General features: G+C 38.6%; 1 protein-coding gene across 10 annotated transcripts; it reads left to right on the top strand.

Annotated features, from left to right (window-relative positions):
* Window positions 1-27,799: 27,799 nt before the first annotated feature.
* Window positions 27,800-125,864, top strand: TMEM51 (transmembrane protein 51). Of its 10 annotated transcripts, XM_074306212.1 has the most exons (7): window positions 68,209-68,357; window positions 69,697-69,755; window positions 108,919-108,993; window positions 109,256-109,307; window positions 113,227-113,358; window positions 123,880-124,361; window positions 124,722-125,864. In XM_074306212.1, the coding sequence occupies exons 6-7, from the start codon at window positions 124,018-124,020 to the stop codon at window positions 125,119-125,121; spliced, it is 744 nt and encodes a 247-aa protein (XP_074162313.1). In that variant the 5' UTR covers window positions 68,209-68,357; window positions 69,697-69,755; window positions 108,919-108,993; window positions 109,256-109,307; window positions 113,227-113,358; window positions 123,880-124,017; the 3' UTR covers window positions 125,122-125,864. The 10 variants fall into 10 exon arrangements, with proteins under 10 accessions (XP_074162306.1, XP_074162304.1, XP_074162312.1 ...); XM_074306211.1 differs by lacking the exons at window positions 68,209-68,357; window positions 69,697-69,755 and adding an exon at window positions 40,467-40,800; XM_074306210.1 differs by lacking the exons at window positions 68,209-68,357; window positions 69,697-69,755; window positions 113,227-113,358 and adding exons at window positions 40,467-40,800; window positions 107,068-107,154.
* Window positions 125,865-144,179: the final 18,315 nt, after the last annotated feature.

The following is a 144,179-nucleotide window of genomic DNA, read 5'->3' as shown; positions in this document are numbered from 1 at the left end:
TTCATTGTCAAATGTTTTATAATGGCTCCTTCCATTGACATTGCTGTAGTCAGTACAGATTGTTCTCTTCATTCTGCTTCCTTCCCTCTACATCAGTTTATACAAATCTTCTCATACTACTCTTTTTTCATTAGGTTCAAAATTTCTGACAGCATAGTACTATTCTGTTCCATCCATATGCCTCAACTCATTTAGCCATTACCCAGCCTACTTTGTTTCCCTTTATTTTTGGCTGAAGCAATTGAGATTAAGGGACTTGCCCAGGGTCACACAGCTAGGAAGTGTTAAGTGTCAGAAGTCACATTTGAACTCAGGTCCTCCTGACTTCAGGATGGACTGTGCCACCTAGCTGCCCCCTGTTTCCCAGTTATACAGGGGATTTCTTTTATGTATGACTTGGCCTAGATGATGCTCAAGGTCCCTTCTAATTCTAAAATTCTGTGATTCTTCCAATCTCTCTAGGCCTCAGTTTAATAATAATAATTTTTGTTGTTATTCAATCATTTTCATCATGTCCAGTACTTCATGACCCTATTTGGGGTGCTCTTTGCAAAGATTCTGAAATGGTTTACCATTTCCTTCTCCAGCTCTTTTCATAGATGAGGCAACTGAGGCGGGCAGGGTGAAGTGACTTGCCCAGAGTCACATAGCTGGTAAGTGTCTGAGGCCAAATTTGAACTCAAATCTTCCTGATTCCATGCCTAGTACTCTATCCACTGTACCACTTAGCTTCCCTGAAAGAGATAAGGCTACCTGGTAGTTAAAATCATAGCCCTACTCTCTCAGACCTGTGTCCTGAGACTGTCTTATCTTTTTAATATTAACTTTCTTCTCAAATCCATTTCTCATTAGGGCACTCAGTAAAAAATAAAATTCAAATATTATTTTCACTCTGGACCTCCTTTCTAACCACTGCATTTGGGCCACATCCTTGGGCTGGCCCTTGAAGGCCCCCCCCAAAATCTTCAGATCAATCCCACACAAGCTATTTTTGTTCTTTAAAATGCTGTTCTTTGTTCTCCATTTGCCTTACAGAATTCTAGGCATTCCCAGGTCTTATTACTCTCTCAGGATAATCATCCAGTTTCAAAAATTTAGGAGGCATGCCAGGTCCTTCCCTGCATTTCCTGCTTCTCTGGAAGCTCTTAACTCTTGAAAAAACAAACCGTGTCTTCATCAAGCTGGTAAGTTGGAGAATAAGTTGAAGAATCAGTCTTCCAGGAGGCTTAGAAAGGGACTTCTAGTATTAGCCATAAACAAACTGTGAGGTTCCTAAGTAATTATGCACTATGGCTCTTCCCTGCCCCCAGGAATCTCTTTAAAAGAGGAACTCAAAAGGGAGCTTGACTATGGCTGTAATTCATTGGAGTTATATTAGACTGAATCTGACCTTGTTCCTACTATCATTGCTTCCTCCACACTGGTATATCCATGAGTGAACAATAGGGTATGGGGAGGAAGAAAAGGAAGGATAAATACCTGTGCAAGCTGGCTGTGGTGAGGCACTCCCCTAATCCTGCTATCAGGGAAGCTGAAGCTGATGGATTGCTTGAGCTTGGGAGTTTTGAGCTTCAGTAGACTTAAAGTCAATTGAGTGTCTACATGGAGTTCTCCATCAATAGGAAACTTTAGCCAAAAGAGGTTCAGTGAGCAGTGTTTACTCTTCTGATTCCTTCCCTCCCCCCACCTTCACTCACCTCCAAGAGATAGAATGACCTAGTTTGAAAAAAATAAAAACAAAAAAACAAAGAAATAAAAAATTCTGTGTACTCATGTTTAAAAGTTCCTAGCTTTCACACACTAACTGTACTCTCCAAAGATAAATCTACCATCATTACCTTTTTTTCTACTCCGTAGTGCTCAATTCGCACATACATATATTCACATATATGTAAATACACCTTTGTGTGTGTGTGTGTGTGTATATGTGTGTGTGTGTGTGTGTGTGTGTGTGTGTGTGTGTGTAATACTAAATATATTACATTTACTGATATCCTGGAAAATCCTATCTCTATCCCCAACCCCTGTGGCATTGCAACAAGTCAATCCCACAATAGAAAGAACTTGGGGTGGGAGAGATTACAGAATCTCCCACAGCAAACAGGAATACTTGTTTCTTTCTTCTTCTTTCAGGTCAGGTCAGCAAGCTACTCTCCTAAAATATTCATCCTAGGGAAAAGGATTGGATCCTAACACACGTTAATATCAGGAATCACCCATTATTACCTCATTCCATTTACTCTCTGGCTTGAAGTTTGACCCCTTCCTCCTTCCTCCTTCCTCACCCTTATTGAGCCATTTATTCTATTTCCAGGCAGAGACATCTCCTCCAGTAATAAATGCCCCAAAAGAAATAAGAAGGGGGGTCATGACCTCTCATTTCCCTTCACATTCTAACTATCTTTGCTATTCATAAACTCTCTGGACCTTAGAATATAGAATAAGCTAACAAAGCCCAAAGGAAAAAAAAAATTTAACTCATTCCCATGAGAATCCAAGTACTATAGCAGGAAAAAATCCTCCTTTGAGAGTCAGCAGATATAGATTCTAGTGCTAACTCTGATACTAAATAACTGTGTGATCAATAACAAATCTCTTCCCCTTTCTGGAATTTGGTTTCCATATCCGTAAAATGTTGGGATTTCCACTAAAAATATTTTGTGAAGTCCCACTCACATCTTGGTATGATCTCAAGTTAATTTTATAAGTTTTAAGATCTGGAGCCTCTGGATATATTCTAAAGAAAGCAAACAAATTTGTTTTAAGGTAATATGTTTCCTTTTGCTTTCTATATCTGACAGCAATTCTTATGTCTTATTGTAATGGTTCTCAAACTTTTGGCTTCAAGACCCTTTTATAATCTTGAAAATTCTTGCTGATTCCCCAAGGAGCTTTTGTCTCTATAAGGTATGTCTCTAGAGACTTACCATATTGGTATCTTAGTTTTTGCATGAAAAAGCATATTAGTATTTTAGGAAAATAGCTTTAATCTTGAAAAACCCTTGAAAGGGTTTTAAGAACCCCCAGAGGATCCTCAGGGGATCCACATTTTAAGAACTACTATTTTGCAAGTGGACTGCTGCAATGGGGTCATTCTGTCCACCCTGTAGTTCTTTCATGAACCACCAGGTGGGGGAGTGAGACATCACTCATGCCAAGTAAGATCTCAGCAGCCAGGCGCCCTGTCCTGAGATAATTCTTCCAACCAAAAGACTTTCAAATATTTTGCCAACTGTCACATAACCATCTTTATTTCCTTTAGCTGATCATAGTATGATCTCTTCAGCATCCTGGTCACCCTTTCTGTCAAGTCATTACAGCTTACTAATCAATGGTTAAAAATCAACCACATTTATAAAATGTGGTCCCAGAACTGCTCTCAATATTTCAGATTGTGTCTGACCAGGGCAGAATCCAGAGAGAGTAATACTTCCCTGGGAGATGTGAGGCCTCTCTTAATAATTACAGTAGCTTTTTTAGACTGCCATGCCATACTATTGACTCATATTAAATTTGTAATCCTTGTTCTCTGTCCTTCTCCACCTCAGATCCTTCCCAGATCATGAGCCCAGAACTGGCTTTAATCTTCTCTCTTCCCTTTGGTGAACTCATTCAACCTCAACTCCACCCTGGATTCCCTTTTCCTTCTTTCCGATCATTTCCTATCATTTCCTTCATTCCTATCATTGGAGAAATTCACCAAACAATAGTGACTGAATATGCTACAAATATAAATTATTCTATTTCAACTGGATCCTCACGGTGGCAAAGTAAGCTTTCTACTCCTCCCTAATAAATATGGTAGTTTCCACAAAAATAAAGGAAAATTTGGTAGGGGCTTAGGAAGAAAGATAATGAATTCTGCCTTTCCTTCTTTCCACAGGTTTCATAGTTGCTCATCTCTCCTCAAGCCTTTTGCATGGCACCATTGTCCCTCACCTTTTCCTGGAGAACTTTGTATAAAAAAAGGGGGGGATATTCACTGAGAGCTACCTCTTTCCCTCTTCTTCTGTATCTCACATTGTTCAGATATCTTTTCCTTTACTCCAGTCTCCAATGATAGGTGGTCCTTCTCTTTGCCAAGATAAACTCTTCTACGTTCATAAGTAACCCCATCTCATCTCAATTTCTCCATCCCCCATCTCTCTTATCCTTATCTCTGTTCATTTGGAGCTACTTACAAATTAAAAAAAAAAAAAAAAAGCTGCCCTATCTGTTTAAAAAAAAACAACAACAACAACAAAACAAAATGAAAATCCCAATCCTCACTTGATCTAGATTTCCTGGGTAATTATAATTTTATATCTCTCCTCCCATTCTTGGCTTAACTCCTGAAGAAAGCCAGTTATGGTAAATGTGTCCCACCTCCTCTCTTTTCATTGCCTGGTAAACTCTACAACCTTGCTTCTGATCTCATTATTTCACTGAAACATCTCTCTCCAAAATTCCAATAGTCTTTTAATTGCCAACTCTAACGACCTTTTTTCAATCCTGATCCTTACCCATTCCACAGACATTGCCATCTACCTTCTTCTCCTTAGTACTCTCTCTCTCTCTCTAAACTTTTATGATATTTCTCTCTTGTCAACTCTTCCTTTTCCACTGTCTTAGCTGGTTCTTCATGTTCATTGTAGTAGATGTGTCCCTTCCCAGTGCCCCAAGACTTTATCTGGAACCTGTTCTCTGCTCTTTTTATGCTATCTTGCTTGGAGATCTCATCAATTCACATAGTTTTAATTATCATCTCTTTGAAGATAATTCCAAGGTCTATATATTCTGCCCTACTTTCCTGGCCTCCATTGCAAAATCATCAACTAACTTTTCGGACATCTAGAATCAGATGTCCAAAATTTCAAAATTTAGCAACCCCAAGGCAGAATTCATTATCTTTCTTCCTAAGCCCCTACCAATTTTTCCTTTTTTTAAAAAAATAGAAACTACTATATTCCTACTCGCTCAGGCTCAAAACCTCAATGTCATTCTTGACTCCTCACTTCTCGGATCAGACCCCCATACAATCTGTCACCCAACCTTGTCCTAACTTCACAATCTCTCTTTACTTCTTCTTACTTTAAAAAATTTTTTATTTATTTAACTTCTTATTTCTAGTTATAATCCCAACCCTAATTCAGTCTCTTGATGGACTATCCCAATAGCCTCCTGGTTCACTTATCTCATCTATATCTTGTTTATAAATAATTGTTTTCTTGTTGTCTTCTCCCTTAGACTATAAGCATCTTGAGGATAGGAACTGTTTCTAACTGTCTTTGTATCCCCTGTGCTTGGTACAGTACTCAGAACATAGTAAAATGCCTAATAAATGTTTAATAACCGACTAATTGGTCTCCCTTAAATCTCTGAGCACTCCAAAAAAGATGATTATCTGAGAGCAGATATGACCTTATCAACCAGTCTAGCTTAGTGACTTTCAAAAGCTTCTTAATTATCTCCAAGTATAAACTCTTTTGCTTTGACATTTAAAGTTCTTCATAACTTAGCATATTCCTACTTTCTAGGGATAGTTCTACTTTGGGATCTAGGGATTTCTATTTTGATCATACCCCCTTCTCAGACTGCTGGCCTCTTTGAAGTTCCTAGAACATGATAGCCTCACCCCAATCCTTCTGAACTGGTTGTACCCCAAGTCTGCAATACTTTACCCTCTCAACTCTGCTTCTTATTTTCTGTGACTTTTTCAGGACTTAACCCATATCTCACTCCAAGAGGCCTTTACTGACTATCTCCCCCAACCCCAGCTTCAAATGGCTTCCCCCCTCAGAATACCTTCCACCTACCAGGTGTATATCTTGTATCTCCTAGTTTACCTGTGTCTCCCCCATGAGAATGTAAACAAGATCCTGGAGGGCTGACTGACTTTTTGCCTTTCTTTGTATCCTCAATCTTTATCTCTTTGTCTATTGCATAAATGACTGTTGACTTGCCTATAGACTCCAAGATTTTTCTCACATGAACTTCTATCTTCACCATGCTTCCTCCCACCCAACTTCATGTCATGTATTTGTGAAGTTGATATCTTTAAACCCGACATAAGACTAAATTTAAACTACTTCAAATTCCTAGGAGCAACTCGATGGCAAGTGGAGCTGTGCCCAGAGCTTCCTGAGTTCAAATCTAGCCTCAGACACTTGCTAGCTTCAAGTCCCCTGTTTACCTCAGTTTCTTCAGCTGTAAAATGAGTTGGAGAAGCAAATGGAAAACACTCCAGTTGCCAAGAAAATCCCAAATGGGATCATTAAGAATAAGACAGGAGTGAAATGACTGAATGCCATCAACATTTGAGTTTCTTCTTATTATATTTGGCCTGACATTCATTCTAAGCTTGGCAGTCTCTTTGTGACCTGTCATCAAATATTTGTTAATTCTCCCTCATTATCTGCCACAACTGAAAAAACTTTCCATTTATGCTTTTATTTAAATTGCTGATTTAAATAAAATTTAAAAAGAAAAAAAAACACCACAAGGGAATTCTGGTCAAAGAAATTAGAAGGTCCTAGCTTCAAATCCCAGCTGTGTACATGTCTTACTGTTTTTGAGCAAGTTATTGTTTCTTAGTGGGCATCAGTTTCCCCAAAAATAACAAAAAAGGAGTTACATTAGTGATTTCTACAGACTCACCTCCCGGCTAATTTCTACAATTCTGTAATTTCAACATCCTCAGCTGATGGCTTGATTTACCTACAGCTAAATTCAATCTCTCCAAAAGGAGTACTTAAAGGAAACCTCACTAATATTTACCTTCTTCCTTGAGGACCTGGGGGCCCAATTAACCACCTTTCCATAACACCTGGCTGTGAGAAATCAAAAAGGCACTAAGTGAATGCAAAGTATTTTTACGGTCCATTGTTCTAATGGGCAGAAAGAAAATGATAAAAATCCTATTAAGACTAGCTGTGGGACTTTGAAGGAATCTATCTCGGAAAGAACACAGCTTTTTTCCCCTCCAAGAATTAACTGATTTAGAGCTAGGGGAGAAGAGATTTGAAATATAAAATATCAAATATGGAAGGGACTAAAGAATATGGAATGTCAGAGCTCAAAGGGCTATTATTAGAATAAAAGGTGTTCTAGATGGAGGTACTCTAGAATATAGAATGTTAGAACTGAAAGGATACTAAAAATGCACAATGTCAGAGCTGAGAGGGTTTTAGAACACAGAATGTCAAACCTAAAAGGGGCCTTGAAACACAATGTCAGAGCTGGGAGAGGCCTTAGGAAATAGATTTTTAAGTAGATAAGGAGAGAGAGAGAGAGAGAGAGAGAGAGAGAGAGAGAGAGAGAGAGAGAGAGAGAGAGAGAGAGAGAGAGAGAGAGAGAGAGAGAGAGAGAGAGAGAGAGAGAGAGAGAGAGAGAGAGAGAGAGAGAGGGGGGGGGGGGGGGGGGGGAGACAGAGAGAGAGGGGGGGGGAGACAGAGAGAGAGACAGAGAGACTGAGAAAGACAGACAGAGACAGAGAGAGAGAGAAAGAGACAGAGACAGAGAGACAGAGACAGAGAGAGACAGAGAGAGAGACAGAGAGAGAGACAGAGAGACAGAGAGAGAGAGAAAGAGAGAGAGAGACAGAGAGAGAGACAGAGACAGAAGAGAGACAGAGAGACAGAGACAGAGAAAGAGACAGAGACAGAGAGACAGAGACAGAGAGAGAGAAGAAACTGAAGCCTAGAAAGGCCAGGGGACTGTGGGAAGTGAATGGACAGATGTGGAAGAAAGACAGACCTCTATTATGTCTTACTTCTTCCAGCATCCAGATGGTTTAACCAAAAGACTGAGTTCCCAGAGCAGCTGTTTCCATGGTATGGCCATACCAAGGCCTCGGTAGCAAATATTTTGGAGGCCTTTCTCCACCCCCACAGAGTGGATCCAGTTGGGCTAAAGAATGTTCAGGAATGTTCAGTTGCTGAACCAAAAGCCAGTGCCATGGTCCTGGACCATCTCTCCAGTGGCACAAAAGGGGTCCAAACTACTTGAGGCAGAGTGGAATCACCATTTTCAAACAGACCTTCACACACTGTTCTTTTGCCTCTGCTTTCTTGACTCATCATCATTTCATATAAATATTCCCATATTTCTTAGCAATCTTCCAAGTGACCCTTTCTTATAGAAATGTATAATCAGTCACCAGCAAACATTAATGAAATACTCATTAAGTGATAGAAGGTGTGCTAAGCAATGGGGATACAAATAGAAAGGCAAAATGGTTCCTACCCCTCAAAGATCTCACATTCTAACTAGAGACATAACCTATATGCAAACACTATGGATTATTTGATATTAGAGATAACTGCAAGTATGTCATATTTTCATATTTTACAGTGAGTCCATGAGAGCAAGATCTAGAATTTATAGGATCATAGATCTAAGTTACAGAGACATGGATCTAGAATTATGGAGTCATAGATATAGAGTTATGGTGTCATAGATGTAGAGTTATGGTGTCATAGAGCTAGAGTTATAAGGTCATAGAGCTAAAATTATGAGGTTATAAATTTGAGTTACAGGGTTACAGATCTAGAATTATAGTATCATAGAAATAGCAATATAAGGATGTAGATCTTTAATATAAAGGCATGGATCTAGAATTATGGAGTCAGAACTAAAGTTACAGGATCATGGAACTATAGTTATATAGTTGTAGGTTTTGAGGTATAGGGTTATGGATCTCAAGTTATAGTATCATGGAGCTAGAATTATAAGATCGTAGATATTGAATATAGGGACATGGATCTAGATATAGGATTATAGATCCTGAGATACATCATGAGTCTAAAGTTATAGGGCCATAGACCTAGCAGTTGAGGGACTTCAGAAATCATTTAGTTCAATCCCCTCCATTTTATAAATATTGATAAAGGGAAAAGAAAGAAAAGAAGGAAGGAAGAAAGGAAGGAAGGAAGGAAGGAAGGAAGGAAGGAAGGAAGGAAGGAAGGAAGGAAGGAAGGAAGGAAGGAAGGAAGGAAGGAAAGAAGGAAGGAAGGAAGGAAGGAAGGAAGGAAAGAAAGAAAGAAAGAGAGAGAAAGAAAGAGAAAAAGAGAGAAAGAGAAAAAGAGAGAAAGAGAGAGAAAGAGAAAAAAGAGAGAAAGAGAAAAAGAGAGAGAGAAAGAGAAAAAGAGAGAGAGAAAGAGAAAAAGAAAGAGAGAGGAAAGAAGCAAGGAAGAAAGGAAGAAAGAGAGAGAGAGAGAGAGACTCACCCCATGTAAGGTGGTAAGTGATGACAAGAGAGGGACTTGAGCTCACGTTCTTCTGATTAAAACCAGGTGTCCTTCCCATTTTACTATGCCACCTACCCATAGAAGACAATGTCTTCTCTAAATTTTGCATCTCTCACTTCTTAGCACAGGGCTCTACATACAGCAGGAACTTAATAAATGAACATTGAACAATATGTATTACCTTAAGTCACTTTCTCAAAATTTGAGTGAAGAGGGGCCCCTGAAACTCTGAAAATCCTTGAAGGAGAAAATCTTCTTCAACTCTGCCTCAGTGAGAGACTCCATCCCAAAGGACAAACAGTTTCATCTTTGTTATCTGGGTGGGGTGGTCTCAGTCCTGAAACTCATTGAATTCAATTCAAATTCCAGCTCAAGCTGAAACCCATCCAGGAGCCAATTTGGGACTCCATCCATAGGCCCCCTTTAGCTAAATCTCTCATTATAAAAAGAGCCAAACTAAAACCCTCTCTTTGCAGAGGTTCTAAGCATGCCGTGCTATTCCATGTTTGCTATGCCAAGAGCCTCTGTCCACTGGAATACTCTTTTCAGTGCCATCCTCTCTTTATCCTTACCTATTTCCCTAACCAAACTTTATGCCTCTCTGTCAGGATTTCTAACCTTACTTCCAAGCCCCTTAATAAACCTCTTTTATCAATCTAGGTTTTTTGGGTCTGTAAATTCCTTTACAGAGAACCTCTGTACCATTAGAAGGGAGTCCCCAAAACTCCATACCCTTGCACTGAATCCCAAAGGGTTGCAGGGGAACCAAGCCTCTACATTAGGTTCCCTGAACCCCAAAACCTGCCACTAGACCTTATCATTTAACTCCCTGACCACCAGAAACCCTAATTTCAGAGTAATCAGAATCAGTGAAATCACAGGGCCAACCCCTTTCCTTGTATATGAACAAGGAGACCTGGATTCAAGTCCTGCCTCTGCTTTTTTCTAGTTGTGTGGACTTAGGCAAATCATTTAACCTTAGTAAGTGTCAATTTTCTCATCTGTAAGATAGGGTGATTGGACTCAATAGTCTCTAACGTTCTTTCTACCTTTTCACTTTTGATCCTATAAAATCACAGGCATAATACTTAGCCCTCATTTTTCTTCTATATGAAATGAAGAGACTGGATTACATGAGGTTTGACAATGTCTGTTTCTCTTGTTCTATTCATCCATCCGCCTATCCATCTATCTATCCTTCCAACCATCCATCTATCCATCTATTTATCTATCCTATTGGGACCTCTAACTATTTTTTTATGGTATGAAATGACTCACACAAAACTGTGAACTCCCTGAGACCAAGGACTGTCTTTGAAACCCCTTTCTAGCTTTAGGTCTATGAGTCAATGAACGTTTTTTGTAATGTACCATCAAGATAATGTGCGCATCTTCAAGCAACCCAACCCCATTCAGGCAAGTGCCACTCCCTATACATGACTGTCCCTCCAGCCCTTCTTGTCCTCCTTCTTGTCCTTGTACCTCTAAGTTTCGGATAATAATCATTCAAATTTCCAGAGTATCTTGTCACTTACAATCTTTGCAGATATAGTCAAGAATTGTGGGAATTGCACTGGAAGGGGAAAGGAAGGACCTGGGTTTGAATCCAAGCTCTTCAACGCAATGATTTTGTCAGTTTTGGTATGTTCCACCCATTTTCTAGCCCTTTTCTAAACTTGTTAGAAATAAAACTGATAGAGTGGTCAAGATGGTCTCTAAGGTGCCTTCTTCCTCTACATTCTGTAATCCTATATATAAGCATAAAGAACAGTTTGGTGGTACAGTGGATAAAGACCCTGAACAAATCACTTATCACTGTTTGCCTCGATTTCTTCATCTGTAAAATGAGTTGGAGAAGGAAATGGCAAACCACTCCAGCATCTTTGGCAAGAAAACCCCAAATTGGGAACACGGAAAGAAAGAACTGAATATAACTGAAATTACTGAACAACAACCTAAAGTATATAATTTGATTTTCATGTTGTAATCATTTCAAGTCAATTAAGTACCTATTAAGGACAAGGGATGCAAAGAAAGGTAAAATACAGTTCCTGGTCTCAGGGAGTTCATAATCTTGTGAGAGTCATTTCACAACATGAAAACAGTAGTTAGAGGTAGATAAATGGATGAATGAATGGATGGAAATAAGACAGACAGATATTGATATATACATATATAGAGAGAGAGAGACAGAGAGAGGGAGACAGAGAGTGAGACAGAGAGAAAGAGAGAGAGACAGAGAGAGGGACAGATGGGAGAGAGAAACAAAGACAGACAGATAGACAGGCAGACAGGTAGATATAGATGGAAAGATAGATAGGAGATTGATATATATATATATATGTATATATATATATATACATGCACACAAAAATGTGTGTATGAACACATGCATATACATATGCATAAATTTTGTATATACATATATGTGTATATGTGTGTATGTGTGTACATATATACATACACACAAGATATATAGATAGGTAATAATCAATAAGTTGTAGGCACTAGGATTAAGAAGAATAGAGAAAAGCTTCTTCTTGAAGACAGGATTTTAACTGGAACTTGAAGGAAGTCACTAGACTTCATACTTGCTAATTTCTACTATTTGGAAAAATGCAATTTGGGAGATTTTCAAATCCTCTTTTGGAAAACATCCAACAAAAGAGGTAACATCACAAAGAGATGAAGGCTAGATGAGAGGGAGCATTCCAAAGGGACAACCAATAAAATTTCCTAGAATCAGGAGGAGTGTCTAGTTTGAGAAAGAGGAAGGATGCCAGGGTCCCTTCACCTCAAAGGGGTGTGAAGTATAAAAAAGACTGGGCAAGTATGAAAAGGGGAGGAGGTTACAAAATACTTTGAATGCCAAACAGAGGGTTTTATATTTAATTGTGGAGGTAGGAGAGAACTACTGGATTTTATTGACTAAGGAGAGGAAATGCACTTTAGTGACCAAATAAAGGATAGATTGGAGTGGGGAGAGACTTGATGCAGGTGATTCCATCAGCTATCACAATAATCCAAGTGTGAGGTGATGAGGATCTGCATCAGGGTAGTGGCAATGTCAGAGAAAAGAAGGAGTGAGCATAAGAAAATGTTGTAAAGGTAAAATCTATAGGTCTTGGCAACAGATTGGATCTGAAAGGTGAGAGGAAGAGTCAAGTGGGACATCTAGGTTTTCAGCCTTAGGGACTAGGAGAATGATGGAGCTATCAACATTAATAGGGAAATTAGGAAGAGGAGAGAGTTAAGGGAGAAAGATAATGAGTTTGGTTTTAGATATGTTACGTGTGAGATGATGATGTGAGGGAAGAAATGAAAATATGATTATCCCCATTTTATAGACAGAGCATTTATCAAGTGGGCACAATGCTAAGTGTTAGGATTACATGTAAAAGCAAATAAAACAGTTCCATTCCTAGGGAGCTTACATTCTAAGGAGGGAAGACATTTAAAAGTGAGCTGGAAAAAGGAAAGTAGAATTCAAAGAAGTGGAGAAGTCTGGAGAGTAAATCAATCCAGGAATAGATCCACCATGGGCAGATCTTCACCTAAAATGCTAGTCAAGGAGATTGTCATTTCAGCCATATCTGACTCTTTGCGATCCCAGTTGGGATTTTCTTGGCAGAGATACTAGAGTGGTTTTCCATTTCCTCCTCCAGCTCATTTTATAAATGAGGAAACTGAGGCAAACAGGGTAAAGTGATTTACCCAGGATCACACAGCTAATAAGTGTTTAAGGTTTGATTTGAATTCAGAAAGATGAGTCTTCCTGATTCCATGTTGGATGCACCATGAGACCATTTAGCATCTCCAAGAGAGAGGAATAAGGAGTCACAAAACAGGAGAGCAGGACTTCAGGAGGAAAGGATTTTGTAAGGTGAAAAGACTACTTTTGAAGAGGGAGAGAAGTCCAAACAATGTTTTGAGTAAATCAAGAGAGATTTTCCTACCAATATTCACCTAATGATGCTTTCTGTTGGTGAATCCTAAGATAACAGTTTTCTAGGATTTACTTTCCTATTGATGATTCTCTGGACAGCATCATTATTTCACAGGATCTCCAAGAATATTCTCTCCCTGAACTTCCCAGCTTCCTCATCAGCTCTTTTATCTCCGATCTTTACAGTTCTCCTTTATGCTTTATCAGGAGGCAAGCTCCTTGAGACTAGGGACAAACCTTGTGTTGGTTTTTCTTTTTTAAATATTTGCATCCCCAATCAACTATGACGAACTTGACTCTTCTCAACAATGCAGTGATTCAAGGCAATTCCAATAGACTTGGGATGGAAAATGCCATCTGCATCTAGAGAGAGAACTTGCATCCCTAGTATTTAACATAGTGTCTACATAAAATAGTTCCTAAATAAATACTGTTATTTATCAATTATCTTTCTAATTATCTCTCATTTATTTTCTGTTTGTATAAAAACACATTTTTATAGTGTTCTTAGCTTTGCAAAGAGAATAAACACTATGACATCTGAACATCACAATGCAATTATCCCTTCCACATCATGACTTTTCCATCATGGTTTCAATATATCACAGTTGGTTTTAAAATTAAATGGAAGTTTTGTAGAAGCTGCAAATGATATGTGAAAACTAACAGATTGCACAGAAAAAAAGTTAAAAACTTGGAAATGAATAAAATATATGTATAATATTGATATTTTTATCTTTTGATATCATAATAATTCAGGCTTCTTTGCCATAAAGGGAGGATCAAAACCTTTGATGTGGATTTTCCAGATTGTGGGGGTACTCCTAATCCCCATGATGTAGAAGGGATAACTATAGGGTTATTTTTGTCCCATTGGACAGATGAAGAAACTGAGTAGGTAAATAATTTCACACAATTAGTAAGTGTCTAAAGTAAAATTCAAACCAGTGTCTTCTTATCTTTGGGTCCCCAAGTCTAGTTATCTACCTACCATATCATGCTAATAAGGAAGAGCTTTGGCCAAAGATGCCCAATGCTCCAGATGGGCCACATAGGACCTACTAGAAAAACTTCCCATTGCCACACTGAGGCAAAGGGGAAAGCCAGTTCAAATAAAGGAAATTCTGGCCACATCTCTCATCACTTTAACAATAACTTTCTGCTCCTCCCAAAAAAGGACTCGTTTGATCATGTGACAGGGAATGAGCAGATGGAGATTTCCCCTTTCCTGGATACTACTAATGGGAGTTTAACTGATTTCATCTAATTGGGGGAGGGGCAGAATTGAAAGTTTTTAAAGAGAAGATCACTCAGATTTTGCTGAAAATTTTCTCCAGAATGAAAAGGCTTTCAGGCTTAAACATAGAATATCAGAATTGGAAGTAGCCTTAGACAATAGAATGTGAGAGCTAGGAGGGCTCTTAAATAGATTTAATCAAAAAAGAAAAATAGGAAAACTACATTATATGTCAGCCATATTAATTAATATTGTCTTAGACTATTTAAAATAACTAGATCATATAAGGTTGCAATATTGTTGTGATGCAGGAAATGATGAGTTGGATTTAGACAAGTATGGATGGAAAGATTTAGACTTGGGATATTATCTACCTTCAGAGAAACAGACAACAAAACAAGCAAAGTAGGGTCTTAAATAGATGTGTATGAATATACATGTGCATATATATATATATGCATATATATATATATGATTATAAATATCTATGAATGTGTATAAATGTGCATCTAATAAATATGTGTGTATACACTTAATTGTAGCTTTCTTGGGGGGAGAGAAAAGGACCTACAAAGAAGAAAATGAAAAGAGGACAGCAGAAATAAAAGAAAACCTATAAGAAAGCAAAGAAAAGATGGATAGCTCTGAACACAATGTATAGTATTTATTATATAGGCTTACTCAAAATGGAAATTTATTGTCTCATATTTTGAATCCTTTCTTAAATATTGCTGAGCACATGGCAAGGTTTTTTTTTTATCTTTTTCTATTTTGTTTACTTTTCTATTTTGCAATAATTTTTTAAAGAATTATTTCCTCCATTAAGTTTTTTTTTTAATCTCCTTTTCCACTTGGCTAATTCTAGTTTTTAAGGAGTTTTTTTTCATGAATGTTTCTACCTCTTTTTCCATTTGCTCAACTTTTCAAGTTCTTCTCTTCAGTAGATTTTTGTGCTTCTCCTATCATCTGTCCTATTCTGTTTTTTAAATTATTTTCTTCAGTCTTTTGTTGTGCCTTCTTTACCAAGCTGTTAACTTTTTTTCATGATTTTCTTTCATCACTCTCATTTATTCTCCTAGTTTTTCTCCTACCTCTCTTGACTTTGAAACTCACCTTCCAGAAATTGGTTTTGGCCCTGAAACCAGTTCATGTTTGTTTTGTTTGTTTTTTGAAGCCTTGTATGTAACTTTTTGACTTAATTTTTTAAATCTAATTTTGTTTTGACTTTCCTTGTAATCATAGTAACTTTTTATGGTCAGATGTTTTGTTATTGTTGTTTGCTTATTTCCCAAGCCTGTTTCTTTACTCTTAACTTTATGTTAAAGTTAAGTGCCCAGGGTGGAAGAGTATTGTCCCAAATTTCAGATTTTTCATGCTACTGTTTTCAGAGTTATTCCTAGGAGTTCTGTAAGTTTTTCAGTCCTTCCAAAATGGTATGATACAAGGGTTTGATCACTGCTCTCCTATTCTGTGCTTTGGTCTGTAAGGAACTACAAAAACTCTTCTTTACCCCGCAGCTATGACCAGGATCCCTGCTCATCCACAGTCACACACTCTAGTGTACTAGTGTTTCTACACACCCTGGACCTTAAACCTGGAAATGCATATGGGCAATGAAACAGAGTCCTCCACCCAGAAAAGTGTCTTCTTTAATCTCCTTTTGCTGACCAGATGTTTGACTCCCTTACTGTCTATAGGTTGAAATCCCTGGAAACCACCACTGCCAATTTAGTCACTACCAATCCCTGACACTCCACTCTCATCCCATTAAGAGAGGCCTTTCCTGCCAACCATCTCAGTTGTCTTGGAAAGGAAAATTCTATCACTCCATCCTTTTGGTGGTTCTGCCCTTCCAAAATTCATTTTGGAATGAAAAACAATTTTTAAAATTGTTTATTGGGGAATTTGAGAGAGCTGAGGTGAGTCCCTGCCTTTACTCCACCATCTTTAGAAGGTTTCTAACCTTTATTTTATTGTGGCTTCTTTGTTTTTAAATGCAAAAAACCCACATGGAATTATCTACATATATTCCTTCCTAAGGAAGGAAAACAATTGTCAAAATAAACTTAGCAAAAGTATAAGAAAAAAAAATTCACAGGCCCCAAGAAAATAATTTCTTCTAGGAATATCAAATGTACAATAATATTGTTATTGGATATTGAAATATTAGAAGATAGAATGTCAGAGCTGGGAAGGACCTTAGAACCCAGGATGTCATCACTGGGAGGGCCCTTAGAACTCAGGAGGTCGGAGCTGGGAGGGTGCTTAGAACATGGGATGTCAGAGCTGGGAGGGCCATTAGAACCCAGGATGTCAGAGCTGGGAGGGCCCTTAGAACTCAGGATGTCAGAACTGGGAGAGAACTTATAACATAGAATGTCAGAAGTGAGGGGGAGCTTAAAACATAGAATGTTGAAACTAGGAGGGATCTTAGAACATGGAACCTTAAAATTGTATGATATATTAAGGACCATGGAGTAGCTGAACCCCCCTCATTTTACATATGAGGACTCTTAGACCTAGTGACATTTCTATGGCAAAATCATATAATCATTTAATTGTAGGAACAGCAAACTACCTCCTACTGTGGTGCTTTTATGTACTTTGGAGGATCTCAGCACTAGCCCGAATCCTTGATCTTAGGAGAGGAGGGAAGAGGCAGGACTCATGTGGATGGTAAAACATGGAGTCCATTTATTCCAAATTCTCTCAGCCTTATAAAACCTAATACCTTTACATAACTATTGCACACTGCACATGCGCTAACTATATACTGTGCATTCCGGACCACATAAACAACTTGCTATTGTGTGTAGATGTCTCTTTGTCACTTGGTATCACTCTGCTTTAATTACAACACAGGTTGTCACACCCCTGACTTGTCAAGAAGGCCGAGAGCGCTTAGGGGAGATGGGGAGCAGAACCAGACACTGTCAGCAGGGTTACTTTTATTGGATTAAAGGGTCTTATACCTCACCCAGAGTTAGCCACTATCTGTGGTCCTCTGCCTTTTTACCACTGTCTCCTATATACAGCCATTGCTTTCAGCTGCTCTGCCTGTGTTTCTTGTCTTTTCCAATGCTGTTTTGGGATGTCAGCAAATAGAGTAGAGGCAAGCTTTATTTCCAACTTTGCTTACCTCTGGCAGCAATGATCTTGCTTGCCCATGGTGAAGAGACCATGGTGGACAGGCCAGCTGCTCCCCAGAAATTTTAGGAATAACCCTTATCAGGAAATGAAGATCAGTAAACAAAGCTAAGTCACCAGTGGGGATTTTCAGAAAATGGTTTGTCATTTCCTGAAATGGAGTTGCACAAGGCCCCAGGGTCCAGACAATGAGAGGTTCCCAGTTTCTGAATGAGAACTGCCTTCTCATAAACTTGTAAGCATAATTTATAGCACTTGGTAAGGGGTTTGAAAAATGTTTCATATGTTTCCTACCTGGTCTTTACAATGACTCTGAGAGGTAAGTGCTATTTTTATGCCCATTTTACAGATGAGGAAACTGGTAGATGGAGGCTAAGTAACTTGTCCAGAGTCATACAGCTAATGTCTAAGGCAGGATTGGGATTTGTTTTTATTTTCCTTACTCCAAGACTAGGATGTAACCACTGCACCATACCTGCCCCTTTTTGAACTGATCTAGAATTGGCCTAGTCTTGTCTTGTTTATGAATAAGACTCCATCCCCTTCTTAAGGTTAGAAAACTTAGAATTCCTGCACTGGCAGGTAAGTTGTAAGTAAGGAGGACAACTCACAGTACCTACTTAGTTGTTTGTTTAAGGGCAGGTGAAGCCAGAGATAAACAAGGAAGCTCAGGGATTTTCTCATGATCTCCTCATCTGTCTTACTTCCATATAGCACAACCCCAACCTGAGAGTTATTGTAATCCAAGGCTTTAATGACAAAGCGTCATAAAGATTTATATATAACTGAATAGAAAGTATTCCTCTGCCTGCCATAATATCATGTATATATGAATATCGAAAAATCTTCCCATTTCTTTATGCCAACTTTTAATCAGTCTTGGGTATGTAAGAAGGGACATCATGGTTGAGGGACATACATCTCAAAATAGGATTTTGTCCTAGTATCACATCTCTTCTGCGTCTCTATACTTTACTTGGTGATCCCATTATTTTCCATAAATTTAATCATCATCTCTATGTTGATAATTCTTAAATCTACCTATCTTGCCAGACCCTCTCTGCTGACCTCTAATCCATATTTAAGATGTGGCCAAGATTTGTCTATTTCACCTCTGCAGCATCTCTTGTCTAATTTACCTCCCCAGGATCTCTTGTCCATTTTACCTCTGCAACATTTCTTGTTCATTTCACTTCCTCAGAGCTTCTCTTGTCTATTTCATCTTCACAGCTTCTCTAATTGATTTCACCTCCACAGCCTCTCTTCTATTTCACCTCCAGAGCCTCTCTCATCTATTTCACTTTCACAGCATTTCTGTCTGTTTCACCTCTATATCCTCTCTTGTCCATGTCATTTCCTCAGAGCTTCCCTTGTCTATTTCACCTCTGGAGCTTCTCTAGTTGATTTCACTCCATAGCCTCTCTCTTCTATTTCACCTCTGTAACATCTCTTGTCTATTTCACTTTCACAGTATCTCTTGTCTGTTTCACCTCTGTAACTTCTTTCAAATGTGTCTCCTCTCCTCTGACACTGTCACCACATTGGTGAAAACCCTCATTACCTCATGTCTGGATTATTGTGGTAGATGATGGGGTTAAGGAGAAGATGTCTGCCTGTCTCAAATCTCTCCCTACTTCAATTCATCCTCTAGCAACTATAATGATTTTTCAAAAATACAGATCCACTCATGTTATTCCTATAACTTCAGTGGCTTTCTATTGTCTCCAAATGCAAATCCTGTATTTGGCATTTAGAGCCATTCATCACTCAGTCCCCTCCTACCTTCCCAGTCTTCTTACACCTTACAACCCAAAATGTCCTCGTCCATCCAGTGACACTGGCCTCCTGGTTGTTCCACAAACAAAATCTTCCATCTGTCAGCGTCAGATATTTTCTCTGTCTGTCCCCTACGATTGAAGTGCTCTCTCTCCTCTGACTTCCCTGACTTCCTTTAAATTCCATCTAAAATATCTAGATTTCTACAAGAAGGCTTTCCCAATCCCTCTTAATTCCAGGGCCTTCTCTCTGTTTATTATTTCCTATTTATTGTATAGTAGCTTTTTCACACATAATTGTTCACATGTTATCTTCCCTATTAGATTATCAGCTTCTTGAGTGTAGGAACTGTCTTTCCTTCCCTTCTTTTTCTTCAACATTTAGGACTATACCTTACATACAGTAGGTGCTTAATAAATGTTTATTGATTGGTTGTTTAATATTCCTCCTCACCATGGCCTAATAAAAATAAAGCTGTGTGATCTGGATAGCTTCAAATCCTGACTAGGCTGCTTACTTGTATGACACTGGCCAAATTATTCTGCTCCCTGAGTTTGTTTCTTTATATATAAAATGAGGGGATTGAACTTCCAGCTTGAAATCTTTGGCTAGGATCCTTATTCATAATACTAATCTATCAATCAACATTTATTGAAGACTGAAAACCACCGACAATCACTAAACATTTATTAATTACTGTATGCCCAGTATCATGAGAACATAAAGAAATGTTGAAAATTGTCCCTGATCTCAAGGAGCAAACATTGTAATGAACTATTAAGTAAATTGTCAATTATTTCCCTGGGATATTTCACAACTAGGAAGAACAAAAATCACACTTATTGAACTCCTACTGTGAGTGAGATCCTGTGAAGGTTAGAATCCCAATTCAACAAATATTTTAAAGTACCTACTACAAAGGAGAAATAGTAAGATGCCAAGACAAAATTTAAAACAGTTTTTGCTCTTGTCAGCTCATATCTATTGAGATGAGAGCAATAAAAAGGGGTAAGGAGATACAAAGCATATTTGTTGTTGTTATTCAGTGGTTAACAATTGCGCCTAATTCTTCATGACCCCATTTGAAGATTTCTTGGAAGAGATAGTGGAATAGTTCGTCATTTCCTTCTTCAGCTCATTTTACAGATGAGGAAACAGGTGAACAGTCAAGTGACATGCCCAGGGACACACAACTAGTAAGTGTCTAAGGCCAAATTTGAATTTAGGTTTTCCTCACTCCAGATTCGGCACTCTATCCACTGTACCAATTAGCTGTCCACAAAGAATATACACAGTAATAAAAATAATTTCAAGAGAATGACAACATTAACAATTGGGAAGAAAAGGCAAGACCTTGAAAAAGATACGTAGTATTTAAAGAGAGAACTCAAGAGATTTATATATATATATATATATATACACACACACACACACACACACACACACACACACACATATATATATATATATATATATATATATATATATTTTAATAGTTTTTATTTACAAGATATATGCATGGGTAATTTTACAACATTGACAATTGCCAAACCTTTTGTTCTAATTTTTCCCCTCCTTTCCCCCCCATGGCAGGTTGACCAATACATGTTAAATATGTTAAAGTATAAATTAAATACAATATATGTACACATGTCCAAACAGTTGAGAACTCAGAGATTTTAAGAAGAGAGAAAACAAAACTCTCATTTTACAGATGAAGACTATCAGCAATCAGCAAACATTTATTAAACATCTACTGTGTCCCAGGAACTCTGCCCAACAATGGAAATGCAAAAACAGGAGTTCTCAAGGATCTTATATCCTGCTACTGGAGATAATGAGAGTAAATACCAGAGGACAAATTGGAGAAGTGACTTTGCCAAGATCAGGTTTATCAGTCACTTTACATACAATATATCATTTGTGCTTCTTGCCTAGAGTCACACGAGAAGTAAACACCTAAGTAAAGATTCTACAACTCAGGCTCTTGGCTTCGAATCTAGGCCTTTTTTTAGAGATAATGGGATTTAAGGGAAAGGTGCTCTGGTCCTGGTGTAGATCAACCAGGAATGGTCTGGAGTCAGACTGGCAAGGGCATGAAAATTTTAATGTGAACATTGGCTTGAAATTAGCCAACATTGGTGGAGTTGTAAAATGATGCAGCCATTCTGAAGAGCAACTTGGAACTATGCTCAAAGGGCTATAAAACTATGCATGCCCTTTGATCCAGCAGTATCACTTCTGGGTCTGTAATCCAAAGAGATCATAAAAGAGAGAAAACATCCTCTGTGCAAAATGTGCAAAAATGTTTGTATTAGCCCTTTTTGTGGTGGAACTGGAAATTAAGTGGATCCCATCAGTTGGAGAATGGTCGAATAAGTAATGATATGTGAATATTATGGAATATCATTGTTCTATAAGAAATAATGAGCAAGCTGATTTTAGAAAAGCCTGGAAAGACTTACATGAACTTATGTTAAGTGAAATAAGCAAAACCAGGAGAACTGTACACAGTTGGGATGGGAAATGCCATCCACATCCAGAGAGAGAACTATGGAGAATGAATGTATATTGAAGCATACTATTTTCACCAATTTTTTTTGTTGTTTGTTTCCTTGCTTGCTTGTTTGCTTTTTCTTTCTTATATTTTTTCCCTCTTTTGGTCTGATTTTGTTTGTACAACATAAATATGGAAATATGTTTAAATGTACTTTAGATGTATAACTTATATCAGATTGCTTCTGTCATGAGAAGAAGTGAGGTAAAGGAGGGAAGAAGAAAAAATATGAAGTACAAACTCTTACAAAAATGAATGTTGAAAACTATCTTTACACGTATTTGAAAAAATAAAATACTATTGAGAAAAAAAGAATAAAAAAAATTTTTAAATTTACAAAAAGAAATTAGCTAATATTACAAATCAGAACTTGATTTGCTGCTTTGTTGACTATCAAATAGAGAAAGTGTTAATAATGTGAATTAAAATTAAAGGTGTACCTTAGGAATTTTTTTTTTCTGGAGAATCAGATGTTAAACACTTATCAACATTTTCTTTCAGAGGACCTCAATTTGAATCTGGTTTCTAATATTCACTATCCATGTAATCCTAACCAAGTCACTTCATTTCCAAAGCCTAAATTTCCCTCAGTTTCCTTATTCCTAAAAAGTAGGAGAGCTTTGAGGGTCTTTCTAGCTGTTATCCACTGGTCTCCTCTGGAATCCTCTCATCTCTGAACCTTTTCTTTTTTTATGTTCAAAACATACACATAGGTAATTTTCAAAATCTTGTGCTCCAATTTTTCCCTCCCTTCCCCCAATTGCCTTCCCTAGACGGCAAATAATTCAATATCTGTTCTATACATGTTTTCACAATTATCATGCTGCACAAGAAAAATCAGATCAAAAGGGGGGAAATGAGAAAGAAAACAAAATGCAAGCAAACAACAATTTAAAAAGTGAAAATACTATGTTTTGATCCACATTCAGTCCCCACAATCTTCTATCTGGATGCAGAGGAATATGGCCTGAATCACCTTGCTTCTAAAAAGAGCCACATCCATCAGAATTGATCATCATATAATCTTGTTGTTGCCCTGTACAATGATATCCTGGTTCTTACTCACTTTATTCAGCATCAGTTCATGTAAGTCTCTCCAGGCCTCTCTGAAATCATCCTGTTGACTGTTTCTTATAGAACAATAATATTCCACAACATTCATATACCATAATTTATTCATCCATTCCCCAGCTGATGTGATGTGGGTTGTGCTCCCTTTAAGAAACTAATCCTTTCAGATTGATTTAGTCCTTTCAGATTGATTTATTCCTTTCTTATTCCCAGCCCCTCCTGGCTGATGTATTATCAATTCAAGAAGCTAGGACCTTTGATTCCCAAATTCTGTCAAAATCACCCTTTTGAATTCCAATAGGAGATCTGGGCTCTCACAACCCCCAACCAGATCTGAGCCAACTTGGGACACTACCCACAGGCCCTTTTAGCTATAAAAGAGCCAAACTGGAACTCTTTCTTTACAGAGGTTCCTAACATGGGAGCCTGGCTGCCAAGGATCTCTGTCCACTGAAATCCTATTTCCGGTGCCCCTTTGTCTCCACCTTCACCTTTTACTAACTAGACTTTAACTTTACTTCCAAACCCCATAATAAACCTCCTTCATCGATCTAGGTTTTCGGGTCTGTAAATTCCTTTACAGGGGACTCTGCGCCACCACTAGACCTCATTTAACTCTGTATCCAAAGGGGTTGCAGGAGACCTCTATTTGACTCCTTGTGCCCTGAACCTGCCACTAGACCTCAATTAAACCTAATTTCATTTAATTACCCTGATTCTAAACCTAATCAGATGGACATCCACTCAGTTTCCAGTTTCTTGTCACTACAGAGAGGGCTGCCACAAACATTTTTGCACATACAGGTCCTTTTCCCTTCTTTAAAATCTCTTTGGGATATAAGCCCAGTAGAAAGACTGCTGGATCAAAGCATGATTTGAAAGCCCTTTGGGCATAATTGCAAATTGCTTTCCAGAATGATTGACTCAATTCACAACTCCACCAACATTGAATTAATATCCCAGTTTTCCCACATCAACATTTATCACTATTTTTTCCTGTCATGTTAGCCAATCTGAGAGGTATATAGTTGTATCTCAGAGTTGTCTTAATTTGCATTTCTCTGATCAATAATGTTTTAGAGCATTTTTTTCATATGACTATAAATGGTTGAAATTTCTTCATCTGAAAATTGTCTGTTCATGGGACACTAATACATTGTTGGTAGAATTGTGAATAGATCCAGCCATTCTAGAGAGCACTTTAGAACTATGTTCAAAAAGTTGTCAAACTGTGTATATCCTTTAGTCCAACAATTTTGCTACTGGGTTTAATATCCCAAAAGATGTTAAAGGAGGAAAAAGGACCCCCATGTGCAAAAATGTTTGTGGCAGCCCTTTTTTAGTGGCTAGAAACTGGAAATTGAATGGATGCCCATCAATTGGACAATGGCTGAATAAATTGTGGTATATGAATGCTATGAAATATTATTGTTCTGTAAGAAATGATCAGCAGGTTGATTTCAGAGAGGCCTGCAGAGACTTATATGTGAAATGAGCAGAACCAGGAGATCATTATACACAGCAACAGCATGTCATATGATGATCAATTCTGATGTACATGACTCTTTCCAACAATGAGATAATCGAGGCCAGTTCCAATGATCTTGTGATAAAGAGAACCATCCACACCCAGAGAGAGGACTGTGGGAACTATGTGGACCACAACATAGAATTTTCACTCTTTTTATTGTTGTTTGCTTGCATTTTGTTTTCTTTCTCAGTTTTTCTTTTTCTTCTTTCTTGGTCTGATTTTTCTTATGCACCAAGAAAATTGTATAAATATGTATACATATATTGGATTTAACATATATTATATTACCTACTATCTATGGGAGGGAGTGGGGGGAAGAAGGAGAAAATTTGGAACACAAAGTTTTGCAAGAGTTGAAAAATGATCCATGCATGTTTTGAAAATAAAAAGCTTTAATAAAAAAAATAAAAAGAATGTGTGACCAGAGAGAAAAGCGGCATAAGGTAGCATAATTTTGGAGATGAGGATTTAGTTAGTGATTTAGATAAAGAAAAGGAGAATTCTAGGACAAGAGTGCAATTAGGAACGACTTAGATATGCATTAGCCTTGACTATGTTGGGACTCCTTGAGCTCTAGTTTGGAAATTATTATATACCAATACATAAATTCAATGATGATTGTGTGATAAATAAATTTGGTTTTCTATACCAAAAAGAAAAGAAAATTGTCTGTTTATATCCTTTGATAATTTATTTGATCCTTCTCTAACATGAACATCTGGGCAGGAGGAGGAAGGGAGTGCCAGACACAATGAGCTCTTGGATTCCTCCTATGACAACCTGAATCATTTCAGTTCTGGTTTGGGACCAGCTCAAATCAGGATAGAAACAAAGTACAACAGGTCTGAAAGGAAGAAATAGTTTCCAAATCAGAGCTCAAGGAGCAGCCTTTCTTCTCCAGAAGTTGTCTTGCTCAATCTTTACATATAACACGTTCTGAGGGTTTCTTTCATAATCCTCTACATTTTATTTTATGCATTTAAAAACATTATTCTGAAAAGGTATTCATAGACTTCACCAGCCCAACTACAAAAAGGGATCTATAACACAAAAAAAGTCAAGAAACTCTGAACTAGATAATCTCAAAGATCTCAGAGAAGCAGCATGGCAGGGTAGATAGAAGGCTGGACTTGGAGGTAAAAAAACCTTGGATTCACTATCCTGCCTTTGACACTTACTAAGAAACTTTAGGCTCACTCTTTGAGCCTGTTTCCTCAAATTTTAAGATGAAGAGGTAGCTAGAATAGCTTCAAAGGTAAGTTTCAATTCTAAATTGATCTTATGATCTTTCCACTCTAAATTTTATGATGCTAATTCTATTTGGTAAAGGCATAAGATACTGATATAAAGCAAAAAAATTTAGAAAGACAGATGCAAACATTATTTTAAAAATGTTTTTCCTAATTACATATAAAAACAAATTTTAACATTTTTTTAATGTGAGTTCCAAATCCCTCTCCCTCTCTCTCTCCCTCTCCTCCCTCTTCTCTCTTCCCTTCCCTCTCCCTCCCCTTTCCCTCTCCTTTTCTTCCCCTCCTCTTTCCTCCCTCTCTCTTTCTCTTTGAGTTTGTCTCTCTCTATTTCTGTATCTGTCTGTCTCCATTTCTCTCCAGTCCAGGGCAAGCAGTTTGACATAGGTGATATAGGTGCAATCATGCAAACAATTTTGTTGTTTAGTCATTTTTTAGTTCTATGTGACTCCATTTGGGTTTTCTTGGCAAAGATACATTTCCTTCTCCAGTTCATTTTAAACTTGAGGAGACTAAAGCAAACAAGATTAAGTGATTTACCCTGAATCAAACAGCTAGTGTTTTAAAGCAGATTTGAACTCAGGAAAGTGAATCTTCCTGCCTCCTTTCACTACCTGTTTGGAAACAATAGAAGGCCTTGAAGGCCAGGAACATTTGGTAACAGAACAATTTGCTCAAAGAATATTTCCCTCTAGTGCCTCGAGGACAAAAATCATTTTCCTTTTTGTTATATCTCCAGAACATAGTTCAATGCCTTGGAGCCATTTCAAAAAAGCTTATTGGATTGGATCAGGCTGGATTGAATTGAGTTTCCAGCAAAGGGACCATTGACCCAAGCTAGACCTAGAGATATAGCTTAAGAGACGGGGGATGGTGAGCGTTGAAGACTGATTAGAAAACTATTATGATACACAGTAGTTCAGGAATGTAGAAAATGAACACGTGCCCAAGATGGGGCAATGGCAAGAAATGAGGGGAGGGATGCATTCAAGAGATATTGCAGATGCAGACTCAATAGGAAATAATGGCTGCTTGGATAGGAGAGCTGAGTAAGAGGAACTAATCAAAGCTAGGTGACCCATAGCATCAGAGATCTTGACCTAACCCTTCTTGGTGCTTTGAGTGCACCAGCTTGCTCTGCCTGGTCTCTGATGCGGCTCAAACTGGCACGTACAGAATTCTTCTCCCAGTGACTAATTCCAGCCACTCCAGGGTTAGGTTATTGGTACCAGAAAGTGACTTACTTGATGCTGACAACAACAGGAATCATGCAACTAAATATTGCTCACCTCTGCTCTTGGAAAGTTTAGCAATGAAGCTATTCAAGGTGGGGGGAGATAATTGAGGCCAGTTCCAATGATCTTGTGATAAAGAGAACCATCCACACCCAGGGGACAGAGATCTGAGAATCACTGACTGAAAAACCTCCTACCAGGAGACTTCCCTGATCCCCCTGCTATTATTTTTCTCTACTTCTTAAAACTGCTTTATCTTATCACAGAGTTCCTGTATATTTATTTATCTGTGTATGGGTCATATGGACTCTCCCTTGCCCCCTTAAATAAAAAACTCCTGGGAAACAGAGACTATTTCTTTTACCTTTGTATGTTCAGCATCTAGCATGGTACCTAGCAAATTCATTTCTTAGGAAAATGTAAATTAAATTGAGTTGAATAGGAACTAGGCTTGAGAAGTCTGTAAAGAAATCATCTTAGTTGGGAATGAAGAAGAGCAAAAATATATATAGCATGTTATCCCACTGTGAATAGTGGTAGTTTTCTGCCATATTGATAATAGTAAGCCTAGAAAACTGACCCTGATAAGTTAAAGTCTAACACAGTTTTGCATAATAGTTCATAGAGTATTAGTCCATAGACTAATTTCCCCTTGACTTTACAGATGAGGAAACTAAGGTCCAAGAAAAGAGAATAATGGATTTAGAGCTGGAAAGATCTTCAAGGTCATCCAGTCCAAGCTCCCTTTTGTTTTCCAGACTCCAGAGAAGGGAAGTGATTCATTCACTCACTGACCTCATCTTTGGGGAAGGCAAGTGGATGAGACATTTGGGTGAGCAGGTGAATTAACTAATGGCTTATTTCTAAAGTTAGGTTAAGTAAAAGCTAAGGACCCACAGCAGATGAGACTGAAACACCGCTTGGGAAAGGGTAAGTGTTTCTAAATTATACTTATCTTTTTTGAAGTTCATATTGAATTCTTGTGAAAAGTAAGGCTACTCATTACTTCACCCTTTGGTGATAAAGGCTAGACTTGTGCTTTTTCAGTCAGGACTTGTTTATAGAACATGAGAGCTGGGAGGGATCTTAAAATCCAGGGTTCAATTTTGGAAGGAGCTTAGAAAGTAGAATGTCAGCGCTAAAAGAGGCTCTAGAGCCTAGATTGGAAGAGGTGAAAGGGACCTTAGAACAGAACATGTGGGAGCTAGAGGGTTCTTGAATTATACAATGTTAAAAAATATATATATAGAATGTTGGAGATAGAAAAGATCTTGAAACAGATTGTCAGAGCAAGGAGAGACTTTAAAACAAAGAATATGATTGCTGAAGATTGTGATGATCAACTATGATAGATTTAGTTCTCCGCAAATGCACTGATTCACAGCAATTCCAACAGACTTGGGATGGAAAATGCTATCCACAACCAAAGAGAGAACTGTGAAGACTGACTACAGATCAAAGCATACTATTTTTTTATTAATTTTATAATTATACATTTTTGACAGTATATATACATGAGTAATTTTTTATAACATTATCCCTTGTAATTCATTTTTCCAGATTTTCCTCTCCCTCCCTCTACTCCCTCCCCTAGATGACAGGCAATCCCATACATTTTACATGTGTTACAGTATAACCTAGATACAATATATGTGTGTAAATCCAATTTTCTTGTTGCACGTTAAGTATTGGATTCTGAAGGTATAAGTAACCTGGGTAGATAGACAGTAGTAAATCATACTATTTTTACCTTTTGTTTGCTATTTGTTTTTTTCTTTCCTATGATTTTCCCCTTTGGTTCTGATTTTTCTTTCACAATAGGACTAATATGGAAATGTTTTAAATGATTGTATATGCATAATCTATACTGGATTGCTTGCTGTTTGGGGATGAGGGAAAGGGGGAGGGAAAATCTGGAACTCCAAATCTCACCAAAATGGATGTTGAAAATTATTTTTAAGTGTAATTAGAAAAATAAGATACTATTAAGTAAGAAAAATAAAAGAGAAGACTATGATTGCTGAAAGGGTCCTTACAACGGAGAATGTTGGTGAACTTTAAATGCCAAATCTGGTGAGGACCTTGGAGCGTAGAAAATCAGCTAGAAAGACCTTAAATAACACTTAGTTCCCGAGGTTCTTAACCTGGGATCTGTGGATTTGTTTTTAAAAATCCTGTGCTCGTCATACTTCAGTATTAGTTTCCTAGGTTGTTCTATGTATTCTGAGCAGGGAACCATAGAATTCACAAGTGGCTGTCTTTCTCTCTCTCTAACTGTCTAACTCCTGAAACAAGGTGAGAGAAGGAGAGTGACTTGGGTAGGGTCTCACAGACCCAGCCGGAACAAGAGTTTCCTACTGAACCTTGAAGGTTGAGGGCGTGACTGGGAGACGGGAGGAGGGGGGAGGGAAGGAAATTGACGGGAAGGGGAGAAGGGAGCCGAAGACAAACTTGCTACTTTGTAGCTGCGCCTGGGGGCCCCAGCTCAGACTGGGAACTCCTCCAGTCTCCTCGGTCCTGGCGGGGTGAGTCAATTTCAGAGAAACCATTTGAAGATGATCTGAGGAGATAGACATGACCAGTTGGATCGGTGCTGAGCTGTGTAACTGGTGGGGTGAGACTCCCAGCCGAGTCTGGGCATGGAAAAATACTAGGCTCTTCGCCGGAGGACCCTGGCTCGGGTTTCTTTTGGGACGAGATAACCTCAAATTCGTCCCAAATCAATCCTGAGCCTGAAAGCGGGCTGGGTCCTCTCCTCCCAGATGCTATGTCCCCATCACTCCTGGGACAACTTCTTCCGTAAATTAGAAAGGCAGCTTGGGATTGGGGAAAGAGGGACGGACTTGAGATCCAGATTTTACCTCCGACAAGCCAGCCGTCCCCTCCGCTCATGGTTCCCTCCGGGGGTGTCCTCCATTTGGGGTGTTCCTTGGCGGTTTGGCCCCTTTCTCCCTTTCCAGTTTTCTTATTCTCCAGATTACTTCCGTCCACACACTCTACACCCCAGCTTATACCGGCCTTCCCACCAGTGTGTTACACATACACACACTCTCTCTGTCTCTGTCTCTCTGTCTCTATCTCTTTGTCTCTTTTCTCTCCCTCTTTCTCTGTCTCTCTCTCTTTTCTCTCTCTTCTTTCTCTCTGTCTCCGTCTCTTTTCTCTCTCTCTGTCTCTCTGTCTCTCTTCTATCTCTCTCTTTTCTCTCTATCTCTCTCTCTGAGTCTCTTTTCTCTCTGTCTCTTTCTCTCTCCCCTTCTCTCTCTCTTCTTTCTCTCTGTCTCTGTCTCTTTTCTCTCTGTCTCTGTCTCTCCTCTCTCTTCTCTCTCTCTCTTTTCTCTCTATCTCTCTGTCTCTCTCTGTCTCTGTCTGTCTCTCTCTCTCTTTTCCTTCTCTCTCTCTCTCTCTCTCTCTCTCTCTCTCTCTCTCTCTCTCTCTCACACACACACACACACACACACACACACACACACACACACACACACACACACACACTTGTTGTATTGTGTTCAATCACTCCCAAGTCTCTGGGATCCCATTTGAAGTTTTCTTGGCAGAGACATTGAAGTGATTTGTCATTTCCTTCTCCAGCCCATTTGACAGATAAGGAAACTGAGTCAGACAGGGTGAAGTGACTTGTGCAGTGTCACACAACTAGTTAATATCCAAGGCTGAATTTGAACCCAGGTCTTCTTGCCTTCAGATCTAGCACTATCCATTGTGCCACCTGGATGTATTATAATTATTGGGTATAAAAGTTGAAATTAAATGTATGTGATTGCATACATTTACCTCTGAAAGAGGATTTCCACCTGGACATAGGATTTAGAAGTGGGAGGGCCTTCAGAATACAAAATGTTAAAGATGGGAGGGACTGGAGAACAAGAGAGGGGAGTGCCTTAATAAAGAGAATGTCACCTGAAAGGTATCTTAGAACCAAGGATGTCAGAGTTGAAAGGAGTCTTGGAGCAGGGGTTATCAGAGCTTGCAGGGCCTTTAAAACAGGCAATACCAGAACTGCTCAGAGCTTTAGGACATCAATGTCAGAGCTGAGAAGGACTTCAAAACAAAGAAAGTTCAGAGTTGGGAGAGTCCTTATAATACAGAATGCTAAATCTGGAAGGACTCTCAGCAATTAACTAGTTTATCTCCTCTTTTTGCAGCTGAGTAAATGAAAGCCAAGACAGAGGAAGTGGTAGATCCAAGACCACACAGCAGTTAAATATTATTGCTTATGGTGGGCAGCTAGGTGACACACTGGGTCTAGACTCAGGAAGACCAGAATTCAAATCCAACCTCAGACACCTACTAACTAAGCAGCCCTGGGCAAGTCACACAATCCTTTTTGCCTCAGTTTTCTCATCTTTAATAAGTTAGAAATGGCAAATTCTCCAGAATCTTTGCCAAGAAAATCCCAAATAGGGTCATAAAGATATGGACATGAATGAAGTAGGCAGTAGGCCCCAGGACTCAAGTTAAATTTGATTTCTTTTCATGCATAAGGACAAGGGCAGAAAATCACTGTTCCCCCCCCCCCCCAGTTGAGAGCACACAATAGCTGGGCAGACAGATTACATTCTTAACTGAATGCCCACCATGAAATCCCAATATAGTTAAAGCCTAATCCTTGTGTAGCCCAGACAGTCAAGTTTAATTTGGTCCCTGTGTCATTTTATCAGCTCAAAAGTACCACTGGAAACTTACCAAAATGTGTCAACATATGATAAACTTGCATAAATTATACAACAGACTCATAGCTCATAAATTTCCTAATAGACAATCGATATGTCTGCCTAACTAACATCCTTTCTCAGGAGGTTACCATAAAGCCTGGCACAAAATAGGCCCCTCATTAATGCTTATTGACTAACTGATCCATGAAGAAATCTAGGTATTCATTCTTTTATTTATGGATTTATTCTTTCAATAAACACTATTTAGCAATTATTCTCTACTGAACACTATAGTAAGCAGGTGAGTGAGCATCTTATTAAGTACTTACCATGTGCCTTGCTAAGTGTTTTGCTGAGAAAAAGGGTGGGGGGAAGGAAGTGGGGGGAGTCCCCTGCCCTCAAGGAGCTAACACTAAGGGGAAGAGGCAGTATGAATATAAATAGATTTATACAAGATATAAAGAGAATACATGGTGATAGAAGATATAAAGTTTAGATAAGACGGCCTTCATGGGCATCTCTCAGCCACTGTCCTTACTATCTAGTCCAAGAAAAAGAAAAATAAGACACTAATCCATATAACTAAAATAGCAATTTTTCCTGATAATAGTTTTAGAGACGTACAAATTTTTACAGCACTTTGAAATTTCCAAAGCATTTTTCATAATTTGTCCCATTGAATCTTTGCAAGAACCCTATAACATAAATGTTATATAACCATCCTCATTTTGTAGATGAGGAAACTGAGGGCAAAGAAGCCCAAGAGCACACAGCTACTGTCTGACAAATGACTCAAACCTACATCTTCCTAGGTCATCATCTAAACTTCTCTACACTAAATTATTCTGTCTCCCTGGTGTCTGTCTCTCACTGTGTTAAAAAACATTCTTCTCTAATTACATGTGCCACCTAATGCTGCTGCTAATGGCTTCTTATGAACCAGAATTTTGTCAAATCGTTCCGGAAGAATAGTGCTGCGTATGAGAAGCAAATTGGGATAGCAGGTGTTATCCTGGACCTAAGAGTCAGGAAGAATTGGTTCCAATATTCTAGCTGGGTGATTATAGACAAAGGTTTCCATCTCTTAGAGACACAATTTCTACTTCTGTAAAGTGGAGATTAGTAATCTAGCATAATCTATGTCCCAAGCTTGTTTTAAGGAAAGTGTAGGCCATATATATTATTGTCCAAAAGAAACAACCAGCAGGATGATTTCAGAGAAGCCTGAAGAGACTTACATGAACTGATAATAAGTGAAGTGAGCAGAATCAGATCATTCTACACAGCAACAACAAGACTATATGATGATCAGTTATGACAGACTTGGCTCTTTTCAACAGTGAGGTAATTTAGGTCAGTTCTAGTTTGTGATGAAGAGGGCCATCTGCACCCAAAGAGAGGCCTGTGAGAATTGAGGGTAGATCTCAACATAGTATTTTCAATTTTTTTTAATCAGTGTTTCCTTACATTTTGTTTTCTTTCTCATTTTTTTCCTTTTTGAACTGACTGTTTTCTTGTGCACCATGATATTTGTGGAAATATGTATAGAAGAATTGCACATGTTTAACATATATTGGATTGCTTGCTATTTAGGAGAGGGGATGGAGGAAGAGAGGGAGAAAAAAATTTGGAATACAAGGTTTTGCAAGAGTGAATGTTGAAAATTATCTATGGATATGTTTTGAGGGGGAAAAAAAGGTTTAATAATAAAATAAAGAAATGTAGACCATATAAGCTCTGAAGCTTTCTTATTCCAATCATCATTAGAGGGAAGCCCAGGTTCCAGGATAACCCTAAGGGGGCAGGAGGTAGTTCAGTAATTCCAGTAGCTTGAACCCTAATCAGTGTGCTTTTCTCTCAGACTATCTGCTAAAAACCAGTGAGGGAGGCAGCCTTGAGTAGCTTTTAGAAAGGGGTATTTGCTTTTGTAATAAGAACAATTTTTTTTTTTTGTTTGTGTTTGTTTTTTTGTTTTGTTTTGTTTTGTTTGTTTTTTGTTGTTGTTGTTGTTTTTGTTGTTTTTTCTGAGGCTGGGGTTAAGTGACTTGCCCAGGGTCACACAGCTAGGAAGTGTTAAGTGTCTGAGACCAAATTTGAACTCAGGTACTCCTGAATTCAAGGCTGGTGCTCTATCCACTGCGCCACCTAGCTGCCCCAAGAACAATTGTTTAAAAAAAAAAATACATATTCTCCCAAAAATCCATGGACCCTTAGAACTATATACATAGTCCAGAGGAAATTAAACTCAAGCTTAGTTACCAAGGGGGTAGCTCACAGTTGGTTGCTAGAAGTTCTCTTTTTCCATTTATGAGATGTTCAAGATCATTTGAAGCAGGTAAAATCCAAAGTGGGATGTGTAGGAAAAGAGATACCTGGCTGAGGTTGGAGCTGAGCTCCTCCTTCCCACTTGCCAGGTGGTTCCTTCTCAGGGGCTTCAGCTAGAACTCTACACTCACTTCAGTTTCTGGAATTTCCTTCTTCCAACAATAATGATAATAATAACTAGCACTTATATCATGATTTAAAATCTGCAAACTAATTTACAAATATTCTCTAGCTTCATCCTCACAATTTGAACTCATCTTCCTGTTCCTGACTTTAGGTCCAGAACTATCCATTGCATCACTTAATTGCCAACTTTCTACCCTTCTCCACTCAACTGATAATAATATATAACTAAGGTATAATAATAAAAATAACAATGGCTAATATTTAAATAGTGATTACTCTGTGCCAAGTACAATGAGGCTAAATACTTTCCAATTATTATCACATTTGATCTTCACAACAATCCTATGAATTAGGTGCTATTATTATCCTCATTGTACAAATAAGGAAAATGAGGCAAATAAGGGTTAAGTGATTTATACAGGGTTATACAGCTAGTAAATTTCTATTGTCGTATTTGAGCTCAGGTCTTCCTCACTCCAGTTTCAGTACTCTATTCACTATGTCTTCTATAGAAGATTACTGGAACATGATCAAGATTCCTCAGAAGGCCATTTTGCATTTAGTTTAGCTTCTTTTATGTGCCTGGAGAAGGATAAATCATTTTCTATCTTTCTCAGCTTTGAAACAGATTCAGTTTTATCTACAACTGAATTCCTGATCCTCAGCAGAGTAAAAGGAGCCCTCTTTGTAAGTACAAGAAAAAAGATGAATAACATCCCCTTCAATAATTAACATCTCCACACAGACACACACTCCAGTCATTTTAGTTTTTATTTTATATCTCGTTTTGACATGTCTGTGCTCATGTTGTTTTCCATCAGTACTATGCAAGCCTTGCTGGCAGGGGGATATCTCATTTTTTTGTCTTTCAATCTCAATGACTATGGGGGCATTTCATAAATAAATGCTTGTGGAATGAAGGACTAAATACAATCTACTGCAAAATTACTTTGGCTCCTTCCCAACTATATAGAATTATTCATACCCTGTCCCCTTATCCTACAGGTGAGGAAGTTGGGGCCCAAGGTGGGGGTGCCCAAGGTCACAAAGGTCCCAGATAGTAACAGCAGAACCAGAACTCTTTCTACTTTTCCATCTGTTAGGTGGTGTGTACTTCAGCCAGCTTGATGCCCTCCTTAATTTTGCTTTCCAACAATCCTAGCACATTCTCAGTTAGAGAGCTCCCTTCTTTCCTGACTAGAACAATTGTTCTAGAAGTTGGAGAACCTCAAAGCTGGTTGAGTTTCAGAATGTTGGCCACTTAACAGAAGAAAGATTCAGAAATGATCCTTTTTTTTTTTTGGTTGAGCTTTGCTCATGGACAATAGTAGTCAAATTTTTCAAGTCTAAGGAGCACTCTAATAATTTTACTGTTAAAAAAAAAAAAGCTGCTACCATGAATTCAGCAATGCTTTTAAACATTATTTATTTTTGCAGTTTAACAGCACTGATAATGCATCTGAAAAATAGCCACATGTGTGCAAGGCCTCTTATTTAATGAGAAAGAATGTTAATTTATTATACTGAGTCATCTTGCAGAGCTTGTTGGCCCCAAATAAAGATGAAAATGACAATGCTTAGTGTACATATGGGATTGAGTTTCCTGTATCTTATAATAACAGAAAATAATAATTTGCATTAATAAGAGCACTTTAAGGTTATAAAAACCCTTTACATATATAATCCTGCTTCTAAGCGTCTCCTTTCTCCAATCCCTCTCTCTATGAATTGGTACTCCTAAAAGCTTTTGCTTTTGGCGGAGTTTCCTTGGCAAAGAGTGGAGTGGTTTGCCATTTCCTTCTCCAGCTCATTTTACAGATGAGGAAACTGTGGTAAGCAGTCGTTCAGGGTCACACATCTAAAGCCTATAGTTAGTGGTGCCTTTTCCTTGCTCAACAAGTTCCAGTGGCTCCCTATTAGTTCTAGAATAAAATACAAATTCCTCTGTTTGGTATTTTAAGCCATTCACAACCCAGATTGCCAGGCTCACTTCACATGATTCTTTTTTTCAACCATCCAACTCAAAAGACCTGTTGGCTGCTTCTCTCTCTACTTCTGCCTCTTTGATTATATGCGATCTCAGAGAGTTAGAGTAGTAAAAGGGAGAGCACAATGGATTTAGTGAATTTGATTCTGCCTGTGCTTCTTATACCTGAAAACAGGCCATTTAACTTTTCTGGGATTCAGTTTTCTTATTTATAAAATGAGAAGATGAGGCAGCTAGATGGTATAGTGTTTAGAATACTGGTCCTGAAGTCAGGAGGCCCTGAATTTAAATGTGGTTTCAGACACTTAATTAACAGGGATTAGCTGTGTGACCTTGGGCAAGTCACATAACCCCAATTGCCTTGCCAAATATATATATATATATATATATATATATACATATATATAATATATATATTATATATATACATATATATAATATATATATTATATATATGTATATAATATATATATATACATATATATATAATAAAATGAGATTATGATAAATTATCTCCAAGGTCTCTTACGGTGATTAATAATTTCATGTATTTATCTTTTCAATCCCTAGGGTGGTGCAGTGCATAAAATGCACTAAAACCTAAATTCAAATTCTGCCTCAGACATTTACTAGCTGTGTGACCCTGGGCAAGTCATTTAGTCCTGTTTGCCTCAGTTTTCACATATGTAAAATGAGTTGGAGAAGGAAATAGAAAAGCACTCTACTTTCTTTCCAAAGAAAACCCCAAATGGAGTGAAAAAGAGGCAGACATAACTAAGATGATTGTAGTTAGATAGCTCAGTGGATAGATAGGTCTTGGGGTTTCTATCAGGAAGACTTGAATTCAAGGTCCTTTCTCACCACTAGCCGTGTGATCCTAGACAACTTACATAACTTCTGGTTGCCTCAGTTTCTTTCAATTGCAAAATGGGGATAATAATATTACCTGCCTTTCAGGATTATTATGAGGATGGAAAGTGATTAGCACAGTGGCTAGTACATATTGGGCATCATAAAAAGGCTTATTTCTTCCTTCTAAAATTAAAGGTTTTTTTAATTATGAATTTAAACATCAATTTTCTTGCACAACCAGATAACTGTATAAATATGTATACACCTATTGGATCTAACATGTAATTCAACATATTTAACATGTATGGGACTACCTGCCAGCTAGAGAAGAGGTTAGGGGGAAAGGGGAAAATTTGGAACAAAAGGTTTTGCAAGGGTCAATTTTGGGAAAATTACCCACGCATATGTTTTGTAAATAAAAAGTTTTAATAAACAAAACAAAAAACAAAAAACAAATGAGATCATGATGAGGACATGACTGAACAACAACTCAAGCTGAGCAAATAGATTTAATATATGTATGTATGTATTTATGCATGTATGCATATATATGGCTTAAAATTTATTCTACTATAGAATATCTTGGTTATAATAAAATGATGTGATTGGAACATTAAAAAAAAGAATTTAAACATCAGCAAGCAGGCATACATAATATACAAAAAGTACAGGAAAGAGTATTGTGTGCAAATGTATGAACTTCTGTTATGTAGGAATTTTTAAAAAAATATATTCTAAAAGTCGCACAATAGTCAGTAGGCATTCCTACAGTGGGTCAGGAACTGTTAGATGTTGTGGAAACAAAGAAAGTTAAAAAAAAAATCTTCCTGCCCTCAAGGGGCTCACAGCCTAATAAAAGAAACAACATAAAAATAACATATTTAAATATATGGGTCTACTGACCATCTAGGGGAGGGAGGGGGAAGGAGGGGAAAAGTTAGAACAGAAGGTTTTGCAAGGGTCAATGATGAAAAACTATCCATGCATATGTTTTGTAAATAAAAAGCTATAATAAAAAAAGAAAAGAAAAGAACAATGTAAAAACAAAATACATGCAAGATAAATCAGACATAATCAACAGAATTGTTACAAAAGTAACAAACTGTTCTACTCATCTGTAGCTCTCTTCTTTGTATTTTTTAAAAAATTCCATTGATATTCTCTCCTCTCTCAAACTACCAAAGTATAATAATTTATTGATTAAAGAGTCAACCTTGAACTGATGAAGCCCCGGTTTAAACCCTGCCATTGACATATGGTTTTGTGATCCTAGGTGAATCATTTATAGTTATTGTGTTCTTGGAAATTCTCTCAGAACATAAATTGCAGAGAAGGAATAGATCTATATTGTCTGAGCCAGCTTCCTCTCCAGGGAGTTCCCTATCCAGTAAAATCTTAGGTTCAGTCCCCACTCTTATCATTACCCACCAACTCCCTCTCCTCCTCCAAAAATAAAAGCTCTCCTTCTTTGTAACCAATACAGTCAGCTTTTAGTTTTCTGCAAAGCTTGGCTCAGGTGCCTTCCTTCTCATTTACTTTCCATTTGCTGATTTGTTAATTGCAGCATTCTCAGATTATAAAATCCTAAAGGGATAGGAATTCCTTCTCCTATCTTTGGATCTCTAGTAACTAGCAGAGGACCTTGTACTTAATAAGTATTTAATCAGTGTTTTGTTGAAATGCATAGGTAGGAATATCTGCTCTTGTTGCTTGGTCATGTCTGATCCCCATTTGAGGATTTCCTTCTTTAGCTCATTTGACAGATAAGGAAACTGAGGTAAATAGGATGAAGTGCCTTGTCCTGGGTCACACAGCTAATGTTTGAAGTCAGATTAGAACTCGGGAAGAGATTTCCTTGACTCTCAGATCCAGTGCTCTAACCACTGTACCACCTTATCTAATACATCCCATTTTGAGGTTCAACAATTAGGCTTCTTTCATCAAAATGCATTGAGGTCCCAAATGGCTGCTCCTGGCTACCCAGGACCAATAAGACCACAGAATCACTGAGTTTACTCCATGTATATGATGCCTCACAATTCTCACATGTACATTCCTCTGTTCTCTAGGAGTGTTTCTCGTTACAATAAATTTTTCTCTTGTATTAATAATAGCTAGCATATTTTGGCATTTTGAAGTTTGAAAAACACTTTACAAATATCTCATTTTATATTCATGACAACTCTGAAGAGATAGGAGCTGTTATCCTCATTTTAACAGATGAGGAAATTAAGGCTGATTCGCTGAGGTCCACACAGTTAGTGAATGCCTATGATTGGATCTGAATTAAGCTGGACAGGACCTCAGAATCATCTCCTTTTACAAAGGAATAAAACTGAGGCTCCAAGAGCTAGATAAGATCCAAAGAAAAGCAATCAGGATGATGGATGAATACATAGGACATCAGGCCATTAAAGGTACTTGAAGGGGGGGGGGGCAGCTAGATGGCAGCTAGGTGGCGCAGTGGATAGAGCAGAGCACCAGCCTTGAATTCAGGAGGACCAGAGTTCAAATATGGTCTCAGACACTTAACACTTTCTAGCTGTGTGACCCTGGGCAAGTCACTTAACCCCATCCTCAGGGGGAAAAAAAAAAGGTACTTGAAGAGAGAGAAAGGAAAGAAGGCAATAGCATTTCTATAGCACCTACTATGTGCAGACTTCGTTCAACTCTGCCTCACATAAATCTAATTCACCTATAAGTCAAGACATCATCCAAGACATCACCCCAAGATATCATTGGTTCTCTTAGAAAACTATGTGTCACATATCGTGCAGAACACTTTACAAATATTATCTCATCTGATGCTCAAAACAACCCTTTGGAGCGATTCTATTATCCCTATTTTAGGAAACTGAGGCAAACAGAGGTTAAGGAATTTGTTCAAAATCAAACCACTAGTAAGTTTCAGGCAGTTTCAGGTTTTGTTTTTACTATTATCCGGCCTCCAACAGCCTGAGGGACAGCGAGCTGGCCCCTATTTAAGAAGTTTGAGGACCACTGGAGGGTCACGCAGGGAGGGGGGGGGTCACGCACTGGAGCCCAAACTCCAACGCTGTTTCTCTGACTCCAAATCCAACTTCCCCGCTACTGAAGCTCCTGCTAGGAGCTCCGTGAAACAGAAACTGGTTTTTGTTGTTTTCCCTTTGTGTGGCCAGCAACGCTAGGCACTTAGAGTGCGCTCTTGCTAAAAGCTCACTGAGCTCGCCAGCCATTACCCCAAGAGACAGAAATCCCCGCAGCTGCCGAGGGATTGTTAATAGGATGGGTGTTTCAGTTGACAACCTCGGCTCTTGGGCCACTCTGCTAGGGGTCACGCGAAGGGAAGGCTTTCCCTGAGTCCTGGGCCACACTTCCTGGTCTTCAGCACGGCGAGGACCCGAAGGAAGGATGCCCCCGACATTTCGGGGTTCTTAACGGCTCCCCGCCCTCTAGCAGGAGGCTCTAGGACCCGGGCAGGGTAGAGTAGGGTAGGGCCAGGCAGGGCAGGCGGGGCGGTCTGGGAGGCCCCGGGCTGCTGGAGGGGCGTGGGTCTGGGAGGACAAGAGCTGACTCGTTTTCTGTGTAGCTTCCTCCTTCTCCACCTCCTCCCATCAGTCTCTCTCTCTTTCTTTCTCTGGCGCACACTTACACTTACACACGCGCTCACTCCCCGCCCTCCCACTTCCCAATCCCCCCCTCCCCCGCGCACCCCTGCCCGCGGCGGGAGGCGGGCCGGCGGGAAGCTGGGGGTGGTCCGCCTGGAGGGCAGCGCCGAAGTCCTCCGAAGGTGAAAGAGGAGGTGGCGGTGGTGGGGAGGAGGAGCCCCAGATGCGAACCGACTGACTGACCGACTGACAGCCAGCCACGGAGCGGCAACGCAGGTGAGCGCCCCGCCAGGTACAGCCCTCGCCCTCCCGACCCGAGCGGCCCAGTCAGAGTCGGGGGACCCTCCGACTCGCTGGTCCCCTCCCCGACCCCAGTGGGTTGTGACTCTGCCTGCCTGCCGGGGGGTCCTAGCCTCGGGAGGGGACTCCAGGGGTCTCGGGTTTAGCCGAGGCCGAGGTCTGGACCCGCCCGTTCTCCGGGTCCGCTTCCCTTGTTCGGGCTGGTCGGGGCTGGGCTTTTCCCCTTCATCCCCGGGCTGCGCCAGCCACGCCCCCCTCTGTGGCTGGCCTGAGCCGGGGGCTTCGCCGCCTACCATCCCCCCTACCTCGGTTCCCGCTGCGGGGTTGAGTGGGCCACTCCCCCCACCCTGCTCTGCGAAAGTGGGGGCGGTTTGGGGGCGTCTCCTCCCTCACCCGGGGTCAGAGAGGCTCCTCCAGGCCTCCCCAGGCCCCCATTTCCCCATGCATCCTTCCGAAAGCATCCTATCTCCCTGTCGGCCTGCCCCGGGGTAGCGCACCAGCTCTCCGCCGACCTCCCGGCCTGGGACTTTACCCTCCGACCGCCAGCGCTGCACCCTGCACCCCCCACCCCTCCCCCACTTTCTCCCCGCCTTCGGAGGAGGCTCTGCTGAAGGACCCGCCCCCTAGCCCCGGGTCCAGCAGCTGGCTCTCGGTCCTCCGCCTACTCCCAGCCCTTCCCCACCTCGGGGCCGGGATCTGTGACCTGACCCCTACTCTCACACACCTAGCTCCGCCTGCTCCGGTGGTGAGTGCTTTTGGCTTCGGCTTCTCAGCGCACAAGTTTCCCTTCGTTTTAAGAGGGCTTTCCGGGACTAATCCGAGAAGGCGAGGAGCCCCAAGGACCCTTGTAGTTAGTGGGGAGAGGCACTAAATACTTGGCCACCGAGGACTCGGGGTGGCAATAAGGAACTGGGGGGGGGGTTCAGAGAGGGGCTTCTCTCTCCAGGGCGGGCTTGAAAATCAGATCAATGAACAAGCATTCCCTGGGTTCCATTAGTGTGCCAGCCATTGTCCTCGGCTCTGAGGATGCAGGTACGTATTGGGACAGTCCCACCCTCTGTTTTCTGGACGTCCGAGGCTCTGGGATTGAATGCACAGCCTCCGTGACCTTGCGCTAGTCACTTGCCACAGAGAGACTCTTAGATGAGGCTATGAGATCCCTTTCAGGTAGAAATCTGCCCATTGTGTGAAATCACCTTCCTCCGAGTCTTGGTAAAACAGAGGGATTGTCTGAGTGGAAACTCCCCAGGGTCTGAAGCAACTCATCCTTGCCACCCAAGGGGCCCCAGTCACTGCAAAGGTTCGCTGCATGAGGGCAGATAGATTATGCATTAATAAAACCCCGTTTAAGGGCCGGCTCGATGCTGGCACAGTTCCTGCCCTGTACTTTACACCAAGGTGCTTGGAATTGCTGCCCAGGACTGGTATCAGGCCGCCCCGGGGCGTTTGGCTCCAGCTGGATTGACAAAAACTCTAACAGTTTAGGAGAAATCATGTTTTCACAGCTGGTGTTCAAAAACCTTCCCAGGAGTTCCAAGGGAAAAGCTTCCCCCTGTTGTGCTACAGGGCTGGGCAGAGAGATGCTTTGAGGACACACTGAACTCAAATCTGCCTTTGTTACTACTTAGGTGATCTCCACCAAGTCATTCTCTGGGCATAAATTGTCTCTTGTTTAAAAAGAAGTTAGACTTGACCTCTGAAGTCCTTCCATTGGTGATTCTGTGAGTGTGTAGAATTCAGAAATATGCTAGTTTAAGGGGATAATATTAGAATATGTTTAGAGATAAAAAACACCATAAAGGTCCCTTTTATTGTTGTTCAATTGTGTCTTACTCTTCCTGAATCCATTAGGGTTTTCTTGGCAAAGTTATTGGAGTGATTTGCTGTTTTTATTCTCCAGCTTATTTTCAGGTGAGGAAATTGAGGCATTCGGGATAAAGTGATTTGTCCTGAGTCATATAACTAGTAAGAGTCTCAGGGCAGATTTAATCCCAGGAAGTCTTCTGATTCCAGGTTTAGTACTATATGGGTCACCTAACTGTTCCATATACACCGGGCCTCCTAACTGTTCCATATACTCCGGGCCTCCTAACTGTTCCATATACACCGGGCCTCCTCACTGTTCCATATACACCGGGCCTCCTCACTGTTCCATATACTCCGGGCCTCCTCACTGTTCCATATACTCCGGGCCTCCTCACTGTTCCATATACTCCGGGCCTCCTTACTGTTCCATATACACCGGGCCTCCTAACTGTTCCAATATACTCCGGGCCTCCTCACTGTTCCATATACTCCGGGCCTCCTCACTGTTCCATATACACCGGGCCTCCTAACTGTTCCATATACTCCGGGCCTCCTCACTGTTCCATATACTCCGGGCCTCCTCACTGTTCCATATACACCGGGCCTCCTAACTGTTCCAATATACACCGGGCCTCCTCACTATTCCATATACTCCGGGCCTCCTAACTGTTCCATATACTCCGGGCCTCCTCACTGTTCCATATACACCGGGCCTCCTAACTGTTCCATATACTCCGGGCCTCCTAACTGTTCCATATACTCCGGGCCTCCTCACTGTTCCATATACACCAGGCCTCCTAACTGTTCCATATACTCCGGGCCTCCTCACTGTTCCATATACACCGGGCCTCCTTACTGTTCCATATACACTGGGCCACCTACTTGTTCCAAAGACAGCATGGTGAGTCCTATTCTGAAATCATGTAGGGACTTCATACTCCTGTAGCATCCACCATAGTATGGAATGGCGTCTAGTATATGATAGCCATCATCCCCATCATTTTACAACTGAAGCAACTGTGAACCAGAGAGCTGGTTCTCCCAAGAGCCCTGAAAATTATAAGAGACCAAGTCAGAATTTGGACTGAGGGCTTTGGCTCCTAGGTTAATGCACTTTCTACATTATTACAAGTGGAAGGAAGAAATCTTCCTCCCCTCCCCCCAAAGGTCTATAAAACTCTAGATACCATGAAAAAAATTAAACATGGGAGCCACCTTAAGGGGAAGATACTTCCCAGTGACCATGGCCAAAGTTAAAAAAAAATATGGCAAAGATTCAATCTCTGACCTCTTTGGAAGTCCAGAGGGCTTCTGTGGGATGGTTTAAGCAGTTCCCAAGTAGTTGATTTCCCTGCCCATAGCCACTGGCATCCCCAATGCCTGAGCTGTCACAAGTCTGAGGAGTCCATTTTTGAGTTTTCCTCCTATACAAATGTGTTTAGCTCACAAGCTATTTCTTTGAAAACCGGATCCAAGATTTTTTTCAGGTCACATGAATATGAGCCAAATGAACTCTGCCTGTTTAGTTTAATGGGTGTAGTCCAGAGGAGGAGATAGTGAAACAGGAAGGAGGGATTTCCCACTTGAACCATTTGGGGGCATTTTCTTCTAATAGTTTGCCAACAGTTTTTTTAGTTTTCCTTTTAGTAATCCTTAAGTCATTTCAACAGTTAATTCCAGGACAGCAACAATTCTTTCACTTCTGAGATGGTTTAAAAAAAAAAAAAAATTGCATAATGTAAGATTAGGAAGGAAGATTAGGCTCCAGTGAAAGAATTTTGAATTTGTAGTCAAAAGACCTGGATTAGTGTCCTGGCTCTGCCATCTTGTGCAAGCTAGTTAACTTCTCCAGACCTCAGTTTCCTCCTTTGTAAGGTGAGGGGTCGGATGAGATCAGACAATGTCAAATGCAAAACCTGAACGCAGCCTGCAGTCCAGGTATACCCAAACCACACAAAACCACATAAAAATGTAATCGGGAAATATTTGACAAAAGAAAAATACTACAAAACATAGACAAATATGTTTTAAAACTGAGTCGATATTCAGCCCTGCGGAGATCCTTGTATACAAGATTAGTGAACTTCATGTCTGCTGGAGTTTGACAATACTGTCCTCAGAGGACCTCTAAGGTTCCTTGCAGTTTCAAGTCTGTGATGCTAAGATCCCAGTAAAAATAGGCTGGATTCCATTTTTAAGGGGCACTGATAAGGGTCCCACCCATTCCTAAATACCTAAGACATCTGTTTGCAATTCAGTGAAATTTCTTGAATAGGAGACATTTTTTCATTCTATAATCTTAAAAACAAGGCTTAAATATATACTTTATATATTTATATATATATATATTTACATAAAGATATACTTTAACATATTTAACATGTATAGGACTACCTGTCATCTAGGGGAAGGGGTGGAAGGAAGGAGGGGAAAAGTTAGAACAGAAATTTTTGCAAGGGTCAATGTTGAAAAATTACCCATGGATATGTTTTGTCAATAAAAAGCTACAATAAAAAAAAAAATCACAAGTTACCCAAATAAGAAACTTTTTAAGATTGGAGGAAATGATTGAAGCATTGCATAGAATACTGACTCTGGAGTCATTTGGATTCTGATTTTTCCACTTTCGCCCTGGTGACTATGAGCAATCTACTTCCCTCTCTAGCCTTCTGCTTTCTCATCTGGAAAATGAGGAGGTTAGATGACCTTTAATGTCCTTAGCTCTAGGCTCCTGTGAAGCAACTGATCCATGAAGCTTGGAAATTCTAGGATTCTGTTTTCTGGGTATAATTTGTACTAAAATGTAAATGACTGCCATTGAATCCTTTTTTGAGAGGAGAGAAGGAGAGTCAGCAAGGTACCTTGCCCATGATAGGGATAAACATAAGCCCCAAGAAGAAGGTAAAATATGAGGAAAGGGAGACTGGGAGTTTGCCCCCTTGACCTTGTCTATTGACAATATAACAACATATTATTTTAATATTTGCTAAATGCTTTCCTTATAACCACTCAGTGAGTAGTATTAATAGTAGTGCAATTATTATTTTCTAGTTTTTTTATATAAGGAATCTGAGGTACAGAGGTAAAGGGACTTCCTAGTATCTCACAGCCAATAAATGTTGGAACAGTGATTTTTGGGGTAGCATGGTACAGTGGAAAGAATTCTAAAGCTGTAGTCAAAGGATCTGAGTTCAAATTTTGCCTTTGCTCTTTACTATGTGACATTGGGTAGATCACTTAATCTTCCTGGTCCTTAATTTCCTCATCTGTCAAATGATGGTATTCAACTGGGTGGTCTGTTCCTGTTCTAGATATACGTCCTGTTTTTTTCACATTGAAATGACCAATTGCAGATAAATTATGGACCTGAAAGAATCAATTATCAGGCATCTAGTAAGAATAAGGACCAAGAATATAATTTGACCGTGAAATAAATATTTATCTGTCATCTTGAGCAGTATCTGTATTTTCTCTGCCTGATGCATGGGGGTAGGGGAAAGGTAGGAGGAGTATATTGTCCTAATTGAAGCAGTTTGGTTCTTTGAGGTATTCTTGGATGATAATCCTTGTAGAAAGGTAGTAACTAAGTGGCACAGTAGATAGAGGGCCTGGGTCAGAAAGATCCAAGTTCATATCTGACCTCTGAGCTTACTAGCTATGTGACCCTGGGTAAGTCACTTTACCCTTTTTACCTCAGTTTCCTTATCTGTAAAATGAGCTGGAGAAGGAAATGTCAAACCAATCTTTGCCAAGAAAACCCCAAATGGTATCATGGAGGGCTGGGCAAGACTGAGATAACTGAATAAGACTCTGTGTAGCAAGAAAGTCTTGTCATGTGCCTAGCACTGTGCTAAGACAAAAATTAAATCATCTCAGCTCTCAAGAAATTTACTTTTTATTGAGGAAAATAATAACCACAAATAAGTAGATACAAAATAAATACAAGGTAGGGATACCACTAAGAGCCAGGGGTATCCAGAAAAATGGCATTTGAGCAATCTTGAAGGAAGAGTGGAATTCTCAGAGAGGTGAGGAGGGAGCAATTTCCAGGCATGGGAGATAGGCAGGCCAAAGCCAAGGAGCCAGGATGGAAGATGGAGTGTGGTATTCATGGCAAGCAGGCCAGCCTGACCAGAGCCAAGAATGTAGGAAGGGGAGTAATGTATAATATGGCAAGGGTGGAGAGTTTGGGAGCAAAAGGGGAAATTAACACTGTCTGAACATGGTTTAGCTGGTACATTCAACTGACCATAAAATTAGGCCTGGAAGACCCTTTAGAGACTCTCTCACTAATCCTTATTTATTCAAGTCTCTGTTGCCTATCCTATCAAGATTGCTCTTACTATTGATACAGGGTTTCTGGGTGGGGAGGAGCAGGCTGCCCAAGGCCCTGGATATTTTTCCCTTCTATGAGCAACAGGGGATTTGCTTTAAAAGGACAACACTGCCATTTGGAGAATGACTGGGCAGTGCCCAGATTAGCACTCACTGCCTGTCAGAGTCAATTCCCTGGAGACTGGGCCAGTGGAAAGAATGCTCGCTTTGCCATCAGAGAAAGGAGATTTGAATCCTGCCTCTGTCCACCTACTATATGGGGGCCCTTGCTGGGCCTCAGTTTCTCAGTTCAGAAGATGCAAGAAAACAGGGCTTCTTAAACTTTTTTATAACCTTTTTATCTAAGAAATTTTAATGTGATCTTGGATATATAAGTATATATATATATATATATATATATATGAATTGGATTTAAGTAAGGGAATGCTGTGCAGGGTCACTTACCTCACTTTCCCCTCTAGAGCCATTTAAGTTCAGTGCTAGATATAAATCAGGAGAACTGGAGATGACTCTGGATGATAGGTATATAAAATAGATACAGAAATCAAAGATTTACGATAATAACTCATAAAGAAATTTATTTCAAAACAATTCTTTAGTATACTTAGAAGTTTACCATTTATTAAAGAGAAAATAAAATTTGCATTCTAATGAGTTGGATCTGCTTACTTATTTTTACATAAAGAATTAAATCAAGGCAGCTAGGTGATGCAGTGGATAGAGCACCAGCCCTGAATTCAGGAGGACCCGAGTTCAAATCTGGTCTCAGACACTTAACACTTCCTAGCTGTGTGACCCTGGGCAAGTCACTTAACCCCAGCCTCAGAAAAAAAAAAAAAAAAAAAAAAGAATTAAATCTTAGCAGATTATTTGCTACCGTCTATGGTTGCCAAGTTTTTTTGAAACATCCCTCCATTCAGTGACATGACCCCATCTCGGGTTGTGACGCACAGTTTAAGAAGCTTTGTACTAGAGGATTCCTAAGGACCCATCTAGTTCTAATTCTGTGATTCTCATTTTAGGCAAATCATTTCCCTTTTCCTCCAAGGTAACATAAGGGGGTTGCTAAGGGTCACTGAGAGAAGCCTCAGGGGTAGAATTTGAAACTGGATCCTCTGATTCTGAGTCAGTGCTCTTTCTTTCTATTTTGGAGTTAGGAGACCCTTGGTATGGATTTCATTTGATATTGAGTCATTGAGGCTAGTGAGTCAACCTCTGTAAAAGCTGGCTTTTTTGTTTGTAAAATGGGATGATGTGAATTGATTAACTTAACCCAGGAGCTATTTTGACTATATAAAATTCTCTGGTGGCCTCAAGGGGGCTTGTGGGTAGCCCTGGGCTCTCAGAGACTATGCTTGTATCTAAGAACTGTCAGGTCCTCCTGAGTTCCAAAGGCTTTGGGGATGGGCCTGGTAACATATCACTGTGTGTCTGTCACCCAAATGACCAACCTAGCAAAATTTGGAAAACCACTGCCTTTGGTTGAGTGCAGTGTGGCAAAGTTTCCAGCAGAAGGTGGACATTCACTCAGAGACATTCACGTATGTTAAAAAGAGGCTCAGGATTTGCAATGGGAGACAAAATTACAAGCTCTTGGAGTTGGATATTGATGGCTATAATGGACAGTTGTCAGGGTACTGACAGCTCTAACCACTGCAGGAAGGATCTTTTGGAGGTTCCCTGGTTCTGCTCTCCAGCTCCCTGAGTCCATATCCTTCCCCAATCCTTACCTGACTATTGCCAATAACAAGCTATACCATCTCCAAGCTCTCTGGCCACTCTATGGGATATCCAGACTTCATCCCTGTTCAAACCAAACATTTTCTCCATCAACCACCTTTCATTCCATGGAGTATCTTAGGCTTCATCCCTATTTCAAATCAAACATTCACCCCACCATCCTTCTTTCTTCCTCAAGTTCTGGGACATAACCCAATTCCTCCAATAATTTCCACCATTTTCTCACTTCTAACTTCCAATGCTTACAGCACAGTGCCTGGCACATAATAGGTGCTTCATAAATGTTTATTGAGTTCTAACTTCCATTTGGGGCAGGATGGATGCTTGGGAAGGGGGCTAGTTATCTTGTAAGGTGAGCTTGTGATTTGGGCCAAAGGATCTTCATTGGGTTTTCCACTGATTCCTTATTAGCCTGATTATTTGATTATTCAGTTCAAACAAATGCTTATTTCTCCTCTTGGGAATTAACTTCAACAGTCTTCAACCTCATCCTCCTGTAAGGGGCAAGTGAGTAGCATTAGGATTGAATATTGCAAAGCTAGAGGTGAAAGGGCCTTCCATGAAATGGGAAGATCTGCCTCTGAAGGCTCTAGAACTATGCTTAGACTTGCTCCAGATTACAGAGCTAAGTGGCAGAGGAAGGATTCCGTCCTCATTTCCTAAGTAGGAGTCCAAGGCTCTTTTCCTGATTCTGGTAGGATGGCAGGGATCCCATGAACCCAACAAACATGAATAGGCCCTACTGAAGGAGAAAGAGAATTAGTTATCCCAATTCACTCATACCACTGCTCATCCATCTGCAGCATCCAGGTGAATTAGAAAGAAAGCTTGCTATCTAAGTGATTAAGGGCATGTGATTTCCTGTCCCTCATCATAATGTGAGGGAGATAGCCTAAAAAGATCCTGCTTTCATTTTTTTGAATCCTCCATGGGGAAGAAAGCAAGAAGGGAAATATCCTGTACATGGAGAGTTTATTACTAGAAGGGACCCAAAAGACCAACTTGTCCAACTTACTTTCTTTACTTAAAATTTAAAAAGGAAACCAAGTCCTGGGGAGGAGCTTGGGCTTTGCCCTTAGCCCCTAGTCTTATCAGTAAGCTAGCTCAGCTCTTTGAGACTCTTTGGGTGTTTAGTCTTCAATAGAAAAGATTTCCCTAGCCTTGGGCCTTGGAGAATATTTCCAGGCCAAGGTCACTTGGCAGTTTCCTAAATAATTTGACAAGAAATGCTGCCCCAGGGTTGAGCCATGAACTTGTTGACCTTTGGGGTGATTTAGGCTATCAGGAGATGGACAAGAGTGAGACAGAAACTGTCTCACTTACTTCCCATCTCCCTCTTTATTCCTTTTTATTTTTCTTCACATGAGAGTCAGCATATCATGAACAGAGAGCATAGCTTGAAGCTAGGTAGGCCTGGGTTCAAATCCTGATTCTGGCATTCTAGGCTCTGTGATACTTGAGAATCACCTAACCTGGTACCATAATAATCATTAATAAGTGTTTGTTGACTGACACACTGATAACCCCTCTTTGCTCTAGAAAATTCTCTAAAGCTGTTAAGTTGCAAACCTGCCTTTTTGAGGGAATTATCTCAACTGGAGTTTTGCTAAACTAATGAAATCCTTCCCTTCTTTATATACCTGGATTCCAGCCACAATAAATTGCTTGATTTTCTCAAAATTGACATTTTGTTTTCTGGAAAAGACCTTAGATATCTGGCCCAACCCCTGCATTTTATAGAAAAAAGAAACTGAGTCCCCTTCAGAGGATATAATTCACAGTGAACCACAGAGTTAAATGGGAGAGCTAAGACTAGAATCTAAGGCCCTTGAGAGCAGTGATTTTTTTCATTTTGTGGTAGAGGCAACCATATGGTCTAGAGTACCTGTAATCAAGAAGGCCTGAGTTTAAATCTGATTTCATTATCTTGCCCTTTTTGTGACCCTAGGCAAGTCACAACCTCTATTTACCTCAGTTTCCTTATGTATAAAATAGTACCTATTTCCCAGGTTTGTTCTGAGAATCAAATGAAATAATATTTATAAACTACTTAAAGCAGTTCCAGGCACATAGTAGGTATTTAATAAATGCTTATTTTTCCCTCCCAGTAAGTGTTTAATAAATGTTTGTTTAATAAATGTTTGTTTTCATTCTTCATTTTTAAACCAGATGACTGTGATTCTCTTTTGCACTATGATTTGCAATTTATAGTCTTAGAGGGCTGTCTGAGGCTCTGAGAACTTGGGTGATTTTTTCCATGGTCACACTACCTCATCTTTCTGATATAAAAACCCAGCTCTCTAACCACTATACATACTGCCTCAATGAATGATTGTTGAATCTAGATGCCAGGTGGGCACATTAAGTTGCCAGTTCCCTTCCTTTCTCAATGGCAGACTTTTAGAATTTTTAGTTTCCTTCAGTATTCAACTTAAGGGCCAGAGCCAATAAGAAACTGCTTCTGGTTTTCTCCTAATTGGGATTCTCTCCCTTCTCTAATCTGTATTTATTTATTGATTTATATTTTATATCTTCCCTTCCCACATAAGATTGCAGATTCTTGAGGGCAGGATTGATTTTTATTCATTTTTAGTCTCCCCCATTAAAGAGTTAACAGAAGACACGGAAAGCCCCAGAGAATTCTGTGTCTCCAAAGGTTTCTGCAGCTTTGCTAATTCATGCTGCCCCAGCTAAGTACATCCAACATTTACCATCTCAGCAAGGAGTGACTTTCAACTCTGGACCCAAGCACAGAATTATGTGAATAGCAGAAATAGAAAAAGACTCAGTGGAGCCTCTGAGATTTAAAATTATTTGAAAAATCACTTCCCTGCTGTGAGCACTGCCTTGCCCATAGTAGGAACTTAATAAATGCTTGTGGGTGCATCTTCAATATTAGGGGGAGTGGCCATCTCTCAAAGGAAGGGAAAAGGGTCTGGGATGTTTGCTTTTGGTACCATGAAAGCTAGCAGGCTCTTGCCTTTGAGGACTGGTGGATTTTTGCCATCTTGTAGCCAGCCTACTAGAAGACGCCCAAGCCCTAATTGTCACAGTGTGGATGTGGTTTGTTGACATGTGGTAAGGTACAGTCACTTAAGCCTCCCCGTTTTGGGCTAGCATTGGGAGACCACTAATAGTATGATAGCGTGGCTAATTACAATTTGGAGCCTAGCGCTGATGGTTGGGATTGCTGGGAATAATTATTGTTTTGAAAACAGTGATGGAGTCTGACAATACCAACATTTCAGGGTAAACAATCTCTCACCAACTGTCTCCCTTTTGGCTTGGCTTTGCTAACTTGATTTTCTTGGGCTGGGCACAGTAAGGAAGGGAATTGGATTTGTGGATTGGAATACTCCAGCTTGGTTGGAACACTCCAATATGTCAGTCCTCTGACTCCTTCAGGAGAGGCTCACTAGAGAACTAGAGAATTTCTAGAGTGGAAATTCCTTCTACCGAGCAGACCAGCAACTTGTCTTCAAGAGGATCGCTTGGGAGCATTGAAAGGATAAGTGATCTGCCTTTGGGCCCCGTTAGTATGTACCAGAGACAAGATTCTGAGACTGTCTGTCCACGGGATCACGATGTTTCTGTGAATTTCCAATAGGCATTAAAATGGAAAAGTCACTTTAGATGTCAGGACTTTTTCAAAATCTTTGGGTCATAAGCTTAATCCTTCCACAGTTCTATGCCTTTCTACATATTGAGCTCATACTTCTCCCTGGCCTTCTGTCTTGACAGTATGCTTCCATGGACCCAAGTTGGCCTGGGATAGCAGGGACTATTTCTAATGTCATCTTTATTCTCTCTGTCTCTCTGTCTCTCTGTCTCTCTCTCTCTCTCTCTCTCTCTCTCTCTCAGGGACTATTTCTAATGTCATCTTTATTCTCTCTCTCTCTCTCTCTCTCTCTCTCTGTCTCTCTCTCAGGGACTATTTCTAATGTCATCTTTATTCTCTCTCTCTCTCTCTCTCTCTCTCTCTCTCTCTCTCTCTCTCTCTCTCTCTCTCCAGAATAGCTCTTATCACATGCTCTTGTACATAATAAGTGTCTTTGTTGCTGCTGTTCAGTCATTTCAGTTGCATCTGACTCTTTGTGATCTCATTTGGAATTTTCTTGGCAAAGATAGGAAAGTAAGTCATCATTTCCTTCTCTAATTCATTTTACATACGAGGAACCTGAGTCAAACAAGATTAACTTACTTGCCCAAGACTACACAGCTGATTTTTGGTTGGTTTTGTCCTTTGTTCTTTAAAAAGGACCCAAATGACATCATTGTGTTAGAACTGAGTTAGTTCCCTTGTCTAATTGTGGCTGATCAGACCAATAAGAGCTCAGAATGCTCTGCCACAGGTCAGACACAAATAGTCCCTATGAACATTTCGGTGCTTCTCTAACTTGGCACATCTCACATTTCTTGTAAGCTAACTCAATTCAGTGTTGCTCACAGAGCTCAGTACCTTCCCTGATGAGGGCACACCATGCTGGGCAGTCCTGTGCCATTGTCTCCCATGCCATGTGACCAATTACATAGTTCTTAAGCAAGACCTTGAGAGCATCTTTATTGCTTTTTTCTGGCCACCACATGAGTGCTTGCTCTGTGTGAGTTCTCCATAAAAGAGTCTTTTAAGCAAGTGTACATTTGGCATTAGAACAATGTGGCCAGCCCAGTGGAGTTGCATTCTCTGCAGTAGAATCTGAATGTTTGGCAGCTTAGTTCAAGAAAGAACCTTAGTGTCCAGTATCTTCTTTTGCCAGGTGATCTTCAGAATCTTCCGAAGATAATTCAAATGGAAGTGATAGAGCTTCCTGGGAAGGTGCTGATAGACTGTTCAGATTTCACAGGCATATATGCAAGTATCTGAAAGTGGATTTGAACTCAGAAAGATAAATCTTCCTGACTCCAGGCCCAACACTATCCACTAAATTACCTAGCTGCCCTTGTAAGGGCCCATTATATGTTTGCTCAATGTAATACATTGCAGTACAACCCTAAAACAAGTAGCTTCATGTAAATTCATCACTTTTGTAAATAACACTTAAAGTTTCTCATTAATTTTATTTATTATTTATTATAATCAACAAGCATTTGCAAAATGTCCCAAAGGTCTTAATTATTAAAGCTTAAAACTTCACTAAGATGCTGAGGGTATCATAATAAGCATTTAATACTTGATAGGCACTGTGTTAAGGGCTGAAAATTGTTTTTTCTCCCTCCCCCAAAAAAGGACTTTAAGATTTAAGAATCCACAATAACCTTATGAGGAAAGTAATAAAAGTATCATCATCATCTTCTTCATTTCCTTTTAAAGGAACTGAAACTCGGAGATTAAACAATTTCTCCAAGGTTACATAGCTAGTAAGCATCATAGGTAGGATTCCAAACCTAGACCTCCTGACTTACACCCAACATCCTTTTCCCTTGTGGTCTTCAGAAATGCAGTCCAGGCTGCTGCATTTTTTTTTTTTTGAGGCAATCAGGGTTAAGTGACTTGCCCAGGATCACACAGCTAGTAAGTATCTGAGGCCGCAGATCCACCTGACTCCAAGGCCAATGCTCTATCCACTGTTTCACCTACCTTCCCTCCAAGCCCCATCTTTAAACTTTAGAGCCTAAAGTTGGAGGCTTAAGAAAAAAAAATTAGTATATAAACAAAGTAGGAGTTTTTAACCTGAGGTCCATGAAATTATTGTTGGTTTTTTGAGCTTTTTGTTTTTACATATGCTGATAAATTTATTTCCTTATTATGTACAAATAATTTGCTTACCAGATTTGCAGATGAGACCAAGCTATGTAGGATAAATAACATGCCAGGAGATAGAGGCAAGCTCTAAAAAGATCTCAGAAGAGCAAAATGCAGAGCCAGATCTTTTTTTTTTTTTTTTTTTTTTAATTATTATTTTTATTTATTTATTTTAATTTTTTATTTTATTTTATAATTATAACATTTTTTGACAGTACATATGCATGGGTAATTTTTTACAACATTATCCCTTGCACTTACTTCTATTCAGATTTTTTCCCTTCCTCCCCCAACCCCCTCCCCCAGATGGCAAGCAGTCTTATATATGTTAAATATATTACAGTATAATTTAGATACAATATATGTGTGTAGAACCGAATTTTTTGTTGCACAGGAAGAATTGGATTCAGAAGGTAAAAATAACAGTTTACCTTCATTTCCCAGTGTTCCTTTTCTGGATGTAGCTGGTTCTGTCCATCATTAATCAATTGGAATTGGATTGGCTCTTCTCTATGTTGAAGAAATCCACTTCCATCAGCATACATCCTCGTACAGTATCATTGTTGAAGTGTTTAATGATCTTCTGGTTCTGCTCGTTTCACTCAGCATCAGTTGATGTAAGTCTCTCCAAGCCTCTCTGTATTTCTCCTGTTGGTCATTTCTTATAGAACAATAATATTCCATAACATTTATATACCATAGTTTACCCAACCATTCTTCAATTGATGGACATCCATTCATCTTCCAGCTTCTAGCCACTATGAAAAGGGCTGCCACAAACATTTTGGCACATACAGGACCCTTTCCCTTCTCTAGTAGTTCCTTGGGGTATAAGCCCAGTAGTAGTATGGCTGGGTCAAAGGGTATGCACATTTTGATAACTTTTTGGGCATAATTCCAGATTGCTCTCCAGAATGGTTGGATTCTTTCACAACTCCACCAACAATGCATCAGTGTCCCAGTTTTCCCACAGCCCCTCCAACATTCATCGTTATTTGTTCCTGTCATCTTAGCCAATCTGACAGGTGCGTAATGATACCTCAGAGTTGTCTTAATTTGCATTTCTCTGATCAATAGTGATTTGGAACACTCTTTCATATGAGTGGAAATAGTTTTAATTTCATCATCTGAAAATTGTCTGTTCATATCCTTTGACCATTTATCAATTGGAGAATGGCTTGATTTCTTATAAATTAAAGTCAATTCTCTGTATATTTTGGAGATGAGGCCTTTATCAGAACCTTTAACTGTAAAAAATTTTTCCCAATTTGTTACTTCCCTTCTAATCTTGTTTGCATTAGTTTTGTTTGTGCAGAAACTTTTTAATTTGATGTAATCAAAATGTTCTATTTTGTGATCAATAATGGTCTCTAGTTCTCCCTTGGACACAAACTCCTTCCTCCTCCACAAGTCTGAGAGGTAAACCATCCCCTGTTCCTCCAATTTATTTATGATTTCGTTCTTTATGCCTAAATCTTGGACCCATTTTGATCTAATCTTAGTATGTGGTGTTAAATGTGGGTCCATGCCTAGTTTCTGCCATACTAATTTCCAGTTTTCCCAGCAGTTTTTGTCAAATAATGAATTCTTATTCCAAAATTTGGGATCTTTGGGTTTGTCAAAGATTAGATTGCTATTTTTATTCACTATCTTGTCCTGTGAACCTAACCTTTGCCACTGATCAACTAGTCTATTTCTTAGCCAATACCAAATGGTTTTGGTGACTGTTGCTTTATAATATAGCTTTAAATCAGGTACACTTAGACCACCTTCCTCTGACTTTTTTTTCATTAGTTCCCTTGCAATTTTCGACCTTTTATTCTTCCATATGAATTTTGTTGTTATTTTTTCTAGGTCATTAAAATAGTTTCTTGGGAGTCTGATTGGTATAGCACTAAACAAATAGATCAGTTTGGGGAGTATTGTCATCTTTATTATATTCGCTCGGCCTATCCAAGAACACTGAATGTCTTTCCAATTATTTAAATCTGACTTTATTTTTGTGGCAAGTGTTTTGTAATTTTGCTCATATAATTCCTGACTCTCCTTTGGTAGATATATTCCCAAATATTTGATACTATCGACTGTTATTTTGAATGGAATTTCTCTTTGTATCTCTTGCTGTTGGATTGTGTTGGTAATGTATAAAAATCCTGAGGATTTATGTGGATTTATTTTGTATCCTGCGACTTTGCTAAAATTCTGAATTATTTCTAATAGCTTTTTAGCAGAGTCTTTGGGGTTCTCTAAGTATACCATCATGTCATCTGCGAAAAGTGACAATTTGATTTCTTCATTTCCTACTCTAATTCCTTGGATCTCTTTCTCGGCTCTTATTGCCAAGGCTAGAGTTTCTAGTACTATATTGAATAGTAATGGTGATAGTGGGCAACCTTGTTTCACTCCTGATCTTACAGGGAAAGGTTCTAGTTTATCACCATTACATATGATGTTTACTGAAGGTTTTAAATATATGCTCCTTATTATTTTAAGGAATAGTCCATTTATTCCTATACTCTCAAGCGTTTTTAGTAGGAATGGATGTTGGATTTTATCAAATGCCTTTTCTGCATCTATTGAGATGATCATATGGTTTTTATTAATTTGATTATTAATATGGTCAATTATACTAATAGTTTTCCTAATATTAAACCAGCCCTGCATTCCTGGTATAAATCCCACTTGGTCATAGTGTATTATCCTGGGGATGCCAGATCTTTAAATAAAATGAAGTTTTAAGGGCTAAATGTAAAATCATATAAGTTTAAATCAACTCTATAAAAGAAATCAACTTTATAAATACATAATGAAGTCTGTGTGATTAGAGTTTTATTTGGGGAAAAGCTATAATAATGATGTAATCATATTCATAGGGTGGCTAGATAGTTCAGTAGCTTTGGGTCTGGAGTCAAGAAGACTCATCCTTGTGAGTTCAAATCTGACTTCAGATATGTACTAGCTGTGAAACCCTTGGTAAGTCACAAAACACTGTTTGCTTCAGTTTCCTCATGTGTAAAATGTCCGGTAGAAGGAAATAGCAAAAGCATTGGACATGATTTTAAAATGACTCAACAACAAAAGTCACATTTATATAGGACTTTAAGCTTTGCAAAGTATTTTAGAAATATCTCATTTGTTCCTCCTCATAACAACTCTAAAAGGTAGCCCATTTTTCACATGAGGAAACTGAGCCTGAGAAACATTAAGTTACTTGCTCAGACTCAAGTGTCTTTACGCATAATTTGAACTCGGATCTTGGTGATTTCAAGTCTAGCATTCTTACCTACCATCCCTGGATAGTTGGGGTGGGCTGGAAGCTCAGCGTGAGTCAACATGGTGGTAAAGCAGCCCAAAATAAGCCAGGAAAAAAAAGCTGATATAATTATAGGCTGAAATCAGAGGCCTGGGTAAGAGAAGTCAGAGTCCCCTATAATTATAGGCTCTAATATACTGCCTCAATAAAAGGGAAAATAATATGAAATCTGGTGTCAAGTAAATTGGTACCAGATATAAAAACAGACTGGGTTATATTTTGTCTTAGAGGTAATAGGGAACCACACCAGGTTCTTGAGTAGCAAAGTGGTACGTCCTTTTTGACCATGTCTTTCTATCCATCTTGCCTGGTCTTTATAGATGGTTAATAAGGAATTAAATTATTATTCTTTTTAAATTTTTATTTTATTATAGTAAAAGATTTTTATTTTTCAAAATACACACAAAGATAGTTTTCAACATTCACCTTTGTGTTCCACATTTTTCTCTCTCTCCTTCCCCTTTCCCCTAGACAGCAAGTAATGCAATGTAGGTTCACCCTGTACATTTAATTGTTGTTCTTGCAATAAAGGGATTGTCATTTTCATAATATTGTAACAAATTGTTATTCTTATAATAAAGAGATTGTAGTTCTTATAATATCATTATAAATTGTTATTCTTACAATAAAGGGATTGTGATTCTTGCAATAGGTACAAGTTGTTATTTTTATAATGAATTGTGCTTACAACAAAGGGAGGTTGGGAGTGACTAAGGTAGAAAGTGGACATTATCTAGAATGCTGAGTTGGCCAGTTAAATCAGATTTCAGAGATTCTCATATTTAACTGTTAGGAACCTTCAGCATCATTTGCAAAACTAGCCTCAAGGTTCTTACTCAATAAAAATAGATTTGTGATGTATAGTCATTGCATTGCATGAACACAGAAGGGGAGAAAGCTGGTTTAACCATCTATATCTATCTATCTGTCTGTCTGTCTGTCTATCTATCTATCTATCTAGTTTTTGTTTTTTGCTTTTTGCTGAGACAATTAGGGTTAAATGACTTACCTAGGGTCACACAGCTAGGAAGTGTTAAGTATCTGAGACCAGAATTGAACTCAGATCCTCCTGACTTCAGGGCTGGTGATCTATCCACTATGCCACCTAGCTGCTCCCGTTTAGATTTTTTTTTTAAAAAACCAACATGGTAGTCAAGGACAACTCCATGAACTCCATATGAGTCAAATAATGTGAACTGGCTGCCATTAAACCCCTGTGTGATCTAAGGCTGATTTAAAATGAGGTGGTGTCCTGTATAAAGACATCTTCATAAAACCATCGATGACAACCAGAGTAGTCTTTTTGATGATCCAGCTGTGCCCTGCCAGAGCACATCTGGCATAACCTTAGTCCAAGGAGTATTAACAAAGAGGGCATCCAAAATATCAAATCAAACAGCCAAGTCATATAAAGGAAGATTGAGGACTAAGGGGAAGTAGTGTGATGTCCTGGGAAGAGCACTAGGTTCGAATTCTGGCTTTCTCATTGTTGTTTACTCTTAGACAAATAATTTTCCCATTCTGGGCTTCAGTTTCCTCATTTGAAAAGTGAGAAGATTGAATTAGATGGGGCAGGAGGTTCTTTCTAGCACAAATTTGTGAAGCCATGAAATTAGAGTTGTTTAGATTGAAAAGACAAGAGAAGAGACATGTGTGGGAATGTCAAGAACCCAAATGCTGAGCAGCAGAACCCAACATTTTTGTCTTTAAAATTTTAATTATGAATATTATAATAATCAACAGATAAGTATAAAGAACAAGATTCGTATACTTGTTATGGACAGTTTTTAAAGAGGATTAATTTTGACAAAGTAGTAACAGTTAGTTAATAAGTAGTTGAATTGTTATTCTTGCAATAAAAGGAATTATGATTCTTATAATATTGTTGCAAATAATTATTCTTACAATAAAGGGTTGTGATTCTTAACAATATTGCCACAAATTGTTATTTTTACAAAGTATTATTGTGCTAACCACAAAGTAACAAAATTGCCCCATATTTTTAAATACTTTATAGGTGATTTTATTTGTTTCTTCTTCCCCTGCTCCGCCCCCCTCATTCCTACCTTCATTATGGCATTCTCTATGGGTAGAAAGAACAGAGAACTACAAGGAGGTAGATTTTAGCTTGGTATAAGGAAGGATTCTAGAGCAATTAAAACTTCTATTTGCGGATTGTTCCAGAGGTGTTGAGCTCCCAGTCCCTGAAAGAATTCATGTAGAGGGTGAACAAGCAGATTTGGGGGATGTGGTAGAGAACACTTGATTTGTTGAGAAGAAAATTGGACTTTTAAACAACATTTAAAACTCAAGCAAAGGGGGAAAACTGAGGTGCATTAACTATGCAGGTAATGAGACAGTTGGATTTGATGACAAAGACTTGGGTTCCAATTCTGGCTCTGCTTTCTCAACCTCTGTGACCTTGGACAAATCCCTTAATCTTTTTAAGTCTCAAGTTCCTTCTTCCCTCCCTCCCTCCCTCCCTCCCTCCCTCCCTCCCTCCCTCCCTCCCTCCCTCCCTCCCTTCCTCCCTCCCTCCCTTCCTCCCTTCCTCCCTTCCTCCCTTCCTCCCTTCCTCCCTTCCTCCCTTCCTCCCTTCCTCCCTTCCTCCCTTCCTCCCTTCCTCCCTTCCTCCCTTCCTTCCTTCCTTCCTTCTTTCCTTCCTTCCTGTGAGGCCATTGGACTTAAATGACTTGCCAAGAATCACACAGCTAGTAAGTATTAAGTGTCTGGGGTCAGATTTGAACTCGGGTCCTCCTGATTTGGGGGCTGGCGCTCTATCCACTGTGCCACCTAGCGGGCTCCCCGCTCCATCTTTTCAATATCAGTTTCCTCAATAGGGATAAAAATAGTACCTAATTTGTAGGGTTATCATCAAAATCAAGTGAGATAATATGTATAAAATGCCTTGCAAACCTTAATTTAAATATTAGCTACTATTATTATTACTATGATAATGATCATATCATCTCAGAGCCTTGATTTCTTCCTTTGTCCACTTGATCTAATGATGCCTTCAGAAGTTGCCTTCTGGGGTTGTTGTAAGACTCCAATAAAGTATAGACTATAGCATGCCTTGATGATGATGGTTGTCGCCCTCACTGTACCATTGCTGTTAGCTAGATAACCATCTTGTGTTAATGTTTTGGTTCTGAAATGAGAATCTATTACATACACCTGTTAAATCAATGTCCCAAGCATTAACAAACTTGTCTCAATGGCATTTATCATGTTTTTCTTGGAATTATCAAAGTTTGGAAGTGCTCAGGGCCATTATAAGAGCCTTGTGTTTGATTATCAGTAACTTCTTTGGGGCAGCTAGATGGTGCAGTGGGTAGAGCCCTGGAACTGAAGTCAAGAAGACCAGAGTTCAAATCTGGCTCAGATACTTATTAGTTGTGCGACCCTGGGCAAGTCAATTCACCTCATTTGCCTTAGTTTCCTCAACTGTAGAATAAACTGGAGAAGGAAGTGGCAAAGCACTCTAGTATCTTTGCCAAGAAGACCCCAAATGGGGGTCACAAAAATGACATGACTGAACAACAACTTCTTTGCATAGGGAGACATTGTAATGTTGTGGAAAGATCACTGGTTGGGAAACCTGAGTCCCAAGCAAGCCCCTTCATCAGCACCTTGACTTACTTTGCAAAACTTTGAGTCAATCCCATAACTCCTGAATCCCCAGTGTTTACCTAGCACAGTGCCTGACACAGTGCTTAATAAATGCTTGTTGACTGGCCTTAAATTTCTACCTCTATAACAAAGCTTCTTCAACTATGAATTGCCAACTCCATGTAGAGTCACATAAATGAATGTGGTGCTGATGAAAAATTTGGCAGCAGTAAAAGGTATTAAATATTCCTCCAAGATTTCATTCTTTATTTAAAAAATAAACAAACACATCTATCTTGTTCATATGCAAATTTGCTTCCATCTTTAATAAATGGTAAAATTACATCTAAGCCAAAGAATTGTTTTAAAATAAATTTGTGGTTTATGATCAATAAATGTTTGATTTGTGTACCTATTATATATGGCTATATGCTCAGGGTTGCATAAAAATTTATGGCTAAAAAGGAGTCATTAATGGAAAAATTTTAAGTCCTGATCTGTTAAGATGAAGAAATTAAAATAAATGATTCCTCAAAACCCTTAAAGCTCCGATGTTCTCTCTTCTAAAATTCTCCCAAACCTTCTCCTTCTTCTTCTTCTTCTTCTTCTTCTTCTTCTTCTTCTTCTTCTTCTTCTTCTTCTTCTTCTTCTTCTTCTTCTTCTTCTTCTTCTTCTTCTTCTTCTTCTTCTTCTTCTTCTTCTTCTTCTTCTTCTTCTTCTTCTTCTTCTTCTTCTTCTTCTTCTTCTTCTTCTTCTTCTTCTTCTTCTTCTTCTTCTTCTTCTTCTTCTTCTTCTTCTTCTTCTTTCTTCTTCTTCTTCTTCTTCTTCTTCTTCTCTTCTTCTTCTTCTTCTTCTCTCTTCTTCTTCTTCTTCTTCTTCTTCTTCTTCTTCTTCTTCTTCTTCTTCTTCTTCTTCTTCTTCTTCTTCTTCTTCTTCTTCTTCTTCTTCTTCTTCTTCTTCTTCTTCTTCTTCTTCTTCTTCTTCTTCTTCTTCTTCCTTCTTCTTCTTCTCTTCTTCTTCTTCTTCTTCTTCTTCTTCTTCTTCTTCTTCTTCTTCTTCTTCTTCTTCTTCTTCTTCTTCTTCTTCTTCTCTTCTTCTTCTTCTTCTTCTTCTTCTTCTTCTTCTTCTTCAACATTATTTGTTTAATGTCCTCTTGGACTTTCCAGTGATAAGTTTTATTTTCTAAGATGGTGGGATGAGGCTCTTAACCATTTTTGTGTCATGGACTTCTTTGACAGGTTCTTGAAGCCTTCTCAGAATCATGTTTTAAATTCATAGATAAAATACATAAAATTACAAAGGAATCAATTGTATTGAAATGCGATTATCATTACATACACATGTATTTTAAAGTTCATTGACCCCAAGCTAGAACCCATACTCCCCAAGGCCTTTATCTAGCTCAGCCAATATTGTTCAAAGGCCCCTCTAGCTCTGAAATTCTGGGTCCTCTTTTTTTTAGAAAATGTTTTCATGACCACTTCCATGTGTTAATGTTATTAGCACTCAGTTCCAGAGCCTTTTAGTTTTGCTTATTGGAAATTAAGGGCAGCCTTGGTTAGCTTTGGTTTCTGCCAGGGGGGTTTTGCCTCAACCAGCTGATTTAAAGATCACTCAGCTCCTTCATCCTGTAAATTAACTGCTGACTCATTACTCTGACCTGTCAAAGATACTGCTACCCATCTTTGAAGTCTGTAATCCATCCAACTGTTGTCTTTTTCCTGGTATGAGCTCATCCCCAGGACATGTCTGGGGTTACTCCCTGCTGTGAACTTGTTCCCTCAGATGAAGATTCAGGTTGAAAATGAGTAGGCCTTAAAAGGGGTTGGAATAAATTCTGGATGACAGATTGTAAACAGTCCCTCAAGGAAATTACTGTGCTTAAAGATCTCAGCCTTGCTCTTGGGAGGTTAATGTGCAAAGATACTCAGTGCTGTTGGATTCCTCCAAAGTGCCCCTTCCCGCCTTTGTTAGGCAGACCCTCCAGGGATGAGGAGGTCCTCAGACTGTCTTGACCCTGGGATGGATTTTTTATGATGTTTTATCTAGGGAGAATAATTCTATTTTGCGTTTCTGTAGTACTTTTAAACGCTTACAAGATATTTTACCTAGAATCAGATCTAGAAGGAACCTCAGAAACCATTTAGTCCAGAATTCCTTTATGTAGAGACCATTTGGGGGTTCATAGATAGATGTCAGGGGGTCATGAACTTGGATAAGAAATGTAGTATTTTCAGTGGTTTCTAATTGAAATTTAGCATTTCCTTCAATTATTTGAAATCATTATTCTGAGAAAGATTTTAGCAACTTGCCAGAGGATCCATAACACAAAGAAGGAGGTTAAGAACCTCTGATGTAATCCAACTTACCAGCTCTCTCTCTCTCTCTCTCTCTCTCTCTCTCTCTCTCTCTCTCTCTCTCTCTCTCTCTCTCTCTCTCTCTTCTCTCTCTCTGTCTCTGTCTCTCTCTCTCTCTCTCTCTGTCTCTCTGTCTCTCTGTCTCTCTCGGTGTCTCTCTCCTCTCTCTGTCTCTCTCTTTCTCTCTCTCTCTCTCTCTCTCTCTCTCTCTCTCTGTCTCTGTCTCTGTCTCTGTCTCTGTCTCTCTCTCTCTCTCTGTCTCTCTCTCTCTCTCTCTGTCTCTGTCTCTCTCTCTCTTCTCTCTCTCTCCTCTCTGTCTCTCTCTGTCTCTCTGTCTCTCTCTCTCTGTCTCTCTCTCTCTCTCTCTCTCTCTCTCTCTCTCTCTCTCTCTCTCTCTCTCTCTCTCTCTCTCTCTCTCTCTCTCTCCTTACCTCCCTCCCCTCCTCCTCTCCCTCTATTTCTCTTTTCTTCTTTCTCCCTCTCCTCTCCTTTTTCTTCCTTCCCTCCCTCTCTCCCTCTCTGTCTCTCTCTGTGTGTGTCTGTCTTTCTCTTTGTTCTGAACTTGACAAATCCTGGGAAGTATGAATATTTCCACATATAAAGAAGAATAGAAAGGGAAGATTGTACTTGAAACCATGAAGCCTCGGTGGTTTTAAGTATTTAACACATTCACTCATTCATTTCAGAACTGTCCTGCTTGTCCCTCTGAGCCTCCCTATTTTCTGTTCTGACCCCCTTTTGAATGCTTCATTAACTGTCTTATTTCTTTTATTTGTCATCAATTATTATCCTCCTTTCTTCCCTCTAATTCTATCCTCCCCTCCCCTAAAAAATCCATGCCCAAACTTATCTTTTAGCCAGTTAGCATGGTGAAGGAAAATAAATTCCCATTCCAAAATGTGTGTCTCTTTCTTTATCTCTTTATCTCTTAATCTGTCTCCTCACTTTTAAGAGATAGGAGGTGGAGTTGGGGTACATGTTTAATTATCATCCAATAATTCACTGAGTATCCAAGTCAAATGGAAAAGGGGCCATCAAACCATGCAAAAGGACCCCTGCTGACTGCAAATCAATTTAGAAAACTGTATATTGTTATCTATGTTCTGGTGCATTTTTATTTTTCTTCATTTAAAATGTTTTCCAATTATCTATCTAGTTCAATTATACTTTAGGAGTGTTGAGTGCAGCATCTATTTGATACCTTTGTTCTAGCTTCATACCAACCTCCCCATTTTATAGATGAGGAAAATGAGGCACAAAAGGATGAGCTAATATCCACATCCAGAAAAAGAACTATGGAATCTGAATGTAGATCAAAGCATATTATTTTCACTTTTTGTGTGCGTATGTTTTTGTAGTTTTTCCCCTTTTGTTCTGTTTCTTCTTTTACAATAAGACTGATGTGAAAATATGATTAATGTAATTGTACACGTGTAACCTACAACAGATTGCTTGTGTCTTAGGGAGGGAGAGAGGGAGAAAAAATTTGGAACTCAAAAATCTTATTTTTAAAATGCATATTAAAAACTGACCTACATATAATTAGAAAAAAATACTTTTTACCAAGGAAAAAATGGAGTAGTTAGATGGCACAGTGGAAAGAGCATCTTCTAAAGTCAGGAAGACCTGAGTTCAAATCCAGCCTCAGTTACTTAATACTTAGTAGCTTTGTGTCCCTGACAATCACTTAACCCCAGTTGCCTAGCATAAATAAATAAAATAAATAAATGACTTACCCAGGGTCATGCTGCTAATAACAAAGTTCAAATTCCAAACTAGAACTTCATTTAGTCCAGGTTTGTGCACAGATACCTATGAGCCCAGGGCTTCTGAATCTGCAATCATGCTCTCATATTCATAATCTCATTTTTCTTATGTTAGAACAGTTCATGATTTTATAATGCTTTAATTGTTAGAAAGCACTTACAGCAAAACTGTGGCATGAGTATTCTCTCTATTTCATAGTTAGGAAACTAAGATCTGGAGAAATAAAATGTCTTGACAATAGATCACACAACGAGTAATGATCAAATCAGGCATTCTAACCTATATCTCCGGGCTCTCATGCTTGGTTCTCTCTCTTCCTCCAAATTTCAGTGCCTTTTCCCTAGTTGTCCCCCATTCCCAGAATACCCACCATTCTTCAGCATCCTCCTCTCCCCTTTTGCTGGCTTCCTTTAAAGTCTCAGTTAAAATCTCATCTTCTATTTTTATTTTACTTTTTATTCCAAATTCTCTCCTTCCCTTCATCTCCTCCCCTCCTTCCCACTGAGAACCCAAGACTATGATACCCATTAGACATAGGAAGTCATGAAAACATTTTTATTTTAAAATCCCATCATTTGCAAAAGAAACTTCACCATCATCCTCCCTGCTAGTGCCTTTAATTCTGAGATTATTTCTGTCACCCTGAATAAGTCTTACCGATTGTGAGGTCTTAGAAGGCAAAAAATTGTTTTTGCCTTTCTTAGCACCATGTCTGGCACATAGTAGGTGCTTAATAAATATTGATTGTGACCCTCAGTGCTTAGCATAATGCCTAGCATATAGTGCTTAACAAGTATTGATTGATTGTGGTTCTAGTGTTTAACATAGTGCCTGGCACATAGTAGGTGCTTAATAAATATTGATTGTGACCCCCCCTTCCTCCCAGTGCTTAGCACAGTACCTGGCATATAGTAGGTGTTTACTCTTTATTGATTGGTTATGACCCAAGTGGTTAGCATAGTGCCCAGCACATAGTAGGTGCTTAATAAATATTGATTGTGACTCCCCTTCCCCCCAATACTTATTACAGTACCTGGCATATGGTAGGTGCTTACCATTTATTTATTGACTGTGACCCTAGTGTTTAGTATATTGCCTGGCACATAGGAGGTGCTTAATAAATATTGATTGATTGAGACTCCCAGGTGTTTAATAAATATTGATTTATTGATTGTGACTCCCAGTGCTTAGCATAGCGCCTGGCAGAAAAAGCTTAGTAAATGGTCATTGTCTGGTTGACTGAATAAGAGTTCGAATTAACTGTAGGCTGTGCTTTAGCATTCATAGAGTTTTCTGTAAGGCAGGAAGTACAAGGATTACTTTTTCCATTTTCCAGATGAAGAAGCTCACACAACCTGCAGGCTCCCTGTTCATTTAACCATCATGAGGCCTGTCAATGTAGGTTCAAGCCTTCAATCTCTTGGCAAGATCTGCCTCACTTAAATCCCAGTTGAGGGGCCCCTTCACTGGGAAGTGAGGTGAATAAATGAAATAGAAATACCTGATTGCTTTTACATAACCAGCCTGTTGTTTGTGACCATTTCCTAGGAAATAGCCTGTTCTGAAACTGTTTTTAGTAGGAATCCTGGAAAGTACTTTCTCTGGGATTTGCTGGAATGAATTAATCCAGTTCATTCATTTATTAAGCTCCTTCTATGGAGCTTAGCTCCTGCTAAGGGCTAGGTATACCAGGACTAGGTCTTTGCCCTCAAATGGAAACTTAAACAAGTCAATGAATGCACTTATGTCTTGAGGCAGGGAAAAGCACAAGCAACTGGGGGAATTAAGAAAGGCTTCCTGTAGGGGTTGGCCCCTTAACTGGTCTCCTGAGAAAGCTAAAGTTTCTATAAAGTGGAATAAATGGGGGGCATTCCATGTACAAAGACTTGGAGGTGAAAGATGGCATTCTGAATTCAGGGACCAGTAAGACTGCTTGATGGAGTGGGGATGATGTTGTCAAGTAAAATAAGTCTGGAAAGAGAAGAGTGATCTCAGTTCTGTGAAAAGTTTTAAATGCTAAGCTGAGAAATGTGTATTTTTATCTTAAGAGCAATAGGGAGCTATTGAAGATAATGAGCTCTGGAGTGAAGCAGTCAGATCTGTACTTTAGGGGAGATTAATCTTGGCAGCTGTGTGGAGGATGGATTGCATTAATTAGATTCATTCTTTTATCTGCCTTCTCTGCAAGCATCGGGGGACCTGCCACACAGTTTTCTCTTTTAAAGCATGTTTCCTTCTTTATAAAGGTATAATTAATCCATTTCTATGAAACTTTACAATGTTAAACTTGTCATTTGTTAATGAGTTGAATCCTCATAACAACCCCATAAGAAAGGTTGTGAAGCTATTACTATTATCTTTTATAGATAGGAAGCTGAGGCACAGCACAGAGAAATCCTTTTACTATTGTTTGTTTTGCTTCTTGTTATTGTTGTTGTTTTTGGTAAGAATCCAGTGTGGGAGGATCTCTGGATCTAGAAACAGGTTCCAGGCTTGGAATTCTGGGAACAATTCACCTTACCTAAGTGGTTTACTCTGGAGTTTCTCCATCTGTAAATTGAAGAGATTGGATAAGTTGGTCTTTGAAGTCATTTCCATCAAGAAATCTGTGCTCCAAAATGATATCACTAGGATCACTTAGCTAATCAGTAGTGGACTAAAGCTTGAACCCAGCTCTTTGAACCCTTAAGCAAGTGTTCTTTTCACCAGACCATGGAATTGCCTCATTTCTGCAACCAATTCCACACTTGTGCGGTTGTTGTTTTTTAACATCCTAAACCAGATTCTGCCATTTATGGTGGATCTTGGACAAATCATGGAATTCTGCTGGCCTCAGTTTATTCATCTGGAAAATGCAGAGGTAAGATGAGATGATTTCTCAGTTTCCTTCCAGCTCTAATTCTCTGCCTTTGACTTGTGGTATGATACTTTGTCTGGGGAAGACCAGTAATTCAGGCTTCCCTTTTGCCATTGCCCAATAAGGAAACCTTTGAGTCCAACATAGTAGGGTATTTAGACCCTGTCTTCCTCATTAAAAATTTCCTGTTTCTTGTGTGCATATATATATTTGTAGGTATATATCCTACATATTTCATTTGTATATATTTATTTAGATGTTGACTCCCTTGTTGGAAGCTTTTGAAGTTCAAGCTCCTAAAATCTTTTTAAATCCCTGGTGCTTGGTATAGTGCCTAGCACAAAGTAGGAGCTTATTAAAGGTTTATTGATTTCCCCCCCCCCCCCAGGCAATTGGGATTAAGTGACTTGTCCAGGGTCAACCAGCCAGGAAGTGTTAAGTGTCTGAGGCCAAATTTGAACTCAGTCTTTCTGACTTCAGGGCTGGTGCTCTATCCATTGCTTATTGATTAAATGAGAAAAGTAGAGCTGAAGGGATGGGGGTATTTATTCCATTCTGAGAATTCTAGCCACATAGACTTGAGCTTTGAAAAAGAAAAGCCTTTAATGGGGAAAGAAGACAGGGGATTGTTTACCACTTTCCCAGATTCTTAAAACTCCTTTTCCTTTCTGATGAATTGTATCTTGTGTCCCCTATCCCTGATTGCTGCTGTACTTTCTGAATGTCATGGATAAGTCAAGGATCCATCCCCAATCCATCCCTCTGGTTTTTAGGGATTTGGAGTCAGAGGGAACAGTGTTTAAAGATGACTAAGGTCATCTGTAGCAAGTCAGTCCACTGGACCTCATTTTCCTTATCTATGAAAAAGAAAAGGTTGGACTTGATGACTTCCGGTCCTCTTTGACTTTTAAAATTCTCTGATCCTTTGCATTGGCTTTTATCCCATCAACTAGCCTTCATTTGCTTTTAGATTGCAGTGGCCTAATGCTAAACTGTTCTCTGGTATATCAGCTTTGATTCTGGATCTTATTGAAATGTAAAGCCCCCTTTTGTTCCCCTAATGCTTTCTATCCCCCCCCCTTAGGGTGGACCTGACTGAGGGAATATCTTCTAGAAAATTTACCATTTATTTTCCTATCTATCCCTGGAGGAAGATAAAGCAAATTGTAATTTATTCCCATTTTACAGATAAGGAAACTAAAGCTTAAAGATTAAGTGACATGCTCAAGTCCATACTGCTACCCAGTATTAGGGCTGGAACCTCAGTTTCTTATGAACCCAGTTTTCCTGAGAATAAGTTTAGTGTTCTTTCCACTGTTATAACTTCTTCTCTCTACCATAGGAACCTGAATTATGCTAGAACAGGAATATCAGAATTTGAATCCTCTCCAATCTTTCTAGGTAGGTTGTTTTACATAAGTCCTTTACCCTAATTGTGTCTCAATTTCCTCATCTATAAAATGAGGATGTTGAAATTGATGGTTTCTAAGATTCCTTCCAAGCCCAAATTTCTGATCTCTTCCTTCCCCTCCTTTCCTTTCCCTGTGGACAAATCAAAGCAGCTGCTGGTGCTTAAGATTATGAGAAGAGTGCAGTGGTTGGAGCACAAGCCCTGAAGTCGGGAAGACCCGAGTTCAAATGTAGTCTCAGACACTTAATACTTTCTAGCTGTGTGACCCTGGGCAAGTCACTTAAACCCAGTTGCCTCAGCAAAAAAAAAAAAAAAAAAAAAAAAAAAAAAAAAAAAAAAGATTATGAGAAGAGAAGAGAAGGTTGGTATTAGGAAGGGGGTTGTGTAAATGCTGACCCAAACATTTATGTTTAGATATTTCAGGGATAGTCATGCTTATTCTGCTTGGATCCAGAGAACAGAAGTAGAAACAAGGTATAAGGTGAAAGTTCCAGGGACACAGATTTTGGCTTTCTAATAATTTGAGAGTCTAGCAAGGGAATGAATGGGCTGCCTTGATGAGTAATGAGCTCCTTGACCCTAGAAGTGTTCAAGTAGAGGCAGGATGAGTCTGTGAACATGGCTTTTGAAAAATATTTCAACAAATAAGTTTCAACATAATGGTTTCTTTTGTAATGCTCTTTATTTTATTATAGACACTTAAAAATATTGTTATGAGAAAGGGGACCATTAACTTTGCTCCCTTTTTGCTTTTTCTTATCTTTTTTTTTAAAATACTCTTCAATAGTATTTTATTTTCTCAAATAAATGCAGAGATAAGTTTTAACATTCACATTGCAAAATCTTATGTTCCAAATTTTTCTTCCTCTCCCTAAGACAACAAGCAATCTGCTATAGGCTAAGCATATGCAATTTTTAAAACGTATTTCCATATTTGTCATCTTTGCCCCTTTTTTGCCAAAAGGATACAGGATATACAAAAAAGTCAAGATCCTATGGACTAGAAGCTGGTGAAATAGGTGGCAGCAACGGATGTGTGGGAATATTCAAAGAAGGATGCTTTTGCCTTCATTTTTGTTAATTGTGCATATTAATTTAATGCAGAAAATTCCATTCCATGGGGCATTTGTAAAGTGGACAGATAACATTTTCTAGGTATTGATGAATCATTTTACAGGTGTACAGAAAGCACTGTGCTGAGCATAAGGGAAAAATAAAATGTTTCAATAAGAAGGCTTTGTAAGTGAAGGTTAAGACTTAGATTCTTTCAAAGAATGTTATCTTTGTTTAGTCATTTTGGGGGTTTTCTTGGCAAAAATACTAGGCTGATTTGCCATTTCCTTCTCCAACTCTTTTTACAGATAAGGAAACTGAGGCAAATAGGGTAAAGTGTCTTACCCAGAATCACACAGCTGCTAAGTATATGAGGCTGGATTTAAACTCGGGAAGATAGCTTTCTGATTCCAGGTCTAGCATTCTGTCCATCCCCAAAGTCACAACTGAGAGGAGCAATCCTTTTGCCAAAAGAACCCAACATTCCCTCTCCATCTAACGCCAACTGAATTGGATAAGACACCACCCTTGCCCTCCCGAAGCTCACAGTCTGATCATGAGATATGGGAAAAGCACAAAGCTGCTAATGGCATATTAACATAATAGAGAGAAATCAGGCACTATTTTCAGACAGACCTTCCTATCAAACAGAGGGAAGAGGGGAGGCCTGATCAGGGTCAGGTTTTAGATGATTTTAAGATCTCTTCTCACCCAATATCCAGGTTTGGAGTGAGGGATTTTTGGTACAGAAATAGTCTCCTCTGCTCTCTGGCTCATTCCCCAGACATTCAGCTGAAAACTAACCACGATTTGTTTATTGGGCCCTTCCCCCCCATGGCCTTATTTCCCGTAAATAAACTTTTGCTATTCCTTACTTCGGATCCCAAAGTCCTCCTACCCCATCACTCCCACCCCAGGCTTTTCCCACTGCTCCATCCTGCCTCTCCTAAGTGCTCTTACTTCAAAACACAGTGGGCTGGTTTTCTTGCCCAGGAGTCTTCCTTAGAAACAAACCTTGCCATATTCCAAATAGTTCTCTAACTTATTCCCAGCCAGCCTCTTTCACTTGGAGGCTGGGCAGAATTGTTCCCAGCTGTGAAATCTAATTCCTTTTCCCAGAGAACCACCACAGGGGGCTGGAATAGCAGCAAGCTGGAATCCTGCTGTCCAGTTATTCCAAACATCATCCCATCCATCCCTTGTGGCTTTGAAGATTGATGATGGGAAACCTTTAACCGAGGAAGAAACTCCTCTCTTCACTGCTGAGATTTGACAGCTTGGAAGCATGGGAGTGGATGTCATTCTAGAGGAATCATTTCTTTTGGAAAAGTGTTCTGTTAGTGGAATTCAAGGAACTCCTGGGTTCCCTCTTCCATAAAATGAAAAGGTAGGACCTGGATCAGGAGGATCTGGTCTCAGACACTTACTAGCTGTTTGACATTAGGCAAGTCACATAACTCCAATTGCATTCTCCTCCATCCCCTTCACCCGCCCCCCAAAAGTTGGACTTCTAGGATCCTATCTGGCTGTATTCTAGCATCAAAGAGTTTGCTGTGCATAGGAAGTCCAAGCCCCAGAGATTGGAAGATATACAGCTTGTAAGATTTGGAGGTAGAGACTGAATCCAGGTTCCCTCACTCCAAACCTAGAGCCCTTGTGATTAATGCTATATTGTCTCTCTGATCGTATGCATGTGAAACATGTGTTTTGTGTGCCAGACACAGTGCCAAATTCTGGGGAGACAAAGTGAAAAGACCTCTCTTCTTTCAGAGTTTATACTCTTAATGAGCAAAGACTACATTTTTAGGGGAGGGGAAAAGATGTCCCAGAAGGCCAAAAGTTGGTAAGTGCAGTCATATGGCCTACTTAATGGCCAAAATTGTAGCTTCCATTTGATTACCCTTTCCCAAAAACAAACAAATTTGGCTGGAGTCATTTATAGAGAGAGATGTGGGGAGCTGAGTCTCTGAAGGTCGGAGGAGGAGATTATGCAAGATCTTGCATACTAGGCTAAGGAATTTGGATGTTATCCTCTAGGCTATTTTGTTAAGTTGTTTTTTCAGTCTTCTGTGACAGTTCTTAACACCATTTGAGTTTTCTTGGCAGAGATACTAGAATGGTTTGCCATTTCCTTCTCTAGTTCATTTGACAGATGAGGAAACTGAGGCTAGTAGGGTCAAGTGATTTGCCCGGATCACATAGTATTAAGTGTCTGAGGTCAGATTTGAACTCTGGGAGATGTCTTTCCAACTCCCATTCTGGCTCTTTATCCATTGCAGCGCCACCTAGCTGCCCTCCTCTGGGTTATAAGGAGCTATTCAAAAAAGCTTTTGAACAGCAGAGTGAGATGAAGATGGTGTGGTAATCAGCTGGAGAGGCTTTTGGAGTAGTTTGATTGGGTTGATCAAGGTCTGAAAAAAAGAAACAGCAGGAATGGAGTGGACATTATGAGGGCTGAATCAATAAGACATTGTGGCTAAGGTCAGTGATGATGCTTTTAGTCAGTGTTTGCTCTGCCACAGGGAAGAGGGAGTTCCCATTCCCTGTAAGGAGAAGCAAAGGCTGGAGGCCCATTGGCACATATGGTGGAAGGGAGAATCTTGTGTGGTGATTGGTTGAGCTGGATGGTCTCTGATATTCTGTGATGCTGGGTCTGGCTAACTGGAACAATGCCGGTACCATGAACAGCAAAGGGCCATCAGTCAATGAATTTTAAGCACTTACTGTGTGTCGGGCACTGTGCTAAAGTGCTGGGAAAACAAAAAGAGGTAAAAGATAGTTGTTCTTGTGTTATTTTTTTCAGTCATGGAAATTACAAAGAGCCTAGGGTTTGATATTCAGAAAAATTTCTTTAGAATTATTCATTTGTTTCAATTACATCCAACTCTCTGTGACCCTATTTGGGGCTTTCTTGGCAGAGATGCTTCCATAATTTTCCATTTCTTTCTTTAGCTTATTTGACAGATGAGGGAACTGAGGCAAACAGGATAAAGTGATTTACTCAGGGACACATAGCTCCTACAAGTCTGAGTGTGGAAACTCAGGAAAATGAGTCTTTCTGACATTTCCAGGTCTGGCACTCTATGTGCCACATACGATGTCACCAAAGCTGCCCACCTGGCCCCAAAGAGCTCACAATCCATTTAGAGGAGACAACATATAAACAAAAATATACAAACAAGCTACCTATTGGATAAAGAGGGAATTAGTTATTAACTAATAGTTAATAATTAACCGAGGGAAATTGAAACCAGGGTTTGAGTCTCAGTGATGCTACTTGCTTCCTCTGTTACTCTGGGCAAGCCAGTTGACCTCCCTAATCCCAAGTTTCCACATCTAGATAATAATAAGAAACATTTGTAGATTGCTGTTAATATCTGCAAAATGCCTTATATATATGATCTCATTTGATAATGACAAATTAGTAATATAGACTCATGAGATCAAATCCTTTCATTCATTGTCTCAAGACAAGGGATATATAGCTAGAGATTGCTTGAGTGACACATTAATATACATACACAAGTGTTACTATTGAGTCCAAAGGGATTCTGTCAATACCTTTGCTTAGTCTTATCTACAGACCTGAAGCCTGGTGCTTTTGTGAAAGATTCCAGCTCTTTGTTTGCTTTGGTATAAAACTCCATAAACACTTAATAATGCCTGTGGGCCACCCAGAACCAGTTGGTAGCTTGGATTGAGTGAATCTCCTGGGATTTATCTCCTGGTGTGAGGACTTGCTGAGTCCTTTTCAGGACTGCTTATCTGCCTTCGATGTCCACCTGTCGCTCAACTCTAACTTGTGGCTCCGAGAAGCTGTAGTATATTCAGTGTCCACCCCAGTGAAACCATCTTGGCAGACAAGCTAAACCAGCTGGAGGGTAATCAATGGGCCTCAAGACCATAGGTGAGTTAGGGGGTGAAGGCTTCACTGGTGGAATAGGCAGTTGAGAACATTTTGTTCCAATGGCCATGACGGTGGCTAAAGAAGGCACTGTGGACTAATTTTTTTAAAATTATTAAAGCTTTTTATTTTTAAAACATATGAATGGATAATTTTTCAACACTGACCCTTGCAAAACCTTGTGTTCCACATTTTCCCCTCCTTCTCATGGGCAAATAATCTATGTTAAACATGTTAAAGTATATGCTAAATCCAATATATGTGTACATATTTATACAATTATCTTGTTGCACAAGAAAAATCACTCTGGATACTTAGAGCTTAATCAGACATAAAAGACACCAAGGTCATCCACTGTCTCCTGAGCCATTACCAATCATCCTGATTTTTTTCCTGCTCCTGAACTTGATGACTCTGAAAGAGAGAATGAGATCAGGACTTGGCGCAACTGACTCACTTAAGTCCAATTTATGTGACAGTCAAGACATCATCCCATGATGTCACTGGTCTTCTTTGAAAATGAAGGGGGAATAGTGGCTAGAAACTGGAAATTGAAGGGATGTCCACCAATTGGAGAATGGCTGAGTAAATTGTGGTATATGAATGTTATGGAATATTATTGTTCTGTAAGAAATGACCAGCAGGATGAATACTGAGAGACCTGGAGAGACTTATATGAACTGATGCTGAGTGAAATGAGCAGAACTAGGAGATTATTATACCCTTCAACAATAAGACTACATGATGGTCAATTCTAGTGGATATGGCTGTCTTCAACAATGAGATGATCCAAACCACTTCCAATTGATCTGTAATGAACAGAACCAGCTACACCCAGAGAAAGAACATTGGGAACTGAGAATGGACCACAACATAACATTTCCACTCTTTCTGTTAATGTTTGCTTGCATTTTTGTTTTTTTTTTTCTTTCTTTTTAAATCTGATCCTTACTGTGCAACAAGATAACTGTATACATATATTTGTATTTAACATATACTTTAACATATTTAACATGTATGGATCTACCTGCCATCTGGGGGAGGGGGGAAAGGAGGGGAAAAGTTGGAACAGAAGATTTAGCAAGGGTCAATATTGAAAAATTACCCAGGCATATGTTTTGTATATGAAAAGCTATAATAAAAAATAAAATTTAAAAAGCCATTAAAATAACACTAATAAAATAGGATCTGTTCTCATTCAGCTAAATTAGGTGATCATAAAATTGCCTCTGCTTATGTCAAAAATGTAAAATATAATTATGGTGTCATATACTGCATATCTTGTGCTTTTGGAATTACCAAGGATAAAAAATATGATCAGTGAAAAGAAAAGAAAATGTTCTATTGCTTATAGCAAAATTATAGGGTCCCATGCTACCTAATAAATTTCCAAAGACATCAAAAAAAATAAAAAATAAAAAAGAAGAGAAAAGAAAATGAAGGAGTAGAGACAACTAAGTGATAGAGTAGATATAGCACCAATTCTGGAGTCTCAAGGATCTGAATTCAAATGTAACTTCAGACTTAGTAACTCTGTGACCCTGGACAAGCCACTTGGCCCTGATTGCTTCAAAAAAGAAAAGAAAATGAAGGGTCAACAACAGTCATGGGACTGGATCCAGTTCCTCCCACCAGGTCAGAATGTAAACTTGGGGTTGACGGTAAGATGAAGACATCTCAGACATCTCAGTTTTGTTTCTGTGTTCCTCTTGATCATAGTGCGATATCAGTAGAATTAGTCTTGGAGTCTTGGGTTCAAGGCCACATGAACTAACTAGACAAATCTCTACTGCTATGTTACTATGATCTTTTTCAGTCACTTCAGTGGAGGAACTAGGGCTTAGTTTCCCAGGCTAATGAATTCTAATCCCTGCCCCTCCTCCTCAATAGTGTTCTTGGGAGCCTTGCATATAATTATCCAGTGCTGCATCTCAGTTTCTTAATTAACCCCAATCCTAGTGTTGTGAGAAAAGCGTTTTGTAAATGTTAAATTTATTTAGAAATACACATTGTTGTTGCTAATAATAATAGTAAGAGAGAAAAAAAAAATAGAAAGCTGAATTAGCTTGGGGGAAAGGCTTCAAAGGTATGGATTTGGGTCTTTGTTTCCTATACTAAAGAAACCAGCCCAGTCTGGTCCCACCAGCTTGACTCTAGCAGTAGTTATTAGCTGATGGAAGATATGTCATTAATCAGTGACAGATGGTAACGATTGGATCTGGGGACCGGAGCTATATTGCTTTTTTGGTCTCTTACTCACTGGGGCATGCTGCCCAACCCTAAGACTCCTGAAAGCCCCAAGGCTGCATTAGTCAGTCAAATATCCCCACTATTGAACTATCCATTTCTGTTCAGCCAGCCTTAAGAAATGGCAGAAAACATCTAAGTTAAGTACCTGTTCTCAGAGGACTCCTGATCCTAATGTGTGTTCCTGGGCAAAAGTCTATTTACATTCTTCTTGGTGCTGCTGATTCAGCATGCATGAATGAGGAAAGAAGGGAGGACTTCGACATGGAAAAAAGAGAAGGATGTTCAGGATAAACTTTTTTTAAAGAAAACCCCAAATTCAGACATCAAATCTTGCAAATTCAGAGGCCAACTACTAGACCAGATCTTCTCTTGAATAGCCTCCAAAATTGGTCATCTGCTTTGCTTGAAGATCTGCAGGGAAGGGGAAACCTAAACCCTTTGAGTAGCAATCATATCTCGTTGTTTGGGAATGCTTCTTTATGTTGTTGAAAAATCTGCAACATCTGCCAGATGCTCCCATTTCTGCCCTCTAAGATCAAGCCGAAGTAGCCTTTGTCTTAGGAGTGGATGTTTATAAAGGGTTGCAGTTGTGAGAGAATTAATTACTTTAGGATAAGCTATGATTTTTGTATGGCTTTTTCATTTTGTGATAGCCATGGTAGTATGTACATGCTCCTACAGGAAGTTGACTTACCAGATTCAACTGGTGTCCCCACCTTTAGATATTTTTCTGCCAATGAAATGATAGGTTTCAGGTCACACACAAATGTTTGCTCTCTTGTCACATATTTTTTTTTAATTAAAGCTTTTTATTTACAAAGCATATGCATGGGTAATTTTTCCAACATTGACCCTTGGATAACCTTTTATTCCATATTTTCCCCTCCTTCCCCCCCACCCCTCCCCTAGGTGGCTGGTAGTCCAATACACGTTAAATATATTGAAATTGTGTCATGTTTTTAATGAATGGATTTTACTCTAAAGCCTTGTAAAAGTTATAGCTCTTAAAGAGCACTCTTCAGTGACTGTTAGAGGTATTGCTACAGTTGTTGGTCTGAGAAAATTGTGCATTTCGAGGATAATTCAAAGTGACGATGAAAGGGAATCAGTTGCATCAAAAAGCAAAGGAAAATGTGATTGAAAATAAAAAATAAAACCAAGAATTGACGAACCATTTCGGTGAAACAGTCTAACTAGGGCAAAAATTGCCTCACTTTTGTATCTCAAACCCTTGCAGAATATCTCGAATACTTATATTGGCACTTAATAGATGCTCCATTAATTGACTGATAGCAGGTATAGGAACACAGTTGGCACTTAATAGTAAATGCTCCTTGACTGATAATAGGCATAGGGACATAGTTAACACAATAAATGCTCTACTGACTGATGATAGCAGGTACTTTACAGAAATTTGCTGAACTGAGCACTGAACTGAGTTTCTGATACTTAGAAAACATGCAATAAACTTCAAAGGAACATGGTAGTTGGGGAATTGTTATTGATTCCTCTTTAGCAGAGATGTCAAACATGTCACCCAAGCAGATTAAAATGTAATTGGGAAATAGTTAGCAAGATAAATAAAAATACATTAGAATGTAGATAATGTTAATATAAATGTAATCTGCCTAAGTCAATATAACATCTTCATGATTATTTAGTAACCCTGCTTTTAATTGAATTTGATATCATTTTTCTATAGTATGGCATAGGTTTCTTGGAAGAACTATGGAAAGACTGAATAAAAACACAAACTCAACTACTAAGCATTGCTGAGGAGTAGGGTAGGGAGATTGAGCCAGAGACCTCTTGTCTTGAGCTGGACAATACAAAATCTGGAGCATTGAAGATCTGGAAAATGTAATTATTCCTGGGATAATTCACTTATTCATTCAAGACTACACAAAATTATTGCTAGAAAAAGTTCTGCTGAGCCTATAAGATCTGGGCATTTTTATTCAAAAAGAAATGTTTGGGAATTTTTTTTTTTAACTCTAATAGATATGGAAGTCTTGCCCCTATTGAGACAGAATTCCTCTGGTATTATAGAAATTTTCAAATGCAGATGGAATATACAATATAACTTTATGCCATGCTACATATTAGAAAAGGTAAAATAAAAATTTTATGCCTCAAAATCCTGAGAAATTTAAAACTAAAACATCTGGACTATAATCAAACCTAGACTTGGGAAAATGGACTGTTCATCAAAGAAATGCTTAATGTCTAATGGGATATGTGTAGTTTCATGATGAAGAAGTAAAGAGTAAAAACTTTGTAAACATAACAACAAATCAAGTTCAACAAGTGATTGCAGCCAAAGGCCAATTTTTTTTTTTTTTTTTTTACATCCAAGGACATTTTAGATGTAATTTTTTTTCAGGATTATTGTTATATTGATGAATTGATGAATGTTGAATGAATTATTTTATTTGTTTCAAATGTACCACTGTACATCAATGAAGGAAATTTCTGTCCCTATCCTGATGAAATCATAATATTCCCCCCTTAAAAAAACCATAGGACATTCCCCTAAAATTATGATGCCCCTAAAATTATAGGGTACCCCTAAAATAATAGGATATGCCCTAAACTATGGGATGCCCCCTAAAATCACAGGATACTTCATTCAAAATCATGGGCTACCTCCCTAAAAAGGAAAAAAATAAACTACCATCTAGTCTTATCTCCCCAGCTTGTATCTGGAAAGATGTAGGACATTTCAGAAAACATCCTCCCATAAGCTTTTTTTTTTTTTTTTTTTAAGGCAAAGTAGATAGATATATTCTTGAGGTACATTCTGATATCCTCAGATAGGAGTCTTCAGATGGATGTCAGAGGATTACACCATGTCTTGTGGTCACTGGTACTTTTATTCTTCCTTCTCTTTCATCTACTATAGACTATTTCCCAAGAGTGTGGTTTTCTCCTCCTCGTTTATGAATGGTACCATGGGGGATTCAGGCTCAGTTAAGCAAATTTCTGTAAAAAACCTTCCATCATCAGTCGTGGAGCATTTATTGTGTCATTTGTGTTCCTACTTACTATCAGTCAATGGAGCATTTACTATTACTGTTCCTATAACTGCTAGCATTCAATTAATAGAGCATCTATTAAGTACCAACTATGTCCCAGATATTCTTCAAGGGTTTGAGATACAAAAGTGAGGCAATTTTTGTCCTCAAGGGACTTCCATACTCCTAGGGGAATACAACATGGATCTGGATAATTAAGTATAGGAGATATTCAAAGAATTAGAGAAAGCTCTCTTGAAAGTGATGATATTTGAACTGAGACCTGAAAGGAGTTGAGTTCCAAGAGGAAGAGATGAGAAAGGAGAGCATTTTTGAAATGGGGACAACCTGTGCAAAAACATTGAATGTCCGGCATATGGAATTACCAGTATAGTTATCCCTTCCACATCGGGGAATTAGGGACACCCCAATGATCTGGAAAATGCACATAGAATTTTTTGGCCCTCCCTTTGTAGCAAAGAATAGTATTAATTAATTAATAGTATTAAAGATAAAATATGTTGATGTCATAAACTACTATATTTATTTTATGCATTTCTAAATGTTTTCTATGTCATCTGCTGGTTTCTGCATATCAGCTGCAGTTCTGCAAAACTCTCCTAAAATTCTCATTTAGTTTCTTATGGCAGCCTGCAATAAATCAAGATCTCAAAGGGAGAAGTTAAGATGTGGAGGGATAAAGTATATATCACTTTGGCTGGGATGTAGAATGGAAGGCATCAGACGGAATTTACAATAGGTGTTTTACTATCTGAGGGAAAGGACAAGTGGATAAAGATTGTTACAAAAGGAAAATGAACAAAGTAAGACAAAATCCAGGCAAAGCACCAAAGGAAATTTGAAGAGGAAGAGATCACTTTCATTTGAGAAAAGGAGGTCAGAACAAGCTTCAAATAATCAGTGAAAGTAGCTCTTGAGTCTTTCTATTAAGCTCAAAGTCTTCTAGAAAGTTATCTACTTTCTAGAATACTTCTGAAATATTTGTGGTCATTGATATGGGAAGAAAAAAATGTGATGTTGGCTGAGGTCTAGTGTGCAGAACTCTTTTGGATCCTCTAGCTCTTAAAACTAAAGCACCCCCTTAGTGCTTCTTAGTAAAGAAAGGGTTTGCTTTCCTTTGAATGGGGGTAAGGTGTAAGAATTACTCTAATGTACCTTGTTTTAATCAAGGAATTCACCTGCTAGGCTGGCATCATAATGGAATCATGGGGGAGGGAGAGGAAAGATGGAGCAGCTGGTCGATTGGCAGAAAGTGGGAACCGGACAGACTGGAGCCCTGCAGAGCTAATCCATGGACCTAGGGCTGGATTTCCCATGGAGGTTTTGTTTCTTTTGAGTAAGGAACTGAGATCTCAGATATTTGTCAGACTGACTGCTTGCTGTGTTGCAATGTGAAGGCTGTGTTTCAGTGAATGGGAAATTCAGCATTAAATCTTTCTTTCTTGTTCTTTCTCTTTCTCTCTCCTTTCTTCCTTTCATCTTCCTACTTTCCTTCTATCCTTCCTTCCTTTATTTTTTTTCTTCCTTCCTCCTGTCTTTTCTCTTTTTTTTTTCTTAAGATCCACAAAAAGAAGAGAAGCAAGAGCAAGAGATGCATAAGATGATTCCAAAAGCATCACGTGGATCTGTATGAATAGGGTTCTGGAGGAATAGACAGGGAGGCTGGCCAGGGAAGCTGAGGACAACAAAAAGACTTGGAGAAAAAAAAAAGCTCTGCCTGGGAAAAGAGACTCAAGCAAGGATTAGAATTTTTGTTTAGGGCAAATGGGACCATCAAAAGTGACAATTGAGAGAAGGCAGAGCTGCTCAATTCTAATTTAGTTACTGTTTTCTCTGCCAAAAAAAGGCTCTTTAAATTGGAGAGGGTAACAAAAAATGGGCTAATAGAGAATTAAGATACATAAGGAGATAGAAAACTGGCATTCCTTTTTTTTTCTTTTTTAAATTAATTTTATAATTATAACATTTTTTTTGACAGTACATATGCATAGGTAATTTTTTTTTTACAACATTATCCCTTATACTCCCTTCTGTTCCAAATTTTTCCCCTCCTTCCCTCCACCCCCCTCCCCTAGATGGCAGGCATTCCCATACATATTAAATATCTTATAGTATATCCTAGGTACAATATATATGTGCAGAACCGAATTTTGTTGTTGTTGTTTCAAAAGAAGAGTTGTATTCGGAAGGTAAAAATAATCTGGGAAGAAAAAAAATGCTCACAGTTTACACTCATTTCCCAGTGTTCCTTTTCTAGGTGTAGTTGATTCTGTCCATCATTGATCAATTGGAATTGGATTAGCTCTTCTCTATGTTGAAGATCTCCATTTCCATCAGAATACATCCTCATACAGTATTGTTGTTGAAGTGTGCAGTGATCTCCTGGTTCTGCTCATTTCACTCAGCATCAGTTGATGTAAGTCTCTCCAAACCTCTCTGGATTCATCCTGCTGGTCATTTCTTACAGAACAATAATATTCCATAACCTTCATATACCATAATTTACCCAAACATTCTCCAATTGATGGGCATCCATTCATTTTCCAGTTTCTAGCCACTATGAAAAGGGCTGCCACAAACATTTGGCCACATACAGGTCCCTTTCCCTTCTTTAGTATCTCTTTGGGATATAAGCCCAGGAGTAGCACTGCTGGGTCAAAGGGTCTGCACATTTTGATAACTTTTTGGGCATAATTCCAGATTACTCTCCAGAATGGTTGGATTCTTTCGCAACTCCACCAACAATGCATCAGTTTCCCAGGAAAACTGTCATTCCTAATCTTATTGTGCATCATGGATCCCTCTGGTCATCTGGTAAAGCTTACGGAACCTTTATTTTAAAATACGTAAAGTAAAATACACAAGATTACAAAGGACACTCTGTTAAAGTACAGTTATCAGAATGTTCAAAATAAGCTCATGGACTAGACTCAGAGGTGAAGAACCCCTGATTTAAAGAGCATTCACTGTCCTTGATGAGTTTAGGGCACCAGGCTGAGAGGACCCTGCTATATCCTTGGGTTTTGAGAAAATTGCCCAATATGCTTTCTAAGCATACTATTAGTGGGTTCATGAAGCAGGGCAGATAAATGGCACAGTGGACAGAACACTGACCCTAAAGTCAGAAGGATGTGAGTTCAAAGTCAACCTAAGACACCAGCTGTGTGACCCTGGACAAATCACTTAACTCCAATTTCTTTTAAAAGAGAAAGAACAGGGGGAAAAAAAGCATAGATCACAAAGTATGGCAGAGATCCCATAGAATTACAAAAGAGTAAATGTCTCTTTTTCATTTTAAAAAGAAATGATGAGCAGGGTGGTTTCAGAAAAAAAAAAATTTTGGAAGACCTATCAAGTGATGCAAAGTAAAGTCAGCAGAATCAGGAGAACATGGCAACACTATATCGATTAACTGTGAATGGCTTAACTATTCTCAGCAATACAATGATTCGAGACAATTCCAAAGGATTTATGATGAAAAATGCTATCTACTCCCAGAGAAGGAACTGATGGAGTCTGAAGGCTAATAAAAGCATGATTTTTTTTTTTTTTTTTTTGCTTTCCTTATTTTCGTGGGGTTTTTGTCTCTCCTTTCACAACATGACTAACTATGGAAATGTTTTATATGATTATACATATGTATATAATCTGTGTATATAATCTCAGAGAGGGGATAAAGAAAAATTTAACTCAAAATTTAAAAAAATTAGTTTAAAACATTTACATGTAATGGGGAAAAATAAACATTATGAACCTTAAAAAAGAGATTAGTTAGAATCAATTCACTGGACAAAATTGTGTTTTAACTGTCTATGAGTAAGGAATAAAATTTTAAAAATAATCATTGATAGTTTGCCATGACAAAAACCAAAAACAACAACAACAAAAAAAAAAACTTCACTGATTTCAATTTAGAAGACAGAATGATGCCTTTTGAAGCCCATTGGGGGCAGCTTGCTGTATTTCAGGGGAGAGGATAGAGACATTTTAATCTGATAATCAGCCATTGCTTTCCTGGATCCAAGACAAGATAGATTCAGTCTTTTTTTGTACTATGTCCCACATTATTAGATTTTTCTCCCCCAAACCAAAAACTGTTATTTGCCTTTCTTTTAGCATAGTACCTGACACACAGTAAGCTGCTTGATAATAAATGTCTGCTGCTTGGTTCAAGATTTGGGGTAAAGAAGATTTAAAAAAAAAATTAAGGCTTAAAGACGAGTGTCCATTTATACTGAAATAGAGGCTTATTTTCAAATGGAATGACTTGTGTCAAGAAAAGGTATCTCTGCCACCAAAGATTCAATGTCAACCTGGAAGAAAGTTTCCAGTGGTCTTCTTCAAGAATCTGTACCTGGCCCTGGGCTGTTTAACCTTTTTTAACAATGATTTACTTATTTATTTATTTATTTTTTTAACAATGATTTAAAGGCATAGATGTCATGATAATCAAATTTACCTATGACATAAAACTAATAAGAATAGATAACATTGTGGATGACACATTAAACCCTTTTTAAAAAAAAATCCTTCTTTATAATGTAGCTATTAAGGAGGGAATCAGATATATTGGGAAATGAGGATGATGTAGAAACAAAACTTTGGTGAAAATGAAAAAGAAAACAAGAAAAACGTGAATGTCATCACAGACTGTATAGGTATCAGCTCCAAGAATAGAGAGATAACAAACAAGTCAGCTGTTTTATGACTGGCTCAGATCACATCTGTAGAATTGTGCTCAGGGCTGTCTTGGTTGCAAGATCTAGGGAGCTTCTCCCTGGAATAGTGAGGTGGGGGAGAATGAAAAACATGCTAGCTAGAATATAGGTTCAGGTCATTGGATGGCTCTCCAGTGGAAGTATAATTGGTTTTATTCCACATGCCTCTAAAGGATATCAACAGTACTTAGTGTGATGTTCTGCTTCTCTAAAGAAGCTTAAGTTCTACTGGGAGAAAATCTCATAAACAGACTGTTATACACAGAGTAAATCTGTTTAGAACAAATCTAGAGTAGTTAGGGAACTGCTGGTGCTTTCTAGCAGTTGTTGGGAGAGGGAAGAGACTTCATGTAGAACAGGGCTTCTTCACTTTTTCTTTTTGCCTGAGAAATTTTTATATGACCCCAGGTATATAGGCGTATAAAATAGATTTACTGATAATAAATCATAATTTCATATCCCCCACATTCAGTTACAAGTCCCTATATGGGGTTGTGGCCCACAGATTCAGAAGCTTTGATAAAAAGATGGTACTTGAGTTTCATTTTGAAGATGAAGAGGGATTCTAAGAGATTGGAGATGAAGGCATTCCAGGCATTAGAGATAGCTAATATAAATGCATGGAGATGGCAGAGTGTGTCTTGTGTGAAGAACAAGAAAGCCAATTTAAATGGACCATAAAGTACTATAAGGGAATATCCAATAATAAGGTTAAAAAGGTATAATAGGCCCAGTTTTGAAGGGTAATAGGGAACTATTGAAGGTTTTTTAGCAAAGAAATGATGTGTTGAATGAGTGACTTAATGAAAAAGCATTTAGTCACAAATACAAAAGCAAAGGTAGGGCTTGTTCTCAGAAAGTTTATTTTCTAATAGAAATAACAAGAAATATGAGGAATGATGATCAGGAAGTATCTAGGAAGTCATAAGGATAGTTAGTTCATCCACCGGGCAGCCAATTGACACACCCTTTCCAAGAAGCAATAACGTTATCATTTTATTGCCTTGTCAAAGCTAGAGGTAGAAAGTGGGAGAGGGAGAGGCAGAAAGTGGGAAGTGACATTTAGGACAGAACACTTATCAACCTACAGGTTTGATAGAGGGAAGAAATGCTAGAGACTGAGAGTTATTAAGAAGTTATTGGTGAAATCCAGACATTAGGTAATGATGGCCTTAAATAGGTGGTGTATGAGCTAATACAAGAGGAAGACCAGGAAGTATGTTCAGAACCAGGTGAGGAGGTGGTAAGGGGGAAGAAGGAGGCAACGGTGATGTTCAAAGCTGTAAGCCTGGCTTACCTGGAGGATTATTAATTAACCCAAATAGGGAAGTCAGGCAGAGGAACTAGCTTAAACAGGAAATGAGGGAGAGGGATGGAAAGTGAATAGTTCAGTTTAAGGTGATGCTGCCGTGATGAGAGGCAAGAGGAAGGAGTTGATAGAGAGTCCATCTCAAAGCCAGGCAAACCTGAGTTCAAATCCCCTCTCTAATATACACTGGCTGAAAGTTACTAAGTTTCTCAATGTACTAGGAGACTCTTAAGATAATAAATTGCATGGAAAATGGCAACATACATTGGTAAAAGGAATTTTTGCACCTTGGGGTGGTGGGGTGGGCATGAGGGCATCAGAGAAACTTGCTTCACATCCCAGTTCTGCTATTTTCTTGATCCTCTTGGGGCTCCACTCTGACTTTCTCCATCTTTGGACAGCAAACCCTTGAAGCCCCTTCCTCTGATTGGCCTGTTACTCCCAGAACCTCTGTTTTGAGATAAAGCACCCAGGCTAGCTACAGCTTCATTCCTTTCTAGACTCTGCCTACTCTTCCTTTCCAGCTTTCTTTTACATATTGCTTCCCCTTCAGAACCTTTCCACTTACTTTTAATAAGTACTTGGTTTGCTTTTTTGTGTGTCCCTCTGAGAGCAAATTCACTAAGCTTCAGTTTTCTTCTTCAACTTAAGAATTCATTAATGAATGACATAGATTGCTTTGCTTCCCTTCTTAGCATGTGTGCTCCTCACAACAACCCTTTAAGGTTAACCCTGTTTTTATCCCACTTTATAAGTGAGGAGCATAAGACTAAAAGATTAAACTCCCCTGGGCAGAAGTAAGATTTGACTTTTAAGTCCAGCCATTTTCCCTCTGTCACACAGCTTTTCTCATTCCTTCTCACCTCAAATCCTATGTTGTTGACTCACCTTGTGACCCAGAATGGCCTGGTTTGTTTGCTTCTTTATGTCCACAGAAGGTACAATAGTCCTGAAGAACTCTTGGGAGGCACAGTCATTGATTGTATCAGGCTGTCCCCACCCTGGCCCAAAAAAGAAGAGAAAGAGCTAATGGCCTGTAGTTCCTTTGATAACCACTCTCCTGTCTTTTAGCTACCAAACTAGCCAATCTGACCAAGCCCCCAAGCTCACTTTTCCTGGCTCTCTAGTCTTTTCATTAAATGCCTACCTTTTTCATTATATCCTTTCCCATTTTTCTCCCTTTTTTTCTTTTGAGACTGTGTTTCCTCCCTTTGTCCAGGATGGAAATTCAGAGGCCGCTCATAGAACTATTCCCAATACTGATTGCCATGGAAGTTTTAATTATTTTTATCTTTTACTTCTCTAGGCAGCTGTGGTCCTCCACTACTGGGGGCTTGTCATATTGGGGCTTAATCAGACTTAATGTAGACACTCAGACAGCTGTAGTCCTATAGCTCAGGATCCCCAAACTCAAGGGATCTGCCAGCCTCAATGTAGGCCCAATTATCACACCTCGGGGAGGTAGAATGGGACAGTGGAAAGTACATTAGTCTTAGGATCAGAGACTAAGGTCCAAATCCTGTCTGTGATGATGAGTACAAATTTAGACAACTTACTTCTCTGAGCCTCAGTTTCCTCATCTACCAGATGAGGATATTAGATTATAAAACATCTTTTCCAATTCTCAATCTATGATCCTTTTTCAGTTTTTTTCCTGAGTCAATAAGCACTTATTAAGTGCCTACTGTATGTCAGGTACTTTGCTAAACATTTTTCTCTGTGAGGAATACAATACAATCTGCATTTATTAAGCACTTCACATGATCATTATAGAAATATATATAAAAGAATTGTACATGTTTAATATATACTGGATTATTTGCCATGTAGGAAGGGGGTGAAGGGAAGGGGGAAAAATTTGGAGCTCAAGGTTTTATAAGTGTGAATGTTAAAAAACTATCTATGCACATGTTTTGAAAATAAAAAGCTTTGGGGGACAGCTAAGTGGAGCAGTGGATAGAGCACCAGCCCTGAATTCAGGAGGACCCAAGTTCAAATCTGGTCTCAGACACTTAAGTACTTCTTAGCTGTGTGACCCTGGGCAAGTCACTTAACCACAGCCTCAGGGAAAAAAAGAAAAAGCTTTAAATAAAAAAATTATTAAGCACCTTCTGTATGCAGCCACTGTGCGAAACATTTTTGCCTCTATCAGAAGCAAGCTAGGAATACACAAGCAAGTTAAGAATGCATTGCAATAACCATTGATTAAGCACCTCCTGGGTGCCAGGCATTGTGCTTAAAATTTTTCCTCATTAAAAGCAAGCTTTTAGGAATACAATGCCATAAATATTAAATGCCTACTAAGTGACTGTGCTATATAAATAGATAGGTAGATAGGCCGATATTTATGTTGTTATTATTACGTCATTTCAATCATGTCTGATTCTTCGTGATCCCATTTGAGGTTTTCTTAGCAGAGATACAGGAGTAGTTTGCCATTTACTTCTTCAGTTCATTTTACTAATGAGGAAACTGAGGCAAACAGGATGAAGTGACATGCCCAGGATCACACAGCTAATAAGTATCTGAGGCTGGATTTGAACTCAGGAAAATGAATCTCCTTGACTCCAGGTCCAGCATTCTTTCTACCTCACCGACTAACTATCCCATTCCCTTTCAATTTTCTGAACCTCATCTGTAAATTATATTAGAGGTGACCTTTGAGGTTTGGGGGTTAGAATCAATGCTTTCTTCCAGCTCCCAAATTTAAGAACTTTAATCCCAGTCAAGGAAAGTGAATCCAAATCTGATAATCCTTAATACTAAAACTTTGGTTCTTAAATTCTCACTAGCTAGAAATGGGTGGCTGGGTTTTAAGTAAGTCTTCCATTTGATAAGGAATTTCCTTACAATAGGACCAGAAGGGGTCTAGTCTCTCAGCACTTTCTGACTTCTTTGCTTTGAGAGAAAACAAAAAATATCTCGAGCCAATAAAAGAAGCCAAGAGCTCCAAATGAAAGATTAGGCTGAGCTATTAAGTTACAGTAAATTCTGAACTCTACCAAAGGACCTTCAGGATTTTAAGATTATATTCATCCCCTAAGCCTGCTCTGCCTCCAAAATTTCTCTATTTTTGTCCAGATTTTCAATCCTTGGTTCTTCCCTCTCCCCTACCTCAACATTTAAGCAGTTGCCAAAACTGGAAGACCTCCATTATGTCTCTGTAATGGATTCCTCACCCATTTAGCATCTTTTCATCCCTCAACTGGCCAACTTGTAGAGGTCTTTAAAAGTAAGCCTCCTGGATGTTATGAATTGAGTGCACTGACCTTGGGGGAAGGAAAGAGCTAAGTTCAAGTCCCAGCCCACTTCTTGCTGTTGTTCCCTGCTGTCTGACTCTTTGTGACCCCATTTGGAGATTTCTTGGCAAAGATATAGGAATAGTTTGCCATTTCCTTTTTTAGCTCATTTGACAGATGAGGAAACTGAGGCAGACAGGCTGAAGTGACTTGTTTAGGATCACCCAACTGATAAGTGTCTGAGGCTGGATTTGAACTCAAGCCTTTTTGACCCAACCTTCTATCTACTGTGCCACCTAAGTGGCCCCAAACCCAGACACTTGGTTAATTTCTTCTGGGGATTTGAGATGCCTCATGGTAAAGTGGAAAATCTGCTGGATTTATCATACAAGGACCTTGGAACAGGGAACAGGGCAATCCATGCTCTTTAGACTTCTGTTTCCTCATCAGTCAAATAGGAGTGAGGGTTGAATTAGATGATCTCAAAGATCTCTTCCAATTGAAGTACGTGATTCTGCCACCCTCTGATACCAGCTTTGTGACCCTGACAGAAAATTAACTTCTCTGAGCTCCTTGTTGATGCTTTTTTATTTTAAAATAATAACACCACCTGTGATGATTATAGATCATGGATACAGAGGAACACTAACTTTAGAATTCCAAGGCTACCTTCCCTGTGTGACTTGGGTCATTATCTCCCTGGGCCTCCATACTCTCATCTTATAAAATGAGGGGACTGAACTAGATAGTCTCTGGAGTCCCAACCAACCTGAGACGAAGATTCTTTGATCTACAAGGCTCTGGGTAAATGTGAACTACTAGTATTATATAAGTAATATTTATGACACCTAGTCATGATTATTGACTTCAATGGTATCACCTAAATTTCCACTTCTATCCTTTCTCTTCCTATATTTCTAGAGAGCTATCACTTATAACAAAAAAGAAGGAAGGAAGGAAGGGATGAGGGAGGAAGGAAGGAAGAGGGAGAGGGAGAGAAGGATAAAAGAAAGAGGGGAGGAGGGAAGGAAGTTAGAAAGGGAGAAAGAAAGAAAAGGAAGAAGGAAGCAAAAGAGGGAGGAAGGAAAGAAGAAAGAGATGGAGGGAGGAAACAAGAGGGGGAGGAGGAAAGGGGAAAGGAAGGAGCAGGGAAAAAGAAAGGAAGGAAGGAAGGAAGGAAAGAAAAAGAAAGAAAGAGAGAGAGAGAAAGAAAGAAAGAAAGAGAGAGAGAGAAAGAAGGAAAGTAAGGAAGGAAAGAAATTAATTTAGTTAATAGGAGAGGTTCTTTCTCTAAGTATCCAAGTTAAGGGACCAATGACCAAAGCAACCTAATGCCAAATTGGGTGTTTTTCTCATTTCTCTAGGGATAGTTGGCCAACCACTGTGGAGTCAGAATGAGAGGGGGATTCAAAGACTCATTTCTTCTTTTCAACGTTAAAGAATTGGAAACAGCCAGGCGTTGGCTCCTGGGTCTTGGCTTATTCCAAGTGACTGTCAGGATGAAAGCAAGTAAACAAAAATCCAGGGTGAAGGGCTCCCTCCTGCAAAGGCAGAAGCAATCCAGCCCAAGTTCTCCAAGGCCTTTCAAAGTATTTTCTTCCCTTCCTGGGGACAAGACATCAAATGCCTTGCTTCAGGATCACAGGGACAGGTTGAACTGTAGGAGCCCAGAGTGAGCCAGGGAATAATTTGGCAATTTTCTCCTCCAAACTTGGCCCGTGGGTGAGCAAGGCTAAAAGGCTGTCCGTTCTGTGTCACTTGCCTCCTTCTGGAAAGCAGAAAAGACTTGGAGATCGAAGGATAGGAGCAGCCCAAGTATTTAATGTGGAATATAGAGCTCGAAGGCACCTGAAACCTAGCCTGAGACTCCATATCTCCCAAGACCACAAAGCTCTAGCCAGCAAAAGTGCTAGAATTTGAACTCAGGGCCACTGCCTGTAAGTCTAGTTCTCTAGAAGGGATTCATTTTGTAATTAGAGGTAGTTTGCTTCTATAGGAGGCTGAGGCAGAATAGACCACAGTTCTCCTCTCTCCAACTCAGTCTTCAGCCAGTGATTATGTCCATGGCCCATCAAGGTTGCACAGAATCTTGGCAGCAATTGTCCAGCTGTGATTTGGCAGTTAGATACATGTTGCCCAAGAACAGGGATTATTTCATTCTCTGGCAATTCTCTGGCACTTAATTTTTGTTGTTTGGTTATTTCAGTCACGTCTGACGCTTCCTGGCTCCATCTGGGGCTGTCTTGAAAGAGACACTGGTGTGGTTGGCCATTTTTTTCTTTAGCTCATTTTAGAAATTAAGAAACTGAGGCAAAAAGAATGAAGTGACTTGTCTGGAATCACAGAGCTAGTTTGTGAGCTCTGATTTGAACTCAAGAAAAGGAGTCTTCCTGATTATACCACCTAGCTGCCCATAAGCAAATAAGCGTTGGTACAGCATGTTTTAAATAATAACTTATAGGAGAGAAGTGGTATAAGGGACGTCACTGGGGGAAAAAGTGGACTGATCAGGCCCTTGCCTCAGATATGTAACATCTGACTATGACATCAGGAAGGTGATACCATAACGTGTGAGTGAATTAAATCTAAGTGAGGGAGGGCTGGGCAAAGTCATCTGCCTTACTTTCTCCTCGAGAGACATGTGGGTCCAATGGCAAAATAGAGATCAGAATTACTGGAGATGGACTTCACGTTGAAGAAAGAATGTGTCAGTCAATCAACATTGATTGTCCTGGAGGAGACCCGGACAGCATGAGAAGGGGTAGCAGGATGAGGGTCGCTTGGTGAGAGGGAATATCAATATCACTGAGCTCAGAGGTCCAACTGAATTAGGTTGCAGAAAAAATTCCCCATTTTATAGGTTAAGAAATTGAAACTTAGCAAAATTAAGTGATTTGTATCAAGTTACACAATTATCAGTCAGTAATAATTTATTAAGCACCTACTATGAGTCAGACACCATACTAAATGCTGGAGATACCAAAAAAAAAAAAAAGTAAAACATTTACATTTAAAAAGAAGCTGGGATTTGAACCTTCTGACTGGGAGGCTAATGACCTTTCTACTATTCCACTCCAAGACCTTCATCCTCAGCCAAGTTCAAGTCATATATCTATCCAGGCTGTTGAGATTGAACCCTTAATTGGGAGAGAATGGCCTCTTGGATCTCTACCCTTTTGGAGGGAGATTCAAAGGTAAAAGGTACTGCCTGTGTCAATGACTGGGGCCCCCCATGGGTGATACAACCAATAATATTCTTTCCACAGCCATTTTTGGTTCATGATTCCATTTTAAGCTCAAATAGTTGTTGACCCAAAAGACCAGCACAGATTTACACTTGGCTCCCTACTGAAAGGAGTTCCATGTTGAATCCTTTATCAAGTAGAAGAATCCTTTTGCTGTGTGAATCACCACCCTTTTGTGTACTTGTGTTTTCTTACAGTGAGGAACACCTGCAGCTCCAAATGATAAGATGGCAACTCACCAATGAGTCAAACCAGACTCTTGGCCGCCATCTTGTTTGTGGTTTTCTTATCCAAATGCCAGCTGCTAATCCCACACACTCCATTAAGGCAACCACAGGAACTTCCTCTTCTTGGTACTTGAGGCCTTTAAAACACCACCTAAAGCTAGTAATTAAATTACTCAGCCCTGTTTTATCATCATAGAGTCTTAGATTTAGGGACCTTAGAAATCATTCAGTCCAACACTTTTTATTTTTAGACAACTAGTAAATGCCATGAATAGATGGACTTGGAATCTGGAAAATCTGAGTTCCATTCCTGCCTCAGATACTTAGTAGCTGTCTAATTCTGGCTACGTCCCTACTTTCACAGGTTCACTTTGCTCATTTGTAAACTGTGGCTAGTAAAGGCACACAATTCCCAGTGTTGTGAGGATAAAATTAGTAAAGCGCTTTACAAACCTTAACGTGCTATATAAATGCTAATTTTATCATGGTTATTTTTCCTCTGAACAACTTCTCATGCTTTTTTTATGCTTACAATATAAATCAATGATGATACCAAAAAAAAAAAAAAAAAAAAAAAGAAGAAGAAGAAAAAGGAAAAGTCTCTGCCCTTGAAGATATTGGGGGCAGGCAGTGGGTTGGGGGAGACATAAAATTATCTTGGGATTCCAAGACAAAGCAAATTGGATTTGGGATTATAGGTATCTATATCTATATATAGATATAGATATCTATCTATAGGCATCTTAAAAGTCCATTTCTATAAGCCAGGCCCCTGCCCTTCCTATTATGCAGATGAGGAAATTGTGTTTCATAGAGGTAAAGTGACCTGCTTGAAGTAATCCATGGAACTGGCAGTATTTGAACTCAGATCTTCTAAATATTATGCTCATTCTACTTGACTATTCTTCATTCTAAATGGACATTGTAAAGATATCCATGAAACCCACTGGAACATCAGTCTCCTTCCTTCTTTGAGATTTCAAAATTAGTTTCTTTCCAGGTATTCATTGAACGCTCAAATCTCACTTTCTGGTATTCTTCTTTCTCCCCCCAGTTGATAATGTCTTCTCCAATGAGATTATCTTCCATTTACCCTTCATGCATTTGTATGCTGGTAGTTATTTGTATGTTGTTTCCTCCATTCGAATGTAAGTTCTATGAAGGCGAAGAAAATCTCTTCCCCCCTCCCCACAATTCACTGTATCCCCAGTGCTGCCCAGTGCCTGGAACAGACCAAACAAGTTGTATCTGCCTGTTGCCTGGCTGGCTGATTTATTGGCAGTCCCTTTTGCTTTTGAACCATACCCAGGACGCCAGAGCTCTGGGTCTCTGAGGGGTGGAGTGATGGGCCTTAATGGGAAGCCTGGTCCCAGTGGCCAGGCAGCTGAAAATCCTCCTGATCAATACCAGAACTCCTGTTTTAGGTTAAATCACTTAAGAATTGTCCAGGCCTTCTGGTTGCAATAAACATAGCAAAATGGCTAATGAATTTATCCTACACAGACACAAAATCCAATTCACTCAAGACAGTGGGGCCCCCACATCCAGATCCTGACACTCAGGCTTGGGATCCACAGATCCAGAAGGCAAAATAATACTTTGTTCTTTGGCACTGCTCCCCGGGGGGAAAGGAGAGTGGAGAGAGAGAGACAGAGAAAGACAGACAGACAAACAGACAGAAGGAGGAGAAGTAGAAGGGGTAGTGATCTTTTTCAAACATCATTTTTTATTTTTTTATTAAAGCTTTTTATTTACAAAGCATATGCATGAACAATTTTACAGCATTGATCTTTGCAAAACCTTCTGTTCTAAATTTTCCCTTCTTTCCCACCACCCCCTTCTTTAGATGGCAGGTGGTCCAGTACATGTGTTAAATATGTTGAGATACATGTTAGATCCAATATATGTATATATATTTATACAATTATCTTGCTGTACAAGAAAAATCGGATCAAGAAGGAAAAAAAAAAACCTGAGAGAAAACAAACAGAAAACAAAAAGGTGAAAATGCTATCAAACATAATTTTTTAGAATTCATAATGAAGATTGACTCAGCCTTAACTTTTTCAGGTTTGTGAAGCACTTTTCCAAAGCTCTTAAGACCATAGATTTAGAGAAGGAAGGTTAATCATTTTATTTATTAAGTGCTCACTGTGTGCTAGGCACTATGTTAAGTGTTGGAGATATGAAGAAAGGCAAAGGACGGTATCTGTGCTTAAGGAGCTCGCAGTCTAATGGAGAGATCACTTGTAAACAACTAAAAACAGTTAAGATATTGACAAGCTAAATTAGGTATAATCTCTGAGGAAAAAACTTCTTGTAAAAGATGGGGTTTTAGGTGGGATGTGATGGAAGCCAGAAAAGATAGGAAGCTGAGATGAGGTGGGAGTGTTCCAGGTATAGGGGAATCCCCCGGTTTCTTAGAAGCTTTCTAGATTAATTTGCACATTTTGCAGACGATTGAGGGGGAGAACTTACCTGTTCAGTTATAGAGTATGCAGCAGGAGCAAGTGTATTGACTCCTACTCTATCATTCCTTCCACTGTGCTATGATTTCTCCATTATCTCTTTTAACCTTTGCAACAGTGAAGAAATACTACAGGTATCTCCTGGTCAATCTTAAAGTGATATTTTAAATATTTATTGTTGTTGTTACAGATATTATTTTTTATTTGTATCTATGATTGCATTGATGTTGGAAGCTCTCTACCACCTTAAATTCCCTCCATATCTATGCAGCATGTAGTTAATGTTCTATGTATCTTAGAGTGAATGAGTGAGTAAATAAATGAACATACATTTATTGTCTCCTGTGTTCTTGACAGTGTGATACACACTAGGAGTACAAACCTAAAAAAGAAATATCTAAAAAAGAGAGAGAGATAAGACCCGAGGAAAGAAGGTTGGATATTGGAATAACAAGCATTGAAAGAGTCTTAAATGCAGAGTTAAAAAGGAGAGAGTTTCTACCCTCATGGAGCTTACAGTCAATCTGGAGAGATGATACATGAATGGAAAGTAATTTTCTGGGGAGGCATTAGTATTTGGAGATGGAAGGAACCTAAGAAGCTATGAAGTCTATCTCATTTTAGAGATGAGGAAACTGAGGCTATTAAGGCAAATCCCCCCTTCCCTTTTCTTCTAAATAAGACAGCAGAGGAGTAATAGAGAACCAATTCCAGTTCCCTATCCACTTACAATAGCTTGCCTCTCAAAAGTGTCTAAGAGCTGAGCCTTGAAAAAAGGAAGGTAGAGATTCCAAGAAATGTTAATGAGGGAGGAAGGCTTTCTAGGTCTGGGAAACGTTGTGCAAAAGCCTGGAGATAAAATAGGATTGAAGCACAAGAAGAGAAATTTGTCTGGACTACAGCGTATTTGAAGAGAAGCAATAATAAGCTCCCAAAAGGGGCAAGAGTCAGATAGTGACCAACAGTGGAGTTTCTTTTCCCCCTTAGGGGATTTAGGAGGAACTGGAGTTCACTGAGCAAGATTGACACAATCAGCTTTGTGTTTTTGCAATATCACTCTCTGAAGATGATTTGGTTTATGCGTAGACCTGAGACAAGGAGACCAATTAGAAGAGCTCTGGGTGCTTTAAAAAACCTGTGATTTTGTAGTGTCAATAAATACATCCTTTGCCCACACAAGTCAGCAATATACCTCTTAACTTTAGTAGGCCTTCTTCAAGTGGCACAACGGAGATAGAGTGCTCTACCTGAAGTCAGGAAGATCTGAGTTCAAAGCTAGCTCAGCCACATACTAGCTGTGTGACCCTGAACAAGTCACTCTCTGCCTCAGTTTTTACAACTTTAAATGGGAATAATAATAGCACGTACTTCCAAGGGTGGTTGTGAAGATCAAATGAAAGTGATGTTGGTAAAACATTTAGCACATTGCCTGGCTCATAATAGGTGTTTAATATGCTTGTTCTTCATTTTGCTTTTTACTTGATTTGAATTTCTTCTCCAGACCTGTGATTCTGGTGATAAACCTTTGAACCTTGTCAGGCTATTCTGCAAATGATACCATTCCACTGGGGCTGTCCCAGGAGACTTTCTATTTGCCAGAGAACTTTGGAAGGGGAAGAGGAAGTATTTTTCTTTTTCTTTTCTTTTTCTTTTTTTTTTTTTTTTAACTCTGAGAGCAAGTGAATTTACATAGGAGGTAGGAGGAGAGGAAACAAGAAGGAAGGGGGGCTAATATTAAGGAAGAGGGGAATCTTATTAACAAAGAAAATGTCCATGTGACAAATCAACTTTCCTTTCTGTCCCTTCCCCCAATTTGTTTGGTTCTTTAAAGTTTATAATATATAATATTTAATTTAATTATTATAAATTAATAGAAATATTAACAAATATAATAATTACATTACAATATATTATGTTATTATATAACATAATAAAATATTATGAATTAATTATTTAATAATATGTTTTATTTATATAATATATTTTGTGTGATTGTATTTATAAAATCTATATCTTAAATCTTTACCATCTCATAGAGGAGGGTGGAAATGGAGGGAGGAAAAAAAATTGAAATTCAAAAATTTTTTTTCTTTTCTTTTTTTAAAATTAATTTTATAATTATAATTTTTTTGACAATACATATGCATGGGTAATTTTTTTTTTACAAGATTATCCCTTGTATTCACTTTTCTAAATTTTCCCCTCCCTCCCTCTACTCCTTCCCCTAGATGACAGGCAATCCCATACATATTGAATGTGTTACATTATATCCTAGATACAATATCTGTGTGTAAAACCAAATTTCTTGTTGCCCAGTAAGAATTGGATTCCGAAGGTATAAGTAACCTGGGTAGATAGACAGTAGTGATAATATTTTACATTCAATTCCAAGTGTTCCTTCTCTGGCTGTAGCTGTTTCTGTCCATCATTGATCAACTGAAAGTGAGTTGGTTTTTCTTTATGTTGAAGATGTCCATTTTCATCAGAATACATCTTCATACAGTATCATTGTTGAAGTGTATAGTGATCTTCTGGTTCTGCTCATTTCACTCAGCATCAGTTGATGTAAGTCTCTCCAAGCCTCTGTATTCTTCCTGCTGGTCATTTCTTACAGAACAATAATATTCCATAATAGAAATAGAATTGAGGTAAAGGCAACCACAGGTTAATCCTGTCACAACTGTGGTATTTTGAGTATTATTTATTATTATTTATTTTATTTAATATTATTTATTTATTATATATTTATTTTTATATTATTTTTTATTTATTATTATTATTTGAGTATTTAAGTATATTGGCACAAAAGCCTAAAGTCCAAAAAATTTGAGTTAAAATCCAGCTTCAGACACTTCCTAGCTGTGTGATGCTGGGCAAGGTGATTTCTACTTGCCTCAGTTTTGTCATCTGTAAAATAGGGGATAATAACAAGATCTGCCCTGACAGGTTTTTATGGGGATCAAACAAGATAATAATTGTAAAACACATAGCACATTGTCTGGCACATAATAAGCATTGTATAAATGTTAGCTATTAATTAGGTATTTTAAATCCTGCATTTGAGCCAAAATTATTACCATATATCAATCATGTGACCTGGGAGAAATGTTTTCCCCAGTCTGGACTGTTTCCCCATTTGTAAACTGAAGTGATTGCATGAGATTATCTCTGAGGATTTTATTCCCTGCACATGTTCCTGTGGCCTAAGTTTGAGTGCCTACTGTGCTATTTTCCATGGGATTTAAGGTAAATCACTCCCTTCGCTGAATCTCAGTTTTCTCATCTCTAAAATGGAGCTGATAAGTGTAGCTGCCTAAGGGTTTTGAAGGTCAAAAGGGATAATACATGAAAGATTTTATTTTTAGCAAAACTGATAATTATTATCCTACTGGTATCAATCAGCAAGCACTTATTGAGCACCTACTGTGTGCCACAGTTTATGTTAGGTGCTGTAGATACAAAGGCAAGAACCAAACAATCTCTGATTTCAAGAAGCTTATTTTCTATTTGGTGGGAATTGTATGTGTCCACCAGACAACATAAATATGATATATGTTTAAAGTGAACACAAGGGTATTTGTGGGATGGAAAGAAAGGTACTATAACAGCTGGGGGGGGAGTCTGGATTTAAGGTGAGGTTTGGACATGTCCCCAGATTACTGCCTGTGTGATCTCTGGTGAATCTATGAACTTCACTTCTCAGAGTCCCAGCCAAGTCTCTTGAGTTGTAAATTGGAGACCAGCATCTCATCTGTGTCAAAGGAAGGTGTTTCCACCCCACTGATAACATGATAAGTGAGGACCAAAAATCACTAGGAATGAGGAAACTCAGAGATAATTTTCCAAGCCAAAATTTCCTTCTTGTTCCATTTATAGATATTCCAAACTATTTATTTTTATTTTTTCAAACTTATTTAAATATTAAAGAAAGTTTTAAGAAAGAGAAATAACTTCCTTCTATTTGGAAGGAAATAAAGTATGGGGTTTGGAGTCCCTTCTCTTCCTCCTACCCAGGTGACTTTGAACAAATAATTTTCTCCTTGGCTTCAGTTTTCTCAACTGAAAAAAGGATTTGAAATGGCAGTTTCTGAAGTTCCTCTCAGTTCCAAATCTTCTTAACTACAAGAAAGATTTCAGGTTTTTTCTTTTTTTGAGCAATTTTGCATTTATGAGCCAGACTTGGAGTCAGAAAGATATGGTTTCAAATATTGTCAGATATGAGCTGTGTGATTTTAGGCAAACTGTTTAAAATTTCTGGACCCCAAGTTTTCTTTCTCTGTCAAATAAGGGAATTGGATTTCATAATCTTCAAGGTCCCTTCCAGTTCGAAATTTATTTATTTTATTTTTAGTTTTAAAAATTTTTTATATACGTACGTTCATTTTTTTTTACATATTTTCATATGAGTTATATTGGGAGAGAAAAATCAGAACAAAAGGGGAAAACCAAGAGAAAAAAAAAAAGGCAAAAATACTGTGTACTGACCTGCATTCAGACTCCATAGATGCAGATTGTGTTTTCCATCCAAAGTTTATTGGAATTGCCTTTGATTACTGAACTGCTGAGTTGATCATCACACAATCTTCTTGTCACTATGTTCAATGTTTTCTGGTTCTGCTTGCTTCACTCAGCATCAGTTCAGGTAAATCTTTACAGGCTTTTCTAAAATTTAAACCCGAGGAGGCTGGAGAGAATGGGGACATTGAAGTTCTGACTTGCTCGGTAGGGACAGTTCCAAAGTCGGATGCTTAGGAGGCATTGCCAAATTACTCTATCCCAGAGCTGTCTTAATGCCCTCTCCCTTCCCCACTCCCATTGAATACTGTATATTATCTTTTAAACCTTTCTCTTGGAGCTTTCCACAGTCAATCATTTACAGCCACTCCAGATAAACATCAAGCTTGGGAATGGCTGGAGTCATATTGCCTTCATTAGAATTTTTGCTCCATGAGGGCAGATGCTTTTCACCTTTGTTTTTCTATTTGTAGAGCTTAGCCCAATACACTAAGGGATTGATAAATGCTTGTTTGCTGATTAGTTGATTGAGAAATTGATTGCTCAAGTGACTATCCTGACAGAAGGGCAAGAGAATGAATCACTTATGTCCTTGCTCCGTAATCAGGCTACATCTCTAGAAAGGTGTGTTCTTTTGAGTGCCATATTTTAAGTGGGATATTGATCAATCGGAGACTGTCCAGAAGAGAGTAAGTAGCCAGGAAGATGAAGGGCTTGTAGATCATATATGAGACTGAAGAAGAGAAGACTTCTCGAGGATATTTGGTGAGATTTGGGAACCCATGAGTGCTTTGTTGAATTATTTGAACAGGATTGCCCCGTAGAAGAAGGATCTGCATTATTATCAGAAGGTGGAACAAGGCTCAGTAGATGGAAGTTATAGAGCTGAGTAGTATGTTAGGAGGCTGAACGATAAACCATATCCAAACCATAAGCACTATCCAAAATGGTGGTCCCAAGAGGTACTCAAGTCAAGTCAACAAACATTTATTAAAAGCCAGTTCTATGTTAAGTATTGTGTTAAGCTGATGGCTAGGGGAGTAAGATTTCCTTAGCATAGGATGTCTTTAATTAAGGGTTAGATAGAATGCCTTTTTTCCTTTTTTTAAATTGGAGCGGGCACTGTGTTAAAGGGGGGACAACACTGGTGTCAAAGACAAATCCTGCCTCAGATACATACTCCCTGTGTGAGTTTGTGTACTTTTCTTAACCTCATTGTGCCTCAGTTTCCTCATCTGGTAAATGAGAGAATTGGACCAAATGGTCTTTATGGTCCCTTCCTGCTCTGTCTCTCTTAGTAAAGCTTTCACCTTCTTTTGTTCTATTTATTTCTCAGTCCAACTATACACACCCACACACACCCAGAAAGCTATCTCTTATAACAAAGAATACAAAAGAAAGAAAGAGAGGAGAGGAGCAGAGGAGTTTGGCAAAACTAACCAGGAAATCCTCCAAACCTGACAATACCAGGTGTACCAGAAGCTTTATTAGCTATTTTAAACTGCACTAAGACTTTTAGGACATCCTATATATACAGTATTTTACACCTATAGTTCCTCATCTCTCTAAAGCATAGAGAGAAAGGTATTGCATCTCTCTTCTTTGGGACTAAGTTCGGTCAATAATTCATTCAATTTTGTAGCAACAATAATGTTGATTATATCCATTTTCCATTAGAATATAAGCTCCTTGAGGTCAAGGACTGTCTTTTGGCTCTTTTTTGTAAACTTAGCTCGTAGGACAATGAGTGGCACATAATAATCACTTAATAAAAGCTTTGATAAATTATTGTGCCTACTGTTTACCTGGTTCTGCTGATCTGACCTCACTGTGTCAGTCACAAGATTTCCTATTAGGAAAATCATGTTTCTCTGAATTCTTCATAGTTTTCCTTTATTATGGTGCTGTAATATTCCATTGTGTTCATAAACCCCAGCTTGTTTAGCCATTTCCCAATTTGCATCCATCCTCCTTATTTCTACTTATTTAATAATACAAAAAACAATACTCTCATTTTATTATTATAGGACTTTTATTAATATCTTTGGCCTCCATAGGGAATATGACAAGCAATGGCATCTCTGGTCAAAGGGCATGGGCATCTTATTTTTATTTACTTTTTTCCATAATTCCAGATTACTTTCTAGAGTGGTTGGACCACTTCCACAGGTCTACCAACAATGTATGTATGGTGACCTTTCAACAATACTAAACACAGAATTGTTATTTCAACTCCAGATTAAATGAGGTATTAGAATAATAATTATGTATTCTAATTATTATTATTAACATTTATGTAACATTTTAAGGTTTACAAAGTACTTCATATATACTACTTTATTCCTCACAACCCTATGAGGAAGATGCTATTTTCCTATTTTACACATCAGGTATGATTTGAACTCAAGTCTATTTAACTCTAAACTTAGCCCTCTATCCACTATGTTACTTATCTGAAGAAGGGTTTTAGCAACATTGATAGCAGTAGCTGATATTTACATTGCACTTGCAGTCTATCAAACTTCTTTACATCTGATCCTCAGGCTGAATTTGTATAGGGGTAATGCAAATCCATTTTATATACAAGGTAGCTGAGGCTCTCTAAGGGAAGTTAAGGGCTCAAACTCTCATGCATCTGAAGTTCTAATTTTAAAATTCTCCTCACATCATTAAGATTACCATAGGAAGTACAGGAAGGCAGACTACTAGGCATGAGGATGCAGAAGCACCTAATCTGTTTCAACAAGACAGGGGTGATGAGATGGGGGAATATTGCGTATCAAAAGGTCTTCTTGGCAGAAAGTTTGGGAACCACTCTTGCTAAAAATGAAAATTTCCAGATTTGGGCAAGACGTTGTTTCCAAACAGGCCCTGATCTTCAGAATTAGCGTGGACCTAGTGAACATCTGGGAAAGGGGGGGGTTATTATGCTCAGAATTTAATTGGTCTAAAAAATTCCTTCCCTTTCCTTCTCCTCCTCCTATTTGCAGTGGAAAGTACTTGGGAGAATTGTAGTTTACAAAACAAACTCTGGCCTTGTCACAGTTTGACCTTTGAAGAAAAATGAGCATCCTCTTTTTGGTAACCTAAAAATGCTTAAGAGTTGGTTTTCATCCAAGCAGATTTTGAAGACTGGATAGATTCCTGGTACATTTGTGGAATTGCGATCTAAGCTTCAAACAGAGTTATTGGGAGATGCAATTTGGCAAATCTGGATTGGACCCAGTCTGGCCATTTAAGACAGCCCAAAGAGTCATTTCATTGAGTGCCTGATTTTATAAAAATTGAAAATGTGCTAAGACAAGATCTTTAGTGTGAATATGCTTAGAAAAAAAATTATTCAATGTTTTGTCCTTCCCCAGCTCTCTCTATCTCCACACTTCCTCCCTGCCTCCCTCCTTTGCTCTCTTCCTCCCTCCTTCTCTTCCTTCCTTCCTTCTCTTCCTTCCTTCCCTTCCTTCCTTCCTTCCTTCCCTTCTTCCCTCCCTCCCTCCCTCCCTCCCTTCCTTCCTTCCTTCCTTCCTTCCTTCCTTCCTTCCTTCCTTCCTTCCTTCCTTCCTTCCTTCCTTCCTTCCTTCCTTCCTTCCTTCCTTCCTTCCTTCCTTCCTTCCTTTTTTCCTTCCTTCCTTCCTTCCTTCCTCCACACTTCCTCCCTGCCTCCCTCCTTTACTCTCTTCCTCCCTCCTTCTCTTCCTTCCTTCCTTCCCTCCCTCCTTTGCTCTCTTCCTTCCTCCCTTCCCTCCCTCCCTCCTTCCTCCCTTCCTTCCTTCCTTCCTTCCTTCCTTCCTTCCTTCCTTCCTTCCTTCCTTCCTTCCTTCCTTCCTTCCTTCCTTCCTTCCTTCCTTCCTTCCTCCCTCCCTCCCTCCCTCCCTCCCTCCCTCCCTCCCTTCCTTCTTCCTTCCTTCCTTCCTTCCTTCCTTCCTTCCTTCCTTCCTTCCTTCCTTCCTTCCTTCCTTCCTTCCTTCCTTCCTTCTTCCTTCCTTCCTTCTTTTTCTTTCTTTTTCTCATTTTCCCTGCTTCTCTTTCTGTCTCTCTGTCTCTCTTGCTCTCAGTTTTCTCTCTTCAGTTCTCTCTATCCCTTTCTTTCTTGTACCCTGAACTTGGCACAACTTATCCTATAAGCCTGAAATGCATTCCTTGACTCTGACCTTAGAGTCTCCAGCTTTCTTTGAAGCTTAATACATAAACTATTGCCTCTTCAGGAAGCTTTTCCTCATTCTGCTCTTCTGCCTCAACTAAATAGGTTTTTATGTATTTTTCTATTATTTTTTCCAGAAGAATATTAAACACCTTGGGGGTAAGGTCTTTCTCACATCCAGCACATTGCCATATATGTTGTTGGTGTTTAATAAATGCTTATTAGATTGAATCTATAAAGTAGGAATGATAATTATTGCTTCCTCACCGAAGTGGCAGGATCCTGGATAGAAAGTGGGAGAGCTATAAAGGCCTTCTAGTCCAGTTATCTTTTTTTACAGATAAAGAAACAGACCCTGAGAAGTGAAGGTCACAAAGGAATTAGACATGGGATTTGAACTCAGGCTCTCTGTTCATGATTTTTCTAATACACAGGCCTACTCTGATGTGGAGGTCAAATGAGATTGAAAAAGGAAAAGCATTTTGTAAACCTTAAGATAATGTATAAATATGAGCTGTTATTATTCTTTGGGAATGAAGGGGTTCTGTAAGATCCCTTCCAGCTCCAAATCCCATGAAGGAGTCACCCTGCCCCATTTTTTAGACTGCCTTCTGGTTTGGATGAAGGAGCTTGCCCGTAGCCAGGAGCACAGAGAGTAAAAGCAGGGTGATGACACTGGGTCCCCCTTCCTGGCTTCCCATTCATCCCATCACCCCATTCACTCCACTCTCTCTGAAATGTCCCTGGGTTTACTTGTAGAACATAGTTTTCTCCTGGTCATTCTTAAGGCTTTGTCTTATATCAGCATAGAATTTCTTATGAGACTGAAATGAAGGTGGAGTCAGATCAGTTCAGAGCAACAAGAAAAGGAGATATCATGAGCCTCTAATGCCCAAGACTGGCAGTCCCATTCTCTTCCTTTCTTTCCTTCCTTCCTTTCTTCCCCTCCTTTCTCCTTCCCCCCAATCTTAGTCTCTTCTCTCCTCTCTCCTCTCAATATACTGTGTAATTTTTCTTCAAGATAATATAAATGTGTATATGTGTGTTTATGTAGATGTGTGTTTGTGTATACATCATATATATATATATATATGTGTGTGTGTGTGTGTGTGTATATATATATATATATATCTATATCTGAGTATGTATATGTATCTGAAAGAGAGAGGGAATTTTATGTAAATTCTCAAACTTGGTTGACGAATTCACTGATTTTTGTTAAACTTTTTTTCTTCTTTATTTATTACAAGAGATGACTCAGTAGGTGAGTAGAGGGACAAAGAGGGGAGGAGGAGGAGGAGGAGGAGAGAGAAAGAGACAGACAGACAGACAGAGAGACACATCTCCATCAGGATGTTCCCTATGTCACCACAATTACATATCCATCCCCTTATCCCTTTTAGCATTATTGTTCATTATTGTTATTATTATTGTTATTAGCATTCATCTCACTTTGTTCAATGAAAATCAAATAGAAACAATCACAGAACAAATCACTAGTCTACTATTATTTTGATATATTTAACATTATATAACTGATGCCATAGGTATAGAAAAAATATATTTTTGTAGCTGAATAAAACTGCTAAGATATAAGCTCATCTCTCTGTTGATCTCTGAAAGCATCCTCAGGACATCTGCCGGGATGATATGTGGCTCATGCTCACTGGTCCCTTAAAGCTGCAATTTCTTCTGCTAGATCTCGGTATTTTGGAAAGCTTTTGTGTTCCATGTAGCTTGGAGATTATGAGTATCGGGTATGACGACATCTATTAAATGTTGTTCACATGGATTTTTTCCCCTGGTGATTGTTGCAACGGTTGGGTCTGAGATAATGCTCTAATGAGTTTGGGCAGCTTATGGAGATCCACAATATATTTTGAGGTCTGTATTTGTGATATGTCAGAGTGGAGGTTAAATTGAATTCAAGTGTTCCTGTCTTCAGTTCTTTCCCTAGCTGCGATCGACATGCTATAGACATGGGAACTCCTAGAATTTGTAAGGCATGAAACTACTGAAAGGAACCTTCTTCTTCTCTTTATATATATATATATATATATATATATATATATATATATATATATATATATAAACTATCAAACTTGGTTACAAATTCATTGATTTTTGTTAAACCTTTTTTCTTTCTTTTCTTTATTACAAGAAATGACTCAGTAGGTGAGATTTGGGGGAGAGATGCTCAGAAATGAAGGTGATTAGAAGCAGCTAGATGGTGTAATGGGTAGTTCACTGGCCCCAGAGTCAGAAGGACCTGAGTTCAAATCCAGACTCAGATGCTTAACATTTAACTTCTTAGCTGTGTTACCCTGAGCAAGTCACCTAACCCCAATTGGAAGAAGGAAAAAAAGGAAAATAGATGTCAATAAGATTTAAAAACAAACAAACAAACAAAAACTCTTTCATTCTTGGTTTCTTGTTAGTTAATAAGTCAGAGATGAAGAAACACAGAAGCAGCATTGAATTAGAAACCAGAAAGCCCAAGACTGGTCTCTTTACTCTCTGGCTATGTAATCTTGCAAAAATCAGATCAAAAATGGGGCGGGGAATGAGAAAGAAAAAAAAAAAAGCAACAACAACAAAGGTGAAAATACTATGTTGTGTTTCACATTCAGTCTCCATAGTCTTTTCTCTGCATGCAGATGGCTTTCTCCATCACAAGTCTTTTGGAATTGCCCTGAATCACCTCATTATTGAAAAGAGCCACGTCCATCACAGTTGATCATCATATAATCTTGTTATTGCTGTGTACAATGTTCTCGTAATTCTTCTCACTTCACTCGTGAACTGATGTTCCTGTGAGTCTCCCCAGGCCTCTCTAAAATCATCCTCCTGATCGTTTCTTATAGAACAATAATATTCCATAACCTTCATGTACCATCACTTATTCAGCCATTCTCCAACTGATTTTTTTTTTCCTGACTGGCAGAATATGGGATGATCTCAACCTCTTTGCTTGACCCATGGGTCATCCAGGGGTAATGAGACCTTCTAAGTATAGGTGTCTTGCCCTACAGAACTATTTGCTTAATTTGCCCTTTCCCCCTGCCAGCCTCTACTCGGAGGGATCGCCCCTCCCCATTCAGCTGCCATTCTGACTCAGTGATCACATACTTTCTGAGGTTCCTGTCCTCCCCTACTCCAATACACTGGTTAAAAAGGTCCCTCATTGTTTTTCTGAAACAGAATCCTTCATTCCTGTGACCTGTAATCTGTCTGAATGTGATCTGAACCTCACCATGGGATGATCCTGGCCAGCACTGGGCATTCATTGTAAGTCCCTGCTTTGCATGGACCTGGGACCTGGGGACAAAAGTTTGTGGGTTGAAACTTGGCAGGTCCTGGGCCCTGTGAATTCCTCCTTTGTATGAATGTAGAACAGCCAATTTCTTTCCAACTGAATACAAGGGGTATCATTCCCAGTTATTCAGCCTGGCTGGCAGAGGTGTGTGTAATAGAACAGTGAAGACGTTTCTTTGTTATGGGAGCCGATAGCGTTGCCAGATACCTTGCTCTGTGCTCATCTCCAGGATGCTTGGATGTTTCAGAAACCTCAGTTTCCAGTGTCAGGAACAAATCTGGTTTACGTACAATGGAAAAAAAGATTCAGATGAGAGGAAGGAGACACTGAGTCCCATTCTGTGCTGAACAATCGAAAGAACTCTGGAATGGAAGCCAGAAGTCCTGGATTCAAATCCTGAGTCTGTCACTCCCTGTGTAACTCTTGACAAGTTGCTTCTTTGCCTTCTTGGGTCTATAAAATGTCTTTTCCTGCTCCAAATCTCTGATCTTAATTCATTCTCCATCTCTGACTCTTAGTCGCCTCATCTGTAAAATTAGATGTTTGGACTTGATAACCTTAAGGACGCGTACAACTCATCTTACAATCCTATGAATGTATTTTTTTTCATGTTCTGATTCTTCATTTTCTCATATGTAAAATGAAAGAGAGTATTAGATTTGGAAAATCTAGGTTACAGCTCATGTGATAGATTCTCCATTTGCCTCAGCTTCCTTGTCCTGTGATCTCACAAGACTTCCCCTTTTCTGGGCTCTTCTAAGTTGCCCTCCAGGGACCAGCTCTAGACACTCCAGAAATTTTTCAGGTTGGAATCCAGACTCTGGGTTGAATGGGTTGCCAGGGCACAGCCCCAAGCCTGCATTTTCTCACCACTAGGAAAGCTTTCATTGTTCTCAGTGTCTCCAGGATACATTGATGCAGGGCAAGGTTGCAAAAATCCAGTAAAGGAGGGGAACTGGAGCACCCGACAGGCCAACATTAACTTCTTTCTCCACTGTGTTCTCATCTTGGGGGATGCCATCCCTTTCTGGGGAAGGTTCACAATCTGTGGTTTACCACTTGGGATTCTGGTTCCTGGCCCTTGGATCGGTGAGAATGGGGGGTTATTTATACTGGAACTTTATGATCCATATTTGCATACAGTTAAATTATTTGAATGTTAGGTCCCTTATCCACCTCTGCCAATGATCACTATGCCCCACCCCCCATTGCTGTGTTCTACCAGCCTCACCCCATGCCAGCCTTTCCCACTGCATTTTTTGACTGCTACATCTGAGATGATGCTATAAGAATACTAAGTAAACGATAGCCTTTTTAAAAAATAATGTTTTATTTTCCAAACACACATAAAGATAGTTTTCAGCATTCATTTTTGTAAAACTTTGTGTTCCAAATTTTTCTCCCTTCCTATCCTTTCCAAGAAAGCAAGCAATCTGGTATAATTGCAATTCTTTTAAATATATTTCCATATTTATCATGTTATACAAGAAAAACCAGATCAAAAGGTAAAAACACACACACACACACAAAACAGAGAAAAATATTTAACAAACAACCCACAAAAACAAAGGTGAAAATACCATGCTTTAATCCACATTCAGTGTCTATGTCTCTCTCTGGATCTGGATGGCATTTCCCATCCCAAGTACAATAGCCTCTTAATCTACTTTCAAACACTTGAAATGGAGATTCTTATCTGTTGACTAAGACACCTGGTTCTGTGTGCTTTATTGCAGGTGAATGTTAAACCGAAGACATTAGCATGAAGGGCTGTTGGCAGGTATCCCCTGAATCCCTTCTGGTGACATTTGGTAGGTACCAGGCTCTGTGGGGTAATATTTCGCACTTTGAGTGAATCGTAGAATGTCAGCAAGGAGAAATGTTTTTGCTTTTACCTATTAATATCAGTGATATTTAGCACACTACCTTGTACAAAGTAAAAGGGGAAGGGAACAAGCATTTATTAAGCACTAATTATATTCCAGGCACTGTGTTGAGCATTTTACAGATATTTTCATTTGATCTTTATAACCTGGAAGATAAGTGTTAATTATTATAATCCTTGTATTACAGTTGAAGAGACTGAGACAGACAGAGCTTAATATGACTTGACCAGGATCAGATAGTAAGTATCTGAGACTGGATCTGAACTCAAGCCTTCCTGACTTCATATCCAGTGCTCTGTGCACCACCTTGTGGTTAATAAATTCTTATTGATTAATTGGTTTATAGGAACATATATGCAGAGCTGGAAGGGACCTGAGATTGAAGGATGTGACCATTTATTTAGTCCAGTCTCCCTATTTTTTAGAGGAGGAGCATGGGGTCCAGAAAGGTTAAAACTACAAGTTGCAGAGCTGAAATTCGAACTCATGTCACCTGGTTCCAAAGCTAGTCGTCATTCTACTGTCACACACTGCTTCTCACAAGTCTATTATAATGATGAGAATTGAAGTATTGAGATATGGTGAATACAGAGTGTACCTGGGAGCCAGGAAGACCTGAGTTCAAATCCAGTCTCTAAATAAATATAAGTCACTTGACCTTGGACAAGTCACTCTTAGTAACCCAAAATGACACTCTTAAAGACAATAAGTAAAAATGGAGCCAAAATGGCAGAATAAAAGCAGAAAATGAGCTTTCCCCTATTATCTTTGAATGATGATTATAAACAAACTGCAGTTCCAGGGTTGAAAAGCGTGCTTGTGGTCACTCACAAACCAGTACATAGTTGGGAAAATAGTAAATACACCTCTCTCTAGATCATAGCACCTTGGAAGAGACAAAAACTTAACAGTTCCTCAGAATTACCTCTGAAAACAGCTGCATAAAAACCCTGAAGCTTCAGATGGTATCCTCTCCATTTGGGAAGGAGAGCCCCACTTTGACATAGAGTTAAAAGTCAGGAAATAGAAAATGAGCAAGCAACAGAAAAAAAAAAATCTGATCAGGGAAAATTACCATGGTGACAAGGAAGATCAAAAACACACTCAATACAATACAATATAAAATGCTCGCATCCAAAGCCTCAAAGAAAATTGTAAAGTAATGAGGTCATGAAAGAACTTCAAAACAGATTTTAAAAACCAAGTAAGAGAAATAGAGGAAAAATGAGTAAGAGAAATGAGAATGATGCAAGAAAATCATGAAAAAAAAAAAGACTACAGATTGGTAAATGATACCAAAAAAACACTGAAGGAAATAACAACTTAAAAAACAGAATAAACCAAAAAGTAAAAAAAAGCACAAAAATCCAACAAAAAGAATGCCCTGAAAAGCAGAATTGGCCAAATGGGGGAAATGATATCTAAAAAGAGAAAAAGCCCTTAAAAAGCAAAATTGGCAAAGTGGCTAAAATATCCACTTTTAAAAAGTAGAATTGGCTAAATGATAAAGGAAGTACAAAAACTCATAATTGGAAATAATTCTGTAAAATTTAGAATTGGCCAAGTGGAAGCTAATGACTTTATGAGACATCAAGAAACAATCAAAATAATTAAAAAATAGAAGAAAATGTGAACTATCTTATTGAAAGGCAAAAGCCTACTCATCATTTTCTAGAAATTATCAAGGAAAAACTGTCCTGATACTTTAGAACCAGAGGGCAAAATAGACATTGGAAGAATCTACTAATCACTTGCTGAAAGAAATCCCAAAATGAAAAGTTCTAGGAATATTATAGCCAAATTCCAGCCTTCTCAGATCAAGAAGAAAATATTTCAAGCAACCAAAAGGAAAGAATTCGGATATAGTACAGCTAGCTACAGTCAGGGTAACACAAGATTTAGCCGTTTCTACATAAATGAATCAGAGGATTTAGACTACGATATTCTAGAGGGCAAAAGAGCTAAGATTACTATTCCTACCTACGAAAACTGAGTATAATCTCAGGAGGGGGTGTGGACATTTAATGAAATAGAGAACTTTCAAGCATTCCTGATGAAAAGACCAGAGCTGAGTAGAAAATTTGACTTTTAAATACAAGGTGCAAAAGAAGCACTAAAAGATAAACAGGAAAGAGAAGTCATAAGGGATTCAATGAGTTTAAACTATTTATATTCCTACATGGGAAAATGGTATTTATAACTCATGAAAACTTTCTTATTAGGGCAGTTAGAAGGAGTATACATAGACAACTCAGAGGGGTGAGCTGAAAAAATAAAATTAAAAGGTAAGAAAGAAAATGCACTGGGAGAAAGGGAAAGGTAGAATGGGATAAATTATCTGACCTGAAAGAGATCTTTATAGTGGATAGAGAAATGGGATAAGTGGGGAGGGGAACACATGAGCCTTACTCTCATTGAAAATGGTTCAAAGAAGGAATAATATACACACCGGGGTATAGAAATCTTCCTTACCATACTGATTTGGAGTACGGGGACTTGAGTTCAAATTCTATCCCTGATATATGACCTTGGGTATGTGCCATTTTCCTGAGGGGTTGGACTAGATGTCCTTTAAGGTCTTTTCGAGCTCAAGATCCACTACCCTCTATTTTCCTTTCTCCATGTCTTATACCAAAAGTGTTTTCTTTTCACATTGATGTTTTTATTATTAAATCATTTCAATCATTACTGACTTTTTGATTCCCTTTGGGGTTTTCTTGGCAGAGATATAGAAATAATTTGCCATTTTATTCTCCCATTCATTTTAGAGATGATGAAACTGAGGCACATATGGCTAAGTGACATGCTCAGGGTCACACTACTAATAAGTGTCTGAGGCTGGATTTGAACTCAGAAAAATGAGTATTCCTGATTCCAGACCCAGTGCTCTGTGTACTATCATGTGCCTTAGCTACATCTAACACGTATCTGAGGTATAATTTAAGTCCAAGGCTTCTTGACTCCAATTCCATTTTATGCCTCATGCCATACTGCCTTTAACAGTGAAGAAAGAGTTTGGTTTAGTGAAAGTCCTGGGTCAAGGGGCTGCTGGTTTTGGCCATTAGGAGCTATGGGACCATGGCTGTATCTCTTGACTACCTCTTGAGCCTCAGTTTCTTCATGCCAAATGGAATGACAACTTTTGCCCTCTGCCGTTTCATAAGATTACAAGGAAATGAGCACTTTGTAGATTTTAAAATGTTCCATGATGAGGTAGAGGAGCTTCTCCAGTATGTTCTTCTTGGAAGTGATCATCCTTCTGTGTTCACAGGAACACAGAATTAGCCTCTTTCCATTCTTCCCCAAAAGAAAAAACACAACACTAAATATAGCTATAGTGGGTGCTCTGTGACCACCAAACCCAAGAACAAGAGACACGGGAGAACTGGAATGGATTCAGATGGCCCATCCTCTCCCCTCAGTCCCAGGCTACAATGGGAAATGAGGACCCACACATGCTCTCAAACCATTCCAGGACTGTTTGAGGAACCAGCATTAGAAACAATGTGTGTACAGGGGCCAGTCTGGGCCTCTTTTCCTTTTGCATGAATGGAGGGGAGCCCAAGAAGGGGAAGAGTGTGAGAGGACACTCACTTGAATCAATCAGCACTCAACAAGCATTTATAAAACTCCTACTCTGTATATCTGGGGATACAAAAACACACGAGTGCGATGCTGTCATGGAACTTACAGTCTATCAGGAAACTCCTTCAACCCAGGAGGGCAAAGATTGTTGTTTTTTTTGACTTAGCACAAGTTTAGGGTTAGCACACATTTAACCATGTCACCCAGCATGGAGTAGATATTTAATAAATGCTTATTAAGTGATTGATGGTTAAGGTTTTGTCATCGCATAAATAAGCATATAAATAAGATATTATGTACTGACCCCATGCTATGTCCACAGGACTTTGAGCTTTAAATATCATAGCCCAAAAGACCTTTTTTTTAAAAACCTATTTTAAAGCAAGGGAGAGATGTTGATTCATCATAATTATCTAATGAGAAAATGCCTCTGAGGCATTAGGTTTCAGATGGCAGGATAAGTAATCCCTGTTTTGAGAATTGGAAGGAATGAGGAATTAAAAGCAAGATCTTGCCCATTTAGGGCCCAAAAATTCATCCCAGAGAGACTAAAAATATGACCTTTCTGCCAAGGGCTCCAGTGCAGGAAGGGTCTGTTGACAGAGGCAACGAGAAGCATTACCTTCCTTGGGTTCCAGCCCTCTTCTGACTCCATCTGACTGACCTAAGAGCTCTAAATCCTATTTTGAGTAGCTGTCTGATAAGGTACGAAACTGGCTGCTTGTTTCTTGCCTGGGGTACAAGGCTGCTTCCTGAAAGCAGAAGCGTTGTCATTTTAGAGTTAGAGAACTCGAGTTTAAAGCCCAGTGGTGAGGTTTCCCATTTACTGCCTATTTAACCTCAAGCAAATTTCTTAAATTCCCTAAACCTTACCTTTCTCGTCTTTAAAATGATAGGCAACTAGATAATACAGTGAATAGAGCGCCGGGCCTGAGACAAGAAGACTCCTATTAGTGAGTTCTAATCCAGTCTCATATGTTTACTAGCTGTTACTTGACCTTGTGTGCCTCAGTTTCTTCATTTGTAAATGAGCTGGGAAGGAAATGTCAATCCACTCCAGTATCTTTGACAAGAAAACCTCAAAGGAGCCCAAAATGACTCTATGGTAAAAATTAGGGGATAGGCTATATAGCCTCTGGGGTCCCTTCCAGCTTTTAGATAGAGAGTCCTCTGTTGCTGAGATTTCTTAGAAGTTGTCTCACTAGGCTGGAGTACAATCCTTTCTCAACAGCCTCTTAGAAGTCTTTGCTTTCTTCTCCGAGTTCAACTTGGCAGAATACCCTGATTTCTTTATTTGTTAGTGCTTTCCTACTTCCTCCTTTCTTCTCCAAGACCTCTTTTCCCTTCCTAGAAGCCTTTGAAGGCAGAGGCTGTTTTTCCTTTTGTCTTTGCATCCCTAACATTTGGAAATTACTCTGCGAATCGACCAATATTTATTAAATGCCTGCTATGGGTTGGACACTGTGGGAGACCCTAGGGATGCGAAGGTCAAACAGTTTCTGATTTTCTACACAGAGTAGGTGCTTAATAAATGCTTTTTAAATTAGAAAAAATATTTTATCCATTAATCAACAAGCATTTATTAACCTCTACTATTTTGCCAGATACTGTGGTAGGGAAAAATCCCTTCCCTCAAGCAATATCCATTCTATTTGGGTAACGATCAATATCTAATAAGGGGGAGAGCTGTTGATATTAACAAATGGGAATCCAACGAGAGGAGGATGACCAGAATTATGAGGGGATCTGGAAAGACTCTAGAGTAAATGGCTGTTTTTTAATTTGGAAAAGTCAAAGTGAAATTATAATAGCTCTTCCAATATTTGAAGACAGTCACAGGAAAAGAGATTAAACTTTGAATTAGCCCAAATTAGGACCAATGAAGAGATGTTGTGGAGTATCCCAAGTCTACACTAGAATGGTGCCCTTAAAAAAAAAAATCAATCAAAGAAACTGGAAATTTTTAGCCAGGAGAAAAAGAGACTTAAGACAGGAAAGGATAATTGGGGGGTTTTGTTGGTTTTTGCTGAGGCAATTGGGGTTAAGTGACTTGCCCAGGGTCACACAACTATTAAGTGTCTGAGGTCAGATTTGAACTCAGATCCTCCTGATTTCAGGGCTAGTGCTCTATCCACTGTGCTACCTATTGGCCTAGGGATAATTGTTTTTTAATATTTGAAAGGATGACATTTAGAATGGCAAAGAAGAGAACAAGCATTATTAAGCACCAGCTATATGCCAAGCACTATCCTAAATATTTCACAAATATTCTCTTAGTCCCTGAAGAGAGAACAGATTTTCTTTGTGGCCTCCAAAAGGCAGTACTAAGAACAAAGATAGAAAATTGTAGAAACACAGACTAGATTTGCCTTGAGAATTTTCTTAACAATCAAAGGTATATAAAATTAATAATGGTGATGATGATGATTATCATAACAATAGCAACAAATATTATCCATAATAAAATAATGATGAACTTCCGGCCAAGATGGCGGCGTGGAGGCAGACAGCTGCTTGAGCTCCTCGTTTTCTCTCAGAACTTACTTCATGACAAGCCTCTGACTTAATGCTTGACCCAGAAAGAAACCCACAAATTATCACCAAGAGAAGACATCCTTGAAATTCGCCAGAGAAGGTCTGTGTTTGCTCGGGGGAGGGTCAATCAGACTGGGCGCAGACTGAGGGCAGACAGCCAGAGCAAGACAGGCAGCTCACACAGCTCAGACCGGAGGGGGAGGGGTATGATCTCTGCCGTTTCTGTGAAAGGGCTTTTGCCCCAGTGTGGATGCTCCGTCTTGGCAGCAAGCCAGGAGCGGTGGAGAGGGTGTAAACACCGGAGGTGAAGATTAAAACCCCAGAAAGCCAGCGTCTCTCAGAGCCCGGCCACCCCCAACCCCCACCTGGACTGACTCGGTGCGTTCTCGGAGCCTCAGAGCGCAGACTCAGTACAGTCATTGCTGTTCTGTTAGTGGCTCTCTGCTGCCCTACCCCCAGTCTGTAGAGGAAGCCCATTAATACCATCCAGCCCTATCCCCCGCAAAACAGACCAATTGTTTCTCTTGTCAGTTTGTTTTCTTTGATTCCTACTCTGACAAAATGAACAAAAAATTCAAAAGGGCTCTAACCATTGACAGCTTCTGTGTGGAGAGGGAGCAGACTTCAAATGCTGAGGAGACTAGGAACAGATTGTCCCCAGATGTATCCCCTGGGAGGGATATAAGCTGCTCCTCAATACAAAAGAACCTCATAGAGGAAATCAAAAAGGCTCTCACAAGAGAGCTGGAAGAGAAATGGGAAAAGGAAAGGGAAGCTTGGCAAGAGAGCCTGGAGAAGTCATCCCATGCATTCAAAGACAGAATGGATAAAGAAATCAAATCATTGAGAAACAAGATTAGTGAGCTGGAAAAGGTAAACAACTCCAAGGAAAACAGGATTAGTGAGCTGGAAAAGGTAAACAACTCCAAGGAAAACAGGATTAGAGAGCTAGAAAAAGAAATCAGCTCTCTAAAAAATAAAATGGATAAAATGGAAAAAAATTCCATAGAAGATAAAAACTCAATTGGACAATTACAAAGAGATATAAAAAAAGTGAGTGAAGAAAATACATCATTGAAAATTAGACTGGAACAAGTAGAAATGAATGACTCAAGGAGAAACCAAGAGGGAGTCAAGCAAAACCAGAGAAATGAAACAATTGAAAAGACTGTCAAGTACCTTACCAGAAAGACAACAGACCTGGAAAACAGATCCAGGAGAGACAATTTGAGAATAATCGGACTCCCTGAAAAATGGGAGGAAAAAAAGAGCTTGGACACCATTTTCGAGGAAATTATCAAAGAGAACTGCCCAGACGTTTTGGAAACAGAGGGTAAAATAGACATTGAGAAAATTCATCGATCACCTACTGAAAGGGACCCTAAAATCAAAACGCCAAGAAATATAGTGGCCAAGTTCAAGAACCATCAGACAAAGGAAAAGATATTGGAAGCTGCTAGAAAAAAACAATTCAGATATGGAGGATCCACAATAAGGATAACACAGGATCTAGCAGCATCCACATTAAAAGAACGCAGGGCCTGGAACATGATATTCCGAAAGGCTAAGGAACTTGGTATGCAGCCAAGAATAACTTACCCAGCAAGAATGAGCATCGTTTTCCAGGGAAGAAGATGGACATTTAACGAAATAAATGAATTCCATCTATTTTTGATGAAAAAACCAGACCTACATAAAAGGTTTGATCTTCAAATACAGAACTCAAGAGACTTCTAAAAAAGGTAAAAAGAAATCTTGAGAACTATACTTCTGTCAAAAAAATATGTAAAGAACATATGTACAATTTGTCTTAGAAACTAGAGGTGGAAAGGAGATTATATCATAAAAAAGTATAAAGTGGTGGTACTACATCTCATGAAGAGGCAAAGGTAACCTATTATATCTGAGAGAAAGAAAGGAGGGAGTTGAACATAGCGTGTATCAATAGACATATTAGATTTATGGTGAAACTTCTTCCACTTCATTGAAAAGTGAAAGGGAAGGAGTAAGCTAAGGGGAAGGGAATACAGTAATTTCGAGGAAAAGGGGTAAAATAAGGGGAGGATCTTTAAGGTGGGGGAGGGATCCTAAAAAGGGAGGGCTGTGAAAAGCAAGTGGGGTTTACCAGTTTAATACTGGATAGGAGGGTAAAAGGGAAGGAAAGGGGAAAAGCATAAGCAGGGGTTAATAGGATGGCAAGCAATATAGAAATAGTCCTTCTAACCATAAATGTGAATGGGGCAAACTGCCTCATAAAGAGGAAGCAGTTAGCAGAATGGATTAAAAGTCAGAATCCTACTATATGTTGTTTACAGGAAACACACCTGAAACAGGATGAGACATTCAAACTAAAAGTAAAAGGGTGGAGCAGAATCTATTATGCTTCAGGCAAAACCAAAAAAGCAGGAGTAGCCATCCTCATCTCAGATCAAGCAAAAACAAAAATTGATCTAATTAAAAGAGATAAGGAAGGGCATTATATCCTGCTAAAGGGAAGCATCAATAGTGAAGCAGTATCAATATTAAACATGTATGCACCAAGTGGTGCAGCATCTAAATTCTTAAAAGAGAAATTAAGAGAGCTGCAAGAGGAAATAGATAGCAAAACTATAATAGCGGGAGATCTCAACCTTGCACTATCAGAATTAGATAAATCAAACCACAAAATAAATAAGAAAGAAGTCAAAGAGGTAAATAGAATACTAGAAAAGTTTGATATGATAGATCTTTGGCGAAAGCTAAATGGAGACAGAAAGGAATATACTTTCTTCTCAGCAGTTCATGGAACCTATACAAAAATTGATCATATACTAGGGCATAAAAACCTCAAAATCAAATGCAGTAAGGCAGAAATAGTAAATGCATCCTTTTCAGACCATAATGCAATCAAAATAACATTTAATAAAAAGCCAGGGGAAAATAGACCAAAAAATAATTGGAAACTAAATAATCTTATACTAAAGAATGATTGGGTAAAACAGCAAATCATAGACATAATTAATAACTTCACCCAAGAAAATGACAATAATGAGACATCATACCAAAATGTGTGGGATACAGCCAAAGCAGTAATTAGGGGAAGTTTTATATCTCTACAGGCCTACTTGCATAAAATAGAGAAAGAGAGGGCCAACGAATTGGGTTTACAACTAAAATTGCTAGAAAAGGAACAAATTAAAAACCCCCAGACAAACACAAAACTTGAAATTCAAAAAATAAAAGGTGAGATTAATAAAATGGAAAGTAAAAAAACTATTGAATTAATTAATAAAACTAAGAGTTGGTTTTATGAAAAAAACAACAAAATAGACAAACCCTTAGTAAACCTGATTAAAAAAAGGAAAGAGAAAAAGCAAATTGATAGTCTTGAAAATGAAAAGGGTGAACTCACCACTAATGAAGAGGAAATTAGAACAATAGTTAGGAGCTACTTTGCTCAACTTTATGCCGATAAATTTGATAACTTAAATGAAATGGAAGAATACCTTCAAAAATATAGCTTGCCCAGATTAACAGAGGAAGAAGTAAGTAGTCTAAATAGTCCCATCTCAGAAAAAGAAATAGACCAAGCTATTAACCAACTTCCTAAGAAAAAGTCCCCAGGACCAGATGGATTTACAGGTGAATTCTACCAAACATTTAAAGAACAACTAACTCCAATGCTATGTAAACTATTTGAAAAAATAGGGATTGAAGGAGTCCTACCAAATTCCTTCTATGACACAGACATGGTACTGATACCTAAACCAGGTAGATCGAAAACTGAGAAAGAAAACTATAGACCAATTTCCTTAATGAATATTGATGCTAAAATATTAAATAAGATATTAGCAAATAGACTTCAGAAAATCATCCCCAGGATAATATACTATGACCAAGTGGGATTTATACCAGGAATGCAGGGCTGGTTTAATATTAGGAAAACTATTAGTATAATTGACCATATTAATAATCAAATTAATAAAAACCATATGATCATCTCAATAGATGCAGAAAAGGCATTTGATAAAATCCAACATCCATTCCTACTAAAAACGCTTGAGAGTATAGGAATAAATGGACTATTCCTTAAAATAATAAGGAGCATATATTTAAAACCTTCAGTAAACATCATATGTAATGGTGATAAACTAGAACCTTTCCCTGTAAGATCAGGAGTGAAACAAGGTTGCCCACTATCACCATTACTATTCAATATAGTACTAGAAACTCTAGCCTTGGCAATAAGAGCCGAGAAAGAGATCCAAGGAATTAGAGTAGGAAATGAAGAAATCAAATTGTCACTTTTCGCAGATGACATGATGGTATACTTAGAGAACCCCAAAGACTCTGCTAAAAAGCTAGTAGAAATAATTCAGAATTTTAGCAAAGTCGCAGGATACAAAATAAATCCACATAAATCCTCAGGATTTTTATACATTACCAACACAATCCAACAGCAAGAGATACAAAGAGAAATTCCATTCAAAATAACAGTCGATAGTATAAAATATTTGGGAATATATCTACCAAAGGAGAGTCAGGAATTATATGAGCAGAATTACAAAACACTTGCCACAAAAATAAAGTCAGATTTAAATAATTGGAAAGACATTCACTGTTCTTGGATAGGCCGAGCGAATATAATAAAGATGACAATACTCCCCAAACTAATCTATTTATTTAGTGCTATACCAATCAGACTCCCAAGAAACTATTTTAATGACCTAGAAAAAATAATAACAAAATTCATATGGAAGAATAAAAGGTCGAGAATTGCAAGGGAACTAATGAAAAAAAAGTCAGAGGAAGGTGGTCTAAGTGTACCTGATTTAAAGCTATATTATAAAGCAACAGTCACCAAAACCATTTGGTATTGGCTAAGAAATAGACTAGTTGATCAGTGGCATAGGTTAGGTTCACAGGACAAGATAGTGAATAAAAATAGCAATCTAATCTTTGACAAACCCAAAGATCCCAAATTTTGGGATAAGAATTCATTATTTGACAAAAACTGCTGGGAAAACTGGAAATTAGTATGGCAGAAACTAGGCATGGACCCACATTTAACGCCACATACTAAGATTAGATCAAAATGGGTCCAAGATTTAGGCATAAAGAACGAAATCATAAATAAATTGGAGGAACATGGGATGGTTTACCTCTCAGACTTGTGGAGGAGGAAGGAGTTTGTGTCCAAGGGAGAACTAGAGACCATTATTGATCACAAAATAGAACATTTTGATTACACCAAATTAAAAAGTTTCTGCACAAACAAAACTAATGCAAACAAGATTAGAAGGGAAGTAACAAATTGGGAAAACATTTTTACAGTTAAAGGTTCTGATAAAGGCCTCATCTCCAAAATATACAGAGAATCTACTTTAATTTATAAGAAATCAAGCCATTCTCCAATTGATAAATGGTCAAAGGATATGAACAGACAATTTTAAGATGATGAAATTAAAACTATTTCCACTCATATGAAAGAGTGTTCCAAATCACTATTGATCAGAGAAATGCAAATTAAGACAACTCTGAGGTATCATTACACACCTGTCAGATTGGCTAAGATGACAGGAACAAATAACGATGAATGTTGGAGGGGCTGTGGGAAAACTGGGACACTGATGCATTGTTGGTGGAGTTGTGAAAGAATCCAACCATTCTGGAGAGCAATCTGGAATTATGCCCAAAAAGTTATCAAAATGTGCATACCCTTTGACCCAGCCATACTACTACTGGGCTTATACCCCAAGGAACTACTAGAGAAGGGAAAGGGTCCTGTATGTGCCAAAATGTTTGTGGCAGCCCTTTTCATAGTGGCTAGAAGCTGGAAGATGAATGGATGTCCATCAATTGGAGAATGGTTGGGTAAACTATGGTATATGAATGTTATGGAATATTATTGTTCTATAAGAAATGACCAACAGGAGAAATACAGAGAGCCTTGGAGAGACTTACATCAACTGATGCTGAGTGAAACGAGAAGAACCAGAAGATCATTATACACTTCAACAATGATACTGTACGAGGATGTATGCTGATGGAAGTGGATTTCTTCAACATAGAGAAGAGCTAATCCAATTCCAATTGATTAATGATGGACAGAACCAGCTACATCCAGAAAAGGAACACTGGGAAATGAATGTAAACTGTTATTTTTACCTTCTGAATCCAATTCTTCCTGTGCAACAAAAAATTCGGTTCTACACACATATATTGTATTTAGAATATATTGTAATATATTTAACATGTATAAGACTGCTTGCCATCTGGGGGAGGGGGTTGGGGGAGGAAGGGAAAAAATCTGAATAGAAGTAAGTGCAAGGGATAATGTTGTAAAAAATTACCCATGCATATGTACTGTCAAAAAATGTTATAATTATAAAATAAAATAAAAAATTAAAAAATTAAAAAAAAAAAATAATGATGATTATATCAATAATAATGATTACCTAATAATAATAATGAACATTATTATCAATAATAATAATAATCCCTAGCACTTTAACATTTACAAAGCACTTTACAAATATTATCCCATTTGGTGTGAAATAGGGACTGTCATTATCCCCATTTTACAGATGAGAAAACTGAGACTGAGATAAGTTTAAGTAACTTGTCCAAGGTCAAGTGCTAAATTAAGAGGAATTGGAGATTTCCTGTGCAATGTGAGACTTTAGTTGGGACTTAAAGGAAGCCAGAAGACAATAGGCAGAGATGAGGAGCAAGAGCATTCCAGCATATAAGAAGTATTAATTAAAAGTTTGTTGACTGACTCACTAGTCACGTTGCCTCTCTAGTCTTAGTTTGCTCTTCTGTAAAATGGGGGGTTGGATTGGATGGCCCTTATGGCTCTAAATCCATGGTCTTAAAGTCTTAATTAGGAGGAAGATTAGGTCAGAGGAGAGCCAAGGATGGTGGTCACCGCCATTAATAGAGTTGTCATGCTTGGCTTCCCATTGCCTGCCTCACCCCCATGGAGGCAATTTGAGATTAACCTGAGCCCATCAAATGTCATGGTACTTTGCAAGTCAGTTCCTCTGACCCCTGTCAGGGGAAGATTCAGTTTTGGGGTGGAGGCCGGATAACAAGTCAAGCTTTTAAAAAGATGACTCAAATCAGCCTCTCAGCCGCCTGGTATGTGACCAGGCAAAGTCCTAGGAGCTCATTTCCCTCCCAGTCACTTATTATAATAATCATGATGACACTCCACTTGGGTTGTCCCCTGGTGCCTCATAGGGTATGGAGGTGCCCCTGGCTATTTGGAGTCTGGCCATGAGAGCCTCAGCTTGGGCCAAGCTGGAGAGGCTTCTCCTAAATATTTGTCCACAAAGAGTCTAAGAGGTGCAGTATCCCTGAGTGATGGAGAAGCCTTCCTTAATGAGCTCTTTGTGCCTCAGTCCCTTCATCTATAAAATGGGGATGATAGCCCCTGCCTCCCAGGGATCAAGTGAAGTGAAACAGATAGGATGATAAGATTATAGAATCACAGCATTAAAACTGGAAAAAAAAGAAAAAAAAAAAAAGACAAAGTAACTCTTAGAGGCCATTAGAGGTGAGAAAACTGAGATACATAATTATTAAGTGATTTATTTATTTATAATTTATATTTTTATTTATATATCATTATTAATATATTTTTATTATTTATATTATAATTTATAATTACTGGCCTGAGCACTAAGCAACAAAGCCCAGCTTCTCCTTCCTGATTCTACTATATCACATTCCCTGTCAGTAAACCTCAGTTATTATTCTTTTCCCCAAAGAAGTGTAGGGAAGGGTTGATCTGATTTCACTTATGTAGAGATCTTTCAGTGAGAAAATGATATACCAGTACAGATCAACCAGTCAGTCAATAAGCTTTTATTGTACATTTAAACTATGTCAGACCCTGTGCTGTGTTGGGGATAGGAATAGGGACCCAATCTGTGATTTCTTTTGTGTGAAGAGTTAAAAGTGAGGAAATTCTACCAATATACCTCTTTTCCTGCACCTTGGAGCAAGGTTCTTTACCTGGGGTCCACAGGCCTGCTGATTTCAGGGGGCTGTGACCTTGAGTGAGAAAAAAAATTATATCAATATCTCAATACAAATTATTTCCTTTATATTCATATTTTTATTTATTTAAAAATATGATTCTTAGAAGAGGACCATAGGCATTATAATATACTGTGAAAGGAATCCAGGAAGAACTCCAACTTAAAGAACTCTTAGAGATTCAATGATTTGCCTGCACTCACACAGCCATTAGGGAGTTTATACTCTAATGTGGAAAAAATTAAAATCTATTCCCAGATACAGTTAATACAAATTAAACTATGAGCTATGGAGATTGAATGTGGATTGAAGCATAGTGTTTTCATCTTTTTTGTTTGTTTGCTTTTATTTTTTTGTAGTTTTTTTTTTTTCCTTTTTGTCTGACTTTTCTTGCACAACATGACAAATGTGGGAATATGTTTAAAAGATTGTAATATTTAACCTATATTGGATTACTTGCTGTCTTCAGGAAGGGAGAAGTAAGGGAGGGAGGGAGAAAAATTTGGAACACAAAGTTTTACAAAAATGAATATTGAAAACTATCTTTACATCTATTTGAAAAGCTATTTAAAAAACAAATTAGAATATGATGGAGGTATGAGAAGAATGTAAAGTTCCTTGGGATGTGAATTAATTTCCCATTTCCCCATCTTACCTTCCTTTCAGATCTTTTGGTGACATATCCCAGAGGAATAGTTCAGGATTTGCTTGAAGGATTCTTGATGTGATCTCTTAAGAGCCGATTCCGTGGGTTATTTTACTTTATAAATAAACACAACTTCTACCGGCTCAGTATTTGAGGCAATGATGGCTCAATCCAAAGCCAATGGCTCTCACTATGCCCTGACTGCCATTGGGCTGGGGATGCTGGTGCTGGGGATCATCATGGCGGTGTGGAATCTCGTCCCAGGATTCAGTCATCCGGACAGACCATCAGCGCATGGGAACAGCAGCAGCCCCAGTGGTGGGATCCTCAAGAGCAAGACATTCTCTGTGGCCTATGTGCTGGTGGGGGCCGGGATCATGCTCCTGCTCCTTTCCATCTGCCTGAGTATCCGGGACAAGAGGAAGCAAAGGCAAGGGGAGGAGGAGATAGCCAGAATCCAGCATAATGCGGCTGTTGCATCTCAGACCCAGGAAGAAGACAGGTAAGGCGTGAACAATAAACCTTTACAAGGGAATCTACCTTTCCAAACTGCAGATTTGGTATTTGGCGGGAGGGAAAGGGAAAAAGTTCATGTTACTATATAATATATATTATGTAATTAATATATAACATATATAATTATATATGACAGATTTATTTATTATTATTATATAGAATTATATAGAATTATATGTTTTATATATATATATAATAAATAAATTTGTCATTGAGTGGATACTTTGCTTTTCCTCTATATACACTTCAGATGTTGAAGGTCCACTGCTAATCCTTGTCCCCTCCATTTCTCCTTTGGGCTGGGTGGCCAGAACTAATGGGGTGCCCTATGTTTGGTATATTACAGCCAGGAGGAGGAGGAGTCCCATTCGAGATACTATGTCCCCAGCTACGAGGAAGTGATGAACACCAACTACTCCGAGGTGAGAGAACTGAACCAAAACCCTGGGATGAACATATCTCTCCCTTCGTACGAGTCTCTGACGGGGCTGGACGAGACAACGCCCACCGCAGCCCAAGCTGACACGGACACCCACCTGCCGGACAGACAGAACTCCAGGCTGGCAAAACGCCTGAAGCCCCTCAAAGTGCGCAGGATTAAGTCCGAAAAACTTCACCTGAAGGACTTCCGAATTAACTTACCCGAAGGGAATCTGCCTCCTCCCACGATAGAACCTTTGACTCCTCCACCACAGTATGATGAAGTCCAAGAAAAAGCAGCCACAGATTCGCGGTCGCCAAACTGAGCTCTCCAGGACCTGAGCTACTCCGAGCTCTGTTTTGTCAAGAGACTCCAAATGAGCTGGAATGGCTTAGAGTTCTAAAACTGATGGACCCCATATGTATGTGTGTATCATATTAACTTTGATGGGAAGACAGGGCAGAGGTCAAGGAAGGGGATCAGGAGTACTAAAGCAGACTGACGTTTCACATAAACTTACATAGCAGAGAGATTGGGGGGAAATATATCTTAGACAACCGTAACTCTCATGTTAAGAATGCCTATTGTCTGTCTTTGATAGTGCCCTTCTCATTCCTGAGTTATTAGCAAGAATCACTCCTCTTTCCATCTAGGAAAGGAAAAGTCGTATTGTTTTTGTCTTTGAGTGTCTGTGCGTGTGTTTTCCTTCTGGTAAAAAAAAAAAGTGAGGGTTTTTTTGTTTGTTTCATTGAGAAAAAGAAAATATCTCTGCCTTTACAAGAATTTTGAAAGATTACCAGGACCCTGCAACAGATTGTTTTGTCACCCAACAGCAACACTAAAATGGGTCAGAGGCCTGGAACCAGGGATAGGTTTTGGAAAGCCGATGAAACTTTCAGTTCTTTGAGGGCCAAAAGTCTGAAGGCTTCCCCCAGTGGATGGGTGCTGCTCTCCTCTCTCTTGTATCATTGGGGAAATATTATCAAAATGTCTGATGTTTTTAAAAAGTTTTGTTTAAAATTGTGCAACCGAGTCATTTTTAAAATAAAAGTTGTTTTGTATGCAGTACATCTGTGTCCCAAACTATTCAGCCAAGTGAGCTTTATGGACCTGGTAGTACAGAAAAAGTACATTGGTTTGGACTCAGAGGCGCTTGCTCTACCACTTACTACCGTATCAGATAACATCTCTGGGTCGAGTTTTCCTCACCTAAAAATAAAATATTTAATGTTCAATTTTCTTTCTTTTTTTTCAGCAAAACTATAATTTTATCAGGCTAGAGAGCTCCTTAAGAAGACCTCAACTCCTCACTAGTTCAGGTGGACACGTTTTTTTGTTTTAGAGTTGCCCTATGAGGCTTTTAGTTGGGCAGGGTCACAGAGCTAATATGTGCTAAAGAGCAGACTCAAATCCAGGTCTTTGTGACTCTGAGATCAGCTGCTTCTAAGTGTGAAATGCAAGAGCCAGGGACTGGACTTAGGATCACAATGAATAGGAATCTTCATGCTTAACATATAGTAGGTGCTTAATAAATGTTTATTGGCTGACTGAGTATCAGTTAGTCAATAAGCATTTGTTAAATGATTATTGTATAACGGGCATTTTATTAAATGCTTTATAAATATTATCTCAAGTATCTCTGCAATTCCGATCCTCAGAGAGTTGTAGGGAGTATTAAGAGGCTTGCCCATGGATTTGAACTCAGGTGTTCCTTACTCTGAGATTCTCTACTACATCAGTGCCTCCTCTCCTAAGCTTTTAAGAATAATTAAAATATTTAATTTTTAAAAAATTAAATGAGCAATTAAATTCCTTTTTAGACCTTCAACCTTAAGATCCTAGAATTCCATTCTTTGTGATCAGCTAGCTCAGGAAAGCTCAAAAGACATTGGAACCAAATGCTAGTAACATTGACACATGGGGCAATCATGAGAATCTATTTCCTAAAAACAGAGAACACAGAATTTTAGAGCTGGAGATGCCTTTGGCTGAGCTGGATGAAGGCCTTGGGGAACAGGAGTTCTAGCCTGGGGTCAATGCACTTTAAAATATGAATTGATATTTTGATAATTGTATATCAATATAATAGTTTTTCTCTGTAGTTCTAAAGTTAGAGAAACCACTCCAAATGTTCATAGGGGCTATTTGTATCCAATCAGTGGCCGAGCATTCTGGGTCATATTGATCTGATCAGCCATAGTCAAACACATATAACCCAATTCTAACAGTGATGCTATTTTGGTCTTCTTTGAGAACAAAGGACAACAATCAACCGTATAATTTATCTATGAATTTGAATCATTGTTCTGAAAAGGGGGTCACAGGCTTCCTGAGACCATGACACAAAAATGATCACAACCTGGGGCCGGCCTCCTGTCATTTTAGAAAATGAGAAGAAAGAGAATAACAATAATCTTAATTTTCTAAACCAAGTTATGGTTTATAAAATATCTTCTCTAAAAGCCTTGTGAAGTCAGTGGTACAAATATTATCCCCATTCTACAGATTCAATCACAGACTCAAAGGAGGCTGGTAGTTATCAAAGCCAAATTTGAAACCATCTCCAGGGTATTTTCTACTGTCTCTCATTGCCTTTCTTAAAATACCAAGAATTCATATTTTTCTAGGACTTTTTTTTTTTACTGTTTGATATTTTATTTTATTTTTATTAATTTTATAATTACATTTTTTTTGACAGTACATATGCATGGGTAATTTTTTTTTACAACATTATCCCTTGTATTCATTTTCCCAAATTTTCCCCTCCCTTTTCTAGGACTTTTAAGGTTTACAAATCACAACTACGCTTTGAGGTAGGTAACATAGGGAAGGACCATTGTGCCCATTTCATATATAAAGAAACTGAGGCTTAACTGTAATGGTTCACCCAAGGTTACACATCTAGGAAATACTGAATCTCTGACCTCATGGCATAGTGGATAAATTGCTGAGTTCAAATCTTGCCCTTTGACACCTACAAGCTCTCTGATCCTGGGCTTCAGTTTGCCATGTATAAGGTCTCTTTTAAGATACAGAAGCAATTAGATAGTGCAATGGATAGACTATTGAATCAGGAGTTAGGGCAACCTGAGCTCCAGAACTCACTAGCTGTGTGACCATTACAAAATGGGATGCTAAAACAACTGTTTGGACATGTTTATATATATATATATATATTGTATTTAATTTATACTTTAACATATTTAACATGTATTGGTCAACCTGCCATCTGGGGGAAGGGGAAAGGAGGGGAAAAATTAGAACAAAAGGTTTGGCAATTGTCAATGCTGTAAAATTACCCATGCATATATCTGGTAAATAAAAACTATAAAAATAAAATAAAATGGGATGCTAGCAACACTTAGCTTCCAGGTTGTTGCAAATATAAAATTATATAATATTCGTAAAGCCCTTTGCAAACTTTAAAGCACAGTATGGATGCTAATTATTGATTATTATTATAATTCCTTGAGCCTATGACCCAAGCTCAGCTTATAACTCTTTCCTTTATAATATTGATGGTCCATGAGTGGGTTTTGTTAGGCTAGGAAATCATAATAGAAAAGGAAAAGTGGAAAACTAACTTGGGAGCTTATGAAAGCAATTAGAATTATCCAGAAAATGCCTGGGGTTAATAGGATTCTGTGAGTAGGACAAGTGAGAAAAATAGAACTACAAACAGTTTCTTGGCATAGAACTCAGACAGGGAAATCAGAAACTAAATTAGAGAGGTTCCCTGCTGGCTAAGAGAGATTTTATTAAATAGAACAGCCACTGAGATCTCACTGAGTAGCCCATATGAACAGCAACTTAAAAAAAAAAAGTCCTTTAGTGCTTTTTTCTTTTACATCATAATTATTTTTATATACACTGCCTACTTCTTCATCCCACCCTCAATTGAACTCTCTATTCCTACAAAGAAAAAGTTACCCAAAATCCACCAACTCTTTGATAATGCATGCAATATTCTTCCCCAATTATTGTCCACTCTTAAGAAGATGAAAGAGTTGTTTCACCTTCTGGTCCTCTGAGTCATGATTGGACATTGCAGTTTACCTTTTCTTTAGTTTCTGGATTTTGTCTTCAGGTGCTGTGTTTATATTTTTGTCTCATTGTTTCTCCTGGCTCTACTTTTTTCACTTTGTATCAGTTCAAACAAACCTTCCCATGATTCTCTGAATTCACACGTACTTCTTATGGTGCAGGAATGTTCTATTATTTTCATATTCTACAATTTATTGAGTCATCTCCCCAAATCAATGGATATCCACTTCATTTCCAATTTTTTGTTTCCACAAAGTTGTTCAGCATGGGTGGGGTTGGAAATAATTGGGTTTACATGACTTGTCTAGAGTCACACCATTAATGTCTATGACAGATTTGAATTTAGGTTCTCCTGCCTCCAGGGTCAGGCTCTATCCACTGAGTCACCTACTTGTCCCACTTCCACAAAGTGTTACTATAAATATTTTGGTATGAATGGGGCCTTTCTGCTTTATACCTCATTGGTGTCTACTCCCAGCCATGGGATTTCCCTTCTATTATGAACAATTGAGTCAATAATGACTTTTATAGGTAGAAAGATCCCAAAATGTTGACTAAGAAGCCATTTTGTGTAGGTTGAGGGTAGGTGAGAGCTTCTCCCTGGTTCTATAACTTTAGACAAGTCACCTCTCAGAGCCTTACTTATAAAATAAGGCTACACTGGACTTCGGAGGCCCTTTCCAGCTCTGTGATACTGGATCTCCCACATGCAGGCTCCATGGAATCTCAGCATATCTCTAAGAATGGTCAAGTCTTTCTTAAGGAGCTGGGATCTACCTCTTTGAAAGGTCCTTCCAGCAAAGTAGGTCGTGTCCCCTCAGGCATTTTCTGGATAATTACAGCTATCCCAGGCTTCCACCTTAGTCATTTTCCCCTTTATGATGATTTCTGTGCCTGCCTTTTCTCTACTTTCCTGACTCCTCATCCATGTCCTGTAGGTTTATTCCAGAGGTTCCATGCAACATTTTCCAGGAAACCAGTGGAGTGGCCGTCTAGCTATCAAACCTCACCATATGACCAACCTATTTTCTCTTCCTATCATACATCTTGATAATATTTTACCTCTAATCTACCCATAATTTGATAATACTGTGATCTCAACCACCAATTATTAACTGTATAGCATTGGGTAAGATACCTCTTGCTGTCTCAGTTTACTCATTTGTAAAATGATGGGGTGGGATGGGATGGTTTCTGAGATCTATTCCCACTGTATGATCCCATTCTCAGATATTCTGCAGTCTGTTCACATTTACCATATGCTTCTTCATTTCCCTCTTGAAGACTATGGATTAATCCTAGGAGTTTAAAATTTTTATAAAGCCCCTTTCTCTAAGGACCTGTGAGATGGAGAGTATTATCTTCTCCTGGATGAGGAAATGGAAGTTCAGAAAAAAGTGGCTTGTCTAGAGTCACATATCAGAGATTCAGAAACTAGAATTCAAATCCAGGACTCCTGAATTCCTTTTTCCCAGTCTAGAGCTCGCCCCACTCCCTTCTGCTGCCTTTTTTGTATTTTCTGATGAGTTCTCATAAGGATGAAGAAGGTGAACTTTGAACTCTACTTCCTACCTGTGTGGAATATCCCCATCCCAGTTTTCTTCATCTCTAAAATGAGGAGGTTGGGGAAACCAAGGCCCAGAAAGTGGAAGTGATTTAGCCAAGATCCTATAGGTCAGAAGTGGCTGGAAGTGGTTGGAATGCAGGGACGTGTCTCTTGACCTCTGCAGTAATCCAGTGATGAAATTCAGGTGAAAACCAAATTCTTTCAAGTGATAGGACTGCAGGAGTCAGAAGCCCTAGGATGGTGTTCCATAATGCGACATTCCAGAGTAGCTTCAAGGATCTCCCCACACAAGATGAAGCATCAGAAGATGAAGCACCTTACTCCCTGGCCCGCTGAACTTGAAGAAAAGCCAGTTTGTAAAAATCTGACCTTGGGCAAACTAGAGCTCGGTCCAGGAGCAAAAGGAATCTTCTAGTTAAACCAAATGATTCAACACAATTCCTTGCAGTGGTGAACTGAGCTTTCATCTACACTGACCTGGAGTCAAATAATTCAGCTTAGAATTGGGGAAACAAAAATAGCCCTGTAGAGAGTTGTTCTCCGTGAGTAAGATGAGCTGAAGGAGCCATATTTGAAAAGGAGCACTGCTACTTGGGGTGTGTCCTTGGGCAAACCACTTAATCTTGGTAGCCTTCAGTTTCCCCATCTGTAAAATGGATATATTTAAGATCCCTATTTCAAGCAGGAAAGGCTTCTAGAAGTCTTTGAACCCAAGCCACTTGAAAGTAAGCCTTCTGTTCCCCATTATCTTCAGGACCTTCCTTAATTTAGGACCCATAAGAATTATAAACCTACAAGAGTATTTTAGGTACTTCAGTTTCCCCATCTTTGAATTGGGGTGATCTTGATTTCATACTTCCTTTAGAGAAGGATATTGAGTAGATAAAATGAAAAACCCAGGTTGGTATCAATCAGGAAGTAAACCACAGGAAGGAAGAATTTCTTTTTTTTTTTTTTTTATTATAGCTTTTTATTGACAAAACATATGCATGGGTAATTTTTCAACATTGACCCTTGCAAACATTTCTATTCCAACTTTTCCCCTCCTTGAGGGAAGAATTTCTAAAAAGGATTGTTTAATTTAACCCAACCCTGCCCACTGAACCTCATTTCCCCAATCTTGCTAATAATAGTTGCCTTTCCCTACCCTCCAAGTACACAAACATTCCCACCTTCTGACTTTGGTTCTTGCTGTCCTCTCAGAACTTCCTTCTCCTCCCCTTAATCTGAATATTCGTTTTCCACATCATGACCAATATAAGACCTACCTGCTCCATCTAACATGGAAACTGAAGCTTCAATGACTCTGTTATCTTTAGAACAAAATAAAAAATCATCTGTTTAGCAGCTGAAACTGCCAATGACAATGGGAGACAGTTTTAGGCTCTGACTGCAGCCCGCCACTGCAAGTAGAATCCAGGGTGCTCCTGACACATTTCAGACAAATTAACTGTTCTTCACCCTTGGGACCTGCCTTCCTCATCTTCACCCCCTGGGAGAAACTGGCTCTGGCCTCTAATCCATAGGATTTACCTGATTCCCAAACACCACTAACCCACCTCCCAAAATGATTTATATAAATCTGTATTTTTTTTTTCTGTATTTTCTTATCTGTGTGCATATGTGAGAATTGTATTGTTTTTGCCTCGATCTTTGGAACCTCAGACAATACCTGGCACATAGTAGACCCTCAGTAAAGGTTTGTTGGATTGAACTCCTGTAGTTAATCAGCCCCACACAATTAAAGATTTAATTGGATGCTTTCATGTCCCAGTAGGAACCACGTCTTCTTTGCTTCCATTTCCCAAAAAGCATCTAGCTTCCTGGTCTGGGAACACTCTCAAGAAATATTATTTGAGGGTTTTTTATTTGGCCCTCTGCCCAGGTATTGCTTACCTGGTTTTGATGTCCGAGAAATAACAAGAAAGGTTCATATAATAGAATCCTACTCCCATTTCCTGGAGCAAGTCCTTTTCAGAAACAAAATTCCCTTTGTGGCATGGGAGTTGATGGGGTGCTGAATTTGGAGACAGAAATTTGGAGTCAGAAATGATGGGTTCAAATCTGACTACATATCCTTATCAGATGCATAATTATGGAAAAGTCATTGAACCTTTGTCCCTCACAACTTCCTCATCTGCAAAATGGGGGAGTAGGGTAGTTCCAGTTGGGATCTATAGCCTCTAAGATCCCTTTCCGCTCTAAATTTGTGATATGATGATAAATAGTTAACAAGCATTTATTAAGCACCTATTATGTGCTAAGTCATTTGGTAAGCACTGGGAAATCAAAGAAAGGAAAAAAAAAAAAAAACAAGATCTCTGCCTTTTAGGAGTTTACATGCTAGTTAACACTTACATAGTACCTAAGAGTACCTACTATGTGCCAAGCAATTATTATCTCATTTGATCCTTACAATAACCCTGTAAGGTGGATGCTATCATAACCTTCATTTTATAGATGAGGAACTAGAAGCAAACTGAGGTTGTGACTTTTCCAAGATCACACAGCCAGTAAGTGAGACTGGATTGGAACTCATCTTAACACAGGGACACATAGTAGGTGCTATATAAATGTTATTATATTTTTCCTGAGTCTGGGCCCAGTGCTCTATTTGCTGCAGGCTGCTATTTATTTCCACTCTTGAGATTGCTCTAGTAACTGTTATGAATTTGTCAGAAATGTTCAGCCCTGATGCTGACCTTAAATCTAATTCTTTTATTATGAGCTCTAGGCAGAATAGAGTAAATCCAAGTCATCTCTCAGTAGGAGATTTACAAGAGGGACTATTTTTCCCTCACCCACACTAGCTGCTTAACAAATATTTCTTGGATTAGATTAGATTAAATCAAATTCCTTAATTTCAAATCCTTGAAGACAGCTCTCTTGTCACATGACACTCAGCTGCTAGCCACCAGGAGGTCCTTTGTCTGAAAGGACAGACCCCTTCCTCTGAGACCCAACACCTGGATGAACTATACTAGCCTTAAAGTTACCTTGGCCCTATTCCCCTGGCTGATAGAAATCACTGAGCAAGTATGGCCCCATAAAACCAAACCAGTTCTGTACTGCATAACTGGAAAGATGAGAAGGGACAAAGCTAGTCCTGGAAATAGAAAATCAATAGGACCACAAACCTAATAAAGGCAGTAGGTGAAGTGCCCTTGTACGAAGCAGTCCACAGTTTGTTGCTACATTCAAAATGCTAACAAGGCCCCTTCAGCCTAGACCAAGCCTGTGTTTGCCATCTTCCTCTTACTAGGCAAGCAGCCACCACTCTCGTTCGTGCCCTCATCCCTTACCTGGACCATTAGCTCCTAACTGGTCTCCCTGCTTCCAGTCTCCCTTCTCTGATCTATACTCAATGCTCCACCCCGTACAAGGAGCCATTAGTGCTCTCCCATCACCAGCGCATTTTTTTCAGTCAATTCATAAATTAGCAAACCCATTTATAGAGTTTGCAGTAGACATTTTACTTGGCACTCAGGATACAAACACCGTAAAGATCAAACTCTAGTCATTCTCTCCATCTTTTACCTTTGTTATAACCTCCAGAGCCAAACACAGTGAGTCTAATCCACTTTCCAATAGGAGGTATTGTTGAGTCATTTTTTGGTCATGTCCAATTTTTTTGTTGTTGTTGTTCACAAATTTTGTCATTTCTGTCTCTAGCTCACTTTACAGATGAGGAAACTGAGGTAAATAAAGTAAAATAGCTTGTCCAATCACACAGTCTTCCTGAGTCCAGGTTCAGCAGTTTGTCCCCTAGCTTCCCTAATTATATTGTTATTGATAATAAAGATCCAAGGAGATTTGTACATCAACTTCACGTAGCCTTCTAGGTTCCCCATTTTTGCCTAGCCTGGGAAAATGAAACTGCTCCCAGAAGAACAACTATATACAATACAGACTTGGTACCAGTTCCCCACTCCCTACAGATCACAGATATTAGGGGTTTGTATTTTTATACTGAGATAGGGAGATAGATGCTCCAATATAGAGTAAATATGCTTCTATTATCAGCTAGCATAGTAGACAGATTACTGGAGGTCCAGCCAAGAAAATGCGAGTTCAAATCCAGCCTCAGATGCTTTCCCAATGTCTGACAAGTCCATTTTTTCACTTCCAAAATGGTGATAATGATAGTACTTCCCTCCCAGGGTTGTTGTGAGAATTCAATAAGATAATATTTGTAAAGTGTTTTGTAAGTCTTAAAATGACAAGGAAATGCTAGTTATGTTTATTATTAATACACCAATCATGAATAAGTCAAATAAATCTAATCAGAGAAGTTGATCCATGAATATTCATCAATCACTCCAGCTATCTCTATCTGTCAATTCTTTTTCTCTGGTGGATAAGAGGTCTTATCTAGCCAGCCAGAACTGGATGTTAAAACAAAACGTTAGAATTGAAAAAGACTTTGAAATATTGAAATATAGCTCTACTATGGGCTGGAAGAGACCTTAAAGATGGTCTAATCCAATCTGATCATTTTATAGGTGGATAAACTGAGATCACCCAAATAGATGTGACCAAAGTCACATGACTGGTTAGGTATGGAGAATTCTGGCCTTCTAAACATTGGACCCATACTTTTTCCATAACATATCATCCATCTAAGGGTTTATGGGCAGGATGGAAATCCACATTAAGACCCAGCCCAGGGGGTGGTGATCTTTGTGCTTCAAATTTCCAAAATTAATCAGTCCTTACTGAGGTCAAAAAACCTTTGCTAAGAAAAGAAAAAAGGAAAGGGGAAAAAAAAAGTCCCCTTATAGAGGACTCTGAAAGAGCTAAGAAGAATTTGGCAGAAAAGAAAGAGACTATCTTAGGGACAGTGTGGGAGAAGAAAATAACTGAAAATATTTAGGCTAATGAAATGTTTCCATGGAAAGAACATTGGCTCATCAAAGAGCCAGGATATAAAATAAGCCCACATAAATTATTTGTGATTCTATATTTACTAATAAAACCCAACAGAAAGAGAAAGAAAGAAAAATTCTATTCGAAATAACTATAGAACATACAAAATATTTGAGAATCTATCCTCCGAGACACCCAGGAACTATATAAATATAACTACAAAACACTCCTTATACAAATAAAGATAGAGCCAAACAAATAGAGAAATATTAATTGTTCATATATTGATTGAACCAATATAATAAAAATTACCATACCAACTACCTTTATTTATTTAGTGCCATCCCAATCAAACTACCAAAGAATGGTATTGTAGTTAGAAAAAAAATAATAAAATTTATTTGGAGAAATAAAAAAATCAAGAATATTAAGGGAAAAAAATTAAAAGGAGTGACAAGGAAAGGGGACCTAGAGCTTAAATGGAATCATGAAAATCTGAAACATGAAAATTGTATTTTCATGAAAAAAGTATGAAAACTATGAAAACTATAGTCATGGCTAGAGAAGCTGCTGGTGAGGACTCTCAGAAGCTGACATCCACTTGATATCAAGCTATTCTACAAAGCTGTAATCATCAAAACGATTTTATTCTGGTTCGGAAATAGAAAGTGGATCTGGATTCAAATTCCAAGATATTACTCACTACTTCTGTCAACATAAATTAATCATCTCATCTCTCTCTATTTCAATTTACTCATCTGTAAAATGAGAGAATTGAACTAAATAAACTCTGAGGGCCCTCTTGGGAATCTATGATTCCCTGTTTAAATCTAAATGATATATAAAAATCAAGTTTTAAAAAATAAACATTTTTGAATGGAAAACACAAAACACCTAGGATGTTTGTGTGGCAAGTTTTCACACCATGTCTCCTAGGATTTCCTTTCATTTTTCCCAGCCGTTTCCAAACTTTGACTCCATATATATTAATTTTTCTAGCTTTTCTTTATGGACTGTCATCCCCCATTCAGTTGTAAACACCTTGAGGCAGGTACTGACTTGTTGGCTTATTTTTGGATCTCCACACTAAATAGAGTGTCCGGTACATAATAAGTGCTTAATACATATTTTAAATGCAATCATAATTGCCTGAATGAGACATTTAAGGTCAGTTGCAAACCTTGCTCTGTAAAAACTGTTAATAAGATAGAAGGAAGGCACAAAGGTTTTGCTTTATGTGTGGGCCATTTAATGGCTTGCTGCTTAGGGCTACAGATGTGCCTCATGTTAAGAAACACTTGTTATTGTTCAGTCATTCCAGTCATGCCTTATGCTCTATGACCCCATTTGGGGTTTTCTTTCAATATCCAGAGATACTGGAATGGTTTGTCATTTCCTCCTCCCTCTCATTTTACAGATGAGGAAACTGAGGCAGAGTAAAGTGACTTGCTCAGGGCGAGAAATAGTAACCTACAAAAATCTGAACTTTTACAAATTGATAGGTAATTATTGATTTATCTAATTATTAGATGATTTGACATAAAGTTACATTCATGGTGAGCTGTATAATTCATTACTTTACAGTCAACAAAGATCTTAGCTTAAATGGAATTATGAAAATCTGAAACATGAAAATTGCATTTTCATGAAAAAAGTATGAAAACTATGAAAAATATAGTCATGGCTAGAGAAGCTGCTGGTGAGGACTCTCAGAAGCTGACATCCACTTGACCTCTGGCTACTTGCTACCTCTGTAACTTTGGGTTAATCACCTCACTTCTCTTCAGGTGCTTTAATTAGTAAGAAGAGGAGACTTGCCTAGAATTCTTAGGTCCCTGCAGGAAAGGAGGAGAGACCCATGGGCCTTGGTAGAGAGAAGTAATGGAAAGAGGGAGTATGGAAAGGGCACTAGATTTGGGGTCTAAGAAGTTCTATTCAAATCCCAATTCTGCTGCTTTCTCCTTGTGTTGCCTTGAACAAGTCCCTTCAAATCTCTGGCCCTCAAGTATAAAATTAAGAGGCTGACTTCCAAAGTCCCTCTTAGCCTTAAATACATAGCCTTGAGATTTAAATGAGAAAAAAACATGGCAGGCAGCAATTGACCCAGAAAAACCCCAGGATGATGGAAGAATCCCAGCCTGAATAAAAAAGGGGTCTGGACATCAAAGGAGCTTCTCCAAAGGGGAAATTCATACTGATCCATCAATCAGACAGGCAATGAGTCAAAAAAAGGCATTTATTAAGACTTACTATGTACAAGGCACTGTGCTAAGCCCTGAAGATACAAAGAAAGTCAAAAACATGGTCCCTGTCCTCAAGGAGATCATATTCTAATGGGATAAACACACATGCACATGCATACAGACATATGCACACACAGAAACACAAGCACACACACATATATAAATTTAATATGCCTAAATATATATGTACAAGATTTAAATGTACACAGATTTATATATGTATATATTATATAGAGAGACATAAATTTAGTATGTCTAAACATATGTGTTTACAAGATATATATAATACATATATGTATGCATATACATTAATATACCTAAATATATATACATACAAACTATAGATATACACTATATATAAATATGGAGATATACATACATATGTAAATATATACACATATGTAAAATAACATGCCTAAATATATATGTACAAAATATAGGAATACATAAATATATAAATCTACCTATATCTTTAAACTTCTCTATATTTTCTTATCTAGATCTATATAAATTTAAAATCTCCATCTCTATATAAATTGATCCACATATGTATATATATAAATCTCTGTACATATAAATTAATCTATAGGTCTATATATTTGTCTCTACATCTTTCTATATACATATGATCTCAGTATATATTCATCTGTACATTCGTATCTTTATATTTAGCTATAAAAATATCTCTTTATATATAGATCTATCTCTAGATCTATCAACATATCTATATATATATATATATATATATCCACATCTCTATGTAGATTGATTTCTTTCTAGATTTCTTTCTTTATCTCTATAAATAGATCTATCTATATTGCTATAGATAGATCCATCAGAGTTAGATCTATATATTTATAGGCTTATTTACATATCTATAACTTTCTATCTAGATATATCTATGTATCTATTTCTATGTATGTGTATTTCTCTTTCTATATATTCTTACTATGTAGATATTTCTATATGGATACATCAATGTTTCTGTATTTCTATATAAAAATAAAACTATAGATCTAGCTACCTACCTGTTTCTGTGTAGATAGGTCTCTTTATCTCTCTATCACTGGATAGATCTGTCAAAAGATAGAGAGATATATACAGAGTAAATGGGAAGTAAGTAATCCCATATGGAAGACACTAGGTACTAGGGGGAGGGGGAGGGCATTTAAATTAAGTCTCCAAGGTAGCAAGGATCTGAAGGATGGCATTCCCAATTAAGTCCTTTGTGGCCTTGGGGAATATGTTTCTTAACTACCAGGTTAGAGACTGGGGAGTTCAGGAAACTCATGGAGTTACCAAGCAAATGAGGAAAGAGTCCAAAGTGCGTCAGAGAGCAAAATTAATGAGCACGTGAGTTAGAGTAAGGACACAGCACTGGCTCTTCCAGCCTCCCAAGATCTCTCAGGCATCCTTGTTAACTGTTTGTCAGGATGCCTTTCCCACAATCAGAGTCTGCTTCTTTTTGCTATAAAAGCACCAAAGCTCAGAATACAGCCTTGAGACAGAAATAGGACTTTAAAACCAGTGGGATAATTCAGGAAATTCTCAATGTTTTCTATTAAGAGTGAATTCATGGCAGACTCTGTAGACTAGGGAGGAAGACAAGAAGAAATGGGGAATTATGGAAGTCAAACCAAGTGGTCAGTCAGTCAACAAGCATTTTATTTAAGTGCCTACAAAATGCCAGGCACTGTGCAGAGTGTTGAGGATGCAAAAAAAATAATTCCTGTAGTCTAATAGAGGAGGCAGCATACAAATATCTATGTATGAGCAAGCCATACACATGATAAATGGAAGGTAATCAATAGAGGGAGCACACTAGTATTAAAGGAGATTGGGAAAGGATTTGTGCACAAGGTGGATTTTAGCAGAGGGAAGCCAGAAGGTGATGATACCAAGGGAGACCATTTTAGGATTTTGAAAACGTCCAGAGTCAGAGAATTTTCCAAGAGACCAGTTTGCTCCCCAGAAGTCCCATCCAATTCATCATTTAATTCAATCCAATTCAATAAGCATTACTAAGTACTTTTGCAGGACAAAAAGATCAAAAGAATCCTCAAGGGGCTTCCATTCTAGCACATTGTCTAGGTTTAATTAAGTAAATGTTTTTCATTTATTCATAAGATCATAGATGGGGACGTTGGAAGCCATATAGATCAATCTCTCATACACCCAAGGAAAACATGGGCCTGACAGGCTGGGATATGCTAAAGTTAATATAGGTATGTTAGTATAAGGGGCAGAATTTGAACTTGAGCCTTCTAACACGAGAGCCATCTTCTTTCCACTGTTTCACTGATTCATTCATTCATTCACTCACTCATCCTTTCCTTCCTTCCCTTCTTTTTTCTAGTTCCTTTTTTCCCCTGAGGCAATTAGGGTTAAGTGACTTGCCCAGGGTCACACAGCTAGGAAGTGTTATGTGTCTCAGACAAGATTTGAACTCAGATCTTCCTGACTTTAGATGACAATAGACACAGTTAGTCTACCAGCTATCCCTTAATCTTCACTCCCTGAGCAATCCACTCTCTTTTCTAGTTGTACATTTCTCTGATGACAACTTTTGTACCTCTTGCATTGATTTCACAACTTCAGTAAGTATGGCTCAAACCACTCCAATAACTTCCTATCACGAACTGTTTGGGTCACCTTCAACTTTGAGTCTTTGATAATTGAGGTATTTCATAACTCACTCAAAGAACATTCATGACAATGCTTGATGGTTTAAACAAACAAACAAACAAACGAATAAATGAATGAATGGATAAACAGAACAAAAACAAAGCAGGACTAATTTTTTTTTAATTGAAAGCTGGACTTTTGTTTCAATAACCATGAAAACATCTGTGCAGTTTCCTAAAAGCAATCTAACTCTTGCTCCTTCTCAAGTTCCATCTTGCCACTTTTGGAGGAAGAAAGAAAAATTACAAAGTTATTGAACCTGCCCTGTGCTCTGCTGGCATGGCAATGAATCGGAAATATGTGTAGCCCTCATCTTCGGTACACTAGACCGTGAATAAAGAGGGCGAAATTTCTCTCCTTGGGGCCTCATTTTAAAATGGGATGGATGAACAAAACCCAGGAATAGAAATTCAAACTTGGAGATAGTCTGGGTGGGGGAATTATTATTATAACTATTTTCATTATCATTGTAATCAATATCATCATTATTTTTAAAGGAATTGACTTTGTTTTACTTGCCTTTTGGTTATCTCAGTGAGTTTCTCTGTGTATATACATATTTATTTATAATGATACGGTATGTAGTTGTATATTAATTAAGATAAAGATTCTTATTGGATATGTATGTATATATTCATATTCATATATATCATATGAAGTACACATATATTAATTAAAATAAAATTGAGATATTTTCTCTCTCATATGTTAAAATAAAATATTCTCTCTCTCTCTCTCTCTCTCTCTCTCTCTCTCTCTCTCTCTCTCTCTCCCTTCCCCTCCTCTCCCCTCCCCTCCCTTCTCCCCTCCTCTCCCCTCCTCTCTTCCTTCTCCTCCCCTCCCCTCCCCTCCCCCTCCCTTCTCCTCCCCTTCTCTCTCTCTCTCTCTCTCTCTCTCTCTCTCTCTCTCTCTCTCTCTCTCTCTCTCCTTCTCTCCCTCTCTCTCTTTCTCTTTCCGTGTGTGTATGTGTGTGTCTATATATGTGTATGTAGCACAAGGTCTTTATTTCCTAAACTTATATGGTCAGGTTATTAATAGACTTGAGGGTCCCAAGTGAGCAGTTAAGTTCCATAAATACTCAGCTCTCCACCACTGGCTCATTCTCAGCAGCTCAGAATCTTGCTATTTCTTGCCTGTTTTCTTTTCCAGAACCACAGAGGTGGAGGGGAGTGGAGGTACTTTGCATTTGGCTGGGCTGAGACTCTGGGCAAGAGAACGTTGAGCCCTGGATGAATTTCAAGGTAGAATGTATGAAGAAAAAGGAGAAGTGTATATATAGGGGAAGCGCTGCTTCCCCTACTAATCTGGCGAACAGAATTTCCCTGTAACAAGAATATTCTGTCTTAGGAAAAATGAAGCAAGTGCTATGGTGTAGTAAGAGGAGAAAGATGGGATAGATGTTCAACATGTTGGATCTGGAATCACAAGGACCTGGACTGGCATGCTAGATCTCACATTTACGTGAGGGGATGGGATCTCACCTTCTTAAAGCTCCATTTTCTCAACTCTAACATAATCTTTGATTTAGCTAAGAAGATGGAGACCAAAATATGGCCTCTGACTCTGAGTATGTCATACTGAGCGAGTCAGTTCCTTCCTATAGCCAAAGGCAATGCTCTAAATCAGACACCAAATTAGAGATGGTCCATAATCTATATTGGTGAAAGAAAATCCTCTCCTTGGAGTTTTTTTTTACTAAACCAATGAAATTATAGGTCCTTGATAGAGTTGACAATGTGCCTCAAGGGGCTGTGGTGAAAAAACTTTTTATACCTTCAGCACTAGACAAATGGAAATTAATGATGAAAGCTCAAATTTCCTAAAAGATAAATAGTAAAAAAGTATGCGAACCAGTTCTCAAAAGAATTCATGTTACTAGCAGTCATAAAAGACTACTCCAAATCACTCATAGGATGAATAATAATCATAATCATAATCATAATCATAATAATAATAATTATTATGTCATTGCTTTCTTGCATGAGGAAAGCTTTTTGTACATCTTAAAGCATTTATTTTTATTATCATATAATCACAGACTTTCAGAGTTAGAAAAGGCCCAGAGGCCATCTGATCCACCCTACACTTGAACAAGAATCTAGTCTGTTTCGTATGTCACAAGGCTTTAGTAGAAAACCTTCAGTAAAGAATTTCATATGGTAGCTGATTCCATTTTAGAATAACTACAATAGTTGGAAGTTTATCCTGATACCAAAGCCTATCAGAAACTTAGCATTCTGGACACCATTTCCTTCCAATCTTTTTTGTCATTTTTTATTTAAAGTTTTGAGTGTCAAATCTCTCTGTGTATTCAGATGACATTTTCCATCCAAAGTGTATTGGAATTGTCTTGGGTCAACATGTTGCTGAAAAGAGCTAAATCCATCATACTCGATCATTGCACAATCTTGCTATTACTATGTACAACGTTCTCCTGATTCTGCTCACTTCACTCAGAATCATTTCATCTAAGTCATTCCAGGTTTTTTTTAATCAACTTGTTCATCATTTCTTATAGAACAAATATATTCCTTTACATCCACATATTTGTTCAGCCATTCACTACCTGATGGGCATCTACTCAGTTTTCATTTCCTTGCCACCATAAAAAGACCTGCTACAAACATTTTTGTCCATGTGGATCCTTTTCCTTTTTTCATGATCTCTCTGGGATATAAGCCCAGTAATGGCACTGCTGGATCAAAGAGTATGCACAGTTTGATAGGCCTTTGGGAATAGTTCCAAATTGCTCTCCAGAAGGTTTGGATCCGTTCACAATTCAACCAACAGTGCATTAAGTCCCAGTTTCCCAATATTCCTCCAACAAACAATTTATTTCTTTGTCATATTAGCCACTCTGATAGGTATGAGATGGCACCTCAGATTTGGTTTTTAACTTGCAATTTCTCTGATTTGGACATTTTTTCATATGATTACAAATAGCTTGGATTTCTTTGTCTAAAATTGCCTGTTCATATCTTTTCACCATTTGCCAACTGGGGAATTACAAATTTAATTCAGTTCTCTCTATTTGAGAAATAGGCTTTTATCAGAGATATATGTTGCAAAACTTTTTTCTCAATTTTCCTGCTGCCACTCTTAAAGGAATGGTCTGAAATTCTTGCTCTAGATGTAAGCTTTTGCTTCCATCTCCTGGATGTCTTTTATAAATTTAACTTGGTCAGTGAGTGCTTTGTGTATCTGCATCAGTTTTTTTCAGAAGACTCCAATTTTAGTTAACATTAGCAACATTTCCCTTTGAATTTTCCGAAATCCATTCTTGAAGATTTCTCATTTATTCTAGATTAATATTTCTGGAAGAATTTTAGTCCATGGTATCCCATCTACACTTCCTCTGAATTCTCTGAAATCTTCTGACCCAAATCTAGGATAGCTATCATAGGATTCCTCTAGCATAAATCCTCAGACAAGTTTAGATGGACTTGCAAAAAGAAAATATTTTAGTTTTATCTTTGTTTTTTCATTGCCTTATGTATAATGGGCATTCAAAATTGCTCACTAAATGAATGAATGAAAGTCTCTTCCTCCCAAGGTTCTAATCATTTCCACTCCACTAACCAGTTCAATTTTATTGATGAGAGATACAAAATACTATATTCTCCCATGATGGTTCTTCTACTTTCTGAAGGATTAAATTATCTTTAAGGTATGTCAAGAAATTATTGTCTTTTCTTTTAGCAGAGAGAGCTCTAGCAGACATCTAAATCATTGAAGTTTCCATCATTTTAATATACCATGTGTGTGATTTTTCCTAAACTCATTTATTTTTGTCTTCACTGATTTTTACCTAAATTCTTTCAGCCATTTTTCCCTTCCTTATTATATTTCCTTACATGAAAATATACAAATAAACACATATAGAGAATATATAATATATGCATATATAAAAATTATGTATACATAAATATACTTGTGTACATATACAAACCTGTAGGGCCTTGAATTCTTCTCCCAGGG

This window comes from Sminthopsis crassicaudata, chromosome 3 (assembly GCF_048593235.1).
Source record: "Sminthopsis crassicaudata isolate SCR6 chromosome 3, ASM4859323v1, whole genome shotgun sequence".
NCBI lineage: Eukaryota > Metazoa > Chordata > Mammalia > Dasyuromorphia > Dasyuridae > Sminthopsis > Sminthopsis crassicaudata.
This window is presented reverse-complemented; position numbering and strand designations above follow the sequence as displayed.

What these genes read in the sequence shown, in the direction of transcription:
- TMEM51 (XM_074306203.1), top strand. Translation starts at nt 124,018, where the DNA reads ATGATGGCTCAATCCAAAGCCAATGGCTCTCACTATGCCCTGACTGCC. An exon ending in CAGACCCAGGAAGAAGACAG is followed by an intron (nt 124,362 to 124,721) that starts GTAAGGCGTGAA and finishes GGTATATTACAG; the next exon opens with CCAGGAGGAGGAGGAGTCCC.